A 144,179-nucleotide genomic window follows, 5' to 3' on the forward strand; every position below is an offset into this window, starting at 1 on the left:
GTTGGGAGCGGGAGGTGGATGATGTGCTGATGCTCGTTACAGCAGCGGGCGGTTGGCGCTCGCATGGAAATGCCCGCCTGCACCGAGCAGCTACAGCGTGCCGAGCAGTTCAAGAATCAAGAAGGGGCTCGCAGCCGTGGGGAGGAGGCGGCGAGAGCAGCCCGGAATGAACTGCGGGAATGCAGAGGTCCTTTAGGGCATCCCAGCGAACAGCTGGAGCGTGTGGAGCCGGGCGCGGCCGCGGCAGGGCGGCCGGGAGCGGCGCGGCCGCAGCAGCCGGTGCGGCACAGCCCATGCGGGCTCCGAGCGCAACACGTCGCGGCGGCGGCACCGGCGCCCGCGCCCCGCAGGAGCCACCGCGCGGGGCGGCACCGCGCATGCGCCGGGCGGCCCGGGGAGCACGGCGGGCAGAGCCGGGCCCGGACAGGGCTCGGCGACGGCCCGGGGCACTCGGAGGCACCGGGACGGGCGGTGCCGGCAGGACGGCGGTGGGCTTCCTCCTCTCTCCTGCCGCAGCCCGCACACGGGAGCACAGGCCCGGGTACGCGGGAGCTTCCGCGGCTTAGGGATAGAGCGGGTAGTGATGAGGGAAAGGGAAACCCTCACCTAAGCGGGCCTTGAAGGTCTTGGATCTGCGGGCACGTCAGGATTTAAGTGTTGCCAATAGAAAGCCCTTCCAGATGCCGTGTTTTTAAAGCACGTGTGGGGTCGACCATACCTGGTAAAACAGCCTAAGAGCAGAGTATTTGGCAAACATGCAGAGGCCAGCTTTCAGCCACAGCCTCTGACGTTGTCCAGACCTGTGTCTTCATAGAATTGGCCGGACCTTGCTGTCCTTCTCTGGAACGGGCTGGGAACGGAGCACGCATTAACGCTCTGGGAAAAAGCTGGACCATACAGCATCAAAGGAGGCCATATATGCTGCATCATAGCCTGCAGCACTGGTGTTCAGACAAAAGCTCCAGGTCACAGATTCTGCTTCTTTACTTCTTTATGGATTTTATATTTAGCAGTACTTAGATAAAAACCAGAGATAAACAAACATTGCTGATATTTCGCTCAGATTTCCAGTTGTCAACTGCAACTCACATGAGTAACGCAGAGATTATCTTTGCCTTGAAATTTTTGTTTCCCTGGTCACTGTGAACAATATTATGGTTGTGTTTATTATTCTAGTTTAAATACTGGGTGCAAGCTTTAAATAATGCTTCTTGGCAGGGGTCCTTCCATCCAAGCAGGGAGATAATGAGCAAAGCAAGAGGGATGTACTGGTGGTGACTGAGCAAGGATCCCAGGCAGCAGATACAAAGCTGTCAGTGCCACATGCTCCTGAAGAGTACTGAAGATCAGAAAGCGATAGAGCCTAAACCTGAACCTGTAACCATCACTCGTTTCATTTTCCCTGCTTCTAATCCTCCATGGGCTCTGCCTCTGTTGGTCTTCTGTAAGGACTGACAGGTATTATCTGCCTCATAGGCAGAAGGCAGGGAGGAGAGACACCCTTTTCTCACTCCTTTGTCCAGGTACAGTGGGTACTTGTGATATAGTGCAGCAGACAGTTCTTGGTCACCAGCTGTACTGCAGGCAGGGCAAGGTAGGAGGCAGAGCAGTGAGGATCCTAGTGTGGGGAATTTGGGAACAGAGTACAGCCTGTGTTGTTCCCACAGCTGAGGAAAAGTGGGGACAGTTTCTGGGTCAGGGTTCAAGCCTCAGTAATTCTAGCTATCTGTGTGATGAGGACTAGATGCATCATTTCTCTTGCTCTAGCTCTATTTGGACTACATTTGTATTTTATCAGTCTCTAATATACAAGCTTTCCATTCCAACAACAAAGAACCAAAACATCTTATGCACTTGTTACTGCTGCTGCCAGAGGGATGATACTGAGCATGGTACTGACAGCCTGAGGCAGTACAGCTGAAGTGCAAAACATCTGCTCAGACTTTAAACATTGTAATTATTTCACCATGATTTGTCTGCTGTTGACAATCTTTTCCTGCTCCTTGACATGTAGCTGAAAGACCACTTTTCTAATTCTCACTATGTCATCTTCTTTTTGAATCCTCTTTCACCCATCCAGTTAGTTAATTCAAAACAATCAGCTTGCTTTTTGTTTTCAGAAACTGCCTGTGGTATTTCTATCTTCCCCTACCTAAGCCCTTAGCACTCGTCTGCTATCTAGATGCTGACTCTAGATGTTTCCTCATGTTTTTCCATGAAGGAATAATGCCAGCTCTAGTAACCATTTATGAGGAACCTTAGTCTAAACGTCTACAAACTTTACAAACTTAGAAGCAGCCATCTAATCTCTTACCTCTCCAAATGGGGCTGCAACTGGTCAATTAAAGAAGTGTTAAAATGAAGTAGCCGGTGTTGATGCCTTTCCCTAACTGTCCCAGCTTCCAACAATGTTGAGGGTATTTCCTGAGCTTGTGGTGGTTTGATAGCCCCCAAAGGATCTCAGGGTATTTTTTCTGGTCTCCTGTTGGGACCGTGTAAATTTCTAGCATTCATAGCTTCTTTATTAAGGAATACCAAAGGCCTACAACCTGTTGTATCAAACCTACCTTGTTCTGTTTGCTTCAAACATAATCAAATCATCAAATTAGACAGGCCCCTATGGGAATGTATCTGGATCAATCCCTACCCATCTTTTCTATGAAGCATATACTTCTGTATACATCTATTGTATCTTCCCCTTAAATTATATCTAGTTCCACATTTAATATCCAAGGCATAGAAGGATAACCGTAAATCAGACACTCTGCTTTTAAAATAAATGACATCCATGAGTGATTAAAATTTCTCTTAGGAAGCTTGCTTCATTATAATACCATTATTTGATTTAATCATATTAATTTTGCAATCCTGCTTTGCAAGATTATGTCTGTACAGCAAGCCAAAGAGACAGGCAAGATGGAATGGTACTGTCAGACCAGAACATGGGTAGACAGAAACCTGTAGTAAAGCAGAGAGTGAGACATGGAAAATTACTGTCACAATTTACAGACAAACACCGTAGCCAAGTTTTTCAGCAATAACATCCTTGTATGTATTCTGCTGGGTGATCTAGACAATAATCAGGCTGTGATAATATTCCTGTGCTAAAAAATATTTCCCAAGTTGCTGGTAGGGCCAGAAATTGATTTACAGATCAAAGTGGAAAGTCATGTGAAGGAATTCTAATTAATTCTAACAAAAGATCAAAATGGAGTATTATTTTTCAGTCTGAATAGATCACTTGTTATCACATAGAAAATATTGAAGATAAAGTGTGGGTTTTTTTTAAGTTGTATTTTCTCCAGTTCTGAAGGTTAAAAAATTCAAAAGCAAATGAGAAAAAGTGAGATTGATTTCAAGTTCTGACAGGGATATTTGTAGCACCCGGAATTCACCTTCTAAGCAGAGGGTATACTACCTCTAGATGTGGTGTGAGATTTATCTATTCAAACGAAGGCACCTGAGAGAGATATTGCAGAGCACTGTTCCTGAATCATGTAGGAGGAGAAATAGCTAAATATAAGAGTGCAGTTCATGTGACCAATCGTAGATGTTCTCTTCCAAATGAGATGAATCATTTACACATTGTAGGTGTCAAGAGTTTACACATGAATCCCACTCACTGTCTCTTATATTACAGCTTGTCTTAGCTTAGCCATTTCCCCAATGGTGACTGTGTGCTGTCCTTGTCCTTATCAGTTCCCAGTCACCTGAAAATTGCTTCTAATCTGAAAGTTTTAAAATTGCTAATGCTACCATGAATCCTTCATGCAGTTCCTCACGCTGAATTTATGGAAAGGATGCAGCTTCCCTGTTAACATTGTCAAGGAGAAGGACTGGGAAACACTTGTGGAGCATTTCTTACCTTCAGCCAGGGCTGTGAAATCCACACGGTCTTTACCTCATCAGCCCACCTTGGGAATCACATCACTCAGCCTGGGGGTGGTGTGGACCTGCACAGACCAGCTACTCCTGTGCTGGCAGTGATGCTTTCACTGGTGTGGATTTGCAGTCAGTGCTGCTATGGCTGTGCAGGTGCTGCTGCAGTGCTGTCTGTGTGAGCAGCAGTCACAGCTTTGGTGAGTGCAGCTATGCCTCTGCAGAATGCTCCCAGTGAGACACTGTGACTGTGTAGGGTTGGAAATGGCAACTGGCAGATGGCAGGGAACTGTGACAGTGGGTCTTAGCTCAGAGGTGATGGTTTTGGTGGTAAAGTGAAGTGAGATGCCTGATGATAGTGAAAAGGAGCAACTGGCAACACAGCCTGGTGTTTTGGCAGTAGCAGGAGGCTCTGTGCTCCCTGTTAAGAAAAAGTGACTCTTAACAGGAAGATGCGATACATTGCTGACATCAATGAAATATTTTTTGCTGCAATGCACATCTCCTTGCTAGTGGGTCTCTTCTGGGACTGTTTAGAGTAGAATAGACCATTTCCGAGTCAGTGAACATCTAGTCTAAGTGCCTGACCCCTTTACGGCTGACCAAAAGTTAAAGCACATTGTTAAAGGCATTGTGAAAACACCCCTAAAACATTGACAGGCTGGGGGCATCCACCACCCCTCTAGGAAGCCTGTGGCAGTGTTTGGTCATCCTCTCAGTAAAGAAATGTCCAGTCAAAACCTCCTCTGGTGCACCTCTGAACCGTTCCCATGGGACCTTATCACTTGACACTATGGAGAAGGGATCAGTCTCCTCCTCCACCTACCTCTTCAGTAGCAAAGAGGTCACCTTTCAGCCTTTTCTCCAAACTAGATTGGCCTGAAGTACTCAGCTGCTCGTCAAAGGACATTCTTTACACCCTTACTGTGAGCCAGAGACTCAAACATTGGGCTCCAAAACCAGCTACTGCCACCATGGAAACCTGGAGGGCAATTGAAGCTGTTCAAGGGCAAAAAGATTGTATAAGCACAAAATGGGTTATTCTGTTGCTCTGGTATGCAAGCTGTCCCTGCATAAATCAAGAAACTGCTTGACTTAAATAGCTAGTAGGGAAGTCAAGGCTGAAGTAAGATAACATATTTCTGTTCAAAAAGCATATGGTACAGAGGAAATGTAACCAGCTTGAATGAAAGGGTCTGAAAGAAGTCTTGGGACTATCTAGATAACAGCATGAGCAATACCATATTGTATCAAAACTGCCTGGATGACAGCGTTAGAAATACCAAATTTGGGTGTGGATATAGCAGAATTTGGACCAGTGAGGAAGAAATAATTAGAAGCATGTCACTAAACAGGTCCCATTTGTCTGGGAAAAAGGGTTTGTGAAAAGGTAGGTTCAGGAAAATAACCACTAGAAATTATTTAAATAGGAAAAAAAGCCCAGGAAATAATTTTCAAAAAAGGCATCAGGTATATTCCTGTGGAGAACAAAGAGGATGAGATATTCTGGTTTTAGAAGTGTGAACACCTCCAGTGTTAAAGCTAATCTGTGACCCCAGGTCCCTCAGGATGGTGGACAGCACCCCTGAGACAACCTGCTGCACTCTCATTAATTCTATGTCCAAAAGACTTGGCATACAAGGGTGGGATGAGAAGAGATAGGCTTGTGCCCTAATGGTAAGTGGAAAAGGGAAGGGAATTGTGGCATGATGGAGCTTGCATAGGAACGATATGATTTCTTCGTACAATTGCGAATTTGTAGTACTAATAACGGGCAATGTAACTGTAACTCAAAATTGTTGTGCATGTAGTGATAAGTTGTGAGTCCTGCTCATATCAGACATTTGTTCATTAGCCAGCTAAAGTGGTATCAGTCTCTTACAGGTGTGTAGATTAATCAATAGACACTGTAAGTGTTAGTTATGTTATCAGGTCTCTAACCTAAAGGAGCAGTCAGACACATAAGATACCATGATTATTTAAAAAGCTATTTTATATGCAAAATGCTAAAACCATTTAATTTTCCCAAGACTTTCTGATTATCATTAACAACAAAGAAAATGAAATGGGCAGTACTTTTTGTCCTGTGATTTGGGGTTTTCAGCATTGGCTTAATGCTTTTTTTCTACTGTCATTTTAACACTTTATCTCAACCCATGAGTTTTGTCACTGTGACTCTTCCAACTGTCTCCCTCATCCCTCTGGGGGAGTGAGTGGCTGCGGGGGGATTAGCTCCGAGCTGGGGTTAAACCATGACAATATTGACTTAAGGGTGTCTTTATACTTGTATCTTTCTGTTGACAGAGGACAGCTTGTTTCTTGTTTTAGTCTCTTGCTTCAAAATTTTAAATTCTGACAAAAGAAAGTAAAGGCTTTGCTCTCAGTACAGACTGCAATCAGCAACATTCTTTCAAATTCCACTCTGAAGCTTGCAAAGGAAAGGCTTCATTCTGCCAGGCACTGGAATTAAGTATCACATGGAAAGCAGTCATAATTCTAGTTCACTGTAGCAGGGAGCATTTAAAGTTGAAGCAAACTCGTAATGCAAGTGAACAAGGAAGCACAGATAAGATTTTGATGGTTCTTTTTGTTAAGCCTTAAGTGAAGTGGTAAGAGCCTTGATATCTGCTCCAAGTCCTGCTTGTTTGACCATGTTCCTTGGCTCCAAATACATAAATTTAATTTGGAGCCAAGGAACAAAACTCTCCAGAACTCATAAACTGCTGGGGGTCCTCATCTTGCTATACTACAGACAGGTCGCCTATAGCTTGTCTCCTCTCCCTGATCCCTTTAATCTTGCACTGTGCTGCATTCTGGCTCTGCTTCAACAAGGCAGACGGAGAACATTGCTGTAGCCTATTTCATAGCATGATTAAGCATTTTATTGAGAGCTACATATTCAAATTCTTCAGGCTGAAGAGGGCTCAGATTTCTCACTTCCAGGGATAAGTAAAAAATCCCTAGTATATCACATTGTCTCCTCTGCTACTGGATTTCAGAATTTTCAATGAAAAATAAAGAAAAATGCTAATGTAATTTTACAGTTGTTCAGAGCGTTCTGTTATGCTCAATTATTGCCTTGTTATTTCTGTTCTTCACCATTCAAATAAATGGTATATTAAGAGGAAGGAAGGTGTTAACCCTACATCTTCTGTCATACAGAAGTATTACTGGAAGGATTCCTTCTCTTGCACATTTATTAAGGAATTCTAGCTCTGGAGGGAGCTCTCAGATCTGCACAATAAGCTGTGCTGCCAGAAGGCTGAGCATCCTGCTGCTCCCCGGGTGTGGGTTTAAGAAGAGAGCTGTGGAACATTCTGCCGCAGAGAATGAGGAGAAAATATATTCCAGGAAGATGAAGAAAGCAAGACAAACAGAGCAGAGGATTTTACACACAGGTTTGTGGAATAAGGAGTTTTCTTGTGAGTCTGTGATCCTGTACAGGGTTATGAGTTCACAGCTCCCCTCTCCCTGCGGTGGGGGTCTGACCTCTCTCCCTTATTCTGGAGAGAGGCAGATGCTTTTCAATGCAAACATTCCTTTGCAGATACTTAACAGAGAGTTACTCTGCGTTCACATTTTCGCTACTGCAGTATGAAGGCAATTCCAGGAAGGACAGCTCAAGCAAATTAATAGGAGAAACAAGTCTCATCCAGGTAGCCTCTAGCCATCCCTGCATCACATGTTCAAGGGTAAAGATGTAAAAGAGAAAGGAAATGAGACGGGATGAGAAAGTAAGTGGAAGTCCTGCAATTTTGCATCACTTTTTGTTGAGGTACGCTGCAGTCTTTTTGATAGGGACTATTAAATGTTATCAATCAGCTGATCTAACTACACAACTATTTTAACTCCAAGGCATATACTGACAAAAAGCATACAAATCATTACTTGTATTTTACACCTGGTATTGTCCATTTAATTGTAAGGAATTAAGAAGGAGCAGCTGTGCCAACACATTATTATTAATGTACTTGAAAACAGTGAGTAATCTACACAGTTCAATTATAGAGATCCCCATGTCCCAAAGAAAGCAATTGTAAAGATTTACATTTTAATTGATATCTTATTCTGTGAAGAAAAATAAAAGCCCTCAGCTACCTAAGCCCTTACAATTAATTAGGCACAAAAAACTCCATGAAGATTAACAGTGCCTTCATCCCAGGAGTGCTCAAATAAAAAACCCCAAAAGGCAGAAGAACAATAAAATCTCTAAGTTATCAGTATAACATGTCTAGTTTTGCAGTTACAGACTGTGACAAAACCAAGTCATGATTGTATGTACAGTCTTGACATCCAGGTGATTTTCAAGCCAGTGCCATTTTGCTTTTGTGTTCCACATACACAGGCCAGCCCTACTCTGAATCTTCTAAATGTACTGGATTTCAGAGTACAATAGCCGAGAACCTGTTTCAGTACTTGAATTGACTTTGTCAGTCATGCTCCACGGCCTGGAAAGGCTGGAGTACCTCCCTTGCAGCCACACCATCCTCCAGACACTGTGGAGCCATTACTGCTCATTCCATGTCAGCAAGGCAGTACTGTCCCACCTACCATGCTGTGTCTGGTTCTGCTATTCCTGAAGTGTTGATGGAGAGAATGCAGCATTTGCCTTGTTTCCCAGATTTATCGTATGCTCTGTGTTCAGTCTCCATACTCAATGAATTCACATAATGATGAACTGTCCCTCTGATCCACTGTCCCAAACCACAGCTGCCAGTAAACACAACCAGTGTGCAGGCCCAGCAAAGCCATATGCCTTGGCAGCCCAACAAACTTCTACCCTTAAGCCTGCTACAAAAAAACAAGTCTCACAATGCACCACAGGGACGTGTCCTCCTGGGAGCAGTTCTGCATTCCCACGGAGGAGGGTGGATTTGCTCCTAGGAACTGCCACAAGACTGTCAGGCACAGCATGACCACTGAGTGCTGCTGCCTGGAGCCTGTTAGGCATGAGAGCTTGCATGGGACTGAGGCAATTTACTTGCCTCAAGCTTGGCATCCACATGTGCAGATGTGTGGATATCTGCCAACATCTACCTACCTTGCAAGGTCAATTATTTTTGTATATTGAGTTGTAGGGGTCAGGCAGCTTTTGTCACATCTTCTGGCAGATGCTGCCTGCATATGAATTTAGGCATTGGCCTACCCACAAGACATGTTCCAGTGTAAACTGAACATGGTATCAGAAGGACTTAGTGTCTAGGAACTTCAGCTGGTGACATTCTTAATTTTGTATCCCACAAAAGGTACTGCAGAACCAAAATACAATCTCCAGTGGCTGTCTAATATTTGCAAATGGGCATGTACAAATGGAGATTTCCTGGCATTAATTTCCAGACATAGGTCTATTTTCTCATGGATGCCAAAATACGTATGTCCAAGATTGGACAAAAACTCCTAATAAAACAAGTGCTTTGCCAAATTTATAATACAGCTGTTTTTAATAGTAATATAGCAACAAAGGTAAAATACCTGGTTTTACCATTCAAGAACTCACAATCATCTTTTCCCCTTTGACTGTAGCTTACACAAGAATATTTTGGCTTAGTTTCAGCTCAGAGATTTAGAAGTGACTGAAGTAGAGGACTGAGAAAGGAAAAATTCTCGCAGCATTTCTCAAAAAAATTAGAACTCAAATATATGTGGAGAAAGAGTTCTTAAAAGCAATGAACAAAATTGAAGCCACAGATACTCCCTGATGTAGCACAGTGGAAACATGCCTTTGCCTATTAGAACTGGCAGCAGCAGCAGGCAGCATCTACACTGCATCCTGTGGTAGGACTGCTCAGTTTCTGACAGAAATGCCACACATGAGACTCCTCACAACTTCTACATGCATGCTGCACCTGTTACCTGCCCAGCCCAGTATGGCCTGACCAAGTCAGGTCTGCTGTGCACTAGAAGGCTCTCTGCTACAGTAGTATTTGCATCTGCAAACTCAGCATCCCCAGCACCAGATCTTTTGGCTCCAGGTGACCTGCACATTTTTCTTTAGGATCCCTGTATTTGGCACCGGTGAGATCGCACCTCAAGTCTTGTGTTCAGTTCTGGGACCCTCCTTACAAGAAAGACATTGAGGTGCTGGAGCAAGCCCAGAGAAGGGCAAGAAAGCTGGGGGGGAAGGGTCTGGAGCACAGGTCTGATGAGGAATGGCTGAGGAAGCTGGAGTTGTTTAGCCTGGAGAAAAAGTCTTGGGGAGACCTTATCACTTTCTGCAAGTACCTGAAAGGAGGCTGGAGCCAAGTGGGAGTCAGTTTCTTCTCCCAGGTAACAAATGACAAGAAGAAATGGCCTCAAGTTCTGCCAGAGGAGGTTCAGACTGGACATCAGGAAAAGTTTCTTCACAGAAAGGGTTGCCAAGCATTGTGAGTTCCCAGGGAAGTAGCTGAGTCGCCATCCCTGGAAGTATTTAAAAAAGCTGCAGCTATGTCACTTAGGGACATGCTTTAGTGATGGACTTTAGCAGAGCTGAGTTAATGGCTGGATTCAATGATCTTTGCCTTTCTGATGTAAATAGTTCTATGATTCAGTGTCCAGCAGCTGGGTCTGAACCATTGCTGCAACCAAAGCACCACACGCTCAGAAGTAAGTACGAACTGTGAATTCCTTCTAGGCCATCCAGTAGCCTTATCCCAGCTTGATGAGGCTTTGTACCTCAGGTGTAGTCTGGGACAAAGGAAAGAAACCTGTCTGGTCTGAGCAGGAAGGAAGAGGAACCAGTTCCTAGGAATCTGGAGTGCTGGGCAATGTCACACAAGGTCATTAAGTGTGACTGTCATTTTTGCTGCCAGCATCTGTGTTATCTAGACCTATTTTAGGACTATCTCTCAGAGCATCCTAGCCTCCTGTGACTCTGAACTAAGTAAAGTTACAGCTCAAAACCTGAATAATAAACATACTTTTTGTAATTTACATCCTCTTGAACAGTCTACTGATTTTATGTTAAAATGGTGTGCAAATAAATTTGATGATTAGAATTATCACAATGCAAACTAAACTGATAAAAAATACTGAAATAGTATGATTTCTATCTTGATCCAGAGATAGTAATTATCAGCCCTTCTATAGGCCAAAATTGAAAACACATTCTCCCAGATTCGTTGCAAGGAACTTCTGCCTACTTAAGAGACTTTAGACAAGATTAACTTTTTAAAATTAACCTTGTCTTATTTCAGATTATTGAAGAAACATTTTTCTCTTCATGTTCTTTTGAGGACACATTTGTACAGTAGAAATTCAAATTAGGAATAAGAAAAAAAATTACCCAAATTGTGGCCAAACTCTGGATCCTTCAAATTACTAAAAATCCAACTGTACATGACTCTGAGCAACCGGACCCTGATGGACAGGCTCAGAACAAGGGGGATGGACAAGGTGATCTCCAGAGGTCTCTTCCACACTAAACCTCTTCAATGGCCTTATGTTACCCAGGTAGTATTTTATATCTGTCTTACAATTGGAAAGATGCCCAAACCCAGAAAGAAAATACGCCTTGAGGCTGCAGTGTGGTTATGTGCTGTACAGTAGCTGCAAATCATGTCCCTCCATTCCGGGCTGCAAACATTGAGCTTTGCAAGGGATGTTCCCCCTAAGGGCTATTAGGGTGAGATTACATGCAACACATCTAATAAAGAGCTGGATTCTAATCAATCAACATAACAGGATTTTCTTGTAATCCTAGCAAAGCCTTGGGCAAAACTTTTTTAATTCACATGGTGTTTTGTTAGTTTTGGCAAACTTGCAGGTGCTGATGGTTACCTCCTTGCTTCTGTAATCCAACACACTTTCTTAATTTTATTGCCCCCCTACAGCCACACTTAAAGAAGTGGAAATACTCTCATTAAAAAAGCTAAACCACTGCACATGTGCACGCAAATGGTCTGCATTTGTGCATGGCTTAGCAAGTGGGCTCTCACTGGGCACCCTGTAAACTAGGTGCAGTAATGTGGAGGTCTCCAGCACTATCCTGGTTGCACTGAACTTACCTACTTACCTCTGACGAGTAAATATCAATGGTTGCATCATTTCTCATTATTCTGAATTTATATTATAAAATACTAATTTTGACACAAGTCTCTATTGCTAGAGCATGCCTAAGGCTGTAAGCTGAAGTTATGGATCAAATTCATTCTGTTTGTCCAGACAGAGACAAGAGACAAATTTCCTTATACAAACTTGGAACAGATGAAATCCTGAGAGCTGAACAGAGCAGACAGTGGGTAGGGATGGTAAAGTTGACAGTCACAATGCAGAAAATAAAGTTACACTAAATTAGCATTTTCTTTGGAAAGTAGCAAGTAGATCAAATCAATGTATTGCATTAAGGGAAAATACTTTATATCCCAATCCCCCCAAATTAAAGGAAACAGCTAGTCTGTAAACTGTTTATTAAGGAGTTAATGAAAAACTAATTGGAACAATTTTCAACTTAACTGCTTGAACCCTTAAGTTCTATCAAAAATTGAACACCCACACCTTACCCCCCTTTTACATGGGGAACTATGGGCCACGCAGTCTGCCCTGAAGAGAAACTGCAGAGATCACACCGTGTGTTACAGCTAATGCCAACCAACAAGGTAAGGGCAGACACCCTCCTGGCATGAAGGCTGTGGAATGGATGTGCCTTCCTCCTAACCCTGCTAGTTTCAGATCATGTCATGTTTTCTGCTGGCAAGAACTGAAAGCTTTCCAGCTCTTCACCGCTGTAATGTCTCTATAGCTTCTTGTAACTGATGTATTTTGCTGAAAAACCAGAGAGAAGAGCAGAAGTTACACCAGGAAGCCAGAAGGCCACACCTGAAGCCAACCAAGTGTATCAAATACACTTGGACAAAATGACAAATTTGGTTGATATACTCAGAAATAATTAGTTATGTACTAGATTCTTTTGAAGGCTTTTCTGAGATATTAAATATGTATGTTAGCTTTTTGATACAGAAAATTACAGCATAAGAATAACTTTCATGCTTATTCACATGCTGCTAAATATATGACAATAACAGCAAAGATATTTGATGGAGAAAGGTTAGAGGCATGTATTATTAAATAAAGCTTCTACTGAAGTAGAATTAAATTAAGATATGACATTTCCACATAAGAAGAGAAAGTAAAGTAAAAAACTAAGTCAAGTCAAGCAACATAGGTATTATCTGCAGAAAGTATAATGCTGCCCCTGGGCATTCAGCTGTTTGTGGGCTGTAGTTGTTCATCATGATTCTAAAGCCACAAAAGGAAAATTAGTCTTTACGATATTAGATTACAGTGCATTTTCTTACGTGAATGTAAGACAAATACACATTCTTGATTAGTAGAAGAAATGAAACTAGAAAACAGTGTTAAAGGAATGTCAACTAGTAAAATCTGCAAAAGCCTATTTTCTGAAGAAAGAAACAAGGTACTATATAAACCTTCCTCTGCATCACACAATGGAAAGCAGGAGTGACTCTACCAAAATCTGAAATACATGGCATGGAACTGCTGGCTGCAGGATATGGATCAGGCTCCATGGTTTCTTTAAACAAAATGCTTTTGCAGCTCTGCAGACGGTGTGCAGCGATTCCTAGCTCTGCCAGGGACAGGGAGATGTGTGCCTCCCCAGGCACCGCTGATGCAGAAGAGGTCAGTGAGGTGGAATAATTGCTGAGGTACCTGTCTCATTCTATCTGTGTTAAGGGAATCACTCAGGTGTTAATGGATCAAGACACTGCATACATGTATCACAAAATAGGCAGCAGCTGCTCAAAAATTCACACTGTAACTATGTAATATCCTGGTAAAAGGGGAGAAAGATTCAATGTGTACCTGAAAGTCATGATTTAGAGTTTTTCAGCCCCATGCATGCAAATACACACTGATGTAGAGACAGTGCACTTTCTGAACATTAAAAAAAAAACCCCAAAAACATATTACCTCGTGAGATTTTAATGGGATTTTTAGCTTTGCAGTCACTGGAGAGTGGAGAATGTCCTTACACAGAGCCTGTATCTGCACTGCATTTGGAAGGATCAAAAATATTCGCTAAGAAAAAAGCTAATTTTCCAGATAAAAACAATACATGGATATTTTTTAGAAGCTAATGTTTGGGATTACCTTTAAATAAAACCTGGGATGGCTTCATTCCTCATGTTCTTAAACATTTCTGCATTTTCCAGTCTTTAAAATGAGGTAAGTAAATCCACAGCTCCACAGGCCTGGCTGCATGGAAATTGTGGGTTTATTCACACATTTAACATACCATTAGTTGTCTACATTTACATACAGGCTCTCAGAGTACTTACATTAACCTCTACCTCACACAATGTGAGACTTTCTATATACATACCTACCTATTACACAAAAAGGAGATGGTGGGGAAAGGGAAAAGAAGAGTTGAAACTCTTAAACAAATCTACAGTTTCAAAAACTCCGCAAAGTCCACAAGGAATTTAAAATTACATTCCTCTTTGGGCATGGAGTACTCAGCCCTGTCTTGGAAAATGTCTGAATTTCCATGCCATTGCTGAGAAGAGTGAATTTACTTCTTAGTGTCTAGGCCCTATCTTCAGACTACATGAGATAAGTTCCTCAAGAGTTGTTTTATCATTCAGCAGAAGGCTTGTTGATACAAATTTTATCTGCAGTTTTGTTTCAATACAAATTTCTGCAACCTCAGGCTTGTAAATTGCAACATCTGATGTGCTATGGGTTTCCAGCCACAAGTACAGTGCAAAAACTCCCAGCATAAAAAACAATAAATAGCAAATTCATTTTACAGTAAGAGCATAAGGAATTACTAGAATAGACGTTTTTGGAACATAGGTTGCTCTTGGATTGCAAATGTAATTTTATTCTGTAGGAAATAATGAGGAGTTTGATGCACTGGGGACAAACAGAAGTAAAGAGAGAGAATGCAGTTTTATAGACTTCACTGTATTCAAGAGTTTTTCAAAAAACGTATCTATAATGTTATGAGGTAAGAGTTGACTTCTACATGGTTCACTGGAAAATTTTCTCTTAAAACTCTCTGAAACATCACTTATAGAAGGAACATGCTTGAGACCACATTAACATGCAGTTCAAACCACTGTCACCAGACGTGCACTACCATTTCTTCAGGTATGGTGCATGCAAGGCTGATTCTTACCAAGTGTTACTCCTTAGCACGCTATGACTAAAGGCAGCACTCTGCTCTTCCCTGGATATACAAGGAGTGAAACAAACACTAGGAGGACATGAAAAACAGAGGGAAAACAATGTTGAACTGTTAGCATTTCTCATGGTGAGGAAACAGCACTAACTTATTTTTGGGTATCTCTACAAGCAGACAGCAGGACAATACAGATTGGCTTTTAAGTCCAGACCAAATCTTGTTAACGTCAATCCCAGGCAGATGTGCAGTTTAATCTGGATAAAGATTACACAGCAATATAAAACATAGCAGTAGTTTGCTTGTAATGAATTTATTTTTATTTCTACTATTAATAAATTTGGTAAAAATTAATTCTGCCTTTTTGTTTTGGTTACGTATGTTTCTTTGCATATATATCTGCTGTGAGTCACTTTTTTTAAAAATATCTGCTCTTGAAGTTTTCTCTTGCTAGGTTTTGCTAGCTGGTAGCAATAACTCCATTCACAAATGAGGTTCATGTACAGGGCACTACCACAGAGGCCACACATGCTTGCAGCACACCATTATTTTTAAGACTTAAGTTCTTGATATAATAAAGTAAAAAGGGATAATATTACAATTTCCATTTTCAGTGCAAACAGGACACAATGTATCTGGGATGACATATTGTCTAACTAGCAACACCTAGTATAACACACTTAAAAATCCCCTTGATTGTATTTTTCAGATGAAGAAATCTGACAGAAGACTGGCAAACAAGTCGCTTTTAAAAATGGGTGATTGCTTAAGTAAAATTGATGACCAGCCTGGGAAAGTTAATTTCAGCTATTTTCTAGCCTATTACCAGAAATTCCTTGGGTCTAAAGTTAAAAATTGCCACATCTGATAAATTTCAAGTCTTAAAAGAGGCAACTCCAGCACAGCCTCAAGACTACATTGCATCACCTGCCAGCAAAACACCAGCACATGCTAAACTTGACTGGCTTTCACCATGCCAGCACCTGCCCTTTCTGTACAGGCTGCTGGACTGACAGAGGTAAGGAGCCTGTGAACACCAGCATGCTATTTCAAGGATGGAAATACACATCTGGAGGGAAACAGGCACAGTTCTTTTACACAGCAAGACCTGAATTATCTGAAGAGAGCTCTTCCCAAAACAGAAGGGATGCAAGGTGAAAATGCCTTTTGGTTGCTATTCTGCTCCACACAAAGGATGTCTTCATTTTAGGCAGTCTAAACGGAATGCTTATGTTGGATTTCTTCTTCTGCCTCACTTATCCCATCTGGGCAGTTTGCTCATTAATTTAAGGGAAGCCAAAAGGGAGATTTTCACTACCCTTCTGCTCTCACTACCTCATCCTCTTCATTGCCTCAGGGCACAGCTCTTAGAAACAGAATGGAAACCACCAAAGGCCCTTGACTTCCCAAAAGCTTTTTTCAGCAAGTTGCCAAGAGCTGACAATATGCATATTTTCATGCTTCTGCCCTCCCTGCTCCCTGCTGCCAGGGCTGTGTATGGGTTTGGCTCAGCTCTCTATCCCAGCTGGCCTGGCCACCTGCTCTGTGCCAAGGGCAGGCCTTCCAGTGCAGCAGGAACTGCACCTTGCTCTGGCTGGGCTTTTCTGCCAGGTCATGCTGCAGGCCCTGCCACCCTCCCTTATTCCAGGGCCACTCTGCTGTCAGGGACCAACTGAAATAATAAATTTGCTTGTCCTTTGGAGCATAATTTTGTCTTTGTGTCAACATGGTACATGGCGCTTAAGAAGTCTCACTATGAGGCACAACACTGCATCCCCTTTCCCCTTACAGTAGCTTCACTGCTCTTTTAGCTTCTATGTGCCCTCTAATCACACACAAATATTGTGATAGCCATCACCTTTCAAGTTGTCAGGGATTGTGATCATCTCTGTGGTACTCATACAGGGATATGTTTTGTTGTTTGACAGACACAGCATCAAAGAATTATTGAATAGCCTGGGTTGGAAGGGACCTTAAAGATCATCTAGTTCTATGCCCCCTTCTGCGAACAGGAACACCTTCCACTAGACCAGCTTGCTCAGAGCTCCATCCAGCCTGGCCTTGAACACTTCCAGAGATGGGGAAGTGCTATATTGTTAGGAATACATGGATCTCTTATGAAAACACACGCCTCTGCTAAGCATCATCGTACTAAAAGGCACATTAACACAGTGCTCTCTCTGGTCACAAAACAGATATACCCCAGCTTTTATTGAAGCAAAATGATTTTGGGGGCCCTTGCTTTACAGTGTGCTAATAAAGACATGCTCAAGCATGTTAGGACCTGACACACAGGGTATGTTTCATGGACCTTCCTTCTTGCATTATCATCTCTATGGTTTTAAGAAAGAACGAAGAAGCCACAAAGCACCACCCAGCTACCTCAGCCACCAGCTAGAACAGCACCTTCAGGCACCCATGTGCAGATTCAATACCGCTACTTTCCATTAAGAAGAATGCATGTAAGTTGCAGTATCTGTATATTGTGCATTGCAAGGGAAAGAAGCACACTGCATACTAGGAATGGAAGTGACATGAGAGGACTAAGCAAGGCAAACAGAAGGCATTTGTAAACCAGGCAAACAAGCTTCCTTTCTTTTCCCCCTCCTTCATTTGTTTCTCTGTAGCATATACTCCTGTCTAATACACTTCTGTTTGTTAGAGAAAGCCATCTTGTTGTACTGGCAATTTTTAAACGGAGTGCCTAATTGTTGAACTACTCCTGAAGTGCTGTGTAGCAAGACTTAATCACCAAGGAGAGGACAAGGAAGAGAGAAAAACACTGTTTAATGGGAAAGCACAGCGCCAAATCAAGCCGAGAGAAGAAATACTGCTAAGCTATCATTTTGTTTTAATTCTGCCAAAATAAAACACAATACTTTATTCTACAGCACATTTACAGAAAGGCAAAACAGAGTTTTAATTTTCATTTTTCTTTAACCTGCCATTGCTGTGACATACACTACAGCAGATGGCTAGATTCAGCTATATATACAAAGGCCTTAAAAACTGGAAGTAGGATTTTGGCTTAAGGTATTCAGTATCAGCTGGGTATAGATATTTAATGTATCATTCCAGTTCACATGGTAGATATATTACTGTAATGCTCCCAGAACAATGACACACACATCTGTTTTCTTGGGACAGTCCAGTTTTAAGTGGCATTACACAAGTTTAAGAAAACTGAGAAGCTGAAACAATTATAGAATACAAAAGAGCTGACACAAGAGTCCTTCAATACTCTTCTCCTGAAGCCTGGAGGATTTAGGCATACTTCTCTTTGCAGAGGCACAGTAATACACATTTTAAACAGAAAAGGAAGTAAGGTGCCACTACTATTTTATACTATTAATTTCAACTTTTTCACTTCTTTAACAAAAAAAAAATAAAAATCTTGTTAGCAGAAACTTCTATCCATTCCAAAACATGTGCCTCTCCCTGAGGACAAAAAGTGCTTCATCTCTTCAGGACTGAATTTCTCACAAGTGTTTTTAGTGTCAAAACAGATGAATACCAAACTCTTGAATGGATCTTGAATACCGAAAAACTAGTCACACCTGTCAATTAAAGGGAGTAACATAAAAATCTTGCTTACCTTTCCATAAACAAGTTTTGATTAAAAACAATTAGTATTATCTAGTATATAACACGCGTTGAACACTGTATTTATTACATGTTATCAGAAGGGACATATTTATATCATATTATATTTGTTTTAAACTACAGTGAAATCACCTTAAATACTTCTGCTGTACCCTCTACCTTACGATCATCAAATATGCCATTATCATTTGGGGATACATAAGATACCAAAGTCAACAACAGCTCTTATTTAATGATTAATGCTCAGACTCTTTTATGGGGTGGGAGAAAACAGGGTTACATCACATATCATTATGTTTACATAATGTTTACTTAGGAATTCAAAATCCAATCCTACTATGATAACACAGGTTGTTGTACTGATCAATCTTTCAAATGATGCTAGCTCTACAAATACTGTAAAACTGATCGATATCTAGCAAGGTTAAAGTGAAGACCAGACACTTACTTCTGCAGGTGTTCCAGCTCTGGGGGCAGGTCACAACCTATATAGACTCTGTTCATTAAACTGTACTCTAACAGAGCATAAAAACAGGGATCCTATAGGAGAAAATTAATATAAAACTGTAACCATGGTGCTCTGTGAAGTGAATTTTCAAACAAATTAACATGGCACATGAATGTAAGAGATTTAATAGGACCTCTTCCAGAAACAGAATTCTACAAATGGTGCAAGTATGGTGCAACATGTGAGGAAGGCATCTATTGCTGCTCTAAACTATGTATAGTTACACTTTGGGTGTGGGGGAACTAAATTTTCATTCAGACCATTTCTGGAATATTGTTTTCCTTGTTGTTCGTGAACTCAGATATAAAATAAGATATTTATTACAAGCTCAACTTATTCCTGGAAAAGGACCATGCATGAGTTCAAAAGGAGTCCTCCTCCCTGGCACTCATTGCATAAATTAGGAACAATCACTTCTGCCACCCTCCATTTAAAAAGTGATGCAACTACATTTTGTGAAGAACCTGATTGTGTGAGGTTATTCAGAATATGCTTACTGGACTTGCAGGCTGTTGGAGAACTTTAGAGGAGGTCCATGCTGGAGATAAAAAGGAGCTAGGAGTCTGTGTGCACAGAGCACCATTTCCCTTATGCTTGGAAATCTACTGTGTGTGTGCCTGAACTGTCCATTCATACAGGAACCCATGGAGATCAGATATTCCCAAATGGAGCCTGAGGACAATGTACAAGTTCCTAACATATTCTGATGCTTCCTCACATCAGATTAACCACAAAGAACTTCAATTGATGTGGCAAATAACATATGCATTTCAAGGATATAAACCCAAAACTTACTTTTACAAGAACGTGAGGATTTCCCACAACAATCAGCAAAGCTTTTGCTCTAGTAATTGCTACATTAAATCTCTTTGGGTTACAGAGAAAGCCCAAACAGTTTTTTTCATCATCAATTACGACTTTCTGAGATCGCACCTAAAATGAATTATGGATAGTTTTAGAAATAAAATGAGAACACAATATAGCACAGTGTAACTTGACCATAGTATTTCCTTATTGTAACAATCCACTCAGCTGAGTGACAATTCACAATGTGTCTTTCAGTAGCCTCATGAGTGTGCTTTGTCTTAGCGTAGGAAAAACAGCCAAAGCAAGCAGTATGCTAAAAAGATGACTCATTAGTTTTCACCCGTTTCATCTATATTTGAACCTATCTTTGAAAAAAGAAAATTTTCGTGACCTAAATAAGGAGCTCTTATTTATAAGAGTGTAGTGCATACCTAGAACTACTTTAAGAGATATCCAATAGTGGATTGAAAAGCTATGGTATGATGTGGAACAGTGAAAGTAAGCACAGTATCACTGCCCCCAAGAAAAAAAAAAGTGAGAAAATCCCAGACTCTTCTTCCAAGCTGCAACTGTGAAGTACTACTACCATAATTTAAATAGAAAGCAACAGATTTTTAATAATCCAGATTTTAAAGAGAAGAATAACTCTACAAGCATGCATTTAGTAAGCTCTGGTTTCAAATACTGAGACAGACTGAAAAAAAAAATATAGCTTCTAAATTTTTTAAAGGCCTACATCTAAAATGAAACAGAGAATTAGACACATACAAAAATTCTCAATAGGACCACAGTAAATTTACGTACTGTTGATAAGATGACAACCATGTACTCCTGTCCTTGAAACTCTTCTACTGTGCCAACCTTTATGTTTTCCAAATCAATGTTTCTGAGAAGAACTCTAATTTTTTCCACCTATCAAAAAAGAAAAAAAAAGGAATTTACTATTAAGTTTGAGAGTAGACTGCTTTAAAAAACACATACAACATATACATGTATGCACTTTAACAAGGCAACGTTGAAAGGAATGACTACACCGACCTTAGCTGTCATTCACTAGTAAGATCTTAAAATAAAACAGTAACTTTTCTACAAGAAAGTATCACAGTTGATACACAACTTAGAAGGTGAAGGTGTACTCCCAACCATAAATTGAACAGAAGGTGAGAGATTTTTAGCAGTCTGGATTTTAAAGAGAGGAATAACTCAGATCCTTAAACCCTCTTTTTCCTATGTGCATCACATCCAAAACCATGCAGACCACAGATGCAGCAGGACAAGCAGCTTCCCTTAGCCCTTCAAGAAGGCTACAAAGATTCCATCTTTGCCTGCCAGATGCATCATGCAGAGTGAAAGGCAGAAGTGAGATATGATCTTAAGTACCCATCAAAAGAGAAAGAGAACAAGGAGTCTCAGGCACTGTGAACCTGGTACATGTGGGATTGCTGTACTGCCATCTGCTAATGGTTGTTCAGATATTATAACTGAAGTGCTCCAAAAGACTTAAGAAGAAATCCTGCCTAACTGGGCTGAGGATTATGGTCAAAGACTACTTTCTAATCAGTGTTCCTGCAATACAAGGTGACTTTTCTTAATGTGGACACTACTACCATATGCCTTGTATATTATAGGCAGATGAAGGACAAAGTCACATTAAATCATGTGAAATCACTGTTTATGGAGTGTAAAAAATTCAGTCACATCAATACTATGAATACATATTTGAAAAAACACACAATAACTATAAACACAGGCAGGTGCATGCACCTGACCAGATGGATTGGTAAAAGCAAAGCTTTAATTTGCAAGCGAGATTTCTTCACCAAGTGAGATTTCTTCAAGTGACCAAGGGCTTGGTCATTTTCATATGTCTCAGTGTTTCCCCCAGGCCACATGTGCAAGGTTATGAATAATGAGATGTGAACACCAAGAAGAATCATGTGCACTGTCCAAAATCTCCTCTGCAACTGAAAGGGAATTGTTTGTTTTTAAAATGAAAGTAAGCATCATATACTTAACACGCCTGGATATAAATACATTTAAAAATTAAGCACAGCATTTAAAGTTAATGCTCAACTTTCTCTAGAGGTTTAAGTAGCATTACAAACTTCAAGTCTGAATGTAGAACAGCTAAGAAGTCACAGTAATTGTTTCCCCTAGTCTCCTCAAGACCACAACAAGGTGCCACACCATCTACTTGACAATAATTCCCTTTTGTTCCAGTCTTCAGTGCAGAGTGACAGATGCTGTTCCAGACATTGGATAATGAATTCTTGACTTCCACTCATTACTTCCAACCACTGAAAAATCTGTTTCTGTTTCCAAATTGGTCTCCTTAATTGCTGGATTTTTAAAACTGAAAAACCAGTAGAATGCCATTATTGCTGTCTTTTAGATTTCAATGGCAGCATCATAATGATTGATAATACATTGTGTATCATGATACACAACAGTGAAATTTTAACATATGTCCCCCTACTTTAACAAACCACAGCCACCATATAAATATATGAGAAGAAATATAGCCACCTGGAAGCTCTTAAGACATCAGACCTGTTAGACATTATACCTGTTTACGATATGGTGCGATCACTCCAATATCTGTCACTGATACTGCAGAGTATTCACTTCTAGCCAGTTGGCAACAGTACATCATTACTTGAACTGCTTCAGCTGGATTAAACCATGAAGGACTGCAACCTTCACGTGTTTCACTGCCCTGCATTGGGGGAAAGGAAATGAGACAATGCAGATCAGGTGCAGAAATGACCATGTATTCATTAATACATCATTCTTATAACTCCTGAACGCAAAAAAAGTGATGGAATGTTATATATAATTTCTCTTCCTCTCTATACATCTTTTCTAGAGCACAAGTATCACCTCACATTTTATACATTTTTTATACATTTATAAATATAATTACACTATTTTAAGTATGCAACAAAGGAGTTGTATCTCAAATCAGAATAATGTATGTTAATAAGCTGGTATCTTGCTTTTTTCAAGGTGGAAGAGTTCTAAACCAATCATCAGATCTTACCACTTCTTACTAACTCCTTGGAAGACTAAAGAAATTGTTTTTTATCAAGCTACTACTTTTTCCCCTGCCAAGTTAAGCTCTAATGATCCTTTAGTTTTAGAGGCTTGCATCCATCTTAATGTAGTAAACTCTCATCAAAAGCAATCTAGAGAGGCTTGATGGTAACTCCAGTCTAGTCATCTATTATGAATTTAAACTTCTATGAAAATGTCTCCACAAGCACTTCAAGAGGCAGCTGCTCAAGTTCTTAGCAAACATTTGACTTCAGCAGCTGGATTTTTTTTAAACCAGATGGTCAAGAAGTCACATTATTTGTGAAAGGCAGTTTAACTTTTTTCATATCCTTTCTAGAGTTTATTCTAAAGGAATCAGTAAACTGGTAGCAAGCCTATACAGTTCACTGCATGAACATTTTACATACCCTTATTCCATGAAAAATTAATGGAAATCCCTTTCTGGGCAATTTCCCCCAGTTCAACAAAGAAGTTACTACTGAAGTATCTGCACAAACTTCTAGCTCCTTATGATAAAACAATTTAGATGGCAAGGCAAGCAATGCAGAATGCGACCTGTAGTTCTTTGTGAGTTTAGTAATCTGCAAAGACAAAACCCAAAATCTGTAACTGAGACAGGCAATTATTCATCAGACTTCTCAGAACACAGCTACTACCTTACCATCCTTTAGCATTTAGCATTTCTAAGGCTGCCAAAGAACTGTATTCTGCAGTTGTGGCCTTTTGTAAGTAAAAAGCACATCAAAGCAGTTTTTTGAAGGACCATCTCCTTCCCCTCTAAAGGAGAAACAAAGAGAATTGAATGTACATGATAGACAAATGGGTCACTCTTCAGTTTCTTGAAACGTCTGATGTATAGACACATTCGCTTTTTTAAGAGTCAGACTATTTCCATGCAGTTTCAATGGATGTAATGTCTTCTTTTGAAGAAGTTTTGAGAGGCAAAAAGGGAGCATCAGAACAGTTGACAGAGGCTGGCCTTAAAACATCTAAAATATATTTGTCTTTATATGAAAGAATAATCTTAAGGAAGCATTCCATAAAGTAATAACCAGGTCAAAACACCTCAGTCCTGTAAAAAGGAAAACATAAGATATTCCAGTTGAAATGTATCCTTAAAGCACTCACATTTCCTGATCCCTCAACTATGCCAATTCTCCTTAAGCAATGTGTAAGGAATACAACAACCAAAGTTTGCACTAACAGATTTTAGGAGGAAGTTTGACAGGTTTTTCAGCAGGCTGAACCTGACCAAAAGCCTAGGTCCAAACATCCTCACTTTCACTCTTAAATCTGCCATGTCATCATGAGAATAGGAAGGCATCTTAGGAAGCTTAACATCAGCCCTAAGTTTCAGATTCAGACAGTAATTAAAAGCAGTTCAAACATCTGTACTTGTTTAAATACTACCTCTGCCACTTAACATAGGTGCTTGCACTTACTTAGGTACTTGCCCTTACAAGAATCTGGGGAAGCTATCCTTCAAAGGAAGACATGATAATAAAGTAAGGACAGTTTCTCTTCTTCCCTTTGTGAAACATGATGTTTGCAAAATTAATCTTCAAAGAAGAAACTCTGTTTGTCTTTTTACATTAAAAACAGAAATTGTACCTTTTCATCTGTGGAAAATGAAGTTATGGTAAATCTGGACAATGAAGATGAAAGGGAATTTTAAGCTATTTTTTACAGCTGTGCTTTGTGCACCATATTGGACTTATGCTACTTAAGAATAGAGGATTCCCTGAAAGAAAAGTTTTGGCATGCTGGAGGACATACGCAAATAATCAAGCTTTTCTAGAGAACTAATGCTCAAGCTAGACTTATCAATAAGCATCAGGGATAATTTCTGCTTTTCTGACTGAGCTGAGAAAGGTTGATGGAAAGTTTAACTCACCAACAAAGGATTGTATGCTCCACAGGCACCAAAAGCATCCTCATCTCTCAGATACAGCTCTCTTGATGACAGTCTTTCTAGCAAGGACATACTTAATCCAAATGTCTTTGCAAGTTTAGATTTTATTACTGGCCCTAACTGCTTTGGATCTCCAACGAGAATTATCTGTATATGAAATTTAAAAACAACCATCTTAGATTAAAACAATTGTTATTGAAACTTCATTTGACAATGACATACACATTTCAGAATTCAGAGATCAGTTCATATCAAGTATTCTGCTTTCCTTCAAACATTTGTTTGCAAAGGACAGAAGTATGTTGTTGTCTTAAACAGAATACGTCTTTTATTTTGATATTTCCCACACACTGACCCAGTCCTACCAACTTAGACTTGTTCTAGATGTAAAGAAACTTAAGTGTTGAGAATTCATATTATGCATGAATAATCTCTATTACAAAACTCATTATCAGAAAATGGCTTCTTGCATTCTACATAATCCACAAAATATGAAAATAATGAGCAAGCTTTTTCCCTTTCAGTAAATGATATTAAGAGAACTACCTGTCCATCAGCTTCTGAAATTAACCCAATAGGAATCAGACTCTCCGGTTCACTTGCTTGACCTGCCTCATCCAGAATCACATGAGTGAAATGTCCAAGCCTATAATTAAATAACATTAACCTGAAACAGGGCTCTTTTCAAATTAGTTCATTCTGCCACCCTGTGGCTGACCTCAGCAATTGTGCTAATATCCTTGTCAAGTGTGCCAGGCAACCCCATAGACACAGAGCAAAGATGGGTATTTCCAGAAGGAAATAAAGAAAAAATAACGCCGTAACTTTCATTTTTCATCTTTGATTTCACTTACATAATCTGATATACACAACCTTTAATTAAAGCATTGTTTGTGAAGATGCTTAGAAAAGATGCTTAGAAAAGCTTCCTTTATTCAATTAAAACAATGCACTTGGTGTAGCAGACAGTCCCCAAGTTTTTTTTCTGCCAAACAACTCAAGATAGTAAGTGTCCTTTTCCAAAGTTAAAATCCAAGTCAGAAACAAACTTTAATAGCACTTGACATGACAGCTGTTTACAATTAGTAAAGGTGACTTGATAAAAGGCAAATACATTGTAATTTTTAGTACAGCAATCATTTTGAGCCAAAGTGATTTTCAAGAGCAATGTGATTCCCACTGCTGGCAGAGGAGGAGTTACTGTTTCAAAAATCTTAAACATACTCAAGATAGTTCTTAAATTTACCATGGAGAAAGTTTCTCCTTAAACATTACTAAAACCAAGTGCTTTGCTCTCTTACACAATACAGGTGCATGCAAGAAGCATTAAAAAGCCCAAGTTACAGTCCAGTCTTTAAAAGCTCTGGGGTTTGTGTCATCCAGCCATGCCAATGATACTCCTATCTATGGTACTGTACCGTGTATCTGTTTGATAAAACAATCCTGCACTGCTGCATGTTGTAATTACAATCCTGGACCACAATGCCTTCTGAATATCATCACCGTCTTTGCAGTAAGGTTTCACCATGTCATTAATTTGCTGCAGAAACAAAATGCTGGTCTAAAACAGAACTTATAAATTTGAATAGAAAAGCTCTCTGAAAATGGTTTTAAAAGCTGAGCAAAACACAGATTTAGACCCATTAATACACCAAAATGAATGAATTATTTAGCTTAAGCAAAGTATGCAAGACATCTGTGCTTTATTGTAAGGATCAAAATGGAACATTTGGCTATTTTAAATACTCATCTATATATACACATATGTATGTGTATTTGTGCATACTTGCACATATACACATGTATGTGTATATACAAAAATTTATATCTCTCTATATATATACACATATACGTATAAATATAAATGTATACATGTAACGAAACCACAAGGTGTTGTGCCCCGCACAGAGATGACAATCCTACTTGCTTACTTTCTGTGTAAGTAGTCTTAACTTGGACTGATAACATGAAAAAACAAATTAAATAAAAAATTCCCCCAATGCCTATCTGCTATTTGTAGAGTTAAGCACAACAAGAGAAAGGTGAAGATCCTATACTCATACAATCAAATTAAGGATTATGATCAACATTTCCAGTTAATCTTCTGGAAAAGCTGGAGCGATGTAACACTGGATCCTAAGCAAACCTAAGCAGCCTCATAGCCACTGAGAGTTAAAATATTAAGTCAGTATTTTAAGGTAGAAATATTAAAATGGAAATCTTAAGTGGCAGGTATCTGTAATATTTACCTCTGTTGACCTGAAGGCAGCATTAACTCGGACCATAGTTCCTGGTTTTAGGAGATTGCTTTGATGAAGCCGCAAGCAAATCAGATCTGTTGCAGTGTTTGATGGTGCACATACCAAAATCCGACTGTCTGGGAGAGTAAAATGTATCTACATTAAAGAAGACAGATATTTTAAAAAAAGGTTATTTAAGAAGCAGCAATAGCACAGACATTCTCATTTTATTTCACTGAATACAGAACCCAGAAGAGTTTTGCATACGTGTGATATCCATTCATTCCTCTGCAGTTCAGTATCACTCCTGCCAACAAGTCATGACTACGTAGTCTCTAACTGAGTGTACCCACAAGAGAATTAATTAATGGTTATCATATTAATGTATACCTGTGCTTCATGAATACATTATGCACTACTGGAATCACAAGGTAAACACTGATCACAGAAGTTTTAAAGACAAAAAGGCTTGAAAAGAAACCATTCCAAATTCTGCTAAATCCATATGAAGGATGGATTTCTCTCCTTTTACGGAGCTATAGAAAATTATTTTAAAAAGAGCATTTTGAAAACTCCTCTGAAAAAAAATACAATGGTACTTACAGAAATACTATAAATGTTCCAATATGGAAAAGACTAGAGATGACTGATTTGTCATTCACCATTACCTGTAAAATAGCTTCAATTACTGTTACTGTTTTTCCAGTTCCTGGTGGTCCAAAGAGAAGATAAGGTGTTGGGCGACATTCACCACTCAGTATCCTTTTCACTGCCAGTTTCTGTTGCACATTCAGCAAAGGATTGAAAAATTCACCATCTCTCTGTTTAAATGTCACAGTTTCACCAACTAGAATCAAGACAAGCATATCTTAAAACTTCACATATATATTTTTAATATATGTAGATGAATGCAATTCTGATTCACAATATGCTTCTGCAATTTTTTTTTTTCTTTTGTGGTAACAACTAATGAATTTCTCAAAAAATCAGTTTTCATTGAACACCAAGTAGAAAATAAGCCATTAATATTTCCCAAGTGTACTGGCTCTTTATTGAAAGGCAAAAAAGGACCATGATTACATAACCCAACAATCCATAAAACCTCTATTTAGTAATTTTAGAATCAAGTTCACTTTCTTGTCCTAGAACAGAAAAACTTGAGACTTCCAGGAACTGGCACCTCAGGAATGGTACCAGTACTACATGATCAGTCCTCTGCTACAACTGCTAGAATTCCTTTCTTAGTCCTACCTGAATTAGTCTAGCTTTAGCTTTCCACAGCAGAATCTTATTAACCCTTGAACAGAAGTGCATTCTAGGTAATTACTCAGAAATTCTTTAGCATACTTTTGATAAAAAAATGACATGATCATTCTTCTCTTAGGCATTTTACTACAATGATATTTAAAGTCATACTTTACGAAAAAAAAGCATAGGAATAATCTGGGATACTTGAAGAGGTTTTAGCATCTTTAGCAAAGCTTTCCCAAAGATGAAAGACAGCATCCCAGTAACAATTTCAAAACTCTGAATATGATCAAAAAGTTTTGAGTAAATGACTGGGAAATAACTATTCATTAATTACAAAATTTATCATCAGATACTTGCTGCGCCCCCTTCCCCTAAAGTGTTCAAAGCCAGCCTGGATGGAACTCTGAGCAACCCAGTCTAGTGAAAGGTGTTCCTGACTGTAGCAGAGGGGTTGGAATTAGATGATCTTTAACGCCCTTTCCAACCCAAACCATTCTGCAAGTTAGAGATGTTTAAGTAATGCATCAAAAGCCTCCATAGAAACTTCCTGCTGGTATTTCTAGTATTTATCTTTAAAAGACAGAGCACAAGAACCTCTTAATGGTATCTTACTTTTGTCCTGATTTACTGATGTGATACTTATTATTTAAGCATAGAAAATATATCAAGTTGGCTTGTTTGCAGAGTTACTCTCTTCACATCTGTTATGTTCAACTCCCTTGATGACATACCTTTTGTCTGTTTGTTCTGCTTTTTTTTTACCTGAAAAGAGCAAGTGAAGATAAATGCATTTATAACCTTAAGAAGGCAGGAAACTATATTTCCTAATACTTTTTAAGTTGCTAAGCTTTAATTTTTCCCATTAAATAGAATATCTACTGTTAAGACAGAAAGGTAAGAGCAGCAGAAGAAAGTGCCAGGAATTTCCGTGTTAAGTTTAAGACTTCTAATAGTTTGGCTCTGTTAACATTATACATTTATTACATAAATATTCCACAGACTCAGATGAGGATTTTGAAGCCATGACTATATAACTTGTTTGCTTCCACAAAAGAAAACAGTCATATTCCAGACCACTACAAAAGATACATGCATCTTCTTTGGTGGACATATCCCTTCAGATTGTAGCACGGGAGAAACCTGCTCATAGGGAATGTAGTGTTGGAAAGGTTATGGACATCATGCCTCAATCATCTTAAAAATACAGATTTCAAACCAGATTGATTGAATACTCCTTGTTGTAAAGCACAAATTGCAGGTGAAATAATTAGGGAATTAGGAAAAAATCTTAAGTGTAAAGGTGGTGAAGCACAGGTTATACAGTCTCTGTGAAAACTCTAGACAAAAATAAAGAAATGCTGCCACATGCCCCCAAGCTAACTTGATTTAGTGTTGGTGACAGTCTTGCTTCAAAAAGGAAAGAGAGTTAGGCAGCCTCCTAAAGTCCTAAGAAAGATTACTACATTTTATCAATATATTATAAGTGGCAGTTAAGCCTAGGTAAATCTACTAAATTATTTTCTATTACAAAATTATTTCCTGCCACATTGACTGGACTGACATATCTACTCATAAGTAGCTATGAAAACTAGTCTAAGGCAATTCTGACAATTCCCATCACAATCACACACTTTTAAATAAGCACTCTACATTTTGTTAGCTTTATACTATCAGTTACCATAAAATCCCCCATCTCCAGGCAGCAAATAAAAACCTCTGTCATTAGAATGCAGCAGAATACAACTTTGATTCTTTGATACTCCATTATACAATTCCTTTCCGGCAATAGTTGTACAGTAAGTATCTGGTACCAATTTGAATGAAGGAACATTTTAAGTAACATTTACAGAATAGATACCTTACTTTCCTGCTGTGAAGACTGTTTAAGGCCATCATCAACAGTACAAAACTCTGTAGTATTCTGGGTCTTGACAGTTTGTGGTGATTGTAACACAAGCCTTTCTGGAAATAACACTAAATTTAGGAGAGAAAAAGAAAGTAGAGAAATTTCAAAGTCACAGAAACACTTTGCATGTTTCACTGATTAATGTTACTGTTGATACATCCATCAGCTTAGTTTGAGCTGCCAAAATTGGTTTATCAGAACTAAGGTGGTAAAGACAGGAAGTTCATATGCATTGTTCAACTCAACCACAGAGCAGGAAATCAGTTATTTTTAATAAATTTTGAGGTAACACAGAACATGGCCACTTCACCGGCTATTATTATAGCAGTATGTATTATTCCTACATTTCTTGTTGGCTCTAAGAGTTCAAAAAGTTTGCTTCCTCTCCTCCTGCCTGTTATGGCCAACAGATGAAATAATTTTGACAAAGCCTTCTCTATATTCAGCATTGTTTTTTCCTCTTAAAAAACCAAACCAAAACAAAGAGCGCGTAACAACACATGGAAAACTCCTGTAAAAACAAATTACAATGCATACTTCTCAGTAAGCCCTGATGAGAAAGCAATAAAACCCACAAGACTCCACACAAAGAAACTCCTCTAGACAGCTTAGTAGTCAAATGGAAAGTACCTTTCTCACCCAGGTAGAGAGCTTGCTGAATTGCCAACTGGCATCGCCTGCTAGGAATCCTGGAACCAGAATACAGATTTGTAGATTAAAGTAAAACCTTACATTTCCATATACTATGACAACACACTCCTATGAGTTATCTGGCACTCTTTACTGTGCATAAAATAAATAAGTTTTATATAAATGTGCATTTTTAAAGAAAACGATCTATTGAGAAATATGATGCAGAAGTATAAACAGCTTTGCTATGAATATCATCAACACACAATCTCTAGCTTTTCAGTGATACAATGATGGCCTAGTGTTCAACACTTTCAAGAACTTCTTTGCAAGGCTGTATTTATAGAGATTATGTAACTCCAAACAGATAACATGAATAAAACAAAAGTGTAAAAGAATGGGAGATTATCACCAGCTATTTTTACTTCCTGCATAGTCTTGCAGCCGTATTAGTACATTTTTTTCTTTAAAAAAAACAAACCCAAAAACCTAAGAAAAATACTCTCAAACACCTCATCTCATTCCTCCTCATTTTACTGCCTGACATTGTGCAGCTATCTAGAAATGATGAAGATAACAGCTCTTTAAACACTTATACAGTTACAGTCTTTTAACCATGAATATGGTGACAAAGGCGTGTTGAGGAAAAAAAGTGAAAAAATTGGCAAGATCTCAATTATGTGTTTCTCTGTGTTCACTAAAATGAACAGTTGATGGTCATGTTTTAAAAGTCACTTTACTAGAGGAATCATTAGACGCAGCTTTCTGGAAGCTTTAAAAACACCTGCAATGAACAAATTCCACATCCATTGGTTCCAAGTTGTAAGCCCGTTCAAAGTCTGCATTAACCTTAAGAGTAACATCTTCCTCACATATCTGTTACAAAGATTAAAAAAAAAAAAATAATAAAAAAATCAGGATACTGATGAAGATTTAGTACTTGAAACATAAAGAAGTACCTCTGAAAGCACTTAACCCCCCACCAACTCCAAAAAGTATACCAAGATTTACCTACTATCAACATATTACATATCTAGATTATGTTAAAAGTGCTTTCAGAGCAGGCAAAGATTATAATCTCAAAAGAATAGCTAAACCAGAGTCCTCAAAAATACAATAAAAATACAAAATCATCATTCAAAACATAGATAAAATAAGCCTATCTTCTCATAAGTCAGGTTAAACTAGTCTGTAACTCCAGGAATGGAAAGCTGTAGACCATAGTATTTTCAAGAGGAGAGACATTTTGCTTACCTCAGCAACATACGCAATGTATTCTATTATATGCCCGGAGTACACCTGACTTTTCAGTATCACTTTGTCACCTAATTGTAAACAAAGTTAAAAGGCAAAATACTGTTACAACGAATAGTAACATTTTCACTGCAACAGGCAATTTCTTCTTCTCTTCTGCATGTTTAAACTAGGAATTTGCAATAGGCTAAACTTCAGCAAAATTGCTGTATCCGTCAGTACTGCTTTGAAATGCCATATGTAGCTGTATATTACATTTTAAAATTTACATCTAGATTGATACCATCAGACAACACGTCTTGAAAACACTATCTTGTATATTACATTACTTGAAATTCTGGACTCAATTTTATCTGCTTTCCCAGCTTTTTTGCTACAGTTACTGCTTTTTAAGCCATTACTACATTACACAGTTTATTTTTGCTGAAAGCCCCACTGATTATTGTAAAAGAAAAATCCTAAAGTATTGAAACATCTGTAAGAACAGACATGCAATACTGCTTCAGATAGCAACCACTGTAGGACTGAGACACTAACATAGTGCCCTTGTGTCCCCTGTCCCCAGGCCCCTGTCTAGTAGCCTAAAGGAGTAACTGTGCTCAAATATCGGAAAGACTTTGTTAAACAAATGAATAAACAATACAGTTTGCATTGTAGTGAAAATATAGATCAATATGCTATTTAACTTTATCTCATGTTTATTTCTACCTGGAATCAGACGAGGTCTGCCCTCTTCTACTCCTGGCACTTTCAGCACTAACAAATTCCCATTCCTTTTTAAAGTAACTCCACTCATGTAGTAGTCTTTTATATCCATTTCTGCTTCGATCTCTTCAAGCCATAAAAGAGTGGAAAAGTTTGCTTTATAATTATCTAGATTAAGACGCTGAAAAAAACCAGCATACATTATTGTTGTACACTAAAATATGGAACCCGCTATTGCTAATGTTAAAGAAAACACTTCTTAAGACAGACTGCACAGTAATTGGGTTGCCAAATAAGATACATGCATCCATACACCAGGTAATATTTTATACCTCATTAATAGCCAAAGCAAGATTAGTATAGTCTTTGGAACTCAAATACAATAGCCCCTCAGCTAAAGAGTAAATCAAGTCTCTCCCTACCACAGTGGCAGTTTCACCATCTGACTTCAGGGGTAGTCTACAAACGGAGCTCTATGCTCAGTTTATGCCCAGAAAATAAAAAATCTAAATACATGGACAGAGACAGCTGAAATGAGAGTCATATCAGTCTCAGCCCTGGCTGATGATCATGCAACTTATGGTGAGCTGAAAGAACCTGAATTTTCTCCCTCAGAGCTTAAGGAATCTTACTGCAGAGGTATTCTCCAACAGTACCAAGCTCTATCTTAGGTTAGGGTTAGAGTGCCGCTGGAAAAAAGTAACCATTAATAGCAGGCCTTCAGTGTAAAATTATTATAAACTACAGAGCTTTATACTTTTTGAGAGAGGATGTCTAATACACAGCTTAATGCTGTGATCTCAAGTTTAATGTGTGCTGTTTCATCAGCAGACAATACAGCCTTATACATTTTAAGAAAGTGTGAGCTGCAGTTTGTAAGTACATAAAATTTACCAAAAAAACCTAGCAATTGCAGCAATGTTCTACCAGAAATCAGTGCAAAGTTCTGGAGAAGGAATCATTGTAATGTTCTTGTTAAGACTTTATAGCTTTTTTGGGGATGTTTTATATGTATTCTGAAACTGCTATACTTGTGGGAAGAATTTGAATAAGCTATAATTAAATCTGAAGATGTTTAAGAAAACAATTTTGAACAACCAGAAAAGAATCCTCTGTTATTGCAATAATTTAAGAGATTGTGATTTTCTATAAAATAACAGCTTTTCTGAAACATCAAAAAAAAAAAACAAGTGATGCCTAAAAAGAGAGAATACAGAGAAATCTTTGTTCAGCTTCTGTAATATACTTCTATTCTCTTTTCAGATTTTCCCATTTATGCTTTTGTGGCTTTTCTAAGTTTGGATTCTGTAACTTACTGAAACCCTATGGGATCCAGACTGAAATTTAAGTCTACCTGACAAGTGTTATGTCTTCTCCTCTTACAAGGACAACACATTCTTCCTAAGTTAAGGGTGCTTGAACAAAAACAGCGTATCAGAAAATATTATTCATATAAAACCCACACTTATATACCTCTGCTAGGAGGGGCTGAAAGGTCAGTATGTCTAACTGCTGTTCGACACATTTTCTTAACTCATCCGGTATGGTATAATGTGGAAGGAAGTTTGAACACCATCTTCTCTTATATCTAAAATGAAAACGTATGACATATGATTTAGCTCGCTTAAATAATGTATGTGAAAAACAGCTAATTAACACACACACACACGTACACACATGAGAGACTAATGACTCCTTCAGAGACAACTGAGAAGTTTATTGCAGTGGGAAGAAAGGTAAGAGATTTTATAAAGATGCTCCTTGAGACTGTAGGGAAAAAATTCATGTGGCCAAAGCTCAATTGAAGGTGAAGCTGTCCAGTACTGTGGAGGACAATAAAAAGGTTTAAAAAATAGGCCAACAGCAAAAAGCACTGCAGAAACAACACTGGCCCATTACAGGATGAGGATGGTCACCTCACACACAGGGACACAGAGAAGGCAGAGATGTTTAATGTTTTCTTTGCCTCTGTCTTCAATACCACTGAGAGACTAAGGAGTGCCAGTGCCCTTAGCTGGAGAGTCATGACTGAGAATGATAAACTCCAACTTGAACTTGAACTTCTGCAGGATTTGCTGCTCTTGCTGGATTGCTCTTAAGTCTATGGGACCTGATGGGACTCATCTGACTACTCAAAGACCTGGCCAATGTCATCATAAGACAGTAAAGCTTTTGATACTGTCTCTCAGAGGATCCTTCAAGACAAAATATCCATCCCACAGCTACATAAATACATCATGCCATGGGTGAGCAACTGGCTCACAGGTTGGGCACAAAGGGTTACAGTGAAGGGGGTGACATCTGACTGGTGACCTGTCCCTAGTGGGGTTTTGCAGGGCTCTATCTTAGGGCTAGTTTTCTTCAACATTCTCTCAAATGATCTGGATGCAGGATTTGAAGGTATACTGAGTAAGTCTGCCGATGATACTAAATTGGGAGGAGCTAAGAACTCCCTCAAATGCAGAGAGGTGCTGAAGAGAGACCTACACAACTTAGAAAGATGGACAACCACCAACTACATGACACTGAACAAAGATAAGCACCAGATTCTGCACCTAGTCCACCTGGATGTACAGCAAGACTGGGAGATAAGACGCCGAAAAGCAGCACTGCAGAAAGGGACCTGGGGGCAGTTCCTGATGTTGAGCCAGCAGTCCCAGCTATGTCCTGGGGTGCATCAGGCACAGCATCAGCAGCCAGGCAAGGATGAAAATTGTCCCAACGAAAGGATGGTGAATGGCCTGGGGAGGAAGCCATATGAGGAGCTGCTGAGGTCACTTGTTCTCTTCAGCCTGGAGGAGACTGAGGGAAGACGTCACTGCAGTCTACAACATCCTCATGAGGAGGAGAGAAGGGGTAGGAACGAATCCAGTGACCAGTGCTCAGCACCTCAGGGAATGGCATGAACCTGTGTCAGGAGAGGCCGAAGTTGGGTATTAGGAATGATTCTCCACCCACAGCAGCGCTGAGTACTGGACGAGGGAAGTGGTCACAGCCCCAAGCCTGACAGAGTTCATGAAGTGTTTGGAAAAAGCTGTCAGGCACATGGTATCTTTCTTGGGGTGATTTTGTGCAGGGCCAGGAGCTGGACTTGATGATCCTTATGAGTTCCTTCCAACTCTGGCTATTCTGTATTCTACCTACAGATTATGTGAAAACAATGTGTTGCTGCTTTTTCAGCTTATATATATTTTTATAACTAAGCAAATACTGTAAGTAAAACGGAAGCTTATTTGCAAAACAAAAGTTTTGAATGAAACATGGGAGACATTAGTCAGATGTAGACATTCAAGTTGTGTAAAGAATTAAGAAGGTTATTATCTCAGAAATCTATTTTCAGTTTCCCATATTTTTTCTTAATAACAGAATTCTTATTACTTAGACAACTAAGGAACAATGTTTTATCTCATTACAACACTACACATTAGAGATTCTGTTTGAAAAATCTACAAAGAAATCAAGCAGTTAATTACTAAAACGATCTCTTCTATCAATGTCCACAATCATCTCGTTTATAACATATATACGTATAAGCATGTGACAGTACCTTTGGTGTTTAGGGCCAGCCACTGTTGTCTTCCTTGGCTGAGAATCTGGAATAATTTTAGGCTTTCTTGGAGAATAAGGTTGTACAGGTGCTATAAGTAATTCTTCTTCATATGTTACGGTGGCTTCAATATAGCGGCCAACAGTAAAATCAGAAAAGCCAAGCAACAGGAGCTCTTTACTGTGTCCATGAGTCCTTCAAAGAAACAGAAGTTATATTCTTAAAACCAACATAATGAGACAGATTCTCATTTCAGTTACACATGAGAGTTGCTAATTTAGGGTAATTCCTCATAACCCCCACTTGAAGTTCAATTCAGGTATCACAAATAATTAAAAAACTCACCCACTCAACCAAAAAATCTCAACTGCACAATTTCATCAAAATCTTGGGTAAAATGCAAAATCCCTCCACTCAACAAACTAGGGTAGAGAATTAATAATTCTGTTACAAGGAACATCTTGGAATTGCTGCTACTGCAGAAGAGCCAAACAGGTCCATGAGAGGAACCTGAAGCAAATCCCTTCACTGTCTGCAGTAACAGCTTTGCAGCACCTTGTGAAAGGCTACTCAGAACTGAACCCTAACTGTAAACACAGGAAGTGGAGGAAGTGGGAAAAATCCTCTAATTCTTTAAAACATACTTTATATGTGCAAGTGTTGCTTGGGGAGTGACCGATGGGAAAAAAAAAATCAAGAGGAAATGGTATGTTTAGATTGGTTTTTAAGAAACTTAAGCACTACTACAGTGCAATTCTCTAATACATGATGCAACACTGCTACCACGTGCCTGAAACAAACGTATCCCAGAAGAATTCCAGCTTACCCTCTCTTTAGCAGGAGAACTACTTTTTAAACTTTTGCCAACTAACACTACCTGCTCAGATTAAAACTATAGCCTGGTTTTCTCTGATATAAAAACTCAAAACAGACATGGAACTGTCCAAATTTATGGTGTAAATTTGCAGTCTCTATGGTCTCTTAAGTGGCCAGCAAACACTTGTTAGCTTTATTCTGCAGCCTCCCATGAAGCTTTGTGTGGATTATTCTGTATTATTAGAAGATTCTAAGACTTTGTGGATTCTAAGGGTTTTATGGATTTACAGTGAAATACAAATCGTTCTTTCTACATGTCTATCTCCACAAAGGCAAGCCATGCTCGCAGCTCTACCTTTCAAACTAGAGCTAAATCAACCTCCTAAGAAATTTTTTACCCCTTGCTTCACTATTTAAAATGATAAGAGAAGTAGTGTGAATATTATTCTAGCATTACTTCGATGAATGAAACCATGTTTTCCTCTATTCAACTTTTCCTTCACCATCCTAGGAATCAATGGCTGCGGAACACAAAATCTGCAGATCAACAGCCGGAAGCAAGTGAAAGGTACACAAATGGAAGCTTTTCTGCATAAGGTTCCTACTCCTACTTGAATACAAGAGCTCCTACAAATTCACATTCTTAAGTAAATTAATGAAGTATTTTGTATAGCTGAGTATTTTTTGTTTTTCAAGGGTTTTCTGAGACTTGCAAACCACTCCCTCTGTGAATTACAATTCAGTGAAAAAAGCTTTTTCTTTCCTATTTCAGCATATATAACTTGAATTTCCCATCACAGAACAGGAAAACGAGATCAGGGCATGTAGCAATACATGACACTAAAGACTAGAAGAAATGGACATTGGACATTAAACAGCAAATCCCAGGAAATCTGCATTAGCTCTACTGCTCATAGAGTAATGGATTTACTACAAAGAATATATCCATCTGCAGGCATTATCTTCACCTTACTGTGTCATTTTAGAGATGTTACATACTCCCACTCATATAGCTTTTTTAACTACTTCAATAAAAATTCAGAATCAAGCACTGAAATGGTTACTTTCAAAGTCTAACATAAGTTTCCAGATGATTTGCTAATATGTATTGGCTTACTTTACACTACACTATGTGCCTGTTTTGACTGGGGTAGAGTTTATTTTCTTCATAGTAGCTCTTATGGGGCTCTAGTTTGGATCTGTGCTGAAAAAAGGGTTGATAGCATAAGGATGTTTTTACAGTGTTGAAAAGGGCTTGCAGAGTCAAGGCCTTTTCCCCTTCTCCTATTGCCCCACCCGGAGGAGTCCGGGGGTGCACAAGGAGTTGCACAGGGACACAGCCAGGACAGCTGACACCAACTGCCCCAAGGGATATTCCATATCACAGGGAATCATACTCAGTACATAAAGCTGGGGAAAAGAAGAAGGGAGGACATTTGGAGTGATCTTGCCTTCCCAAGTCACCATCATGTGTGACAGAGAGCCCTGCTGTTCTGGGGATGGCCGAACACCCATCTGCCCATGGGAAATGGTGAACAAATTCCTTATTTTACTTTGCTTGTTTTAGTGGCTTTTGCTTTACCTTTTAAACTATGTTTATCTCAACCTATGAGTTTTCTCAGTTTTACTCTTCCCATTGTCCCTGTTGGAAGGAGTGAGTGAGCAGCTGAATGGGGATTATTGCCATCTGAGTTTAAAGTACAACATGCCAAGAGGAGAACTACGCCCAGAATAAGGGAACTGTTATGTCTGTTTTCATTACTGCTTGAAACTGCATTGGTTAGAAATAATGGAAATACTTACACGGCTGTGCATATAATCACTATGAATATTTTTTCACCTGGTGGTATCAAAATTTCTGGAGTAATATTGCTCTGCTTAACTGGCTGCTCCACATGGTCTTTTTGCTCACTTTCTCCATTTTGCATATTTTCATCTTTGACCAAGGAATTGTTTTCCTTTGTCCTTGATAAATTTGTATCTTGAAAATCAATTATTTCTGTAGTAAATGTACAATAAATTTTGTTAGCACAATTTCTATTGCTAACATAGGCAAATCTTTTCAAATAAACCCACCAGTCTTCTAAGGAGCTAACATTCAGCATTAAAATGTTATCATTTCACTGTACCTGGAATGATTCCATTCTCCATAATGCACGTATTGTTCAATGACTCATATGTTGGTCCTCCACTGCTCTTAAATGAATTAACTGCAGCTTTTGAGATGTTTTCTTGATTTATTGGAAAAGTTGGACTGTTCTCACATTTTTGAGGAATCTCAACACTGAATTGCTTGTCTTTCACCCATCCAGCTAATCTGCAGCTGATTAAGGACTGTGGTATGCTCCCTTTATTCCTAACATAAGAAGTTATGTGGTTAGTTACATAATTAAGTGCAATAGTGAATATTCTTGAGAAGTTTATTTCTACCTGAAGTCAAATACAATTGTCTGCAGCAGGTCAGCTCCCCTTATTTCATAACTGCTATCAGAAAAAAATTGCACTGCTGCTTCTAACTAATGAGGACAAGAACCTCTGCTTTATGTTAATATTTCTAGGTCACATCAACTATCATATAAAGCATATAAAAATATCGTGCATAATATAAACCAATGGGAGCTTACAATTCATGATGGGGTAACTAACTCTTAGGAAAGAACACAGAACAACAAATAATAGGTATGCAGGTGTGTCTTCATTTAAGCCTTTATGCCCAGATGTGAAAAAGAAAACATACACAAAAAACCCCCAAGCAACCCCCAAAAAACCCCCCCACCAAAACAAAATCCTCCTAAGGATACACCAACATAGTTCTTCAGCATCCAAGATTTCTAAGATTTGAAGGTGGAAGAGTATCTGCAGTTTAAGTTAAACACACAAGTAAAAGTTTTTACTTCAATCCTCATTCTAGGAAGGATTTTACTAGGATTGAAAAGAGATACAGGACTGGGGAATCTCAAAGCACTATTTGCAAGATAAACGCTGAATATAAAATAGGCAATCCTACAGACATTAAATGCAGTGTGGATTTAATTCCATAGTATCTTCTTCTACCTGAACATCACAAACCACAAGGCTCGACTAGAAGAGGCTTCTGAATATAAAATAGGTTAACAGATTGCAGTTATAGAAATAAAGAAATCTTCAAACAATCAGAAAGGCTTACTCTATCCAAACAATCATTCTTTTAGATTCCCCCTGCTTCAGAGTTCCAAAGTCAGTCATTCTTGATATTTTCAACTCTCCTTTGTCTCTCATTATTTCTTCATAAGGCTCATCCATATTACCTTCATTTGAGTGAGATTCTCTGTAAAGATAAACTTGTGCTGAATCAAAAACATTTGCTGAGCCTATTAGTATTTATAAACTGGAACTAAAATTAAGAAACATTATACCAAGGCACAGTCATAATATTTAGAAACAAGCAGGTGAGACAGTTCATTTTTTTTCTCAGCCATTTACACTTCCAAGACAAGTAGATTAATTTAAGCAGCAACAAGTCTTTAATCAGCAGCACAATAAACCAGCATAAAACTTTGGATGCAAGACTAAAATGATTGAAGTTAACAAATCCCTGCTGAAGAGCTGAATCAAATGGTGAGTGAAGTCATTATGGCTCTCTTTGGGAGCTGAACAAAGGCAACAAAGAGCAACTCCTTAACAAGAGTCATGATCAGCACTGCAGCTAAGAGATAAAATTAGTAGACTGAAGTGTTTAAACCTATCCACTTCTTCTGCTTACTGTTCCTATCTGAAATCAGCAAGCTGAGGACAAAATTAAAAAACAGTTGAAAACCAAAACTATCCTTGGAAACTTTTATCACGTACGGCGAATGAAAAATGCCTATGAAACCAGGTACATGCTCTTTCCTGTCGGAAATACCGAGCACAGGTTTAAACTCTTGGTGTCTTCTACCTGTAGAAACGTTTTTTTACATGGTTTCTTTTCTGTAATTAAGAAATTATTCATTTAGACAAAGTGGCACGGGAATTATTTAGAAATATTTTAATAATCTCACTGATACATACACATTCTCAGTATCCCTGAGTTATATGACATACTGAAGTAGAAAATTAATACAGCTGCTTTTCAAGAGCTACATCAATCTAGTGGGCCAAGCCCACTAGATGTCTCCCACTGCATCCTAAGCTGCAGTTTTTTTATACAGTAGGATGCACACTAAACCTGAGAAATCAGTCCTAAGGTCTACTTTTGCAATCTGGCTTTAGTAATAATTTTCTGTATAAAATCCATCATTAAAAATAGGTGCAACTGAAAAAAAAAGTGAACAATTTGTACAGTTTTGCAAAACGATATAAACACTTCCAAGTTTCATCTAGATAAATTTATTGTATCTGTTACCTCTACAGAAAACACCTTGTATCTTTCTTTGTAGATTCTTTGAAGACATATAATACTGGCCTTGGCTTAATTTCCTACAGATCTCCCAAACATGATGTTTGAAAGAATGTCCTCTTGCACTCCCTGTGGACTTTCCAATTGACAATTTATTTTTGGCCTGCAGAGTTAGACTGTGTAATCCTGCCAAGACCTCAGCAGATTTTACAGTTAGCACATCTATTTATTCAGGTGGTATTTGTGTGTTTCACAGGATAGATGCTTAAACTCACACGTCAAATTCCAGATCTTTGCTGAGGTCCGTAACTGACTTTTTACTTTTGTGTATTAGATTATTTCCTTAAGTTTCACTTCTTCTCCATACTGAACATCATCTACTTTTCCCAACCTCTTCTGCAGTGTGTCCAAATCCTCCTCATACCACATATAAAACATCTAAAGTCCCTGGAGAACCTTTCAGTTCAATACTTGCAAGCCTAATGAATCTCTATTATTTAGACCATGAAACTTTTCCTTTTAGGGCAGGTATCTGAACAATCACTGCAACTTAAGCAAAATGGATTAAAGAAACATGAATTTTTAAATGAATTTTGCTGCAAACTGTTTTCAAACAGTGAAGTCCCTACTAGAGAAACACAATTAACTTGGCATTTTTCTAATATGCATGCAAAACTCCTTCCCTGCCTAGCAATATCCCTCAGCGCAGCTTCTCTAGTAGGAGTCATGCTCCCACCTTCTGGAAGAAGAAAAAGACTCAAACGTGGGCCAAATCACATCCTGCTCTGGTTTTTCCAATGGTCTACAATGCCTTTTAGTCAACTATGGAAAAATTCACAGGATTTTTTGCTTAACAGATGCAATGAAATGTAAGCTGCATAACTATACCACGTCTCTAACTGCTATAAAGAGAACAAAATAATGTTACCCATCCTGGCTGACCGGCACCAAGCAGAGAGCTCGCCAAATGTAACAGGACTGACTGCTCTCCACCACAATCGTGTTCACCAGATCATGTCTACGAGGAAAGTAACCATCAGGAAGTCTCAGTGAATCCAAAGTGAAAAATATACTGTCATCTACTGTCCCAGTTCTTCCACAGATGCTGGAAATGCGAACCTGTAATAGTTTGTATTCACTGTTACTTGACATTATCTTTTTAAACTAACAGACATACTAACATTGCCTATTTTTTCCCCTGAAACAATCCTTCTAGCATTAATAAAAAAGCATTCTGAAATTTTAGTTATTCACAGGAGGTAAACACAGAGCTCTAACCCAGAATCACTGTGCTTGTCTTCAGATTTAGAAGGGTAAAGAAACACAAGTACTTCAAATAAGCATTAAATTCCACTGACGTGCATACTACAATATGTACACTTGACATAACCATGATAACTCTCTTGTGACATACCAACTTATCTAATTTATACTTCCATACTAGCAGTAATGAGAAGAATTTTTTCCTATGCTCGACGTGCAAATACTCAATATAGGGTTCAATAGGGTTAAGACAAAGACAAACTGTAAACCTAGGATAGCATATACATTATTAGAGCAAACAAATATTTTCAATAAAGTAAGAGGCACCATGCTTGTTTTTAAGCTGAAACACCTGAATAAATTTAACATAATAAATTCCCCAGTCATGACACATCCTCATTATAACTAATAGTAGGAATTCAAATCTGCAGTTCACAATAGGTAAGTTAGTTACTCCTTCTCTTCAACCCAAAATGTGTATGCATTTTCAAAACACCTTATTATTTTAGAAACATGCATTTAGAAAATGGATGAATTGCTACATTTTACCTTTTAATTAAGATGCGTTATAGAAAATCTAATAATATTTGTAACTGAAACCAATTCGAAACCTCACTTCACCCAGAATTCCTCTTGCCAAAAACAAAGTGCAGAACATTTACCTTGTTTACTTGTTTATACCTCAAAGGCCTTACAGCAACTGCTTCACTCTTCCATGTCGCTGAGTTAATATAATATTTTGCTTGCACCCAGTCACCTTCATAAGGTTTGAAATCTATACAAAAAAGGAACATTTCTCAAGATTATTTACTATTAATGACATTTACATTACTTCCCTACAGAATTAGCGTAAATTAAATAAAAGCCAGAACAATGCATTATTCAGACACATTGAGTCCAAAGCTCTCTTTGCAGTCATTTGCATTGCAGGTTATGGCAAACTACGTAGGAGATGCTAGTGGAAAAATACACCTGCTTATATATAACTTATGCTTAAATGCAGGCCACGCTCAGCGAGAATGAACAGGCAGCCTTCTTCAACCTGTTTCATTGCGTTTCAACACATTCTATTAGAAATTATTTGAGATGACACTGCAAGTTTATCAGAAGATACTTCTATAGTACATACAAAAATATTAAGAAAGAGAAAACAGGAAGTGCCTACACACCTTCCCAGACGTCTTGCATTGCGAAGTATGTATTCTGATTAATATAGCCACCATCCACAGAGAGAGAGGTAATACTGCCAATTAATGTTTTTTTATTTAGTTCAGAGGCATCATAAGTAGGACTGGAGTCTTCTCGTGTATTCTGGATGGTGTCTATCTATTAATACAAAAATAACTCCAACATTTAAACAGCTGACACTTAGAATTAAATATATATTCCTACAATAAATATACAAAATTTCAATTAATTATGGAGGCAAAGCTTCTTATTAGACAATTACTTACTGCAGCTGTTACTTTTTGGACACCAAAAGATTAAGTAAAAAACAGTAACTTCTCTTTAAAAGTGTGCTGTATGCTGCAGTGATGACAACTGCTATAATTACATGCTGATTTTTCAAATCTTTCTCACACATCCCTTGCTCTAGGTCTACTTAAGATTTTTCTTCATTTGACAGAAACACATCCAGCAATGTGTCTGTACACAACTGGAAGTAGAAAATTACTATTTCAGAAAGCAAAAAAACATGTTTTCAGGATTGTACTTGTTAACACTACATGTATTTTAGACTGACCCTGTCACTTTTTAGTAATTTGATTAAGAAAACCCCAAAAGCTGCTCCGTACAGATTCTTCGTATCACATGTGTAAGTTTACTGAGGTCTGATCCAATCTGAAATATACTATCATAGTAAATTTTATATTATTTATTTTCTTGAACATAATGTTTACCATTTATGATAGTAATAAATAGCCTACGTCTACCTATACTTCAGAGGTTTGCAAACACTGCAGTTGACTACATATAGCTATTTTTTAGCCAATACTGTTTTACTGCATTAAAAGAATTATTATTACATAGTACTTCTTTGACAACATGAAAACTCACTGAAAAAAAAAAAAATAAAGAAAAAAAAAATCTATACTTTGTTCCAGTCTGACAGAAATAACTTCCCATTCACCAGGAAGATCTGAGAATATAAAACTTTCCCCAAAGTGATTTTTATGGCTCCATATAGAATTATTAATTAATTAATAATAATTATTATATAATTATTATTCCATGATAGAACTGTTCCTCAGAAGACTAATAAATTTATATTTAATGTAAACTACACATGCGGTTACACTCAAAAGTAATTTATAGACCCCAAAAAATGTTTTTAAGATACGAAAACACCTTAAAACTCCCAACATACATTTTCTTTTGATACTTCTCAATCTTTCTCTACCAATAAAATTCAAGTTCTTTCTTATATTAGGTCAAAATGGTCTTCCTACTACCACAGGTAGAAGCCTGGTTTTAAAGCCTGCTACAGAACCTATAATCATTCCATGCAGAGTTTAATTAAGACTGGACCTCAAATAAATTGAAATCCAGACTTCTGAACCATGATCTTTCCAAACCACATCGCCAGTAGCTCTAAACAGTACACTGAGCAGAGAGCAAGGCTGATCACATTTTTCCTTAAAGCAAGTAACAAATACACTGACACCACAGAAATTTGAACAGTGCCTTCCAGATTCTGCCCCAAACTGCATGTTGGCAATGTCCAGGCTGCAGAGCTTGTACTCCTGCCTGCAATTAGAGGAGTATCTTTTAGATCACTTAAAACCCAAAGTTAAGTGGTAACATCTCAGTTATTTGGAAGAAGATAGTACTGGTATTCAATCATCATTTTGTATAGTAGTTATTAATTATGCTTGTCAGGAGGCTAAATCTTCTCCCTAACGAAGGGTTTGAAAAGGGACTTAGTTCCTTGCAAAACAACTACAATTCAAATATTGTTGTCTGTTCTTAGCAAATGTTCCGAGTATCTCAAGTTTGTGGCACTATATGGAATGTAAGGCAATACATCACAAAGTACAGAATAGTTTAGGTTTTTATTTGTTCTTAGAACAGACTTCGAAGAAATTAGCTTTTTCCTCTTGCTTATTGACTCAAGACTGCCTTTGGGCTTCGACTTCCTATGGAGTATTGTCAGCTTTTGGCATGAACTTGTCTCAAAGCTTTTCACCCAAGCCACAAACGACATTGCCAGCAGTCTGAGATGCCTGCAGGATTACGGCTCACAAACAGGAATAAGGAAAATCATCATGCTTTTGAAAAAAAGTACTTTTGAAAAAAACATTATCTAGAATATACAGAAAAACACGCCACAACTGCTAAAATATTCTAGTTTCTTTGTAGATCCATATGCAGTTTCTCAGCAGGCTTATGCATTTTGGAGCAATGACAATATTTCAACAGTATGGTGAAAGCCATCAGACAGAAGGAAAACAGGGAAGAAAAAGTAAGATTTAAACTAGTCAATTTTCTGACTGTGTATGGGTACTAATTTACCAAACATGATCGATATTGCTTTTCGGACAAACAACACTTAATTTTTATGTAAGAAAGTAATTTAAATTCAAAAAGGAGAAACAAAAGAAAATAAGACATAAAAGGTTATTTTACAAGACACTAGGTTTTTGATAGCACCAGAGCTGGTAATACTTCAGAAACAAGACTTCCTATTTACTTTCCTTCTATGCTTAATTTTGGGTCACAGAATAAAAATGTCTCCCCATTAAGTCTTTCTTTGGTTTTACTTAATCAATGAAACTACATTTGGTTTCAGCATGATTTGCTAAGAAAAACTCCCCTCAAGATTTGTGGCAAGGTATAATCAAGCTTGAAATAGGTTTGAAAATTAAGTGTTAAGCAAAAAAGGTAGCAAGATCTCAATTTTTGTAATTTTCTACAAAATTAAGTTATCAATTTTTACAACAAGACGTTTTGAAATTTCTGTTCTTATTTACAAAAACATAAATTACTCCTGTGGAAAAAGCACAAACTTCGCATAAGATCAAACTGCTTTGATTGTCTTATCCATTCATATAACAATAACATAAAATTGACTGAAACTCGGAAAAGTTATACAGATCTGCAGTATCTATGACTAAAATTCTGATGCGATTATCTCAATAGCTTCTTATTCACGACATCTACACCTATATTCAGGGAATCAGTATTAAACAGAATTTGAAAGGAGACAGAATGAAACAATAAAATGACCGACAAAACCCAGCTTACCCCCTCTAGGTGAAAGCCCTGCAATTTTTCCCATTTTGTAGAATCTGTGAGGCTAAAACTACAGTGACTTCCAAAACCAAGCCTCAAGGAGAAAGTGAGACTATTATTACCTTCTCCTCTTACCTGGACAGCCTTCAGGCCACCTGATGTTTTATCCTCTTCCACAGTGGCAATAACTTCTTGTCCAACAGCCAGCAGCATGGTTTTTGTAACATCCTTTGTGAAGACTATCATGTCATCTATCATCCCATAATCATAGCAAAGTCTTGTCACCACTCCTTGTACCTTTCTCAATTCCCTATTGCCTGCATCAAAAGGAAAAGTGTTGACATAGATCCAAACCACTTGTTTATAAAACTATGGAAAAAGCTATGGATGCTACTAAAAAGGACATCCGCTCTATCAAAAGACCAACTGGAAATATCAATAGCTGCCAACTAATTATTTTCCCAATTAAGTCCTGATGTTTTATGGCAATTTATGGTCTCAACCAATTAATAAATCTAACTAAATACAAACTACATTTTATAACCAACATGCTTTAAGCTCCACTTAAAAAAAAATCATATAATATATCATACTGAAACAGACTCGTAAGGATCACAGGGCCTAACTCTCTGCTCCTCACAGGACTACCTAAAACTAAACATCCAGATGCCCCTTGAACTCTGACAGATTTGGTGCCTTCCCTGGGAAACCTGTTCCAGTGACTGACCACCGTCCCAGTGAGGAGCCTTTTCCCATTATCCAATCTGAACTTCCTCTGATGCAGCTTCCTTCCGCGTCCTTGTGTCCTGTCACTGGTCCTTCGGGAGAGGAGACCAGCACCCTGCCCCCCTCCAAGGTGTCGACTGTGAAGAGGTCACACCGCAGCTTTCTTTTCTCCAAGCTGAACAAGCCGAGTGACTTCAGCTGCTCCTCCTTTCACCATCTTGCTCAGCCTCCACTAGACTCACTCTAACGGTTTGATGTAGTTCTTACTTTGAGGCATCTGAAAGTGCACATTGGAGGCTGCCCCAGTGCAGAGCAGAGCAGGACAATCCCCTCCCTCACCCAGTCAATGATGCTGTCCCTGATGCACCCCTGGACACGGCTTGCCCTCCTGGCTGCCGGAGCACTGCTCCTAGAGCTCCCTCCATACTCTCAGCAGCAAAAGTAACCTGTCCTACCCAGGAAATGGCAAAAAAGTACTTCTGGGAAAACTTCCACATGCTCTGTAGTAAAAACGATGCCTTATAATCTCAATCTTCTCCTTACATCCTTTCTTAAGGAAACAGGTCTGCACTCAGCTGCAGTCACGTGGGGGACAAGCAGGCCTCACGGCTCAGAAGCTGCACCACAAACCCACAAGCGGCCCGGAATTCCTACCAGAGGTCGCCCATCTCTCATCTTCGTCATCTCCGCGTCTCCAGAAGTAGGAGAGCACCCTAGAAAAGAGGGAGAGCATCCCAGAGCGCTTTAGCGAAGAGTCAGAGCCCCCAGCACTGCCGTAGAGACGCAGCAGAAGGCACAGGCCGCGCGAAGCCGAGGCGCAAAATCTCCCCCAGCGGCGCCTCGAGCCCGCGCTGCCGCGGCCAATGGCGCTGCTTGCTCCGGGTCACGGGACAGCGCCACGCGCCTCGGGGGCGCCCGAGGGTGCGCGCAGGGGCGGCCTCGGCGCCGGGCAACGCCCTCAGAGCAGCCGTGGGCGAGCGGCGGGGCTGAGCGACCTCCCCTGCTGCGGCCTCACTGCTGCCGCTCGGCTGGCGGGCTCTGGGGCGCGGCGAAGGTGGTGTCGCACGTGGCTGCCACGGAAAAGCTTAAAGGGAAAGGGTGCGTGCAGCCCGTTGCTTGCTGGTGGTGCTCTCCGCAATTGTGGTCGTAGTGTATGACAGCGTTTTTGTGATGAGAACCGACGGACAGGTTGTCACATCCTCCGGGCTGAGAACTCTCTGTGGCTGTGGGAATAAAGCAGGCACAGAGTCCCTCCAGCATGGTGAAGCGGAGTGGATTGGAAGAGTATGCCCGTGCAAATGGCGTATTGATGGATTGTGATGCTCTCAGTAGCCGCCGGTTTCAAAATGATAGGGTAAACTAGAACACGATAAACTTGCCTGACAAGAAAAAAAGGCGCTTATGACTTATTAATGAAGGCGCTGCTGTAGTGCCTGAGGAAATACAATTTTACGGATTTCCTTACTATCTCTGTAGTTCATATTTTTACCAGTTCTCTTCACAGAGTGCAGTTCGGGTATCTTGTATAAGGCCTCTTTGCATTTTGTTTAACAAATACTGTTTCAAAGCAAACTTTTTTTTGAGTTGATGAGCTCAGCATCCCAGTAGTTTCAGTAGAAAACTATTGCCATATAATGCTGTTAGAGAGGTGCTTTCAGGAGGCTGGGCAGAGCAGTGTATACTTTTTTTTGTAGAAATCACAAAATACACTGCCTAAGTTGTGTGACTAAAGCAGCAGTTGTCTTTGGCAACTTTTTAGTTTCTAGTTGTATGGTACACTCAGCATTATTTAGGCAAAGAAGGGCTAGGAATGCATTTCAGATGATGTAACACAGAGTTCTGCACATTTCCTACCGCAGAATAAATGCTGTTTGTCAGTAACTTCACACAGGTTCCAGAGCTGCATTCTGAAGTAACTGAGATGATGCCATTGGAAGGAGAAACACGTGAGTATCTGTAGTCAGTGCTGTTTTTAGAAAAGTGCTGAGAATGTTAGCCTCTTTCGGATACATTGATTTAAAGAATTTTATCTACTATTTTCTTCCACTGAGTTTCCAGTGGGAGTATGGGTAGGGGAGTGTTAATTGGCAAACGTGGTGGATGAAGAGATTGTGTTTCTGGAGAAGATGATGGTTTACATGAAGGACTAAATCCAAAGAAGTTTGTATTATACTGGGGGTGGGGGGGAAATGTTATTCTAGGTGAGCAAGACATCAATTTGAAGCTATTTGATCTACATTTTGATCTTAGTTCAGTACATGCCCCAAGACATGAGCTAGAAAACATGGAATGAGGAATCAGCATCAGAGAAACAAAATATGTCAAAGAGCTGGTTTTAAAAGAGGTGAAAATACTGAACAAGGAATACAAATAGGGATGCTAAAGTAGCATAATTATATAAATATATTATATAAATATATTATATAAATATAATTATGCTAAAGTAGCATAATTAAATATTGTGTGGAAAATCACAAGTGTAATGCACCTATTAACTCATCAGAAAATGGAAGAGTTGGTCACGATGCTAAATGTAAACTTAAGCAGAGTTTCAGGTTGGTTTTCATTTAGATTTTGGAACATGTGTGTGAACCTTCGTTCAGGGCAAGGGAACCTGGTCCTGGACAGAATGCTTTTTCCCTAGTCCTTGATAGCAAAAATAGGACTCTGACAAGTTCATGTACCTTTTTGTCACACTACCCCTTGGCACCTGAGTATCTTTTGTGGTTACTGTGGAAGATGCTTGCATTGCACACAGCCTGTGGCAAATGACTGCTATAGCTGCTTCAGGTAGTTGAATTTGTTCAGTGGTCAATCCTGTGCTGGAAGTATGTGGTTACTCATAGCTACTCATGATTTGATTTGTCATCCCTTGATGTCTTTTGGCCTTAAAATACTGAATTTGTAAATCCTTTTCAGAAGCTTCTCATGTTGTGTTAGAATTGTTGTATTTGCAGCAGTCTTTATGTAAAATTCCTATGCATTCTTTAGAATTAGAAGGAATCTCTTTGTACAGCACATTTGTACCTTATCTAGCATTAGGAGGTCTTAGTCAGTGACTTGGGTTCTGGTTACCAGGTCTTGCACAAAAAAAGAGACTTTTTTTCTGGAATCAAGAACAGCACATTTGTACCTTATCTAGCACTAGGAGGTCTTAGTCAGTGACTTGGGTTCTGGTTACCAGGTCTTGCACAAGAAAAAGAGACTTTTTTCTGGAATCAGGAATATGAGATGAAGGCAGCTTAATATAAGGGCTCCAGAAAAATTTTAGAGTAGAAACTGAACTTTGAAGTTTATGTGTTTTTTTGTTGATACTGATGCGAAGTGCAGAGGATACAGTAATTATGCAATGAACCTCTGTGCAAAAGGGAAATGGGAAATTCTGAGAAGTGCACAGGAAAGGGTGTAGGAGCAATTTCACTATAACCTGAGAAAACACGGTAATACCATTCTTGAGAGAGGGAACTTTCAGGTACAGTACTGGCTGAAACACTTGGAACTGCGAACAAATTGTTTGAGGGTTTGAACCCTGCTCTGGTCAGTGGTGCAGGACTTTATAAATTCTTTTTATTCAAAGAGATAAGATCAAGTAAATACCTGAATATCTCACCAATTTTGTGTAAAAAAAAAAACAAAACCAAAAATCCCCTACAAACCTTCTCCCTAAACTGATCAAAAGGGTTAAAATATGGTTGTGTTTTGTGTCTATGGTAATTTGTGTCACTCAGTACCTTGTATTCACTGAAAAAGCTGTCAAGTAAACAATACCCATTTTCCATTAAACCATGGTCTTTGGAAAGTTACAGATAATGGAAATAGTTGTGCAGTGTTTCTTCCATGAGCAGAGGAACAGTAGGGCTTAATTACTTCAGACAGTTCTGCTTGACTGTACAATCTTTTTTTCCTCTTTTCTAGCACAGTTTGCAGATATGCCTATTGCTGTGTATGGTTTATTAATTCCCCTGTTTAAATCTATTAAAACAACTGTAACATTTTAATATTTTTTCAGTATTGGCTGACATTACGAAAAAAGGAAAATCTACAGTCTGTACAAACTGAGAAGTTGTGCTGCTCAAAAGTTTTTCTAGCATACTTTGAAGGTGATGCCCTTCAGAATACTGAAGATTTAATTGTGTCTTGGTTACAAGAGTGTTTAAAGTTTAGACAAAAGACCCTGTCATTGCTGTAGCTGTCAAGGTGCCAACATCTTCAAGATAAAAACGTCCTTTTTTCCCCCCTTTTCATTGCTTAATAAGCAGGAGGACTGGTTCCAATGTACGCTGGCCATTGCATGTCACTGCTGCCTGCTAGATTTAAAATATGTTGTTTAGTCATTTGGGTGTTTTATAAGTACAAATGATAGCATGATGGAAATGTGCAGGGTTTATCTGAACACTCCAGAAGGCTAAGGCTAGTGGAAAGAGACAAAGAGGTGTTCTACAGTGAAAATAATAATCTCGATAGATTTCTAACCTCTAACTTTTGAGCTTCCCGTCCTGTTGAGATACTGTAATACTTGAACTTGTATCTGTAGTTGTTTCTAGGAGACTATTACATTGTTAGTACATTTTGCTCTTTTGAAAAAAGAGCTCGTTTGTTTAGATATTGTGACCACTGGCTATTATGATAGCTCAAAGTGGTAAACTGTGAGGAAGCTTTTATTTAAGATGCTAAGTAAGGGGTAGTACTCAAATAAAAAAAAGACATGAAACTTTTAATTTATTGGTCTGATTTGGAAGCAGCCCTATGAGATGTAGTACAGTCATTTTCTAGTGTGTTCTGTTAATTAAAATTCAGGAGGCATTTTCCTGTTCCCTGGCTTAACTGAAGTTCTTGCTGTGCTTTTGTTCCATATCTGAATAGATGTTGTTGAAAGCCAAAGTGTAAGGGAGAACTTTTCAAAGCCGGCATGACTCACTGAACGGTGAGAATATCACAAAGTGTACAGGCAGCTGTGTTCACAGGGCTGTTTTAAACTAACAGTTAACTTTTCAGTGGAAGGTAAGCACGAAGGTTTTTAACTGTTGAAAAATCTGCAGTAACTTAATTCTAATACAAGATACTCCTCATGGTATTTTGACAGATTGGCAAGCAGTGAGGTGAACAAAAAAGGATGAAGTGAGCAAGAGAAATGGTTGATATTGGGTAAATGAGAAACAGTTTGCTGTAGCTGAGTTATTGTGAGTATGTGTGTTCATGGGACTCATAGGGAAGTCTGTAATTTTAGATAGCTGATAAAAGTGTTGGAATCAAATGGAATTTATATTGAAACCTATTTGATTATTTTTACTGTCCTAAAGTTGAAAAAGAAAAAAGCTTTTGTTATAGAGATGTACTAACTAGACACCTCTAAAACTGGTTCTTAGATTTTTGAAATAAAAATTTAGTGAGGTATCATAGATACACAAACTTTCAATTTGTTGGGATTTATACTATTTTATTATGAACTGTGGCTGTAGGATGTAATTTAGTTAAGGTGTGCAAGTAAGTTGTTAGAAAGCTTACATATTTTGAAATGTAAATACATCCAGTAGCTAAATATTGCTTTTATTTATTTTGTCTTGAATGCACAAAAAACCTAGTTGAGCACTGATCTGAGTATGTGAAGGATCTAAATGGTATTTTTTTCTCTTTCTTTGTAATATGCATTATTACTATTTAATTGCCTTTGTGAAGTGTTATGACCAGGGAAGAAGGTTACAGAGAAGAATTTAGCTATGACAGGATGCCAACTTTGGAGCGGGGAAAACAAGAGAATGGAAATTATATACCAGATATCAAATCCAGTGACCTTCAGCTGACAAAGAGGCTGCATCCTTGCTTTAGTTACAAAACATGGATATTTTCTTTGCTGATGGGAGTAAGTACTTTAAATGATAGCAAATATAAAAATACAGATAAGGCCTTAGGGCCCAGTAAACTGTTCTTTTTGGCATCATTTGAAGACTAAAAATTTCATCACTGATTGTATTGAAAATAAATCTTTGTAAAAATAGAAACATATGTAGCAAATTTGGAATGTAGCAGTTCATTGACTACTGATATTCTTTGTCTATTTGTTTACTAACCAGATATGATACATGAAGGCTTACTTTTATCGCTAATATTAATCATATAAGCAGAGAATAAGTGTAGTGGTAGTAAATATCAGCCCATGTGTATGTATAAGCAGTGCCTTTTGGTAGAGTATATAAGGTATGCAGACCATATGCATTATTTTAAAAATATTTAAATTATTTAAATATTTAAAAAATATTTCTAACTGGTACATGTACTATAGCTGCCATGATAGCATGTTAGCATTAAAAATATATGTGGTACTTGATTGCCACATTCGTCTATCAAGGTTCAATAGCCACATAAGTATTTGGTATAATCATTAATGTAGTGGGTATATACTTGCGTTTCTTACACAAACAACACAGTGATCTGAATTTTTGTGTCACTGCTAGAATCACAGGATACTCATCTTGCATATACATCATATGCTTCTCCATATTCTGAGCCAAATTAATTAAACTTCATTATAGTAATAAGAATTCGATCTTTTCTTTTTCTGCCAGCTCATGTGTTTGGAAAAGAGCTAAGATTGTCTCACTGTTAATATGGTAATTGCTTGTTTTTGCACAGTGAAGAAAAGTATTGCCTTATTTTTGTAGAAACAGCTGAGCATTTTTTCCTTTCTGACAAACTGCAAGGCTTGGATTTCCTTTCAGATGTACTGCCACATGAAAAGAGAGCAAAAGAAGGGTTGGCTTTCTTTGCATTAAATTTTCTCAAACTAAATTGTCCAAAAGGACAACTGTCTATAATTTACTGAGTAGTTGTAAATTTTTGGAGATAATAATGTTTAATGATCATTTGCTGAAGTTATATTATCAAGAAGAATTAATTCCATGGAAAAATGAAAATACAGTTTTATTAATAAAATGTTAGATTATATTCCAATTAGATTTTTCTCCCACGTGTTTAATCTCTATCAACCCTTCTGAAAGACAGTGTCCAGAAAAGAAGGTATGCTGTATGCTGAGCAACACAAGTCATAGCGAACAGAACCGTCTACTTCAGGGAGCAGTTGCAAACTGTAGAGCAACATCAAAGTGACTGATGGGCTGGTTTTATGCAGAACCAATTTGATGGGCCTCAAGCACAATTTCAACTTGTAGTCCCCATAGACTGTTCTTCCAGTCTGCCAAAATTCTCTATGTGTGTGTTTATACATGCGCATACACTATCCTTATTTTCTGTCTTTTTTTGACAAGGACTTTTTAAAGATCCCCAATAATTTTCTAACATGAAAAAAATGCCCAAATAAAACAAAAGAGCCATTCTGTCTCTTATCTTCCCAATTCCTTCAAAGAAATGCCTACTCAGAGGAATGACAATGAAAAACAAAATAATGTTCGTAGAAGACACTAATTGCTTATTGCAGAGCTGTAACTGTCATAGTTATGAAATTAAGAGGAGACTTACTAAGGGAAGAGGAACAGTTGAGCATTTTTGGATGTGCCACTGAATGAAAGCAGAAAGAGAATTTGAAGGGATGCAGGAATCTAGTGGAAGAAACTTCATTAATGTACCCCAATACTATTTTTACTGCTGTTTAACTGTGTTCTAGTTGGCAATTGCCCAGCTACCCATATGCATAATGAATGTTGGTGGAGTCAAGCAGATAATGCAAACTAGAGACATAGCTGAGGTTTCTGAAACATTTTTACCACTAAACACTGCAGTTACTTTTTGAGTATTTTATTGAGGTATTTGCCAGGTCAGGACAAAATGCTTGATTTAAACATGAACATTGTTCATTATTAGATCTTTGTAACCAGCAAAACATCTTCAGAGGTCAGCATATTTTGATATTTTTCTTCAAATTTATTCACACAAAAACTGCATTTTTAAAAGTAGCTTAATTTGAAAGGGAATGATTACTGATTGATTTGTGTCTGACTAGTTGTTTTTTAAAAAACAGTTTTATTCATATAAATTTATTTTATTTGTTGCTTTGCAGACTTGCCTTCTTATTACTTCTGGATTTTCACTATATCTGGGAAATATTTTTCCATCTGAAATGGATTATTTACGTTGTGCAGCAGGTTCAGTAAGCATTCTTAATTATTTGCTGTGGCTGTTTGACAGCAAATGCAATAGTAAATAATTTTTACGGGTTTATGTCTTTTATTCTGTCTTTTTCTACTGCTGATTTTCTTCGTGGAAGATTTATCTCTATTTAACAGTTCATTAAATGGATTTTCGTTGCATGGTTAAAGGAATAACAGTTGTCATAAAGACAAGTGGGTCTGTATTACCATTTTTGTTAATCAGCTCACCATTGGCATGCAATATTAATCTGCTGAGAAGTTTTTCTGTGCTTGATTTAAAAAAAAAAATCATTGCTATGTATTTGGGAAGTTTTAAGGCTATATGCTATCAAAATGTATTTCAGATTATATCTCAAAGTATTAATTTTTCAGTTTATTTTGCCATAATATCCAAGTACTGAAGCAGACTAAAGTTCTCTTGAATATTATTATTTTATTAGTGAAGTATGTATTAAAGATGGCTGACATTTTCCAGAGCCCAGTATTTTTTGACTATATTTTTAGGGGTGCATACATGTTTACTGTTTTATATATATACTTAATTTGTGCTTTAGATATTAAGATAAGTTTCACATACTTGCTTTGTTTATGGCAGTATTCAGTCATTTTTATTTTCTCAACTTGACTTACGTATTTGTTTCTAAGTTAGGTCCAAGACTAATGCTTTACTTGAAACAAACAAGTCCCAGGAGCTGCTTTGTGAATGAGTTATCACTTGGGTTTCCACTAAAGGTGTTAAATTGGAGTTTTTGAAGTCAGTATCTTCACAGATACCTTATTCTCTGTTAGTGTTAGTGACTGAGATGTCTCTTTCTCTGACACTGATCTTGACTCTAAACTTCACGTTTAAAAATTTCCAAAGACCTGGTAGATTTTTGGATACAGAATGTTATCACATTGGATTTGAAGGTGTGTATGTTTGGTGTCTGTATGTGAGGAATGTGTTAGAGCTCCTGCTGCAGATGATGACGTCAGTGCAGTCAGAAGAGCCTAGAGAAATATGGAGCCAGCCATAATTCAGCCTGAAGCTGAATTGTTCTCTGGACTTTCATCATCTGGACTAGTAATTGGATTCAGTTGCCTAAGCATAGTCCTGTAGTGTTCTAGAGACTGTTATGTATCCAGGACACAAAAGGATGTTTTAATTGTGTTCAGTAAAGGCCATTTAGGTGTTAAGGGAGTGCTGCCAAGAATTCTACATATCAGTATTAATCTGTTTATAGTGTTTCATTGTTAAGCTATCAATGTTCAGATCTGTAGGAAGAGAATTAGAAATATGCCATTTATTGCATGATTGATTATGATTAACATAAGAACACTTTTATTATGATTTTAATAAAAGTGTAATATAGAGTTGTGTGTAAAATAGAGTTGGATCTATAATGGAGCCATGTCCCTTGTGGTGAGTAACAGCTAATGGATGGGGAAGTTACTTTGTGAGACTTTTCATTTGTGCATGACTTTTCCATTTATCTTTGTCCTCAAGTAGGGAAACATAGTTCCCAGTGAACAGAGTGGACATTCCAGGCACAATTCTCCAAGTGTACTTTGGCTCAGCAGATTTTCAAAAGGTTCTTCGGAGCTATTTTGAGACTGGGCAAATTTTACAGGGTGATGTCTGTTTAAAGAATGTGCAGGCTGCTTGGGAGTAGCACTGTTTTCTCCTGCTCAAGGATCTCAGGCATTCTAGAGTTAATTTAAACTAACAAAGGTGTGAAATACCTCATGAAAGACTTTCTTTCTTTTACTCATCACATTATGCTGGGTAGTTAGTCAAAACTGAGGGATATGGCAGTTACATTTAAACTTCCTGTAATCCTCAGACACTGATTGTGATTAATGAGCTCAGTCAAGTGACGCATTTTCTTCAGTTTCTGATCTGTTTGTCTAAGTGTACTGAAATATGAATTCAGACACATGAAATACATTTATAGAAGTATATATAAAATTTACTGTGCAGAAGATCCCACTAGTCTTCTCTTTTAATTTTCCCAGTGTATTCCTTCAGCAGTTGTGAGCTTTGCTATAGCAAGGAATAAAATTAATGTGGTAAGTTTGAAACTTTATTGTCAATTGTATGTATCTATCTATATCTGTATCTATCATCTATATCTATCTATTTGTGTGTGTGTTCATATTCCCCCCATGTTTAAAATAAGAAAGAAACCCATTCTGAAACTGTTTTTCAGATACCAAATTTTCAGATTCTATTTGTCTCTACATTTGCTGTTACAACAACGTGTTTAATTTGGTTTGGATGCAAACTTGTCCTCAATCCATCAGCTATAAATGTAAGTTACTAAAAAAATTACTAACAGTGATACATTTATCTTTGTTAAAAAACAAGGCGGGGTGGCACATTAGGTGGCTGGAGATCAGATGTCATTACTTTGCTGCCAATATCCCAGTATTCCTGCTTGGTCTGTGAGGAGAGATAATACAGCAGTAATTTTACATTTCTTTTTGCCCAATATTAGTTACCTGCAATAATATTCACTAGAATCTAATTTATTTATTGTTACTTTTCCACTTTTTGTTATTTACTTCTTTTAACCTAGGACTAAGGGAGATAGTCCATCAGTTTAGTTACAGTGCTTCTGGACTCAAACTTGTGCATCTACTTGGCACTGCACTGCCAAGGGTGACCTGTGGCCTTGCCAGCTCACATCAGTATTAGCGCTATGTCAAAACATGTCTAAATCATGGGAATTTATAATCTGGATTAAATTGTTCTGCAGACCACACATTTGAAACCTCTTCTTTTGCCTAACAATTCCTGTATTCTTCATTGTAGCGCATTTTCTCGAAGTTTACCACAATGACATTTTTTGCTGTTTGTGAAGTTAGTACAACTGTTCAGTCTGTTGGGTACAGCAAACCACATTTCCAATTACTGTTTCCTAAGAGAAAGTGAATTTCAGTGTCCAAAAAAGCCTCCTAAATCTGCCACTTACTACTTTTTTCAAAAGACATGTGCTGCAAGATATGTGTCAGAGTGTCAGAGAAAGACCGAGATTTCATCATAAACAATGCAGGTCTAACATGAGGAAACAATATAATTCTGTTCTAAGCTGTTGAACAATGGTTTGCTGTAATTATTAGGTTTGGAATGGAGTCAGTTCTTCCTAGATTTTTGGTACTTTGCCCCAATGGCGTGACTGACTACCAGATGTTTTCTTGGGCTGCCGATGGAAAAACATGGTGCTTTTGAAGAAAAGAAATGGAAATCCACTCTACCTAACTTGTGTGTCTCAAATGAATGATTCAGTCCATGTAGTATAGATATCTACCTTTTTTCATGAGAATAATAAGTATCAAAAGAACAATATTAAGTACTCATTGCATTCACTTATTTGTCTCTTGAATACGAGCAATGGCAGCATTCATGGTTTTGCACAACAGTGTAGTCTGTGAGACTCATGAACCCATGAAGAGTGTCTGTGAATGCTTTACCAGCATTAAGCCGGACACAGAACTGGGATCCTTGGTGCAGTTCTTTGGTTTGTGTTTTCATTCTGCATCCAATATAGTAGCACACCATCTGGGATTGCAACCTAGGAGTTGCGACCTGTGGCCCTCCTTCCTCTGAGAATCTTCCATTAGTTTCTGCAGTCTTCTGGTTTCACATAGAAGGGCCTGCAAAAAGCAAACGTACCCAGCAAAAGCTCCCTTATCATAAGCTCCTCTTCTGGAAGACAGTGATAAAATCTTCAGGCAGAATATTTCCATAAATGAAATAAATGCTTCTTTCTTAGGTTAGGTGTTCTGAGTATTATGTTGTTCTTGAAGTTTGTCAAGAGCCAAGAAAATAGTTAACAAAGTATGTAATTAGTAGATGTGTCTAAATCTGACAGACACTAGACAGCCTGCCTAATCATGCTAGACTCAGTTCCTTCCTTTATTTTTAATATGGAAGACATAACTCATTTATGTCTGGGATTTTACTGACAGATAAATTTCAACTTGATTCTACTTATTCTGCTGGAAATCTTCATGGCAACTACTGTGATCATTTCAGCTAGGTCTACTGAAGACTGCTGTACAAGAAAGAAAGTAGGTATCCTTAAGGATTGTGCATGTTAAAAAATACTTCATTTTCCTATATTGAATATGCTGACAATTTATTGTCAATGCCAGTATATAACTTTGCATGCTAAAACTATATTTAAACTATAAATAAAATTACTATACTAAACAGTTATTGCTGCTTCTATCTTTTAAAAGTGCAGTGACCTCTCTGCAAAATTACCTGTTGAAAATGATAGAGCACACAGTTCTTTGAATATCTTATGAATGGGCATGGCAAATGTTTTATTTCTGTTTTGTAGAATGAAACTTGTTATATGAAACATTAGAGTACTATAACTTGTATGTATGCAAGCAATACCTTTTTGAAGCCTGATGTAGAGAAAGTATTTGTCTTGTATACCAGTTTGGTGGTATCTGCATGAATCTTGGCTTCAGGATTTGAGGCTATTGATAAAATTTTGGAAATATTGATTGATAAAGTTGTGTAGTGCCCTGTCCTCCTTTGTCTCCTGCTGATCCACATCTGTAAAATCTGAAGGCTCAGGAAGAAAGTATATTCTTTGAAGATGGAAAAGAGAGACAAGATGACAATATTTCATTTTTGAATGGTGGCTGTGGAACAGCTAATCTGGGACTAATTAATTTGATTTTAATGTAATTGATGTGGTCTGACACTGGAAAATACCATGATGTGTCACTGTCATCTCTTCTGGGCCAACCAGATGTTGCATACCACTGTTAGGATCTGTAACAGGTTGTACCACATTTTAGAAAAAATGTATTGCTTTGCATTTTTTTACCATGATTTTTTATTCCCCTCTAGAATACTGTATATGACAGCGCCATTGTTTTGAGCAATGTCAGCTTTCCTGCTCGAATTCTGAAGTCATACTCAGTAAGAAAAGCATTGTTTCATTGAATCAATTTATTACTTCATCTTTCTAAGTGCTAAGATTAAAGCCAGGAGGAAATCAGTGTAGTTAAGAACTGAAAGAATAAAGACAAAAATGAGAGATATATGGTAAAATATTTCTTTTGAGAAGATTTCAAGATAAATCATAACTACTCTTTATTATGGGAAGGAGACTACTTAATGACTTAAGGATAAGTAGTGGAAACTGAACTATTGTTTGGGGTTGCCAATAAATGAAAGCATAAATATGCATAAAGAAGCTGATCTTGCTTTCACTTAAGCTAGCTAACATTTTGCCATATTTTAAATATGAAAAACATAGACTCCGTGCCTAGCTATTAGCATAAATGCATTTTACTCTTGCCAGTGAGGTCCTTTATGTATGCAAGTAGGAAATTTTGTATTCAAATACGTTTTTAATAATTTGTGTGCTCTTACTTGTTTTAGGTAATTGAGGTGATTATTGGAATTTCATCAGTATTTGGTGGAATAATTGCTTTGAATATGGATGTTCTAGTCTCAGGTCCATACCTCTCAGTGACATTCTTTTGGATCTTAGTTGCTGTAAGTAGTGCAAATAGAAGCTACTCTTTTAAAACAATGGCTTTTATTGAATGTTTATTTTTTTTCATTTTTCTCCTCCCTACTGTAGTATTTGTCTCTAATACTGTTTGGGAATTGTTTGGAATTTGCATTAGCAAATGAATTAGCATTTCAATACACTTAATATATTTATGCAATATTTTTAATCTGTTTTGGTTTGCAATACTGCAGTAAAGTGTACTAATATATTCTGAGTCCTCAGTTCATTAAAATGGAAATGAGTATTAAAACAAGGGTATTAGAAGTGAGATGTTTTGTCAAAAAAAGTCATAGGTTTTAGAATATTTCAGGCTGTGAAAGAAAAAGTTGAGTTTAGTTTTAGCAAGGTAGAATTCTTAGGACACCTTATTTAACTTCTCAGTTTTAGCAGTTTTTAAAGTCTGAGACTGTGACTGGTAACCCTTATCCCTAATAACAGCCTGTACCCAGGAGCAGTGAACTCATAAGGGATGTTGTGCCACCCTGCTTGCCACGAAGGAACTGATTAAGAAGACAATGACCATTAGGTTTATGTATATGTGTTTGTAAAATCCCTTTGCATGAAGTGGAAAAAGTTCATTAACAAGCTTTTCAGCATTCAGAATTCACAAAAGAAAAAAGTTGTGAATATTGGGAATTATTGTAATTCAATTATGATTTTTGTAATTTTCAAGTCACTAAATACATTGTTACACTCTTGTTTAGTGCTTTCCAAGTGCTATTGCAAGTCATGTAGCTGCTGAATATCCAAGTAAATGTCTGGTAAGTGTGTAAAATTCTTAGATTTTGTCATTAGAGTGGAATAATGCTAAGAAAGTCTGCCTGATAGTGGGCACTAAGCAAGTTTGCTCACTTGTTTTTAGCTGCTTCTTCAAAATGTGACAGAAATATGTAGCAGGAGTGTTAGCTGGTGTCCCTTAAAAGAACTTTGGTAGGTCGTTTGGAGGCTTAATTTCATGAGTTCTTGATAAGAATTTGATGAGGTTGGTTGGTTGGTTGGTTGGGGTTTGTTTTGTTTAGTTTTTTGGATTTTTTGTAGTGCTTCCTTGGGAAAAGATATTACTACAGAAAAATGACATGCCTCATATGGTATACCAAGAACTGCTCTCAAACTCCTGAGATGAGGTTCTCTTTTTCTTTCATTATCAGTTGTGGTTTCTGAAAGAAGAAAATTAGGTGTGCAGGCTGCCCTGGACCTAGCACCTATTTTAAACAAATTCTTCATCTTTGTGATTAGCAACAAGAACTAATAATATTCAGTAGAGTGTATTTATTCCTTGAATGTCCTAGATGTGTAGTTAAGGCTCCTTGAAATATCTGTTCTAATTAATAGTCATATGACCATATTTAAGTGAGTAATGAGGCATAACCACAAGTGAAGTCAGAATATAATTCTGTAGGGGTGATATTTGAATGAAATTTGGCTGCTGTTGTATGGCAATAAATTTTCCTCAAGGGATTCGAATTTATTTGCAAACAATTTTTTTAGGTTGTGAGTCTGCAATATCTGTTGTTGATTCTCATTACTTTGTATAAATTGAAAAATAAATGGTGGCTTCTATACCAGCTCTCCAGATTGGGCATTGCTTCCTCTATGTGAATATGGAAGGCACTTGTAAAATAAAACAAAAATGTCATCATCTTTATTGAATGAAATATGAATTACAAGCCAACAGTGTCTTGGCTAGGAAACTTAGGTTATTCAGAGCTTGCTTCTCTATCTCCATGAAATGTGGATGGCTCTTAGTATTTGTCTTTAATGTATAATCTTACACAGTTTTACACTTCTCTTATGCTTGCTTCAAGGAGACCTAGATCACAAACCAGAGTTAAGTTTTTAGATTATTATTTAACATTTATTGTCTTATTTTTTAGGTTGAGGTCCTGATTGCCATTAGCAGTGTTACCTCTCCTTTGTTGTTCACTGCTTCTGCATACTTATCCTTCAGTATCATGCAAGTTGTTGACATCTTTAAAAGTTATCCACCTGCCGTTAAAGTATGTGTTTTTATGCAATTGAAAATGAACCTCTATATGTTACAGTATCAAGGTAATAGTAAATTAGGGAATATATGAAGACAAGGTACTGCTTTATAAAGATTGAATGACATGTTATAGAAATTACTTAAAAACTCTTGTTTAACTTATGATATAATTGAAAGTATGTTACATCTATTGGCACCACGGAATTGTAGTTTTAAAAAGATAGGATATTATTCTAAAGACAGTAAAACTAATATACAGTCTGCTAGACTCCTTGAGGATTTTATAATTTGTAGTATTTAAATTAATGAATCTAGCTTTCCTTGAAGAGTACATTTTTCTGTTTCTTAGGATGTTTACCAATCGTTGGGATTGTAAGCATGCACCTGGTTTCATCAAAAGGCTGGATTGGAGAGAGAAGAAAAAGTTTGCAAAGTTTAAAGCATTTCAGTGAGACGTGTTACCTGTGCATTGCTGAAGAGCTTTCTAGGGCTCTACAGGCAAAGTGTGTGCCAATCCCTGATGTTGTTCAAAGAACCACTTAGGGGAATTATACCAATGTCATTAAGAGTCTACTTTTAGTATCCACTAGTCATTAAGTAGTCTTGTAAATTTAGAAGAAAAGAGAGAAAATGCTTATCAAACTGATATCTCAGGAACTGGAAAATCAACTTCTGAGTATGTGATCCTGTTCTTACTCAAGAGGAGTATACTCTGTTATTGAAACTCAGGAATGGCCACAGCTTACATACCCTCTTTAAGCAGCTTCTCCTGTCACACTTTGGAGGCAGATGACTACATTGTCTAGACAGTTGGTATGACCCTGCAGAGCATTTCTTACATTCTTACTCTGCTTTGTGTCCGGGTACAGCAAGAGTGGGCTGCTCTGCACAGAGCAGGAGGTACCATGGAGCAGGAGGTAACAGCAAGGCAGAAAAAGAATGGTAACTTCATTGGCAAGCAGGGCAGTCCTACAGCACCCCAAAAAATAGTAAAGCAAAGCAGGTCCTGCCATAGTAGCCAGTTTCAATCAATGGTTCAGTGATTGCCAGGTTAGTCCACAGTACTGAGACAGATCTAAAGTCATCCAGGAACTCAGCAGGGCAAGGTCGAGCCAGCAAGGCACAGGGCCAGGCCCAAGCATAGCTGTGGCATTGATTAGGTCAGAACGAGCAGTAAGACACTATTTTAGAGGATAATTTCCTCAATTCTTTTCTGTGTCCAGAGGAAAAGATAATTTGGCAAATTAAAATTTTCTCAGAAGTTATATATCTCTTCTACTTTCAGCAAACTTGTGTGCTAAACTTTCAGTTGAAACTTTATGCTTGAAATAAACTGTAAATTATAATTTGATTTTTAAAATCTAGATAGGAATCTTAAAAGTATAGAGATGGGAACACTATAAAATATATTATTCAAGTAGTTAATAACATATGTCTATTTTCAGCAATCTTATGATGTACTCCTGTTGCTTCTGATGTTGATGCTGCTAATTCAGGCGTGCCTTACTATTGGAACTGTAATACAGTGTGTGAATTACAAGACAAAAATGAAACTACAAGATTCAGCATGGACACCATCACAGGTTAAAAAACAGGAATACAGAACAACAGAGGTTTGTATTTATACCCACTAGAAAATTTGAAAATATCTATTTTAAAATACTCTTTTTTGGTAATGTTTTGTGGTCTTAATTTCTGATTTTAATTCAGACTACAATTAAAAGCTGTTCTATGAAATTAAAATTTGTAATCCAGAGATAAGAGTTTCATGGTTAGATGATAACCGGGCATGACATAGGGCACAGAACTGTACTGCTTAGGCTTTCTTCTGCTGTACAGAGCTAGACTCTGTATCCTTAAAGACTCTAAGAGAGTAACTCATGTTTACTGCACTAGAAAGACAGTGCTAGATTCAGTCCAGCACTGGATAGAAAGCGCTGGGAGCAGAGACTGAAATCAGTCAAGTCAGTAAACAGCTGCTAATGGAAAGTGGAAGCTTAGGAATTATGTCCCCTCAGGCTGCTGAGGATATTTGGTGTAGGTTGCTTATTTGCTGGATCTGTCCTGAGACTTAGGTTCTGTATAAAAGATGAAGCACAGCAGCACTTCCACTGCTGCAAGTCACTTTTTGGAGCATGGGCTATGGCATGGCTAAACACATCTCTGCTGGGGATTATTTACAAAAGTATTCCTGGTTTGTGAGTCACTGAGAAATAAGGTGTGAGTTAAATGCTAAACAGAGCACTTTCTCCGCAAAAGCAACACTTTTTTTGCTTACCTTTTAGTATTTAAAACCAAGAATAATGTTATAGGTGAAGTTGTAAATCCCTTTGGATTCTTGGAAGTCTGTGTTCTTAGGCAAGGCCTTACTTTGCTTGTGTAAGTCTTGCTTCAGTTGCACCACAGGGAGCTGCTTTTGGGTTTGGGGTTAAAGGTTTAGGTGCAAAGGCTTTCAGTCATATTTTAGAGAAAATGTCTTAAGTAACATGTTTAAAATAGGAATTTGACCAAGTTTCTTAGACCTAAATGTTTCAAGTGTTATATAATACTTAATAAATACTGTTATATTTTAATCCTAAATATAAACTCTATAATATACAAAACTATACAATTCATAAATGTATAGGATATTTTTAATAACTCTGGCTGTAACTGTTCACATTTGCATTCTGCTAGCTTCTCTCAGATACTTATTTTCTTGAACTTCAGTTTTTAATCAAAACACTTTTTCATGTTTGTATTTGTCTGAAATTTGTTTACTTTTAGGTTTCCAATAATACCTTAAAGGATTTTGACAAAGATAAAGCTTGGAAAGCAGTTGTGGTGCAGATGGCTCAGTAGTTTGGATTCTACAAATGCAGCCAACACAGCACAATCCAATAAAAGAAATCAACTGTTTGAATTAAGGTTTAAAAACTTTTCCATTTTTAAACAGCAATATAGTTGCAGCAGTAGGAGGCATGGAATAACACAGTAAATAATGTATCTTTCTAATAATTTTAAAATTTGTTGGTAATATTTTTAACACATCTGTCTTTTCTGTTGGTATCTATATTCTGGTGTTTAGAAGATACCTTTAGAAAAAGGTAATGAGTCACGTGGATTTATGCTGATGGCAACGTAAAATATTGCAATATGTAGTAGGCTTCATATATTTGCAAGAGATTGTTATAACTGCAGTTATGCAGTCAGTGTGACTGATAAATGCTTTTGTAAAGTTATGAGTACAAGTCATAATTGATGTTTTTGCTTATACTTCACTTTTGTAGGAGTTGTAAAGTTGTTCTGCATCTTATTGCTTTTATATAAATAAAAGTCTTTATTATGTGGAAACTCGAGAATGTGGATTGACATTCTAATCTGAGAGGTGACAACAGAATATTCTTTCCCATTGAACTTCAGTTTCTGGGCTATTAAAAGGGGAAGAGGCTTTTTCTGAGTGCTGGGACACATAAGCTAATAGCCAAAACAAAAACATCTAACGAACAGAAGCAATCAGTCAAATAACAGGAGACACTACTGATATTGAAAGAGGGTTTTAAAATTTTTTGGTTTTAGATATATTACTTTTTATTTATTTATTTTCCTTACTATCTTTAAAACCTATGAAACTTAGCTGCCCTGAAACTACATACAGATTACCTTTTCTTATAGCTGGACTATGTGTACGATTGGGTAGATTTCAAAACACTATTAGAATTTCCATAGGAAATAGGAATTCTTGTGTAACCAGGGTAATAGCTACTGACAAGGTGCTGAGGTTATTTTTCCCCTGTTTTTATTGTTTTACTGTTGGTTTTTGAGACTTTGAACACCATTCTTTTTTAATCTGAAATAACTCAGATAATTTGTTCAGAGCATGCTGCAAAGCTTAACTCTTTCCTTTTGAGAAGGGGAAAGAAAGAGAGAAAGGTGTGTAGTGTGTGTAAAGCCTTCCAGGTACACTAGCATGTTTCTTTTTATTTTGGGATTTAAATACATAAAGGGTTCTCTTTCAAGTTTAGAGTAGTGCTTTTTAAGAGCACGTGTACAGCAACCTCCCTGTCCACCTAAAAATAATAGGGTGTGCTTTTGGTCCAGACTGCTACATCAACAACCACAGGCTGCAGCTGCTGTTTCTTAAATATTGCAAAATTTCATGCCTGTACTGGTGAACATTCTCTGAATGTAACAGATAATTAATTGTGTATCTGCTACAGTCCTACCAATTTTCCAAGTGGGAAAAGTTAGGGTTTGATGGTACACTATTTTTTTTTGAAAGTTGCAAAGAAATAGTGACAGTTCAACCTAAAAAGAAAAATCTAACTTTCTAAATCCCGGACATGAAATTGGATTAAGACTGTAGACAGTGTAAAAGTTCTTAATGAATACTTGAAAGTAAAAATACATTAATATATAGAATAGTGTGAATGTAACTTAAACATTTCCTTACTGGTTTGTTTTACTTTATGTGGTAAAACACTTTGCCTTTGTTTAACTGAATCTGTATCTTTAAGAGATTATGTTTTATGTCAAGTGAAGATTGGCTTTGGTTATCCAGGTTAAATATAAGTAGATATTACTTTTTAAAATTATTTGGGTGGGAAAAGAAATTAAAGGAAGTTGCACAGGTGATGGAAGTTCCTTTCCACAAAATGCTTAAACCAACAAAGCAGACAAAGGCACTTAATCTCCTTTTGAGTCAAATGGCTTCAGGTGTTCTCTTCTAAAGAGTGAGAGCCTTTGATTTTTTTTTTTTCTTCTTTTCTTCAGGAGTGACTATGAAGAAGCTAAGGATATATAGTAGAATATATTTGCATTTCTCTTGGGGAACTTAAGTGTTTCAATAAGAAGTGAAGAAAATAGCATTCATTAAAAATAAAAGAGAAAAACTAAATAGGCTAAACAGGATGATTGAGTTAAAATTTAGATTGACCCTGAGTAATGGTTGAGATATATGACTGTATTTGAGGTTTTTTAGTCATCTTAGATTAACAAGGGTAAGGAATAGATGGGAATAAAAAAGAGGTTGTAATAGAGCTACCAGCCATAGATTCTGCTTTCCAGTGAAGATGAACATCCTACGGCTCCCTGCCTGGCCATGGCTCCCTTCCTGCTCTGTTCAGCACAGTGGAGACTGGACAATCTGCCAGGTGCAGAACTTGTCCCTGCATGCCTGGTAAACTAGGAGCCCCACCATGGATACCTCTCTAGAGGATGAATTTTCTCATACCCTGCAAAAAGGAAAATCATGGAGGTAAGAGTCAGGCTTTTAAAAGGACAAAAATCATATCCCTCTCCGAGGTCAGCCTGGTGAGGTGAATGTGTATGTGCCATGTTAGAAGGGTTTCTGCTTGGAAATGTGCCATTTCCTGCCTTGCTGGGTATCACTAGAATTAATGCCATGGGCTTCTGCTTAGTTTATACCAGGAGTTAGGTTCCTACCTTACAAAAATATAGCCCAGGGTAAAATAAAAAAAACCAGACTGAAGCATCACCTAAAAAAAAAAAATTTGTGTGCACATGGTGCATGAATGATTTACTTTTAGTTGCAACCCCTCCACATGTGCTAATAATTCCAGTTTCTCTGAGCTTTAAGTTCATAAAAGTATAGATTGTCTACAAAAGTTTCTGAGAATTGTGAATGTGCTTGATTTTTTTATTATTTTACTTTTTTCTAAGTTCATTTTTTTGAACACTCAAGTTTTTAGCTTTCTTCTTTAATAATTTTATTAACAATTGCATAGAGGTCTAAAATTATTTTCGTTACTAATTTAAAAAGACATTGTCTTTATTTTATTTCTTTAATAATGCACGGGACTTTCAGCAACCTAATTTGGAACTAGATTATCTTTAAAATTCCCTTGCAGCCCAAACCACTTCATGATTGTATGATTCTAATCCTAGGAAAAGAAAGTCTTCAGCATCTGTGGGGTGTATCTAGGTAGTGAGCAGTGCACCTAAGGTGCTGCCTACTGTGGCGTTTGCTGTCATTGCTGAATACTTGTGACTCTTGAAGGAAAGTGATGGGGTGAGGGAGGAGAGTGAGGGTCCCTTGAATCACGTAGATGAAATGAGTGAATCAGTAACTCGTTGAGTACAGAAGCACTGGGCAGCTTTTGTTTCACCAGCCTGTTTTGTGTCTCTCTGCAGTATAGGTGCCCTGCTGGTACCCCTGCTGTGTATACGTGCCCTGGCTGCACAGGCTCACTCTGGACAGGAGATACAGGCATGCTCCCAGAAAAGTGCAATTCCCAAGCAGCTCTGAATCCTTTGTGTTTTGTTATGATGTCAGTAGCACCTCACACCACTCCACTCCAAAACATGCCTGACGTGACAAGAAGCTATTAAGTTCTAAACAGCTGTCCTATGGTTGATGTGAGTCGTCCTGAAGCAAGATGTCTGTTGCCTGGAGCAGGCACACAGAGTTAAAAAATTGGCCAGGAGACTGTTATAATATGGTATGTGTGCCTGTGTCGGTGAAACTGGGGAGTATGTAGTGATATGTCTCAGAATCCTCTTGCAAAATGTAGTGTGAATGTGGCTATTGTGCTCCAAAGAAGGCTGGGACTTCTCCAACATGGATGTGACAGGGACATGCCTTCCAGCAAAGACATTGACATTAATTTAACAGAGTCAAAAAATAATGTAGGCAAAGCAGAAATATCTTTGGAGTTCTATGCCTAGACTCCAACACATCAGGTCACAAAATCAGTTTCTGGCTGTCCTAACTTTCAAATGTTTCCCTTACGCATTTGACCAGTGATAGAATTATATTCTCTTTTGAAGTGAGCCAAGTATGTATCCAAGCACGCAAAATTTGTGAAGACAGAGAGTAATTAAGAAAAACATTCTGAGCTGATGGTCCAGAGATTAAATTTGACCCAAGAGAAAAAAGAGAATGCAAAATACTGAATTTCACTCTGTAGTCTAAGGTCTACCTTCATTTTATTAAAAACATCCTGAACACCCAAGCCACCATCCTGAAATGTGGAAGATTGGGACTCAAACCGTCTTCGGCAGTGAAATATTTAGATTCTGGCTTTTCTATGTTCTTGACCAGTGCTCTGAAAGAGATTTAGGGTGCAAAATATTTGTATTACCAAAGTGCAAAAGGAGGCCCTTCCTATTAAGGGTTTTTTAAGAGGTTGTTTTTTGTTTTTTTTTTCTGAAGATGGAGGGAACATTGGTAGAAACAGAACTGTATTTTTTGCTATAATCTGTTCTTCAGGGATTAAGTAATGAAAGCATCAAACTAAAGACAAATGTGGATTAAAATATAGGTGAGGTATAATAAGTAGCAAGGACTAAAAGACATCTGTTAGAAAGAAATTATTTTCAAAATTATGATCAAGAATTAGAGTTCCATTTGAGCAGGTAGCCTAAGAGATATTGTCCCTGTAAATTTCAAATGCATTAATATTTCTACATAACTGATAGTTTTCAAAAAATATGGCATGGATCAATTATGGTGCCCAGCTTTTAGTAAGAATCTTAATGAGGGTTCCAAAACCTGATGTAATATAAACAGTGGATGAATACAGTAATTCCAGGATACAAATTATGCAGGGACAGTAAAGTAGCTAGTTTAGACATGATTTTAAAAAAAGGTTCAAATGAAGCAAATAACAATAGGGTTGTTGCCTGTTGAACTTAATAACAGCTTTAATCCGCACAGAAACTGCCTTGACTATTCTGTTCCTGTATAGAAAGAGTACATTGTTATAGCTGTACTATGATCAGCTTTATTCAGAATGTGACAAAGGTGCACTAAGAAATACCAGAAACAGTAAGAGAATAAAGTTTCATAAGGTGAATCACACCATTAATTTCCGTGGAAACTGGAGGTAAATGATATACTAAGGAGAGTCAAAATGGCATTTGCTACAGAGTAAAACATCCTTGTACTGCTCACTCCTGAATATTGTCTGCAGGAGCACCATCTTACAAAAGGGTATAGTAAAAATTAAGAGGTATATTGTAGAAAATATAGGGGCGGTATGCTGGAAAACAATACAGCTCTGACTGTTTTGGCAAAGGTGAGATGAAAATGGATATTCTGTATTTTTTCAAGCAACAAGGGGGAACCCAGCTGAACTATTTGGAAGCAGTTTTAATATCCAAACAAAGCAAATAAACACAGTTTAATTGTATGACTCATTGCTCCAAGAAGTTATGAAAACTGAAAGGATAAATAGATACATTTAAGAAAGTTCCAGAAGTGCCTAATAAAACCAGTGATGTGCACGTGGCTTTTGGTTCAGTAAATCCATAACATCCAGGCCATTGAAACTTGTCAGCATGCATGTTAAAATAATCCATGGAAGTAGGATATTTAACTTCTTTCTTATTTCTTTTAAGCATCTGTTGCTGATCCTCTTAGGCACAGGAGAGTGGACTGGGCATATTTTTGACCTCAAGTATTTTTGTGCATAGATGTGTAACATCCCACTCCTGTGAGTACGCAGGATTCATTGATGCCAATGGTTAAAGTTTTTCTGGACCTATTTGGTAATGAGCAGAGGGCTTTGGGGGTCTCAATCCACCTCTGCTGGATTGACCCTTCCTTGATAGCTCCTGACTCCTTCTTGTTATCACTGTGCTTTATGTGGTCACCATGGACCTCAAGAGGGAAGTGGGCCCCAGAAAGGTGCTGCCCTACCTCCATAGGACCCTGATTTCCAGCACCACCTGTTCTAACTTGCCTGTTTGAGTGGCCATCAGTGTTTGAGGCATAGCAATGCATTAACTCCTTAATGTCTAAGCTTCTATAAGATGACAAAATAAAATTGCTGTTTTCTAACCAAAGCATTTAAATTACATTTTGTTCAGTATCATGATTGATGCTGCTCATCTAAAAAATAAAGTCTTGGAAAATTGGCAAACTGGACTCACATGAAGTATCTAAAATACAGGTACAGTAGATACATTGGCAGAGCAGGCATTGTATTTACGTGTAAAGCCCGTTCCAAGTGGATGCTGTTAGTTCTGTATTCCCCACTGTAACTGATGTAAAGGGTTTTATAAGAGCACTGAGTACTTGGGTCCTGGCACTGTCCTACTGAAAGATATCTCTCACTGGTGGACAAGCCCTCTCTGTGGAGGAAAACTCCCTATTCTCCTTAGGCATATCACATGTAGCCTCCATATGAATCAGAGAGCTTGTTTTTGAAATAGTTGTTCCTTACAAAGGGAAGTGGGACTATGTGAAACGTAGCACCCAGTGAGGCATTCCTGGTCATTCTGCTATGCTAACAGGTACTGAGGTATTGTAACTCACTCCTGCCCTGCTTTCACAGTGGGTGGTGTTGAGCTTTGAAAAAACCATGCATATTTCTCAAAGCTGGAGATAGGCTGTAGAACAAGATGCTTCTATTGATACAATTAGATAATAGTGGAAAAAATTTTCAAGGCTCAGATTTCTAGGGTGAAAGAATCTGGTATTCCTGCTGATGAAAAGAAGAAACAAGTCTTCTAAGACCACCCACCTCAGCAAAGCTGGTTTTCTTTTCATTGAAAGCACTAGAAAACCATCAAAATAAGAATGCACGAACTTGTCTGTTATATCACTCTAGAAACAAAATTCCCATTTATATATGGAATTTGCAGAAAAGAAATCTGTTGAAACTGATCTAATGCTGATGTGATGAAATCCAGAAGGAAGAGGCTTTGACCAATTGTCAGAAATTACTGTTTCCTATTTTTCAGTTTGGAACATACGAAATGAGTTGAGCATGCTTTATATTTCCCAGAACTAGCAATTTTCTGACTTTGGAAAGTTTTAGAGGGAGGAGCTCAGAGGTGCTGTGGGAGGGACTAAAATTCATATTAAAGTTTTGGCATGAGAGGGAGAATTGTCAGAGTAGAAGGTTTCTTCTGAGGTTTTGCTTTTTGTATTTTTTTTTAATTTAGGATGATAAGTATTTATGTTCAGATTCTTCTAATAATTCTCTTTTGGAATGCTGATTGTCAGATTATTCCCAGGATTGAAGAATGTGGACTTTCATGTTCTCAGGTAATCTCTTACTTGTTCTAATTTGCTGTCTATTATTTTAGTAGTTATATGCTGCCAAAATAATTGTAGGAAAATCAAGAAAGCAAAAAGGGAAAAATATTCCAGCTGTCCTGAACATTCCCTTTATATTCCTGTCATTCTGAATTAAGTATCCAAAGTGGCAAAAATTACTCTGAAAGGGGGTAGGAAATTGCACCTTTACACTGTTTGCAACTGCTGCTGTTAGTTTTAAATCTGTCTTTTGTATTTGAAAAAAATGATTTTGTTCATATTAATTACTTTTCCACAGAGCAGCAGTGGTGCCAGAGATGTGAGGGAGGAATGAGAGGTTTCAGAAATTGCTAATTATGTTAGGAATATATGAAACACTGACTTTGCTGTGAATAAATGAATTAAGCATGAGAAAGAGTAAAACATGTTTTTCATTTCATTACTGAATGTAACTTCAATATTAAACTTAATGACTTCTGTATGTGCATGAAAGGAGAGTGAACCATACCATCTCTTTAATAGCTTTGGATTTTGTATGATTCCAAATATCCCCGCAAAGGGGCAGTATGGAGATACTCTGCTCTTGGCATTCTGAATTTTTAAGCATAGATAGAATACAATGAAAGATACATTTTTTAAAAAAAAGGTTTAAATAATAGGCAATCTGACTTTCTGTCTTAGTGGAGGAGGATAACTGTACTGGCTACAGAGAAGTGAACTTGATAGCATGAAAGAATTTGTCTCTCTGTATAAACTTCTGCTTGAAGATGTCAGTATTTAGGACAAGCAGTGAGACATTCTAAAGATTGTTTAGATGTGGTAGTACTACCCAGAAATTAAGTTAGTGCATGCTAAAGCAAATTATTCTATATTTAATATGTGTATCCTAGAAAAACAGTAGGAATAAAGATGCTTATAAATACTAGATTGAGCAAAAAAAGTCCTCTCTAAATATTCATGCAGTATAGTTAATGTTCCTGTATTCAAGTTCTGTAGTCTGTGTGTACTTAGATGTTTCCAGAATAATAAAATATAGCCATAAGAGATTAATCTCTAGATGTACACGAATACTTTTCAGGAATTTTTATGTACTTATGTTCATGAATGCAAATACACATGTATTTTAAATAATTTATGCTCCTTTGTCTGATGCAATGAAAGCTTAAAATAGGAATGAGTTACCATTCTAATTTATCCCTTAAAAGAGTATAGGACTATCAGACAGCATATAAAAATCAATATCAACCTTTTTTGATGGGTTTCAGTCTAGGGGATAGGATTCACCTCTGGGGACCTTAAAGGGTATCTTTCTCTGTCAAACCATAGGTATGTATATTACAAAGATTGATTCACTAATTGTCTATAGACACAACCCTGAGGTTTGGCAGACTGGATCCCTTTCTTTACATTCAAGAGTGTGTCTTACACCTTTTCCAATACTGAATATTGATGAACTGAGAAAGACGTGTTTTATTTTTCTTATTTACAGGGGAAATACACTGTTTATATATATAACAGAATCAATTAATCAATCATTTGTGATATTAGGGACAGGATTCAGTTCCTGTTCTGTATGTGATGATTTTGCTACTTGTATTCAGTAGAATCTTGAATGCATTAATGACTTTTTAAGACAAAAATTTTTCTCAGAGGGACCAATAATGCTCTCAACAGGCTAAATTACTGCCAGCATAGCATTTTCAATCTAGTGCAATGCACTATAGCTACATGAACTTTAGAATCTCATGACTAGCTTGTTAGTGGAAACTTCTTCATTTTCCTTTGAAAGTAACTTCAATTTCTCTGCACAACTGACCGTGATTTGTGGGCTCAATCCAGCTCATGAATTACTGTAAAAGGGAGCAGTCAATCTTTCCCGTGATGTGTAACTTAGTGTACTTCATAGGGGCTCTAGTCAGGGGTTAGAGTTTGCCTTTGTCTGTGTGAAATATGTGTCTGCTCCCTTCTGCTATAGCATCTCAGATGACAAAGTAGAGAATCAACTACTTGTTTCTAGCAATTTCCTTAATGTGATAATGAGATATTGTAGTTTTAAAACTGTCAGCAATTTCTGCAGCTGCTGTTGTTACAAGTGAATATTATAGCATTTTTTTTCTTATGAAGTTTTCCCAGAAGTTTGTACAGCAAATTTCTCTTTTGCATTCAAACTTGAGGCTGTGTGGTTCTTCAGAAGACAGTAAGGATATGAAAAGCAATTAATTTGAATTTTTCTGCATTTTTCAAACTATGGGTATTGTCAGTTTTTTAGCAGGTTTAATAACTGGAACTGTTGAGTTTGACCATAGACTAGAATTTAGTGTGGCTGTGTCCACTAGATACTTGTGAGCAGTTCTGACATCAATGGGTACTCCTTATCAGAGTAAAGCTCTGGTTGTACTTAGGAGGGAAATAGTGACACAACTATTTGGAGGCATATGACATGCAAAACATCTGCATTGAACTTTTATCACAACTTCATGAATCATTCTTAGTTTACCATAGGTATTCAGCAAGATATCCTCGCATTACCTTGTGTAAGGCAATATGCAGGTTTCATTCCTGCAACATAAACTGTGCATCTGTTCAGTACAGGAAAGAAACAAAAAGAGAACATTGGATGTTTATCTCAGTATTATGTGACATTTTAAACAGCATGAAAAATATACAGTTATGGGTTGAATGATGGCAAATGAACAACTAAGATTTTATTACATGTTATAATTTATTTCTCCTTTATTTTGATAACTTGGCTTTAGAGCTCACTTGATATTCTGGTATTCAAAGATTAAATGCTATGGACATGATCTCCATGCCCCACCCAATAGGAAACACAGTTATCGACCAAGTTTCCCCATAAAGGCATAGGGGAATCCCAGCCTGCAATTGAAACTGGGTTTGTGCCCTACTCATTTTACAATCCACATTGTTTGCAGGCTGTACACAAAGAAATAGGCTTATGCCAAATTGGATTCAACAGCTGGTAAAGATCAAGAGCACTACATTTAAAAAACACTCCCCAGAATACTATGAAATATTATTTGTATTGTCTGCCATTTAATGGAGTAATGTTTCCAAAGTCTATGAATAAAGGAGGAAACACTAACTGAATGTGGGATTTCCCTCTAATTGTAAAGATTATTGGCAGCAAATCCTTGATATAACTGCTGCTTGTTCCTGCTATTCATAATCAAAATATGTGGTGTTTCTTTACTGGATATTTATACCACGGATCAGTCCATTTTTGCTGAATACTGCACACTGCAGAACCAGTGATATAGTATGGCCCTTAGTCCATAAAGTCAGCTGACATAAATTGGAATTCTTTGTTCATTATTAAGCAGTTAATATTTTGAAAGTGACCCCAAGCCTCTGGAAACAGACATGATAATATAAATCTCTAAAATCTGACTGAAAACATAATTTTCGACATGGGAAATGTCTAAAGAGACTGATCAGAGACCTGACTTCCTCAGGGTGAGTGAGAGAGATACAGCATGAAATCCCCTCAGAGAAATACAATTCAACACAGACTGTTTTGGGTATGCATTGATATATCTGATGACTGAAAGAGATGCATAAAAATATAAAACATATCCTGTACTAATATTTGCTGAGGTGCAGTACAATCCATGAGAGCATGCCCTAGACAGAAAGCCTGGGGTCTACTTCTCTGCCTGTCATCCAGTCACTTGTATGGCCCTCTTCAAATAATTTAATTTCTCCGGTTTTCACAAGTACGAAACAGTTCTGACCTTCCTGTGTGGTGTGTTTTAATTATATGTTTTCATTAACTGCTTTGAATATTATGAGTTAAGTACTCATAAGATAAACAGTTAAGGGACTCAATCGTATTGAGTCATTGTATTAGAGTGATATTAACCCATTTCCTTGGATATCCTTGCTTGTCTTCTCTGCTGGTACTTAGAAGAGCTGAAATTTAACATGTTTGGGTGGCTTATCACTTGGACTGTGTTTCATATTTGCTCTTTGGGTCAAAAATAGCTTGGCAATGATATAAAACAGCTTCCTGTTGTGTCCTATGGTTGGGTGCTGTCACATTTCCTCTCCCCCTGAGAAGGAAACAGCCAGTGACAGGTACAAACAGGGACTTACTGCAGTGTTCCTGTGTTCCAGTATGTACCACCAGCTCCTATAAGAGAGGTGGAGATGGAGAAAGCTCTGCAATTCAGAACTTGCAAAAAATGGTAGCTTTTGGGCTTTTTCCCTTCTGTCTTCCTCAGGAACTCCAGAAAAAGGTTTCAATGTCTGGAAAGAGACTAGCCACTGGAATAGCAGGCACAGAATACAAGCAGTCATGAAAGTTGGGGGCACAGACTTAACAGGCGTTGGAGCTGGACCTGACAGAGTGTCTTGGAACTGAAACAAGGCAGTGCTAGAAGCTTCACCACGAGACATCAGCATCAGTTATGTGCAATCAGTACCCATAGCAAGAGACACATATTTAATAAACCCAAAAAGGGATATATAAGCAAGCTCAGCAGAAGATGGGAGCAGCTGGCCTTTATTATTGCCAGTGAATTTTAGCTTACAAATCTCTCTCAGCCCTAATCTTAGGGATCTGATCTATCCTTCATCTCCCTTTGGACCCAAACTAAGTAGTGGGATTTGAGACTTGGAAGTAGGTGCTTTCCACAGCCATCTGACAGCTTTGCAGTTGGAAAACGACTTGTAATTTGATCATATCTGGGTGTGACAGGTTTTCTAGGAGTGGTAATTACTTTAATGAGACCACGTGGTGTGACCTAGCTGGAATTCTTGCAGTAGGGTCTAGGAATAGTTTAATTTATACTTTTGAGGAGGTGGCAGTTCTGTACCTGTTACATTGTCATGTCTGTTTATACTACTCCATTCTTCCTTCCCTGCCAGAATGCCTGTGCATAGGAGAGAACCAGGGATGATCAAAAATGAGAAGGACCAAAAGAGGTCTGAAAGACTTCTTTCTAAAGATAGGTTTGGATTCTCTCCTGGCTTTCTGGCTCAGCATTGAAATGCTAGGCTTTGCTGATGGATGGATGGATGGATGGATGGATGGATGGATGGATGGATGGATGGATGGATAAATTTGGACTTAAAAAGGAGTTTCCTCCTGTCTCTATCTAAAAGTAATTTGTTTCTGGGAGCCATAAGTTTCTGTGTGCTGTGTTGTGGCTTGGTGGTTGTTCAAACCAGGATCCCACATTTGAAGTTCTATGAGTTTTGTTACCATTATCCCGGCAAGAGATCCCTAGGTTTTATATACCAACCTGCTACAGATATTCTCATAGTAGTTTTCATACTGTCGGAAAAATATACGTCCTTATAATTTTCTTTCTGATTTTGTTAGCATTTATTGGCTATTTTTTGATAACAAGGAAATTATTTGCCATCTTAAAAATATAAACCAGAAAGTATGCCCCAAGCTTCTGTGTGTTGCTGAGGAAATTCCAGACCAACTCTGAACTACTTGTCTGGGAATGATCATGGAACCAGTAAATTCATGTATACACAGTTGTGATACAGACACATCACAGCACTGATTCACAACTGTAGGAATTGACTGGACCAGAATTTTCTGATCATGATCAGAGATCATGAATAAACTGGAAAACCACAGTAACTAATGATGCTGAGCACTGGGATAGATTGCCCGTGGAGCTTATAGAGATCTCCACACACACACCGAGAGATGTCTAATCTAGCTCGCTTATGTCTCAAATAAAGGTCATTCTTCCTAAGCAGAAATGTAGAGTAGATGACATCTTGAGTTTTTTCCTAAGACAAGTATCTCTGCTTTCATTCATTCATCCTCCTTTTTTGTGGGATCTACAGATGGTCCTTCAAATAGAATTTGACTTAATCCTTTGGAACAGTCAGCAGAGCCAAAGAACTGTTTTGCTGTGTGGCATGTCCTGTCCTTCTGGCATACAAAATATAGCACTCACCATGAAAACTGTACGGGACATGCAATCTCATTCAGGAAGTGCCTATGCAAAAATGAAGAGACTTTTAGTTTTAATTTGCAAATTACCTGTGGGTCTTTCTTTTGCAAGGAAATGTTTCAACATAGTTGCTTTGAATAAGTGTGGTAAATTTCAATAATTTCTGGAAAACTGTCTTGCTATTGCCTCTACTTGTCTGCATATTTTCAGAGAATATGAATCACATAAACAACACTGTACAGTACTAGATGTACATTCATTGTCTTTCCTTGGAAAAAAACTTAGAGGAAATAGAATTTATTGCAGTTACTATTTTTCACTCTATCCAGTTTTATTTTTCCCCTTCATCTCTACATATGCAAACTTCCTTCATCTTTTTCCCACTTCCTCATCTCCTTGACCTGCTGTTCTTTTTCCTACGATTGCAATTATTTTTCTCCATTGCTTTTTGAATTTTTATATCTTTGTTATAATTTTTCATAATTGCAGTTATCATTATAGTGTGATGATTCATGCTTAGCTTTGGTAAGTAATATCTGTTCTTTGGGGTTTTGCCCCCCCCTCATTTTCAACATATTGTATTTATATATGATACAATATTTAGAGCATAGTCAGATCTGTGTTACCATTCAGTCTGCCTTTGTAGCTTATGTTCCACTTAGAGGTCAAAAATAATATAAAATTTTTAAGCAAAGGTATGGCATATATTGTTTTCAGTAAGTGCTGTCATTAGAAATGAGGCATAGTGTGAAGCACCATATAAAAGTAGTGAACACTAATGGGTTTATTTAACTAATGTAAAATTTGTAGAATCCTGCTTCTTTGGAAGCCCTTCCCTTGGACCTCTGCCTCTTTTAATTGCCCTGTGCTAAGTTGAGCAACTACAGTACAAGGAGGATACAATATATAAAGGTAAACTATCTGATTATTCCACAGTTTGTTTCCCCTTCCCCATACCCCCACAAAATTATGATTAACAGTAAAATTTTTGAGAAATAGACATATGTAATGACATTTCAAATAATTAATTTGTATTGGATATGATTTCTCTTTAATTTTTCCAAATTTATATATAACTAGCTTCTCTATAAATTATCTCAAACTACAAATCTTTCAGCTACAATATACCCTAGATATTTTCTGTAGGGTTTCTCTACACAGCAAATTTTGATTTTTTTTTAAATTTCTCATGTACTCACACAGCTAGTTCTTTCAGGGAAAGGTGTTTCTGGCTTTTGTTGCTCTTGATAGGAGAGCCAAAGGCATGTGTGTAGTGATTCTTATATGGGGTTTCTGATGCAGGATTCAGACTTTCAGACACCATAATAATACAAATATGAATAGCCAGGAAATAGTCCTCTCTCAAAAATTTTCAAGGATACAGCTGCAAAACTTTCATGTACAAAGATTTTCCTCATTTTATTGTGGCTAGAATGTTTCTGTAACTCAAGCAAGCACTATTCGAGCCAATCAGGCATGTTTAGCATTGTCTTTAACAGAAGCAGTTCCTTAACTAATACTATGGCACCAGGCAGGAGTGCAGAAGCCTCCCAGGACAGTCATCCGAGACTGCCACGGCTTCTACCATGTCCTGTGGGATCATTTGTACGGCCTTACATCCTTACACAACGTAACAAGCTAAGGCTAGAATAAAACCAAAGTCAACATTAAAAATGACTTCTAATCTGGAAGAGCTATAACCAGGGATAGTTCTAGGATTTTTTACATTTGAAATTTTCTTCTGCATAAGGAGAAGAGAGAGAAACATCATTTTAATCGAAGTGACAAAAACCAGAAACACGTGCTCCTGCTTTGTAGGGAGTCTCAACCCTGAAATGTAGCCTCCAAATTCTTGGAACTAAGACATTTTTGCCAAGTGTGCTATGTTATTCTAGATTTTAATATGAGTTTGTGATCCATGATGGCAGGGTTAGCAAGTTCTTTTTTTGTTTTTAAGTTCCTGCACCTCCAGAATTTCAGGGTACAACATTCATCCCTTTTGTGATGCTGTTGTGTTCCTGTGTTTCTAGGTTATTAAATACAGATTCAGTGGAGATCATGAGAAAGCATTAGAGACTTGTCAGGGCAGTATGAGAAACCTGCATGCTCAGCATGCTGCTGCATCAGGAAAGGCAAGAGAAAAAGTTAAGCACCTGGTTAGTCTGATCTCCACTCTCTAGAGCCCACAAACCTAAGTTATGAGCCAGAGTCTGATGTTCTCTTTGTGGAGAAGATGCTGAGAGCTACTCTTCCAAAGTTTCAGTTTCTGGTTTTTCTTCTGCTGACTGCTTGGAATAAAATGTAAGTAGGAAACAGATCTCCCATGTGAATGTTGAAAGCACTCAACAAACTCAACTTAAAAATTTCACTGTGTCTTCCCTGTCCTTCTCTCAGACTAGCATTCTTCCATTTCCCCTCTGTGCATTTTTACTGCTTTGACAGGAGGCCTGGGAAACCCTCTCGTTTACCAGGCAGTGTGGCAAACTGGTGGCTCAGAACTGCTTCAGTTTAAGGAAGTTAGGTGTTCCCTTGAGATAAGAACCTGAAAGCTGCAGTGTAAAAGCTGGAAAATGCCCATATTCTGCTTTCCTCTTCTAATATTTATGGTTTGAAGGAGGCTTGAGCTTTCTTTTCATCTGTTACTCTTAAATCTCCAGCCATCTGCTATGCTAGGTGATGTAGATGTGTCTCACTGTGAGTGTCTGCTATCCCTGCCATGAACTAGAGGTCATTCCAGTGTCATTCTAAACACCAAATTGAATGCGTCCAGGGATATTTCAGATCAGAAAAGGAGGTGTCTAATAAGCTTAGGTGTCTCTAGTGTTGTGTGGCAATTCATTGAGTATTATGGATCATGGTGCTGAGCTGAGATTACCACAGTTTGCTTAAATTATATTTCAGGTACCTAAGCCCTCTTTTAGATTTGGCTGACTTAATCCTTTTGAAAATGGCTGAAAACTTTGGAAAACCCACTAATGCAAAATCCTCACAGAGAAATTGCCTTACTTGGAAATGGTGTGACTCTTTTCTCATGGGCAAAGTTGATGTTTGCACAGGTGTGTTGGGTTTGTGAAGTTTTGGTAGCTTCTTCTGTAAGAAGCTGCCAGCCAGTTCCAAGACAGATCCACCGCTGGCCAAGGTCAAGACCATCAGTGATGATGGTATCCTCTGGGATATCAGCTTTCTGTTATCCCCTGATGGAGCAGGTGGATGCCTTAAGGAGGTCAGGACCCTGTGGGAAAGCCTGTGGTGGAGCAGGCTCCTGGCAGGACCTGTGGCCTGTGGAGAGAGGAGCCACACTGGAGCAGATTTGATTCGTGACCCTCTGGGGAACCTGCACTGGAGTGGTCTGTTCCTGAAGGACTGCACCTTATGGAAGGGATCCACTCTGGAAAATTCATAAAGAACAGCAGCCCATGGGAAGGACTCATCTTGGAGAAGTTCATGAAGGTCTGTCTCCTGGTGGAGCAGGGCAAGGAGGAATAGTATAAGGAGTCCTCTCCCTGAGGTGAAGGGAGTGGCAGAGACAATGATGATGTGATGTGTGATGAACTGACTGCAGCCCCCCTTCCTTGTTCCCCTGCACTGCTGAGGGGGAGGAGGTGAACAAATCAGGAGTGAAGTTGAGTCTAAAGAAGGGAGGGGTGGGAGGAAGGTGCTTTAAGGTTTTTTTTTTTTTTTTTAATTTTCTTGTTAACTTACTCTGATTTTAATTTGGAATAAATTAAACTAATTTCCGCAAGCTAAATCCATTTTGCCTGTGATGGCAACTGCTGGGTGATCTCTCCCTGTCCTTATCTCAAACCAGGAGCCTTTTGTTACATTTTTTATTCCCTGTCCAGTGGTGGAGGGGAGTGACAGAGTGTCTATGACGGGCACCTGGCATCCAGTCAGGGGCAACCCACCACAGTAGGCAAAAAAAATATAGTCCCACTTGCATCAGATTCAAAGTTCATTCAAATCCATGGAATGTGTCTCACCCAACCATATTCTTCCACAATTTCTGAATATGAGTAGTGTGGCATTTTTCATTTATAAATTTCACAGTGTACAGCTCAGCACTGAGCGCTGCTCCTGGGACTGACTCTAGATATATATTAAAAGAATAGGTGCCTAGAGCAAAACAGTGAGGACTTTGCTGTGTATGCCAGAACAAACCAGGCCTGCAGTATATCTCCTCTTTTTGCTGAGCAATAGTGTTAGGATATATGAGAAGACACTAACTGGAATAGAAAAGTATCTTCAGGGAAAATTAAAATACATATTCCCAAATGAAATAATTACTGTCTCCAGCAGCAGGAGGAGCAATTCCGTCCTGGAGAGTATCTTCTCATAATCTTCACTTGAATTCTTGCCTTTTTTTTTTTCTTTCTTTGTTCTTTCTTCTCTATGGTAATCTCACTGTCCACTGATTCCAGTCACCTCTGAGACTGCTAGTCTCAGTTCTGTCAGTGTTGCTGAGGGATCTTTTTTCTTTTAGTCTGTGCTATAAAGATAATTTTAACATCCTAACCTCAAAACACAGGCTATCTATGGTTGTCTGGAGGGCTTGTGGAATCTGTGTCCTCCAGTTTTTCAAGAAATGACCAAAATAATTGCTGACTTGATCTGGTGCTGGTGACAGTACTACATTTAGCAGGAGGCCGGATTTGATGACCTTCAGAGACTTCTTCCACTCTACATTTTTTTGATTCCATTTTATCATCCTCTGTATGAGATCTGCAGTAAGTAATTGAAATAATTAATGCCGTGTCAGGGTGTCCCTGTCTCGTTGTTATACTAGAAGTGCTGATTTGGTATATTAGTTCTTCTTTCATGTAGCTGAGTGGTCTGAAATTTTGACACTGTGTATGGGATGGTGCTGATTTATGCCAGCTGAGGGTATGGCAGTCAAAGTACATTTTAATTTTACTGTGTCTATTGTACGCTATTCTGTTTTGTTAACAACTTGTATTAGTATTGTAAGAAACATGACATCAAAATGATTGACAAATTTTGGCTGTTTTTTTTGTTTGGTTCTTTTAATTTCTAAAAGAAAGAAGTTAACGCATACTGTTGCTTCAAGCAAATTCTGCTTCTAGTCCTGGAGCTGAAGCATACAATAGAACAGGCAGCTTTTATTTCAGTCAGTCATAACTCCCTTTGGTCCAATAAATTTAAAAGCAAGTGGCTTACATGTAGGTCCTTTTTTGTATCGCAACATTACTTTTAAATAAAATTAATTAGGAAAAATTAGAAGCGGGGAATATTCTTTCCAGTTGAGAGAGCTCAAAGCAATATTGTTTTGTCTGGCTATTCACTTATAAGATAAATGTATGTGATTGCCAAGAGTTCTGAGAAATTACTGTGCTTTTAACTCTTTCAGTTCTGCTCTGTGAAAGGGATTCAGCCATGCAAGGGCCAGAAGATACTATATGCCACGTGCAGTACTAATAACATATGGAACAGTGCAGTTACAATATAGGAACAGGATTCCTTTGCATCAGTACAGTGCAGGAAGAAATGCATACTGCCTGGAAAACAGAAATCTCTGTTACACCTGACCAGTAGCAGGTAAAGAGAAGGATCAAAATCTCAGTGGGTTGAGGGTCTTAGTGACGTGCTCCTGCACTCCTGATGTACTGCTAAGCTGTGATGGAGGTGTTGGCCTTGTGACAAGGTTGTGGAAGACAGGGTCTGTACCTTTGCATTTACTCATGTAAATGCCAATGTGAATTGGAAGGTGGTGCAATGACAATTGGTAACAGTCTCTGCTTGAGATCCCTGTGAAATCTTACTGGAGAGTGTCCAGTAATCTTCAGTAAACACAATCATGTCTTCCCTGTTTGTTAATGGCTGTTTCACTGTTGAGCTCAGGGCACACCAACGGAGTGTTAACACAGCCAGATGTTACCTGCTCTGCTGGACTCAAGCCAACTCTCATCCAAAAAGTGCATGACCTCATTAGCACTGGGCCTGAGCTTGATATCCCACTTCTCCGTTGCAATTATTCTTTCAGATTCAGTACTGCACTAATGTGATGGGATGGTTTTTATTCCGCTTGGAACACACATGGAAAAGACCTAGAGATGGATGTGTAGACATGACTCAGATGTCTTGCTTTTAGTATTCTGTAAAACAATCTAGAGGCATCCAGGTGTTTTTGTAGTTTAAAGTAGTCCAAAATAATGCTTTGCCATAAGTTTGTGTGCCTTTTTCTTTTCTGCATGAATAACAGTCCAAATGTTTCCATCTATGACAGCTTAGTAATCCCACTGCATGCTGCTCACATGTATCAGATCACCACATTGTCAGTAAAAGCTGAAGAACAACCTCTTGGTTTGCCAAAAATTGAAAACTGTCATTAGTAAAATAGTTTTACCTTGGCAATGAGAATATTTACACGTGATGTCAAAACAAATACAGATGCTCCTTTAGAGAAAAAGTCTTTTGAGGGCAGTACTAACTATGAATTTTTAACAGTTCTAAATTTTCGTATTAAGTATATTAATAATTTCAATTCCTCTGGTTCTTGGTAAATATAACCACAATTTTATTCACTTGCCAAGTATGTTTTGGAGGTCTATTATTTTTCCTTTTCACCTACTTCCAATAAAAAGCTTTTTTGTATAAATCCTTGACCATGATATAGTTAAGTCTTCTTTCAGTGGGACAGGAATCATTATGTTATCATAATGTGCTTTCTTTTACTGTAAAGAATGTGAGATAAATACAGCAGTGAGCTTTCTTAGAACATAATGAGAAAAGTTCTGTGAGGTTCCAGCCCCCACCAGCGTCAATGATAAAACCAGCGTAAATGGCAAAGGCATTATGGCCTTTACCTATGAAAATAGCTCTGGAAAAAGCTAAAATATACTCAGTTGTTTCCTTCCATGAAGTAATCCCTAGATAGTTTCTGGGGCTGAATGTCTCTGTGAAAGGAATTACAGTGATTTGTTGATGGTCTGTGGAGCTTTTGATACAGATAGAGTGCTGAATCCTCTCTGTTTCCATTCAAAGTTCTGAAGTGGTGGAGATGCATATAACTTTGACTGTGGCTGTCCACTGCTCAAAGAACTTTTCCTTATGGAGGTGATTGAGATCACATTAGCATGCCAGGTTTTTTACTAGAGGCCATGAGAAATCATTGAGGACTCTAATGGACCAGTGCCTGTGGGCTCCTCCCTCTGTGCACAGAATGGGCAAGCAGCTGAAGAAAGGAAAGCTGCTGTTGGATTGTGTACACAGACAGGGGTAAGTAGCTTCCCCTCCGTGGTGGAGGATATGGCATGGTTGTGGTGTTCCCAGCTGAGACAAAGATTAGTAGGACTTTACAAGGCACAAAATGAGCCCCAGTGTTTTCACAGCTATGGATGGTTCTGGTCAGTCCATTTGGACAGATACATTTATGTAGAAGAAGCTGCTGAGGAGGGTAAGAAGGAAGATCTGGTTTACTAGAGAGGAGTAAAAGAGGTTGGCTTTTAGAATCTCTCAAAAAAGCTGAGAAAAGGTATATTACTGTTTGCAGATAAATGAAAGGTAAATTCCAGGGTGGAAAGCATCTATTTAAGTGAAAAGATAATGAGCAAAATCAGAAGTTAGTAGAAGCTAACTGTTATTGTGCTCATGTAAGAGATTAAAATGTTTGGTGCTGGTAGACCACAGGTTGTCTGAAATAGCCTTGGCTCTCACAGCAATGTGAGACTGATTTTAAAATAATGCTTCACCAGTTTTTGAAAGGGATTAGATTACATGGTACCTATGGTTATCAGATGACTATACCCAGTGATCTGGGACATCCTATTTGTGTGCAGAATAAGATGGATTTTTGCAGAGTATCTCCTCTCAACTGGAAATGAAAAAAGAACATGTTCAGATTAATCATCTTTATTGGCCTTTTGGCTAAAATTTGAACATCAATTATTGCAAATCCACCCTTTCCCTGTGTGTACATGGAATCCCATGCTTGCTTTTAATGCTGGTTAAATAATAGAAATTGTAGAAATAGAGGGAAACATCAGAATATGGTCATGTTCCTTTCTCTCTGCCTTCTCTGACGACTGAACCTAAAGTAGAAATGTAGCTAATAGCTATGCCAGTGAGCATCACTCAAAAGGGGAGAAAACTCTTCGTTCTACATTCACTGACTAATGTAGGTATCTTCATGAATGAATGTTAAATGTCTGACAACCTGGTGCCAGCTAAAGGATACATCTTAAGGCATTTTCAGGCTTCTTATTCTTCCTTACAGAGTTGTGGAAGAGCTGCCACCAACTCTTCTATGAATGAGGTACAATAGAACTAACAGGTGGACTGCGAACCCTAATTTTCCTCAGACTCTTTCCTGCATGAGAGAACATCCAGGGAAGAATTTCCACAATTCTGCACTTGATTTAGTGCCTGAAGATATGAGAGGAAATGGGAAGCAGATTTGATCTTTGTTTCTTTTTCTTGGCAATTTTAATTCATGAAAACACTCTCTGAGCCCCCTAATCCAAGTCTTCCTCTGCTGATCTCACTCTCTTCTCCACAGTCGTTAGAACAATGGAATATAACAATTGTCTTACATAAAGGAGAAGTTGCTGTGCTGGCTAAAAAGTTGGCACCACATCTTCTATTCAGAAGGCTGCATGCTGGTGGTGTCTGTTCAGATAACCTCTAGCTACAGTTGAGTAATACCACAAATGGGGAAAACCCCAGAGAAATAGGAAAATCCCGAACTGTTTGTGCATTGTGCAAGTATATTTTGCTTAGGCTCTTTGCCAAAGAAGATATGAATCAAAGATTCTCCCTGTATAGGAGTAAAATGTACTATCATGTTCAGGACCTTATTTTTGCATACAAGATGCCCTTGGCATTTGTGAAAGGGGAAGAAAATTTCCATTCTGGTTTTAGATTGTTATGTTTTTCTATTGCACTCATCACTGAAAATTCCTGAAAACAAAAGATACAGAAAGTGGGAGAGGAACTTGGTTAATTCATTTGAGTTATTCTTTCAGACAAATGGTCTCCCTGGACTGTTTTGCAAATTGATTGTAAAAGAAAATACCACCCCCACCCACTTAGTATTGTACAATAAAAAGAAACACTTCTTAAAAAGAGATTGGTCTGTGAGCAAATGTTGCTGTAACTGGCAAGTGTTTGTGCAAATATTTGATAATTTATGTAAGCCTTCGCAACACCTCCTCACCCAGAACACAACTGAGTACCCAAGAATGAGAAAACATCTGCCATAGGATATTTCTTTCCTATGGAAAAGACAAGAAAATGAATGTAAGAGTTCAGATTATAGGATTCCCCTATGCAATAGTGAAAACCAGTAATTAATTACGCTAGACTAAAAGGTATAAGAGGATTTCTTTATCATGTCACAGCCCACAGAAGTTGGTGCTTTGGTTTTCCCCCTGCAATATATGTAATTTAATTATTTTACATTCAGTTTTCATTTTTCAGGTGTCATAACAGGAGGACGGACCTTCTCTAATTAAAAGGCTGAACCCTCTGATTTTTGTGAGATTTTTTTTGTTGTTTAATTCAGTGTGACCTTGAGTTTTTAATGTAATTTTTGCACTAAGGTTGTAACCAGAAAGAATAGTTAGAGAAGTTAAAGATGCTGTTCTAAGAAATTTTGACTGACAATTAGGAACTCTGTCAAGCCACCTAACCAAAGTATTTTCAACAGTCTGGCTGCAAAATGGGAAGTTAAAAATATGGAAGTAATTTGCTGAATGATCAGCTGTCTTCAGTTTGAGTTCCCAATTTAAATAAACTTATTTTTTTCTGTTGTGAGACAGAACCAGGAGCAAAAGAGCAAGGCAGGCCTAAAACTTGAGAGAGTATAAAAGGAAATTTATTAACTACACAAACAAAAAGAGAGGAAAAAAAATTCAGAATAAGATTTTTCAGATCACTCCTTCCCTCCCTCTCCCAATCTTCATAACAACAAAACAAACATAACAAATACTTCGGTCAGTGCCCAATTTAGTCTTTCTCAGTTCACTTCTGGAGAGAAAAGCCTCTTCTTGTTGAAGTTGTAGGGATTTTTCCCACAAGAAGGAAAAAGACAGTTCTCTTGTGGTTTTATTTTTCACGATTTGCATCTGCCTGGGAACCTGCAACTGTGACGCTCCTCCCAACTCTACAGCCGTCCCAAAGCTGTAGATGTGGGCCATGTCTGTCTCACGGGGTATTACTTTTAAGAATGAAATGCTCAACCGCAAAGATTCTCTTTGTCTCCTTTCTTTCTGCTCAGGCTTCATCTTCAGAAAACCAAAATCCCCTTCTTTTTCTCAGGGCAGAAATTCTCAACACAGGTGCTTTTTAGTCAAATCATCTATTAAATGGAACATTTCCTTCCCCCCATGTCTCTTTCCATGGTTTATAGGAATATTCAGTACATCAGTTCATTCCTACAATTTCACAAAAAGATTTTCAGCCATTTCAGCATCTTCTCATTCTCCTTCCATCTTAAAACCTTAGCTCTTACATCACTGACTTCAGAAATCATCTTATTCCCGTTCATATTCAAAGGAAAGGCTGCAAGCTTTGCAAATTTTATCTGAACACTAAAGAGTTAAAGTTTAACACAACTACAAGAGTTGGGCCAGGCTCAGGCTGTGCTGGGGGTGCAGCTGAGGTGTCACTCAGCCTTTCTGGGGCTGGGCTGCAGCCCCACACTGCTCATGGCCACCCGGGCAGGCCCGGCCCGTCCAGCAGCAGCAAGAGTCGGCCTTCCCTCCCACGCCAGAGCCGCAGGCCCGTGGAGGAGGAAGCTGTGAAGGTCTTATCACACAACTTTTTCTCCCCCCGGCCATCGGGTCCCCCTCGTTGGCAAACGGGGCCCAAGCGGCCTCCCGAGCCTCCCCCACCCCGCATGGGGAGGGGGAAGCTCGGGTTGGTGCTACCTGCTCAGCCGCCGGAAAGACCAAGAGGCTCAGTTCCGGATTACCTTCCTCAAAATGTGTGTGCACGGAGCGAACTAACTTTCTCCAATTGGCTGTTGCAGGTATCCCAACCCCCACAGAGGAAATTCCCTTAGGAAGAACCTCTTCTGAGTTTCTTCTTCCTAAGTCAACCTATGACATCAGCCTCATGAGAGATTAATTTCTTCCAGTAAATGACTGAGAAATTAGTTGATCCAGCAGTTGGGTTTTCTCAACAAAAAAGTGTGCTCCCTAACTCACTCACTTGATTTTTCACAGTCATTTTGTATATTTGGCTATTCCACTTCCTAGGGCCATAGACAACCTCAAGTAAATTGACTCAGTTCAAGTTTTCTTGCAGCACACTTCTGCAGGATTTAATAAGAAATAATTTAAAATTAGGACTTTGAAACAACAGTTAAAAGTCGGGTAGTTTTATATGAGCTGGCACGTTCCGCTTCTATTGGCTTAGTGTCGCACTGAATAATTCAGAAAACTATTGTCTTCTTTTTATTGATGAATGAGCACTGGGAGCATCACCAAACTACCAATGAAGCTTATTTTGGGGGGAAGGGGACCGAAATGGTTAATATTTACTGAGATTAATAATTATATTTAATGATATTAATAATTATATTTAATGATATAATAGTTAATATTTCTATGATACAGAAGAAATTAGGTCTTATCAGTTACCACTTTCAGTTTCTCATGGGGATGTGAGGAAATTATAAAACCATTTAAATAGAAGTATCCCAGTTTTAGAACAGTTATGTAAAGAAGTTTGGTATTCTTTATAGAATCATAAAATGGTTTGGGCTGGAAGGGAACTTTAAAAGTCGTCTGGTGTCCTGCAGTAAGCAGGTACAGCTCCAACTCGATCAGGGTGCTCAGAGTCCCATCCAACCTTGAATGTTTCCACCATCCTCACTGTAAAACATTTTCTTACGTCTGATTGAAATCTACTCTCTTTTAAAACCATTACCCCTTGTCTGTTTGCAACAGACACTAATTTGAGTTTCAATGTAGTATGCTGTAGAAGCAGCCAAAACAGTATCTCTAACAATGTCACAAATAATTTTTCTAATCTTCAGTCTATGACAGTATGTAACTACATCTGTCTTATTATAAAATGTAGTTTAAAATACCACCTTTTATGCATTTGCACTTTTTTTGACTCATAATAACAAATAGGCAATAGTAAAAGATGACAACTTATGTCCAAAAGTGATTGTTAAAAAAAAGAAGCCCCAAAAGGACAGAAGAATGAGAACTGATACAGGCTAGACTGGTTTTCTAAAGGCCTCCTTCAAGAAGGAGCTTATTTAGCTCAAATGAAAATCTGTCATGAAGGAGAGGACACACTTCTCAGGTACCCCAGGCAGCTGCCAGAGGGGAGTGAATATGCTGCCATTTCTTACCTGCTGCAATAATATGGTTTTGCTCTGCAGCTTTGTTTCTGAGGAGCACAGGATTCCCTGTGGATGAAAGCCTCCTGGAAAACCAAGCAATAGTTATTTTATGATGTGCTAATGGCTTGTCCAGGCTGTAGCCTCTGTGTTTCAATTCAAGAACTTCTAAATGTCCACTTGAAGACTTTTGCTGGCTCTAAAACTCATGGATTGTTGGCTTGTTGACAAGGTTCTAAAATGTTTTAAGTCTGAGAGCTGCCATCCCGTTTGAGAGCAGAGGAGACAAGGCGGTGCCTGCTACTTTTGTGGGTGTGATAAAAGTATCTCTGTCAACAGGACGATGCTTTTAAAGGAAAGAAAATGGGAACATATATTCTGTATTCAAGAGAATTCTGGTATAAGAGTTATGTCAGAAACTTGAATGCCAGAACAGCAGCAAACAGTATTTGCTGGCTAAGGAATAGCCTTTCTTTAGAATGTCATACATAGCAGTCAAAGTAAGATTTGTTATTTTTGTACTCTACAAAATTTTAGTGTGTGGTTAAGTGTTTATTTTACTGGGAAAATGGATGCAGTCTGTCTGAAAGATAGCTGGAAGCTGTTAGAATCTCAATGCCAGGTTCACTTTGCCTTTTACAAAGACACTTTCCCTTGAACACAATAAGTACTGTGGCTGAGTTAATTTAATTTTCAGTCTTCTAAGCCAGATGTCAGAAATAAAAAGTCTTATTTCTAGACTGCGTTTGCAATTTCAAATAATGCTTCCTTTCTAGTGGGATCTTCTAAAAATAATATAATATTCAATAATGTTCTAGATATCTTCCATTATAAAATCATTGGGTTTCTTTACTCTGGTATGAACAAATCCATCATAGAGTTTAATGAAGTAATGCATAAATTCTTGGTCAGTAGGAATGGCAGTACCTGATAAAATTATGTCTTTATTTGATGGAACTCTTGTACTTGTTAGAAAAATTAACACACCTCAGTAGAAATACATGAAAATGAGGATAATGCTGGTCTTGTGTCCCCATGCATATCAGGCTGTCATATGCAGCACTGATGTGCTTTTTCACTGTATTGGAAAAACATTTTTGTAACCTTGAAAATTATTTCTGTTGTGGACTATGAATATATTTACCTGCTTAAGGTATGTTTACTTTTGTACAATGATTGAGCAATATTTATTTTTATTATTACCTCAGCTCTTAAAATATTTTGTTTCTGTTTGCAGGGGATTCACTGTAAAAGCAAACCTTCTGGTGAGTACACATCATTCACATTTTTCCTATATTTGTTTTTAAAGATAATTTATTAAAGATATTAAGTCCACTATCCTAGTGACATCAGATCACTGCCATTACAGGGTATTTACCACCAGTTCTTTCATAAAAAGACATTGGAAATTGGTAGGATCAAAGTTATTATTGTCCTTACCATAGTGAAGGAAAGAGATTTTGCTAAGTAATTTTACATGTTTTTATTGCTTTTACTCATTACTGATATTGCCTATAGTAATAATACAGGGGGTTGAATTACCTGAACTCTGAAGCCTCCATCAGTTACTCCTCCAGTGCACAGAGTCATTTGCAGGGAAGTACAAGGCAGCTGCCTCATAAACAGTACCCCCTGAAAGGACAGTCACAGTCCCCTCCGAAAGGACAGTCACAGTCCCTGAGAGGACAGTCATAATCCCTTCTGAGAGGACAGTCACAGTCCCTCTGAGAGGACAGTCACAGTCCCCTGAGAGGACAGTCATAATCCCTTCTGAGAGGACAGTCACAGTCCCCCTGAGAGGACAGTCACAGTCCCCTCTGAAAGGACAGTCACAGTCCCTTCTGAGAGGACAGTCACAGCCCCCTCTGAAAGGACCATGCTAGCTGGAGGCTCAGCTCTGGGCACTGATGGTCTCCACAGTGCATTTCCTGAATCCAGGTGGCAGTGAGTACATAGACAGGGAGAAGATGTGATGCTGAGCTCAACATGTGGGATGCTGATGCTATGGCACGGGGCATGACCTCAATGTCAGCTGACACGAATTCCTTACTCAAAATGCATGGCATTTATGGGACTGTGCTGAGGTGGAGAGAAGGAATATGTGTATGAGAGAAAGAATATGGAAAGGATGCAGTTAAAAGTCCCACCAGAAAAAATCTTTAGTCTTCTGCTGGTCAGCAATGTGAACCTCTGGTGGCTGGTTCAAGGGTTGTGAATGAATCTTGTTAGGATTCGGCAGCTGAGCTGGCAGTTGCACAAACTATGTGGAAGGTAGAAGAAGAAACAGGAGTGTTGACCCTTGCTCTGCTAGCTGAAGCATGCCTTTACGTCCTTGAGCAGTACAGGCTGAGAAAATCAAGCCCTTCAACCTGTTCTCAAAGGGAAGAACATCCGTAATTCTGTTGGTTATGAGTTAAAATCTGTGCTGGGTGTTACACAAATGCAGATCTAGATAGTGGAGACTCACAAGTAGCACGAGGTGGTGATTCATTCCATCCATTTTAGGACAAGGGGATTTATATGCTGGAAGAGAGGCAAGAGGGGTTGTCATTCTATTGACTGCCAGAGTTGCTCAGATCACAGACACAGCCTGGCTGAGGTCAGAAGGGACCACTGGAAGTCATCTGATCCAACCCCTGATGCAGGGACATGCAGATGATGCACATCAGATAAGCTACATGTTTCACTCTTAACTGGAAGGGCACTGAAGGGTTTGTAAACTAAAGATCTATATCTTTGAAGACGAAATGCATAAAGGTGTTTATAGGTTTTTCCGTGCTGTCTGAGAAAAACTTATCAGCTACCTTTAACACAAGAAACATGTAGAATGACGCAGCCTTACAGGGGTGATGAAAAAGCATTTTTTGTCTTCATCCTAATTCACTTGTGCAACAGTGGGTGTATACTCCTTTGCATATTTCCTTTTCTATATTATTTTTTAAAATTATTTGTTATTTGAGGTAAAATTACCTTAAAAGATCTTAACTATATAGCAGAGGACCTTTGCAGTAGTAATTCCTTTTAGCTGCAACAAAAAGATCTTTCCTAAAATTTGCAGCCACAACCTCAGTAGTATTTGGCAGTATGGCTTTGATTCTGCCTTCTTCCTCCTGGTCTTCTAGACTGTTAGGTAGCACAAAAGAACTACTGTAGTAACTGAAATTCACTGTAATATATCCATACATTGATATCAAAATTTTGATGATTTTTAAAAAATTACATTTTCAGAAAATATATATTGCACAGTATATCCCTGTGTTGTTCAATCTCCTTAAAAGTTTGAAATATTTTCTGAACACACAACCATGAAACCCTTTAAATTTACTGTGCATTGCAACCTATTGTGAAAGAGAGGCTGTCAGTCTGAAATTTAATCAATTTCTTAATTGCATTAAGTACTTTCAAGTAGCGAATTTTGGTACTTATTAACTGAAGGGCACCATGTGGTTATTGTAGGAGAGCATATCTACTTTGTTGATGAATTTTGTTGAATCACCCTAATGAACAGATGCAGCAGATACTGTGGTAAATCATATGCAAATAGGTTTGAAATACTGCTGTAATTTATACTCATGGAATGATATGCCAGTGAAGCAATTGTAGTTGGCTTTAGAGATGGTCACAGATTTAGCACTGTCAGTATCCTTAAGTAGTTCAGATTCTTACAATACTTGTAGGGAAGACATATCAGATAAAAAGCCAGTTAGGATTTTCTATTGGGTGTTGTCCCAGTCTTGGTATTAATAGGTTTTCTCTTTTTTTTTTTTTTTTTTTTTTTTGTTCATGCTCTTCTCCAATTTCATCTTCTTACCTGAGGCTTCTAATTATCCATCTATTCATTTCTATTGCATATTCATTTCTCAGCTCTGGCTTCTATTATCTAACTGCACATTATGTGTGATTTGCTGTCATGACAGTTCTAGGTTTATTGCTGCATCATCAGATTAAAAAAAATTATCTGCTGTGGTTGAGCTGATGGCAAAAGTACAAGGAAATGTCTACATGCTCAATAATAAGCCTTGATTTCTTTATGCCTGGGCTTATATGTGCCCATAATTAAGGAACCTTTTATTAAAACAACAATCCCTCTCTCATGTAGGGCTAATTACAGCTATTATTCATAAACACAAAATTTAGGTAATATTTACTCAACAGATGGTTTATGTAGCAATATGTATCTTTATGTCTTCTGGGGTATAGATAAAACTACTTGTGTGAAAAGGAAAATGGGGTGTGTTCCAGAAGAAAATACCTTAAGGGGGGATTAAAAGATGATAAAGAAGGAATTTACTGAAGAATTAGTCAGAAATGAGTCTCATACTGTGATGATTTATGCAATGAAAATTATTTTCTGTCAGGTCATCCTTGTATCATGTATTTACTGTAATCCAATGCTAGTATCCCCATGCATGATATGATCTATTTACATTATTATCAATGAGTTTAGCAGCATGTTTTGCAATTCTCAAAATCTATCATAAAATTAATGGAAAAAATCCAAAGTGGAAGTGAAATTTCATTTTACTCAGTGTACTACATATTCTCAGTTTTAAAGTAGAAACTGTGATCAAGAGCAGTGTCTCTGCTGACAGGACAGCATAATGTTTGTGCATCTGTCTTATGCTGATCCAATGTCAGTAATGCACCCAGGTTGACTTAGAATTCTTGTGAGATAGTTCCAACACTGTGACATCTGAAGATATCATACCTCAGGCTGCAATAGCTAAGGAGAAAATTCAATTAAGTCATGACAGAATGCTTTGTAAAGAACTGTCATCCATCTATCTATCTATCTATCTATCTATCTATCTATCTATCTATCTATCTATGCTCTACCTATCTGCATACATATGTTTACATACATTGCTCTCCTATGCAGACATGGGAATGAGCCAGATTGTAAGCCTGGATCAAGGAATTTACACTAATAACCAAAACTTAAGCAGAAACAGTCACTCCCAGATACTACTGGGTATCCACAACTGCATCTCATATGATGCAGTCAAGGAAATATCTTCCTGAGCAAAGAGACAGAGCTCAAACTAATCATCACTTAACACATTATTAGTAATAGTTATCAAGTAGTTCTGCAATATGATAAACTCCCAGTTAGTAGTGGGTGGATTAATTGAGTGTTGTACAATAACTTTCCATCCTGAGATACCTTCAGGATTATTACCCCACCCATTCTTGGAACATGGAATACAGCGTTCATATCCAGCTGCTGTGCACTGTACTTCTGAGGGCTGTCTCATCTCTGTGGAAATGTTTATAAATTTTTCAAAAGTCAATGTACTCCAACTACTCTTAAAGCCTTATGTGTATATTTTGAGTGATCTGTGTTTTTCATTGGTTTGCATAAATTGTTTTCTCTAATTGCCAGTATTTATTTGGATAATTCAGAGTTGACCAACTGCCAGTTGAGTGTTCCTGTTTTCCCATGCTTTTCCACTTGGTTCATATCAGCATATCCTGTTGCCTCCAAAGTAAGCTCAATGACACAAAACCAGGCTAACAGAGTGGAGATTTGGGTGTGAAGGGTTTGTCTCTTCTGACTGTATGCATGTGATATGTATCATGCAGGAGTTATTTCTCCTGATTCCAAGTGTGAAGGCACTTAAGGCTTAAGAGATTTAAGCAAAGCTGCCACATTTATGTCAGCCTGTCTTCACATGCTGCAGTATCAGTATCTGATCTTTGACAATGGGCTTCAGCTGCAACTGGACACTGGGAAATGAGAAGCCCAAGGAATGTATTGGGGATTAAATCCACTGTACCAATATAAATTCATAAATAAATAACTGATTTCTGTGTAGGGCAGACTGAGAAGTAGAAAGAGATTAAATATGCTCACTGATGAGGTTTGGGGCCTTAAGACTACTTTTCCTTTTATACTAGCCTACAATTTTAGCTCTGCAAACCCATTTCCTAAGGCTTTGGAATACCTAAATTCACAAAGGGAAATAGAAGAAGACATAGTAGCTGTGTTCTGTGCCTTGAAGAAGGCGTGGATAGTATTTATTTTGCTCTTGTTGTTCTGGTCTAAAGCAGAAGGAAATCCTGTAGGTGTAATGTACTCTTCCATGACTAGGAATGCAATGGTGCCCTCTTGCGTGAAAGTGAAATTTTAACAGCAATGGAGACCATCAGAAAGTCCTAAATTTAAAGTACTATTATGAGAGTGCTCACAATATACAAGTAATGGTTTTGAAAAAAGTTTATATAAACTATTAGTTTAGCCATGATCTAGCAGATCTAATTAATTGAAAACAGTATTAGTCTAGGTGTGTTCTGCTAATCTTAGTTGTTAGAAGTGTGATTGTTTTCTCTTGTGGGTTAACATTTCCCTAAGCCTGGACATTTATTCCACCCCCCTACATTACTAGTGAAGCCAACTAGCTACGTTGGCCGTGTGAAAGTCTTAGGTAAATTACTGGCTTTGTTGGTCAGTGGTGACTTTCTTATTGATTTCAGGAGAGCTGGAACTTCCCCTGTAGTGCTTGCTCTCCCACAGACATCCTGTGTGCAATGAGTTTTTTCTGTCCTTGTGTTTGCATTTGCAGGTGGCATTTTTAACAGCTTCTGCCATGATGCTCCTGCATCTTTATCTTCTATGGTACTGAAAAGCATGAAGATCTCAACAGTGATGAAATGTGTCCAAGGAAGCCCATGTTCTCTTCATTTAAACATTAAAGGAACACTGAGTTTGGATGGTAGGAATCAGCTTTGCTACTGAGCCCTTTCTGTTCACTTTTTGTTTATGGCCGTTCAGACAAAATGTGTTCCATATTGTAATATTTGAGACCAAGCTGGTTTCACGTAATGTTATCAGAAAAATATTTTTGTGAAAGCATTTTACTGTAAAACAGGATGAAATTGTGACCCTTCTCAAGTGACTGAGAACTGAGATAATGGATTTTGCCTTCCATTGTAACACATGTAACATGTCCTCTGCCAGTGCCCCAAGCACAGAGCTGCCCTTTTCTTTCTTGCTCTGACATCCATGCAGACACACACACTAATTTTGTCTGCTCTGATAATCTGGACATGAGTGACTACCCCTACAGAAGGAGAAAAGTTTATTCATCTGAAGTTACAGTTCTTCACTAAAATAAAATGAAAGTACACGAACTTCCTGTGGATAGTCTATTTTTACTAACACCTTACCATTCATGTGCTTCAAATGTTACCATTTAGATATTTCCTAGTTGCTTCACTTAGAGTTAATGTTTATTTTTAAAATTTGCATAATTAAAAGTTCACTTACAGCAATCTGCATTAAATTCTTGTTCCTACTCCCATATGTGAGTTTTATATAATGTCCCTTTTTTAGCAGAGATAAAATACATGTGCCTTTCACTTAGAAGGAAAGCTTATGATATGGTGTATTTTAATTTATGTTTTTGATCTTCTTAAAGATGCTTAAATTGTACTTTTGCAATCTGTTCCTAACTAATTTCAGAGAATATCCGTGGGCTGGAAATATGTTCTTTTTCATTGGACACACAGCAATCTCAGTGCATAAATGTGAGATTCACGAGGAAAAAAAGCAAGATGCTTAATGGAAAGAAGGTAAACTCCTTTTTGAGGGGGAGTAATTTTCCATTTAAACGCTTACAAGCCTTTGGGAAAAAATATCTTTTGTATCTCTCTTATTTTTTTTCTTATTGACTTTGTGGAAAACTACAATGAAACATATACTTCAGCAGAGTCAAATAAAACTCCACAACAAAATTCTCTTTTACAACATATAAATTCAAATTTCCACCACCTTTGTACTTCTTCAACTTACCTTTTGACAAGGGAACTTGTCTCTGCAGAGCCTAATTTTCATATCAGTCTTGCTAGCTTTCTTTTTGTGCCCTCCAAATTGTGTGGAAGCTTTTCTGACTCCAGTGTCTAGGAAGAACAAAGCTACAGAGATTTTAAGTGCATATTACTTCAGTCAAACCATGTCAATGGAGTTTACACATCTAGAAGACAGACAGGTTCCTAAGCACTTGTGCTCATCCATCCTAAGCCCTTGTAAGGGGCAGTATTTGTTATTAAAATTTGCAACTGAGGGAAAAAGGAACCACCCTTGACTAACTGTTTGAAAGGCATGAATTTTTTGCAGTTACTGGTGGATAATGGTTGCTAATCCTATACACAATGTGTTGCTTCATGTGCTTTGTACACTTTACACTGATTGCACATGTGGAACAAAATTCTCCCAAACTGCAGTAGCAGTTTGCACTTGGTGTCACTTGATGGAACATCCATCCCTATGGGCAATGCAGGGCCACCAACCAGCAACCATCAGCTCTGACTGTAAGGCAAGTTTATAGGCAAGAGTCAACAAATATATTTAATGAAATTTTCCTAGTTTCAGTTCAATGATGAAAATGGTGACATAAGACATCTTTTACCCTCCAAATGCCTTTTACCAAATAGGAGAGTATCCAACATGAAAACCTAGATGGAATTTAACAGCTAACTGATAGCAGTGAGGGAATGACCTGCTATAACTGGATGTCAATTTTTGTTTCTTAAATTACTTTCTGTCTCATAAACTATTACTGTAATTAATAAATTTTCTGAAGTTGCCATAAATATTTAAACAGACTTTTTTTTTTCCATTCTGCAAATGTCTGTGCTTGTAAAATGCCTATAGATTGGAGCTTTTGATATGTTTTTGCTTTTAGGATTATTTGATATCTCGTAGATATTTGTATTTTTAAAAGTGACGGTGATAGCAACATCCTGGATTAGAAATAATGATACTCTTTGAAATCCTGTTATTAAGTTGTATCTACTTCTTTTTCATTCCTAATGCTACCTTATTGACTGCTTACTGCTGCTTTTAAATATAAATATATCTGAACAAAGAATAATTCTTTCTTAAATATCTTAACCAAAGGTTTTTCTGCATCTGGAAGACGTGTGAACTCAGTTTTATGAATGTTTTAAACAGGTACAGGTAGAGTTCAATTGCATTGAAGTCAATGTAGCACAACACATCTATGTGACCATGAAAACTGTACCACATTACTGTGAAGTCAAGCTGAGTCAGCAATACTATGTTGAAGGTAGGAAAACATCTTAAATCAGATGTTTTTTAAGAAATATCTTGTCAAACAAAAACCCCCCTCAAAACAAACAAACAAAAAAACCCTCTAAGGAAAAGCACATCCAACTCAGATTCTGGGATACCACTAACCTAACTGATGGTAGATCACATATGCCAGGATGAGTCTTAGTTTACGTTTCAGTGATTTTTTTTGTTAGCAAGTAAAGGTCTTGACTTGTTGTAAAACCCAGAGCTGATATCTAAAAGGATGTAGAAAACTGAATTTACACTATGCATTTGTCCCTGTTGCCCTTCTTGTGATTGGCACATTCTCTTGCTCTGCCCGCAGGTTTAGTCCTGCCTGCTCTCTGTGCCTCAGATGGAGTTTCTGCTTCTCTGCATGGGTGGCCCAGGGATTGCTTCAGAATCTGAGGAAAGCTTAATAAGAAAGTCTATAGAAATTTATTTTTAATTATAGAACTAGCTGTTCTATAGCCTGTTTACATGTAACTGGGAAAGATCAGGTAGCATTTTTCCATATTTTTGGGGTGAAGTGCCCCCACATTTTTTTACAAATTATGCCATGTGCATACAAAAATAGATTCAGTGGTCCAACCAAGATACAGTGTGGCCAGAGAAGGAAAAAGCAAAAAGTTACATGGGACCCTTTGTTTGATCCTGTACTTGGGATTGTCCTTCCCATCTCCAGAGCCCATGGATGAGCGGTTCTTGCCCTTGCCCTTGGTGCAGTGTCATCCCTGCTATATGGTTTGACACTTTGGTATAAGCAAGGCCTTTCTGTGTTAAAAAGCCTTTAATTTTCTTATAAATTCGGATTCATTATTGAAGTATATAAGAACTTTGTGAGCAAAGAGGGGAGAAAACAAGGTTTTATGAAGCCCAGTTTTAAGATATTACCAGGGCGAATGAACAAATGAAAATAGGAAATATTTCTTGGTGGAAAAGAACTCTGTGGGGAAATTAGAGTAAAGCGCTGCTCCAATACTGTGTTATGCAAGGAGGGGTGAAAGCAACACATGAAAAGTTGTTTTAATGTTCTTAAAAGTTAATTTCTGGAGAGAAAAATACAAGATGTTATAAAAGCATTGCCTGGCTTCTAACTCTGGTAAGCTCACTGTAAGCTACATAGGGTTTTTCCTTCTAAGGCTGGAGTCAGAATAGCAAAAATACAGAATTATTCATGATGGAGAAATGAGCCTGGTAAGCAACAGGAGCTGTTTTTTGAGGAAAAAGTAACCAAAATTAATATTATTACTCAAATTATTTTTAGGTTCTAGGTAAAGAAATGTGGTTCTATATCTGCAACTGGAGCCTTAACTGATGCTGAGGTTTCCAAGTAGAAACCCCAGACTGGAGAGATAGATCCTTAGGGCATATTGTGATATAATCTCTGTGTGGGAAGAGTACTTATCGTTTTTGCTGTTTGTCTAAAAATGTATGTAAATCTGCCTTTAAAAAGAGGGATGAGAGAGGTTGTCTGTTGGGAATCTATTGGATAATTTGGCAGTTTGTTTATACAGTTATGTGAATAAAGCAGCACTGAGACAAACTCTGCCTTCTACTTTGCAGACTGCAGAAACAGTGATGTAGGAAAATATATTCCAGCTTGTTCAGGTGAGCTGATCTTCTATGCAACTTAGACTTGTAAGATATTTCCAGTGACCTATACAATGCCATGTTGTCATACTTAAATGAGCAGGGAGAAAAAATTATGATTTCCAACTACCACTACTTATAATTACCATGTAGCTGATAGGCAATGTTTTGGAAATATATGTCTGTTGAAAATGCTACATGGGAGGTAAAGGTTTTGATAGCCTATTTGATTTCTGAACTTTTGGAAATAGATTTGTGTTCTTTTAATCCACTTTGGATTGCTGGTTTTAAGTTTTTCTATAGACAGACGTCATAAATAGATTGAAATTAGTTTGTCAAACTGCTATACTGCTTTTGGCATACCTGTGAATGCATGTATAAAAAAATATTACTTCCACATATTGCTTTTGTCTGTCATAGTTGTATATATGATCTATGTAAGAAAATTACAATCTTGGCATAATCAGCCCTTATAGTAGTATTAGTGTGTATATTTGAAACACTTGTATATAAACTACATAAGATCCCAAGTACTAAAGTTGAGGTAAAATTGGGAGGTGTCTTGGCCTCTCAATATTACAAGTGCTAAGCTAAATAATATTGAATGAAAATTATATCTCATAAAAAAGAACATGAAGACTATCAGGGTATAAAAGCAATAATAATTTCAAACATTCTTGGTAAGAATCTATAGATGTTGAGTTTCATCTCCATCAAATTATGAATTATATTCTCTACCTTTTATAAGTAGACAAAATAGATATTATAAAGCTATAAAGAAACAGATACAGATGTAATAACTTCATGCTTGATTTTACTTGTTTTCAGCTGGCAAGCTGGATTATAATTTAGACAGGGCAAAGAAAATTGTAATGGTGAATGTATCCAACTTTCCCCAAGATCAAGATTATTATGTTCGCCTGTGCCACAAATGGTTTACCTGTGAAGATGTTGGGGCATTTGCTGTGGTGAGTTAAACTCATGGTGGTTTGGGGAACTGCTGGGGGGTGCCTTGCAGGTGGCAATGCTCATTAAGGTAACAGTTAAAGGAAATGCCATCTATCTATCTATCTATCTATCTATCTATCTATCTATCTATCTATCTATCTATCTCTATCTCTATCTCTATCTCTCTAATATATATAATATATCTATATCTGTATTTATATCTATATCATCTATATCTATCTATATATCTATCCTTTAGCTTTATAAAAAGTCGTTTACCATTGACCATTTTTTTCATTTCAGATAAAAGGAAAGGAATCTTTTAAATCTGTTTCTCTGAAATATTCTCAGCTACTCCCTTGTCTTTGCATTGAGGTAATACAGTCTGGAACTTGGTATATATTTGTGTTTCTTATTAAAGAAATTTTATCAGGCATTGTGCTAAGAAAGGAGGAAAAACCTGAAAAAAGAGCTCTAGACCCAAGTTTTTGACTAAGGCTTTTTTTGAACATAGGCTTACGTAAATGTAAGGAAGAGATTTTTTAGGAAATGCTAATTAAAACATGACAATCAGAAGAAAATGAGATAAAATTTACAATAATTTATGGAATGTGTTGTGTAATATTATTTTGACTGATTTTTTTATAAACAATGAAAAGACAGAATACTTAATCTGACTGTATGTCAGCAGCATTTGATACAGTATTGCACAATAAACTAAAACAGGAATTGAGGAAACTGAGAGTGAGAACAAGATTTGAGTGGTAGATAAGACCTGGCTGCTGGGCTATCTCAGCAAATCCTGTTGGATGGGCCTGTGCTGGTAGGGAGGTTATTTAAGGATGATGCTTAGAGTCATTCTCATATAAATATTTTCACCAATGACACAGGCACAAAATGCAGAAATGTGTAATGGGATTTGCTGGAACACAGTTGGGATGTGCAATCAAAATGTAAGAGGATGAGAGTGATTGGAAGAGACTAGAGATCTTCATATGTGGCATAACTGAAGGATGATGAAGTGTTAAGTATGAAGTGCAAACTCATGCACTTGCTCTAATAAAAACAATTCTTGATGTAAGATGTGAGTCCTCATTTAGAAATAACAGTGGAAGAAAAATGATCTGGGTGAAATAGTTGATCACAGGGTTATTAACCAGCTTTCTTCTATGATGTAAAGATTAACAAGTCTAGTGAGTTAGATTATTCCAAGCTAACAAGAAAATATGGGCAAGGCCTTCTTTTGAAATCCTGTAAGGAATTATTGTATCCATATTCAAGAAAGATTAATTCGAAAGGAAGATGTACATAAAAAATTTGTAGTGTTTGGGGAATGAAGAGACTGTTTTACAAAGGAGATTCAAAGACCCTGTTTCCATTAGCCTCGTAAAAGACGTGCAAAGAGAAAATATGTTTGCTGTGTAAATACAGACCAGAAGGATCACTTATAAGGAAAAATAAGTTAGGTTTTAAACAGAAGTCATTCTTGCAATGAGGATGAAGGGGGATAAACTTCATTCCATGACTATATTCAGGTTAGTAACAGATTTTTCTCATAACCTGAGAAGTGAGATTTTGGAATGTCTTTCATGCAAGGATTAAAAGGCCTCAAACAAATTAACAATTATCTTGATAACATAGAAAGATACTATATGAACCTAGTTTTCTCACTGAATTTTGGGTTTGGATTTACTTTACAGATTAAGATATCTAAATGCAGATATCCAAATATAAATATCTACATTTGAATTAGGTGTCCAAATTCTTAAAACCAATGGAGATCTAATTAATGCAGTCAGTTGCTCAACTGACCTAAGGAAAAATGGCCCTTTTGGAATGTGCTGGACTGTACTGTAGATTCCACTGGCTAGGTCTTCATAAGGCTACTGTGACAGTAGTTTGGGCACTTTAGTCACACCTAGATGTGCACATTGTGGGACCTAAAATCACATACTTAAGCATATGCATGTGCACATATGCAAAGTGAACCACAAAGTCTCGTCCAAGCCTAGGGAATGTTTTCATTCCTCTCTGAAAATATGAGGTCACTAGAAAAATTTTATTCCTCTCAGTGTGTACACAGAAAATTCTGCAATAGGATCACTTAGCAAAGAGATGGGAATTCCAAATAACAGAAACATTTGCACATGAATCTAAATAAATAGGGCATAGCAGTAGCCATGCACATATACTTGAAGATTGGGTTAAATGTTAGTCTTCAGATTTTAAGGATGCATCTTTTACCATTGCCCAGGCCAAGAGATCTTATGATTACTGAATGTTTTGATTCCCCTAGAAAGTAATGACACTATAAGAAACTTACTGATAATCAGACTAGAAGACTTTCTAAATGCAAATGGACCAAATGTATGACTTAGAAATAGTAGGAAGATAGTGTTAGAAGGGATCACCTTAGTTCAATGCCCCTAATGATGAGCAACAAAATGAAAAAATAGGGCAAAACTTATTTTGAAAAATGACTTCCAAAGCTTTCTAACAAACATAGCATCCTTATCTTTGGCAGGAAACATTTCTGTCACATTCTACCCAAAATGCTAAAAACACGTGTCTGACAACCTCTAACTGATGTCCACTGTTTGGTTGTAGGGTTGGCTGGCACTTCCAGATGCAAGGAGAATACAACTTTGTCCCTTTGAAAATGGCAAGTAGTGCATGATTACTCTTTATAGGAGTAACTTTCAGCAGCTCCATTAGTATGTCACAATATAATACAGTGAAAATCATGCATTGCAAAACTTCAAGGAAATAATCATATTGGTTTGTTTAACTGTGGGAAGATGAAATAACTTACTTTCAGACCAAATAGCTCACCAAGTTCATGCCAACATAAACAGTAAGTAACTTTCTAGTCATTTCCCACATTTTCTTAAGTGGCATGCAAGCTGGCCAGAAGGAATAAAAGGTCAGCTTAGAAACGGTGTGAGAAGAGGAGACATTTGAAGGTGTCCAATTCCCAGCTTAAAGGAGGGAGCAAGGAGTTGAAAAAGGAGACAGTTAACTACATGTGAGTTCCATGCTTAACAGGAAATTATTCACACAAATATTCCAGCAGTGTCAGGAATTGGTTTGAGATGACAGCTCAGAAAGAAACAGAAAAACAGGAAAAAAAATTACCTTATTTACACATATATGAAAGTAAATCTTTTACCAGGGAAATAGAAAAAAGCATGGCCTAAAAAGTGTTTTATTGTGCTAAGTCCAAGATTTTGATTTAAAGCACATGTAGAGGTACCGGACCTATAAACTATGTTGATTCCCGTCTGGATGTTTTGAATAATGTTTTCCCTCTCTCTTTGTGCACAGATACACAGGTGCTATGGGCCAATATTGTTTATAACCCATTGACACAAACCCTTGCTTGGGAGCCAGCCTGTCCCGTCCTTGTCATGGTTAACCTATGCAGGTTCATCAAGTCGAATGACCATTGTGAAGATATAGAGAACACTTTCAAAAATTCTCCTGAGAAAGTAAGAGCTGTGTGGATTAATTCAAACTGTGAGATTCAAAGGCATCACCAAAGGCATAATGTGAAGAGCTAGACTTTGGAATAAGAGCAGTTACAAATTCCTCTCTTCTCTGATACTTAAAACTATTCATAGTCATAGTCTTTTCTGGCACATTAATCACATGATTTATTCAAAATAGTCACTGACTCATTATAAAGAAATAAAAAGTGGAGTTCACTGGGCAGCTCTTCATGTTTGCTAAATTCTTTGGGGTAAATAGGATCTGCTTTTTATTTATAGTTCATGTCAGTTTCTCTTTAAAGTAAAGGAGACAGGCACATTGAGGGGACAACTCTTCTCATCTATAGACAGGCATAATAGGTTGGAGTGATTTCTCTGTGATGGTACCACCTTCTTTTGACTGTCACAAGAGTCTCTTGTGACTAGATCAGATTTAGATATTTAACATTTAGACATAAAAAATATAAATTAGATGAAGCTAAATCTCTTTAAATATTTCTCAAGACATAACAGTACTTTGATAGGGCACTTTTGTTTTGTAATTAAGATCTTTCTGAAGTGCCTTCCTCAACCTGGTCCAATGTCTTGAAAAGCTGGATGCTGAAATATTGTGTCCCTTAGTTCTTCCAGCACTTATTTTCTCAAGTTGAGAAGGGTTTTCAAATGCATATGTCTTGTGTGGCTTAACGCTTCAATCTGAAATCTGATGTTACTGAATGCTCTGGGTTTTTGAGGTTCATTAGAATTTGTTTCATCCTGAAAAGTACATTTCAGGCTTGCCTGATTGTGGAGAGAAGGCAGTAAACTTAAAGTAACAATTGAAAAGGCAAATAAAATAAACCACAAGATATTAATTCTGAAACCTTTGGATTAATGTTATTATTCTGATGACATGATTGGGGAGGTGGTAGGGCTGACTCAAGACTATCGAATGCTTTTATGATTAGGAACTCCTGGCCAAGCCTTTAGTGATTGTTCAGATTCATCATTTATGAGTTCCAACAAAGCTTTGATCTTGAAAAACAGATTAATTTAATTCTAGAGGAGAGTGATCCCTGTGAGATTATTCATCTGCTGGCAGCAAATACAATTCATTGCTTGCAGGAGAGAAAAAGAAAAAAAAAGAAAATAAGACTAAAATGGGGTCTGGCTGGTAATGGTTGTATCTGTTACCAGAACAGAACCCAAATTTATTGTAGAGTATGAGGGTTTTTCTGAATTTACTGATTACATTTAATGACATTAATTTTAATCATAGAACCATAGAGTATTATGAGCTGGAAGGGATCCACAAGGATCATCAACATTCATGGATGGAATTAATTATCTTTTTTCCCATCATTAATTCTAACAAGTTTGATATTGAATTTGGTCCATTTATTATGGTACTGTACCCTGAAAACCATCGCTGTAGTATGCTGGAAACTGCTGCAGATTCCTCAGATAAGGCCAGCTGCCCTGTAAATCCACACAAGGCCACACACTAATACTGTGCACATGTACTGACTTAGGCACAAAAGCTGCACCCTTCCTCTTTACTGAGGCTGGGGCTTTCTCTGTCAATGACAACGCTGTCTCCAGGCCTGAGTAGACTCCTACAGAACTGTCTCCTGGGACAACGTTGTTATGTTCTCAAAAGAAGTTACAGGAAGGGTTTGGTTGTGTATTGTGCTCGGTCACTTGAGCAACAGGGTTTATTTAGGTAGGATCACTTATATGTGTAGCAATTGTTTATATAAGACAAGGCTTTTCATGGTGAAGCCCTTGGTGAGTAAACAGTTATTAATCAAGAAAACAGCATTTTGTGGATTGCTTAAGTGGATTTATAAACTTCAGCCTATGTTTCACTGTTCTGAAATATGAGTATGGAAAATTGAAAGATTTCTCCACTGAAGGTGGAATACTTTTGGATGTATATTTAAGTATTCTGCTGAGTTGTTTATGTGTGGCAAATAAGGGGTTGGTACAAGATGACTGTGTAATTTTGCACAAGCCACCATAGAATCAATTAATTTGGCTCAAAGGGGTCAGGCTGACCATAAAAAATGCTACATGTTGCAGATAAAAAGAAGCAAACTATTCAGTAACCCAAAGCAGCAGTTGCTTTTAATCATTTTATGTGATTAACTTCCTGGTATGTTTATGAAGTAAACAAGTCAGTTGCCTTCTCAGTAATCAAACCATGAAAATTTTCAGTAGTTGATTTTGTGAAACTAATCAGTAAAACTAGCTAATGCTGAGTGCTCTGTCTTCCAGCAGGTTAAATATTCTCGTGTGGATACTCACCCAAGACTTTGCATGAAGGTAATGGAATTTCTTTGTAAAACATATATTTACTGCCCTTCTGTCTCTAAAATAAATGAGCTAGTGATGTTATTTATGATTAATATTTTGTTTCATAGCTCTGATGAATGGGAACTGAGAAGTAAGGAATAGTGAAAGATTAGATTAGAAGGTGATTGTTTTGAAGTACAACAGCAGTGATAGATAGGACACAGGTCAGATTGTTCTTTTCCTTTTTCCTTTCTAAAAAAAGCAGTAAAAGATATTTTTAGTCAATGGAAACTCTGAAGAACGCTGAAGTGCTAAACTTTATATGTTAAATTTTTCATAGTAAATATTTGAAAATGAAATTATCAATACAGTACACTTAATGGAGAATCTCTTACTATTGTAGTTGAAAAAAAAAAACCAAATAAGGCTAATACAGGCATATTACTGTTTTCTTTCAGTTTACTTTTAAGTCAGTGGAACCAGGTATTTCTGTAAAATATGCATGATTATAAATACCTGAAGAATTAGGGAATCTAATTTAAGTCAAGTGTTGGAAGATACCATAAAGCAGGAAAGCTGTGAATTAATCCTCTTCAACTTTCTGGAATGCCCCAAACATCACTAGTTGAATATTTTGTCACATCAGTTTGAAACGGAAAATTCAGTTTTCCTGACAGATTTCTCTACTTTCAGTTTACAACCAAACGAGGATCTTGGATTAAATGTCCATTTGCTCATGGAGAATTTCCAGGTAAATATACAGTTTCAAAATTGCATAACATTATATTGTGGAAAATATTTATACCACTAGATATGAGCTGTCTCTTTTATGTGAGAGGTGTTTACAACACTGTAAATTGTAAACTAAGTCAAAGAGATTTGACAGCTTGTTACTTCTATGTATCCTCAGTATATCTGGTGTTCATCAGTATAAAAAATAACTTGTAGGAATCAAAATAATTGCATATCATTTGATAGAACTTAAAAATACAAAAAGCTTTTATTTTAGGCATAAATTTTAGAATATAATGTATAGTCCCTGTACATCTAAAAGTAAGTGTTTTCCCCTAATATCAGCCTGGAAAATGAGAACTGCTGCAGTTGCAGAACAAATACAAGTTTTCTTCACATCCCAAAGCAAGGCACGGTTCTCAGTGCTTGTGTGTAACAAGACGCAGATGGCTTCGTGTGAATCACTTGAGATGCACCATTCAGTCTCTGTGGTTTGTATATATTATTTCTTAAACATTGTAAGACTTTTAAACATACCTAACTTCATTAATTTATTATTCCATATATTGTTATGCAGCTTGAATCCATTAATAAACCATGTACATATTGGAACAATTACCGGAACATTTTAAAAGCATGTAGTTCTCAATCTGATCTCATACTGAAACAAGAAATAAATAAAGATCCTGAAGTCAAATGAGCCACATCAAAGGATGTGACTACTGAGTGGAACCTTAATATTCTTTTAATGTCATTTTTGTAGTGTGGTATTTGTATTATGTATATAGCAAATGTTACCATTTTAATATTTCGTATATGGATCACTGATATTGCTGACCTGGCAAACCACACATCATGAAATGTAAGACTTGAGACATCAATCCATGATGAACTCTAAATGTCACAGCTGCCAATACAAACTCAACATGCAAAAAGGCTTTGTTTTCAGCCAAGTTATCTTTTTGAGCCAGCTGATTGTGTGGCTACACAACTGCTTCTTCCAGCAAAGTGAGGGCAAAGTGTGAAAAGGTTATGGGAGGGTGAGATTTCAGTTTCAGGGAGCAGCTAGCCATGACAGCCTCATTCCTCTCTTGCAACTTAGTCTACACATTTTCAGTGCTGCACTGTGGTTTGTCCTTTAACCTTGCCTCTATCAGTTACCTTTTTGACACAAACTATAATCTACTGATAGACACATCTGGAAAGTGAGGTCAAAGAGCACAAGAGTGGCCATGGCATTATTTTTCAAGCAGAAGAATATTAGCAGGATAGATGCTCGTAGCTACTAGGACCACCATACTAAAAGACATCCATCTGGTTCAGCAGCCAGCTCCTCAGTAGTCTCATGTCCACTGCTAAATATGTGCTCCTGCTGTCTGCTTCCCTGACCAGGTATATGAGATGGCATATGATGAATTTTGAGAAATTTGAGAAATCTAGATATTGTGATTTGAATTGTTACTTCTGACTATGCCGGTTGACTTTGCTCTGCTGTAGGGGGATGTGCTTTAGAACACACAAACATAGCTCCTACTGCTGTCCTCTCTTTAAGGTATATTCAAGCTGTACTTATTTGCCATTATGCAGGGACACAACGGAACTGTGTCTATTTCAGGTACTTGTGATTCTTCACAAGTGAGAAGGGTGCACATACTAGGGCTTTGCTGATGACCAGGCAGCTATGAACAAGGATTTCTTAAACATAATGGGCTGGACCCTGAATGCTGAATTTGTTTTCTAATGAATCAGTTCAGATTGTTATTGCACCTCTGGTGCTGAATGTAACAGAACAGCTGTTAAAAGCAGAATTTTCCAACTCAGCTCAGTCTGAGGACATGCATAACTTGCTCCTCTAGGAGACCCCAGAGCTGAATAATCATGGGGAAAGGCCTGGGAAAAAACAGCTACCCTAATTAACACAGACCACAGAGGGCAGGCATTGGTGGTAATATCAAGAGCCTAACGGGAAAAGCTGTCTGGAAAATGCTGTATTACTGGCAGAAATGGAGATCTGTACAGTAGAAGAGTTGTCAACACTCAGGGAATGTTCAGTAGCACTTCCCTTCAACTGGTCTATTTCACATAAAATCTGTGGAGTATATACTTTCTGGTTTTAGAGGTTCCCTGTGTGAATTGCTAAGTGAAAGGGGTAATGGTGGAGCACCAATAAATTACAGCTAGATATTGAAGTGTGTGTTTCATGAAGGCACTGATGCATTTAAAAAATGCTGTTTTCTTCTCTGTGGTACAAAGCTGTTGTGTCCTCTGCTACCGTGACAGAATCGGACCCCTCATGAATTACATAAATTCCTGTCTCAACATCATGATCAATATAGACAAAGCTCTTATCAAGACCTAACTCTGTGTTCCCAGAAACCAATGTTGGTTCTCTAACTATTAATTTGTCTTGGGTCGTCCTTGAAAAAAAATACAGTCACCTAATTTCCCCCAAATTACTTTAGGAGTTTGCCACGCTGAAGAGAGTGGTGTGGGATTCATAGCTATTGGTGGAGTAACAAACAATATTTTGAGGACAAACCATAATCAATCAAATATTAAATGTCAAGCCAGTCATTTAGGACAATTTTACCCTAAGGCTCAGTTTGTTCTCTGCATACAATGGGATGGGAAGTCCAGAAGAACTGTAAAGACAGGGTCATTCCTTCAGCTCATACACCAGGGAAAAAAATGAAGATGGTGGGAGGAAGCAAACAGTTGTTTTTGGGGAGAGTGTCCTCCTTATGATGCTCCATAAAATGCAGCAACATTAACCCTCTTCCTGTGCTGCTGTACTGTGCTTGGCAAAACTATACCAGCTGCTTATGGTCCTTGAGATCTGGAGTTATCTCTGAAAATAAATAACCTTCCATTAATTTTCTAACACAGTAGAACCTGTAGCATTATTGGAAGCCAAAGCAAAGAGCTCAAGAGATGCAGTATGTTTTCATTGTTCCAGGGTATGGAAAATAGTGATTTTCACCTTCTTTTTTTAATTCATTAGGGAGATTCTGTTTCAATCAATGTGTCAAGGGAAATGTGTGGGTCAACAATTTGCATTCAGGTATGTGTCTTGCTTTTACCAGGTACCCTGTGCAAAAAAAACCCCTAATAAACAAATCATTGGAAAACCAAGGAAACCAGCAGGTAGTCTCACTGCTTTCTCCTCCCAGCTAAATCTGTTTACTGTAAAAATCGATTTGGCAAAGAGCATTATTTATAGCTTGGTATGCTGCCACCACCTCTCTTTGAGGTGACATTAATTAACTGAGAAGTTGCTCTCCATGATCTTGCTCCTTTGTCAGTGGCAGATAAAAGGATATCATCAGGATATTGCTAATTTTGTCTTTACATGTTCCTTAAGAAAAAAAAAAAAGATCCAAGCTATCAAAAGATCCAAGTAAATAATAGATGAATTTTCAAAAATAGACATTGACTAGAAAAGGTGAGGCATACAGTAAATAGCACAGCAAGTGCATGGTGTCCTAGAATTAGAACGCAGGAAAGTAGAACCGAGCAAATTATTTCTGATATTTCTGCACACTATTTCCATAGGTGAAGTTTATTAAGAAATTTTATTCATAGAAAATGAGCATGAAGCTGATAGGTTTATTCCTCTCTGGAGTTAATTTTCCCAGCAGACACTGAGAGAAATGAGAGTGGAGCTCTGAGGCTCTAGTGGCTGCCCTGGAAGGCCCTTCTCAGCTTCACTTTCTGCTGCTGGGAAGAAAGAGGCAAAATGAAAATGAGATTGGCAAGAGCCTTCTGAGTAATGAGAGTAGTAGGTCTTTCCCGACTGAGAAATGAAATTTGCTGGGGAGACTGATAATTTCCTGCATAAATTATTTATTTTGTAAATAAGACATTATCTCCCAGACAACAATAACAAAAAAATTTGATTAGCTCAATCATTTAGTGACCTAAAAGTGATTGCAACTCAGTAATATACACTAGACCAGCAATCTCCATGTGTTTATTTAAAAACAGATTTACAATGCAGTCACTTGAGTGACTCGTTTTGTCAACACAAGTGCTGAGTAACAGCTCTGCTGAAAGGGGGAATAAGCCTCAATTCTTTCTTTTAAAAGGGCTGGAGAACAGATGTAGATTATTCAGTCCCACTGCAGATCTGCGATACCTACTGTGGTAAGTACACATTAACAAAAGAAGTATTGAGTCTTGATTCTGTAGAAGAGAACATTTCAGGTCAAGTGTGTTTTCACTGGGAAACTGAGGTGGGATTCACCTGACTGAATGTGCATGCATCTAGCTGTGCATGACAGCTGGATATGTTCAAATTCCTTTATAGACAGTGGGCTCAGATATCTCATGAGCTACTTTAGTTAGCTCTGCTAGGGCAACTTGTGTGGCTGGCTGCTGCCTCTGCTTCCTGGGTGAATTTTCCACCCTGTGCCAGGTTCTGTGTGTCACACCTATATTTACCTTGCTGTCAGGACATGAGGTAACTAGTTAAAAACACACCTTGGCAAGAGGCACACACTGCTGCCATTGCAGTGACTGCAGCACAGCCCTGCTGTCAGTTCCCCACCTCTGCAAATGGGAGAGCAGCATTTCCCTCCACTTCCCAGCACGTAGAAATTTGCTTCTGGATGTTGTTATTATTATGATTTGAGGCACATTCAAATATACTATGGAGTCAGAATATTCTAAAATTGCCAAGCCCTGAATGTAAGGCGTTGTAGAAGTTAGTGAGTTCAAAGCAAACTAAGGCTGTGGGGTTTATGGTGAACACTACAACAGTGGATTGACTAATTTAGAACTAAAAAGTCTAAAAGGAATCATGTGAGAGAAGCCTCAATCTGAGCATTGCCAAAAACACTTTCCCAAACTCACTCACTCAACCAACCAACCAACCAACCAACCAACCAACATCCCCTTCTAGTTCACTGAAATATAATAAGTTCTGTGACAGATTTTCCCTGTTGTCTAAAAACACCTGTCAGTTAATTACAGCTTTAGATTTGGAAGCCTGATAATAAAAAGAAGGGAGCTTGAATTTGTAGGCTGAATGTAGTTCCCAGTGTAATAATTTGTATAATGCCAGCTCAGGTTTCTTCTCCACTGAAAAACTTGTAATAAGCCCGCTCAAGATGAATAAACTAAATAATCAGAGTGTTGAGGTTCACACAATGTGGATGCATTCTTATTTTTCTTATTTTCCATTTAACAAATGTGGAGTATGACAAAAGCATATGAAATAATTAAAAGCTTTAGAGATGACAGCCTTGGACTTTTCCTGCACCTCATGGTAGGAGAGAATGTGTCTGTGTAGTAAATGAAAATAGCAGGATGTTGAAAGCTGACTAAAGAACTTTTTGTCACAAGTTTGTTTATTTGTTTTGTTTGGTTTTGGGTTGTTTTTTTTTTTTGTTTTTTTTTTCTGATTAGGAATTTGTGGAGATTCAGAAAAAAAAAGGAGAAAATGTTCACTTATCAAGAATATCAGAACTTTAATAAGTGATCACTGTGTTTGCTGTACATTAACCTCATGCTTCATGCTTCATATCCTTCATGCTTCATAAATCCACAATTTATGGTTTCAGGATAATGTGATCTACATTAGTTGGTACCTACACTGATAAATCCATCTTTATCTGTGGACCAGTTCCCAAAACTTCCCTGTAAAGAAGATGGTACAAGTCAGTGTCAGAGGTGGGACACTGAACTGGGTTGCTCTGTCTCACTGCAATAATTTCAATGCTCTTAATGACTCATTGGAAGCCACCAGCTGCTTCTCAGGTGTAAGGTTTTTAAGGTATCTGTAATAGCAAAACTACTAAGGACTTTTGCATTCTTAAATGCATATTTTCTACAACAAAGGTATTTCTTAAACACTAGCCTTTTAAAATCAGGACATGATGAAAGGTTCTTAAAAGTCACCGAGGAGGGTAATTGTTTCACTGGGATGCCTAAAATGTTAAGAAAACCATCCATGAAAAGGTGAAGACTATTAACCTTGAGATTTTCCCATAATCTGTGACAATATGATTTATACGTAGTCAAAGCAAATGACAAATAATCTTGTAATGACATAGTGAAATAGTGAAAATAAATACTATGCACATCTTTGTAAAATAGAGATGTTCATGTTAAGTGTTACTATTCAAGATACCAAGCATTGTCAGTATGTCCAGAAGACTCATGATGTTATTAAAAAACAAGACTCCAGTCATAACATCTAAACATAACAACATATAAAAAAGTCAGTCTAACCATTAGGAAGGCTGCTCCTTACCCAGGCTTCAAGAAGAGCTTTCTGGCATGTAGAAATTATTATTCTACAATGTATTGCATTTTTCTATAAGTAGCTGTGCTTTGGGAATTACAATGGCTTGGTCTTGTTTACTCTATAAAGAATGGAAATGGGAAAATAATGTGGGGTTTTTTAAAATTTGCATTTAATAGCATTGACTTGGAGGCAAAACTTTGTGTTCCCTTTAAATTTTCTATTTTCTTTGACCACTTTTCTGGATTCTATTTAATAAAGCCAAGCATTTTGAGACATAATTTCATGTATAAAATAAGAAACTTATGTATTTTGTATGAAACAATAACCCATATCAGTTACTCTGAGAATAAAGATGTGAATCATAATGCAAACAAAATGGCAAGCTATATTTGAACTTGTTCCCTCAGGTTTTCGTGGCCAGTCACACAGTGATGGAAACCCAGCAAAGGCCATGACACACAGGTATCCATCTAATGTAAAGTTTAAAACATCTGTGGGAATGGATGGAGTTTTTAATCTTGAAACCATATCATTGTTCTGCTACAGGCACAGAAGGAATATCTGAATGAAATTTTATATAGCTAGAAACATCAGGTTCTTAACTCTCCCTTTCCCACCTAAGACATTCCTTGCTTCTGTGCTCTCTTCCCTTGTTTCTCTCTTTGCAATTTAGTCTGGAATCAGAGGTAGCTGCCTGGCTGCCAAAGTGAAGAGAAAGGGAGGCAAATAACCAGTGGAAGTGAGAAGTTTGCAAAATAACAACACAACCTTCAAGAGCCCTGAAACAATCTCAGATATGCTGTGCACGATACATTATTAGCACCTGTCCCCTGCTTTCTCACTGATGTTTGCATGCAGATCAGATCCCTCTGTGCTGTCACTGATTAGACATATCTGCTCAGTTATTCCAGTGCTGCTTCTTATTGCCACAGTCCCTTGCAAAACACCTGTCCAAGGCTATAGACAAATCAGTAAATAATGCAGCCCATGGAGGTACAATTTGGTAGACCCTAAACCCTTAAAAATTCTCTTCCTTTAAGGTTACCTTTAAGAGCCAACGTAGCAGAGTGGGAGCTACCTAGAATTCCAGAGAAAATAGAGATGATCTGAAAAAGCCTTGTTCAAAGATGGGGAATAGATGCAGCCTTGCAAAAGCTCTGCAAATCATATGGTTTAGAAGGGGCTACCATCCATGCTTTGTGGCAGTCTTTGGCTTTTCCCTTACAGAATAAAGTGTCCTGGTTTTGTTTATTTGTTCATATAAACAGTGTTTGAACTGTGACAGTCAAGTACACAAGGTGTAGACAAATGGTGAGATATGTTATTTTACACCAACTATATATGAATGTAATGAACTTTTTCACTTTGGAGAAAATAACCTCACAACAATCTTCTTTCCTCTTCTGTTTTTTCTCCTAGGATGAAGAGTGTGCAGTCCTTGCACTGAATTTAACAACATGTTTTCAAGGTCCTCAGTATCCTCTCAACATTGTATTTTGATGCAACTTGCAAATCTTGTCTAACTGGTCATCTCTCATGATTATAGTTTCTAATTCCCATGAGATTATTCTCATGAGTGAAGAATTTAGCAAATTGAGCCTACTCTAATATGACAAATTCAGATTATGATTCCTTATTTCCCAGTATTAAAAAAAGGATGTCTTAAATCACTTAGAAAATCAGGTCCACATTTCCCATCTGAAGTAGTATTTTATACAAAACACGCTCTGAGTACTTTCAGAGTACTTTGTGTTTCTACAGAACAAGTATTTCAGATTTTCTTGTTTGTAACCTTCATTTTTAAACCATAAGCAATAGTTTTTGAGAGCTGAAGAATGGAGGAAGTTTTCTCAGCTTTGATACATTATTCTTTGCAATTTCCCATCTTGATTTTCTCATGCCTTTCTGATCTCACCATGACAGACCATGTTCTTTAAGTATGTCTAACAACTGCTTTCTGTGTTTGCATTTGTGTTTGCCTTGGAGATAATTTGCCTATTTGTCTGAGGTGGCACATGTCTTTGGTTTGATAGCTATTTAAAACTGTCTTGTGGAAATCTGGTCTAGAAGGAAACAGTTTAATGGAAATAATGGGAATATTTTTTCTCATTATATCAGTATTTTCATGCAATTGTTTGGGATAATATTACACACTGTACTGATTATCAAATATTTGGCCCTTATTTCACTGAATAGTCCCGTCAAACATCCTTCCTGTTGTGTAACATTGGAATAAAGTCAAATAAAAGATGATTAATAGCATATCCTGAAACCATGTGGAACTGATCATGTGAGATCAGGAATATGGGTAAGGAGTAAGGGTCTGGAACAAGAAGTTGATCAATAAAAAATATTTTCCGTCTGAATCTGTGAGGTTTTAAAATTTCTTTTGTTTTGTTTCAAGACATTCATTGACACACTTACAGACTACAGTATAAGAGACATATCCACTGCATTTAAACACAGGAATTTTTGAGGTGCCCTGGAGTGGTCAAGCTCTGCTTGACTCCTTTGATATAAAACCTTTATTGTTTAGACTGCACAGCTGTTAGATCTATTCTCATTCCTAGCAGTGCTGCAGCTCCAAAAGCAGAGGTGGCAGGGCACCATTCCTAAAGCACTTGGTTACTATCTTTGTCTGTGAAGTTGAAGCTCTGACCTATCCAGACACACCTGATTTTCCTCTAATACCCTTCAGGCTTCAGCCAGAAACAAGACACTTGGCCATCCAGCTGAGAGAGCATCATTACACTATATTCACTTCCTTCCAATGGAAAAGTCTTTCCTACAGGAAATGTTGATTTGTACTTTATTTTTATTGCCATGATATCTTAAGATCAACTTTCTGAATAAAATAAAGACTGAAATTCTCAGAATTCTCATTCTGAAAATGAGTTAAAATGATAGATGTATCTAAGGCTAAAGCAGAACACCACCTCCAAAGACAAGCTCATCTGAGATCCTGAAGCAGCAACAGCTGTACTAAGTTCTATGCTTTCAGTGAGAAAGTCCTGTTTCAGCTGCACAGATGCTGACTCTTTTGTAGTATATTATCTCTTGTTGGTTGTAGTGCTGAAAATACCAAAAAGAATATGACCAAGCATGGTCCTGTTTTACAGGAAAATTTGGATGGTGGACATAGCAGACATCACTTAACCTGAAAGTAAAGTGTTCATCCTAAGATAGGCTCCCATGATGGCCACTGTGGAGAGACAGGTAGTTTCCAGGCATATCTCATTCATATTTCATTCTTGGATACTTGTTTTAAAGGGAGCCTAGGCAACTTCACCTAAATGCTTTCCATTACAACATTTCTGCTTACGGCAAATGTTTGCAAATAATCCTTAACAGATTTCTGTATTTTGGCTCAGGTCTGCCTGTTTGTATTTGTGTAGTGAGAAAATTGCTGGTAGCTATTCTGACTGACTCCCGAGCAGATCTGTATGAATCCTTTTCTAATATTCTGCTTCAGGCAAACATTGTCTCCTCTAATTACAAAATTCCTGCTCCCCCTGGGACCAGCTTTCCTGCTTTTCCAGATGGTGACTGGACCACCCCATACATGTAACATATTTGGAAGATGTTCCACTCAGGTATCGTATTTTCTAGGGAAGTTACAGCCTGTTCTTTTCTTGTGACTTCATAGCTGCAAAAGTAAAGGTGTTTACATTTTTTCACAAGACATTTTAAACACTGGTAGGTCAGTCCTGAAAGAAGCTAGTACTAAAATCTTTCCTAACCCTAAAAATATTCATTACACTCTGCTGACCACTGAGATGTTTTCTTTCTCTCACCCAAAATATGCAACAATTTTGCAATATTGACCAATGCACAAGTAAACATACTGTAGCAATAGTCAAATGCAAAAATCCCCTGTGTTGCTTATAGACTTGGCTAATTGTCCAGGCACTCCATTCTTTGTTGAAGGAAATTCCCTTCTTGCTTATTGTGAGCCCAGTATAAACATCCTATTTTGAGATAACCCACATGTATGTTTTTCATTTAATATCTACGTTCTTAGTATTATCATAGAGCATCAATGTCCCAGTTCTTCTGAGATCTTAGCATCTTAGCAGAGTATCACTGAGATATAGCAAAAACACTGATAAGATGCTTTTTAATAATCTTTCTAAGACTTTCTGTTATGTCTAGGGCATTGCACAAACCTGAAACTAACATTTAAAGTTAACACATAAATTAAAGCAATTTTGTTCCACTTACTCAGGGACTTATTTTCTTGCTATGCTGACATGTGGTCTGGTGTGGGAAACCAGCCTGGCACTGCTGCAGTATTCTTTATTTGCAGTAATGCATATATTTCCTTGATATCAGCAAGGTGCAGTTGAGTGCCATGCTTGAATTGCCACATCCCTCATTAGAGTAGCTGTATATTCACCAAGCTTTAACAACAGACACAGCAGAACTAATCCTGCTCTTTAGGATTTGTTCCTGACCTGTCTCTTTTTTGGACTTCTGAAAAACTAATTCAAGGAAATAAATGGGAAGAGAAATTATGACTACTTCTGTAGTCATAATTTCACTTCCTGGACTACAAAACCAGGCACTACAAAATGTGAGCCAGCAGAAGGGAAGCAGCCCAGCTTCAGGGGAGTGCAAACAGTTCTGTTCACTAGGTCCTTAGTTGGCAGGCTGACTGAATTGTCATACCTGACAATAGACTTCAACCTGAAGTCTAACACACCTGTGCCTAACAAACAGAAGGAAATGTATTTGCTTCAGTTTAGTGTGAAAAATTCCCCTTACTCATATCCTGTAACAGCTGGCCCAAAAAAATGGTGACTTTGTCTTATATCTCGTATCCCCTGTAAGTTTCTTTAGTGCACACAGAAATATCTTTCCTAGTTAAAGAAAACAAGTTTTGTCTCTTATCCAGAAAGCCCTTTAGTACAAACATGTAAAGCTGCTGTGTTCAGTGAACAAGTCCAATAGCAATGATGGGAGCTATTCCTCCTATCCCCCTGCTGGTTTTCTACCACTTCAAGCCATTGCCAATATCGCTGGCTCATATTTTGCAGGAATAGGCCCTTTCATGTGGCACTAAGTGCCATTTTTGAAAAACTTTAACTACATGAACAAGTTCTGGAATTTGATTCACAAGCACTCTAGAAATTATTATTTTCTAGGAACTATCAGACAGATTAATTCTCCGTCTTATATAGGTCTAAATGACCTCTTAATACAGTAAAATCAGGACACTTATCTACCGAGAAACAGATGATAATTTCTATAGACTACTTCTTTTAATACATGAAATTTATCAGATTCCGTCATTGACTACATTCTAAACAATGACACCTAAACCATCCTCTTTTAAAGCTATATAAGTTCCCATCTAACTTCTAAAATTCAGTTCTCAAAATCAGCTGTGGATGGGATTGCTGTTCTCCATTGCTGTCTCCATGAGTGCTCTAAGGTTTTGCACCTTTTCATATCCTAGCCAATAGAATAGAAAAACTCTTGCTTTTGAGTTGATAGCCACTACTCTCATGTATTTCGCAGGTTGTCTGTCCAAACACTGCAGAGATTTCCTGGCTTTGCTTACATTGCTTATATGCATTCAGAAACTGGATTTGTGCTTGATGAAGTTTTGTCATGAGAGATTCCCTGAAAGGATGTGTTTGGAAGCAGAAAGGATGAAAAGCAAAAAGAATGCCCAGAGACAGGATGAGTAGATAAAAGATGGGGAGAATGTACTTAGGTACAGGTACAGGTAGGGAGGTGCACTCAGAAGGAAATGCTGTATATGAAGCCTGCAGAAGGAAGCCCATAAAGGACGAAGAATGATGTAGACATGCAAAAATCGAGGCAAGGGTGATTGGATGTGGGGCAAGGGAGATGGACTGGAGGACACAAAGACTGTGAGGCAGGAGAGGGTAGGGGGAGGTGAAGTTGGCCAGCCCAGGTGTGATTCACATTCCTGACTCACAGCTACTCCTCACTCAGAACCTCCAGGTAAAATGGGAAAATGAGTGGAGAGCAACCACAGATGTGCTGCTCTGCACCCAATATATACATTTTCCCTACCTGGTTGCTTCTCACCTTTATCCCTGTTATACACTATCTTGTACTCTTCTTCATGGGGCACACCACCAGGATGAACAGGAGGCAAACTGACCTAGGACCTCTCTGTATAACAGGGAGTCCTCTTCAGTGAGTCTATGGGCCTCTTACCTACGGGACTTCACAGTTTGTTGGATCTTTAACAAGTCATCTTACAACAGCCTGTGGAAACAGCCTGTCATTTGTATTCCTTTCTTCAATAATAACCGTCCTGCCAGTGGTGAGAGAAAGCAAAGGTGGTTCAAACAAGTGGAGAAACACCAAGGTGCACAACAGCCACACACCCTTGTTAGTTCCTTCATGACCATTTCCCCCCTTAAAACTAGTGAAACTTTACAGTGCTTTTTCTTTTTTTCTTTCTTTTTCATTACGTCAGTTTCCTTTTATTTTTTAGAAATAAATTTTCACTTTCTTTAGTTGCTTAATATTATAATGAATCTTACAGTATTGGACTTCTGTGGCAGTCAGCTTCCTTTCAGGCGACTCTTCCTCTTCTGTTTTCTGTTCACATTCCTTGTGAAATCCAGAATATCTTTCTATATCTGTAGTTTTCACCCACTGATATTGTTCTGCAAGACCCTGGCCAGCTGAGAGGCATCACATTGGACTGTTGCCAGTTCATTCTGGAAAGGCATGGTTCTCTGTATGTCTGCAGATACCAGTATCATAATAACCCTTGAATGTTCTACTTGTTCCATTGATGTGTTCTTTTGTCTACCCAGTTCCTTATCTGTGCCCTATCCAGTTTACACTAATGAAATATGAGTGTCTGAAACTTTCAGAATATTTCTAGACCGTAGAAGCATTTTCTGTCTTTGTTCTAAGCTGGCTGAGTGTGTAGCTGAGTAGGAAGTCACTCAACTGCATTTCTGTGTGAATATGGCTAATCTGAAAAGATTTACTAGAAGTCAGGAGAGATTGACCAATCAGCACTAATGTGGTTTCCAGACTGAGGACAACTTGCTCTATCAAGTCAGAGCACAGACAGCAATCTGGTATCTCTCCTCATTTTATTACATAAATAAAAGGCCAGCCTTTTTCTCTGGGTATATGTTCTGTTATTTGAGATGTGTTTCCCAAATTCACGCTTTTTGTCTTGGCTTACTTAAGGTATGAGACTGAGCTGAGCCAGCTGAGCTACTTCAATCGGTCCTCTCCTTCAGAAACTCCTCCTTCAGAAACACAGCTGAGGCCGTGAGTTAATGATGACCAGAAAACTGTCATGAATATCAACCTGACTCAAATCCTTAGTCACATTTCCAGGCAGCTCACTTCTGTGATGTTTTGTGACCATCAAGTTTCCTTCTAGAGGCCCATTACTAGCTCTTCAAGGCTATGCCAGAGATGACATTTATTTGTAAGCACCAAGGTGACCAGACTTTTATCTGCTCCTACGGCCAGTGTAATACTCACCAAATAAGTTGTTGCTGTGCTGCAGCATACATACAACCTAGGCTGCACAAGCAGACTGAGATTTATTCCATGAAAAAGACCATAAAGATAATATAAATGGATTTGTGAAGGCTGTTTATTACTGCTTGGTGCAGAGACATTGAATATCACACGAAATAGCTGTACAAAAATTGCTGCTGTTGTGTTACTGCTTCAGATGAAAGAGGCTTCTGTGATTCCTGAATGGATTCTCTGCTGTACTCCAGCTTACGAATGCTCTTTCTCCAATACAAGAGAAAAGTAGAGACTGTGTTTGAAGAATGGACCATGTGTGTTTCTGGTATTTTAAAAGACCCAAACACTACAAGATAATTTATTTTGGATTGTCACAAGATTCCACTCTCTTTCTCTAGAAAATACTCCAATATATTATTTCCAGCTCACCGAAATGAAGAACAATTGCATCAAGTGTTTAATGGCGATAATTTGTGTATGACTCAGCATACAGGATAGCAGCATTCCTTTATCTATTTTTTAAGGTCTATAAAGGCTTTAAAATGGCTTTTAAATGTAACAGGCAATTTTATGGAATTCTGAAAAACTACAGCAAAGGGGGAGTGTCACTAAAAGAATGTTCATTGTAATATAGTTCATAACCACAATTCCCTATGTCTAATATGATAGTTGTGAATTTTTGTGAAGGGCATGTGCTGCTCATGTGTGTGAAGCTTGAGACAAAGGGAGACAAAGAAAGAACATTGCAATAAACTTTTTCTTGTGTATCATCTGACCTATGAACCACTGCCTGACGGTAACAATTTCTATGCCTGCCAGAAACAATATTGTTTGTTCCCTGCCCACTTAGTATTGTCACAAAGAAAACAGATATTGTCCTGCTCTAGGAAAGTATGTCCTGGATCTGTAAGTCATCTGTAGTAATTAGAAGTAGGTCCCAGCCAAATATGGATTCCATTTTCCTTCTGTATTATTTTTTGCTTGGCACTACTTAATTTCATTTCCCAGAAGCACAAAAACTCTTAATTCTTCTATGAAGTTCAGTGATTCATTTCCAGGTAAATGGAAACCAAGTTTTTAGACTATGAGGCATATGGAAGAGCTTTTGAAATGTAGGTAATTATTGGTTTATTTCAGAGAGAACAAATCATATGCATGAGGAATCAAATCTATTTCTCACTAGGCAAATTTTAATTGGCTTTGGATCAGAACATTATAAGCTTATATTTTGCTGTCATCCTTGCTAGTTCCTCTAAAGGCTTAAATTTATGTCCCTGTCTATACTAGTCAGGGCAAGATGCTGTTTGGATATTTTGTGGGGTTAGCTACCTTTTCATCATGTCCTGTGAGAAAACTGCTCCTCCTTCAGCAATGTTGCATCTCATGATGAGACAAGCTGCTTCCCTTCATGCCATTTGAAAATCAAGTGATCCTGAGGGAGGATTGTGAAGCTGGAGCTAGAGGCACACATACCCATTTTGCCATACAACAATATATTTTCTCTCCTGTTCATGAGAGATGGTTGACACCTGGGAAAACTGAGGGTAAGGAGCTGGAAGAAGCAAAAACTACTGTCTGGGAAAGTAGGAAATCACAGACAGTTAAATCTTTTCCTCTGTTAATCCCATCCTTACCTATCTGTTGCAGAGCATTCCTAGCCAGGAGCAGAGCTTCTCTGAATCATTCATTACCTTTTCCACATATCCCCCCTCCCCCAACTTTGTGTAAGGACATAAGAGAGTTTGTACTGCAACAAATCAAATGTTTGTCTAGTTTGTACTCTGTGTTCAACAGGTTCATCTTAAGAACTTAATGAACGAATTATTCTTGTGTGTTTAGTATCTCTAGAAAGGTTTTTCTTATACAAATTTACCGCAGTGTTTTTTTGAACTCATGTGAATCTTGTATTTTCTATTCCTCATTTTGTTAAACTCCACAGTTTAAGCAGGTGATGTGTGGAGTATCTGTCCTTGCTTTAAACCTGTCACCAGCCACTACGACATTCACTGAGCTCTAATGTCCCCTAGTTTATGTCAAAAAGAACAACTAACTGTTTCTCTGTACTTATTTTCCCACATTCCTTATTCTTTATTGACCTCTATGATATCTTCTCTTGATCTTTTTGTCAGTTTGAAGAATTTAGGTCTATTTAGTCATTCTTTGTATGGCAACCACTCGAACTGTATACAGTGTTCAAAATATGAAAACTTATGATTTTATACAGCAGCATAGAGATGTTCTGTCCTGTTCTCTCTTCCCTGTCTAATAATGCTGACAACTACCTGCCTGTTTTTAACAAGTAATTCTGAGTACTCAACTGCTAACAACATGGAACTCTTAGAAATCCAAGATCTCAATCCTTAGTGCTTATGGCTAAATCAGAATATAGCACTATATTACAAAAAACAACAGCTTTATGCTTTCTTCAGACCCTGCTTCTTGTAGACTGGCAGAAGAAACAGATGCTTCATTAATATTCCTTAAACTAAGCAAATTTATAAGGAAAAATAGACAACTGCTCACACTTCCCTTGCATTAGACAGCTTCTGGTAACACTTCCATGAAAGTTAATATGCCCTGTGCCAATCTGCAGGGAAGACCCAGCCACAGGATGTTCACTTTACTGAGATGTTTGTACAGTAAGTAGGTTGCTGCATATGGTATACATGGTGTGGCCATGAAGTCTCTACATAGCTGGGTTTGAAGGGAAACCAGTCCTGATCCTCTAGTCTAAATCACTTCTCTCTAGAGCAGCAGGCTGTATCTGACAGTATCAGATATGGACTATAACATTTTTCTGCAAGACAGGCAGCTTTAGGAAAGTTTTGCAACTTACTCATTGTGGTAGGGTTTTTTTAACGAGTCTACCAAGGCACTGTGAGCCAGTACAGGACACATTCTGCATTAGATAAGGTTCATGGTAGGAGTGGTGATGGTCGTGGTGGTGTTAATGGTGTTTTCTGTAGCTGCAGAGTTAGGATTTTTTTTCCCCACACACATCACTTTATTTATCAGCATTGAGAACCATCTACAATTTTATCATCAGCTGCTCACTATTGCAAAACCCATTTGTAATTTTTCATGTTCAGCTTGAATACCTTAGGCTCATTGGCAAATGTTTTATAGTATTAGCTGGACATTTTACAAGCATGTTGAACAGTTGAGAAACCAAAACGTGCTTCCTCTGTAGCAGTAAAAATGTACATCAATGTGCCAGATACTTTTTTGCCCTCTATCAAGTCCTCATATTTTTCTCACTAGAGACATCATTATCTTCAGATAGATTGTTAATAGCACAGCTGGGGACAAAAGTGAAAACTGTGGAATAGCATTGCACTTCCTTGCAATTAGCCATGGAGTGCTCCAAAGGCAAGTGGTCCAAAAGGAAGTGCACTGCAGTGAATGTTACATCTCACTGTATTAATCTCTTAATTTATGCAAAGTAGTGTTTGCTTTGGATTAGTCTTTCTCCTTCACCTTTTCAGCTGTGATTTTTATCAAGTGTTTCTTAACAGCTGCGTAGGTTTAGCATTAGTTTTATCAATTGTGAAAAACTGAATATAGCTTTAAACCATAATGACTGGCAAGGAAAGACTACCTATTGGGCCTATGCTCAAGTCTTGCTGAATTTGGGAGTCTGATGGGGAAATTTCAACCTGTGTTGAAAAGTACTTCCATACTTCCATACTTTCATACTTTCATACTTTCATACTTTCATATTTTCATACTTTCATACTTTCATACTTTCATACTTCCTCTGAAACTGCATCACAAAATTCTCCACACAAGATCCAGGACATGTAGTTATCTGCTTGTTTGTTTATCCTTTAATTTGTTTATTCATTCCTTGTCATACTTGACAAATCTCTGACTTTCCAGTCACCCCATTTGGAAAACCTTCTGGATGCCATTGCTCTGTATGTTTTCAAAGCCCAACAAGGCTCCTCAGCAGCAATTCGGCTTCTCTTTCTCTTAGAAGTGACAAAACAAAGAGGAAACAGAGGCCTTCCCTCTTTTGGTGCACTGGATAACTGAAGGCTATGAGGCGATGGTTTGGAAGTTACCTTATCCAGAAGCCTAGTCAGTAGGAGGTGAAGCCAGGTGATTGCCAATGCCAACATGGGTCTGAGCTCAGGCATTGACTTTTTATACTGCCCTCACTCCACAATTTGGGAATTATGCAAATTACCTATTGGATCTGAGAGAAAAGAGGAGAGGGAAGATGGACTCTCATCCAACTGTGCAATAATAAATGCAAAGCAGAGTCTTGAGGTACAGTGAGAACAAACAAGGTTGGAATCTCCCTTTGGGAACTGGTGAGGCTGAGCTTTAGTGCAAACCTGTGATGATCAACATCCCAAGACTGATGTGTCTTTGAGCTGCCTTTGGCTGGTGTCTGAGTAACTCATAGGAAGGAGCAGGATTCCTTGGTCAGAGCCCAAGAGCTGGCCCCAGAGCACATGGCTGTGCTGGGATATTTGCAAAGGCAGCACTGCAGCTCTGTGGCAGTGACTTCGGGGCAAGTGGGGAATGCATAGACTTCAAAACCCGGAGTCTGAGCCAGACTGCAGATTGAGAGAACCAGCTGTGTGCCAGGAAAACATCTCTGAAGCATTTATTTGGAAAATATATATAAAATAGGTAGATGAAATGCTCTGCTTTCCTGTTCTAACATGCATTTCATAAAAAAACACATGCACATACAATGTTGATTAAGAGATGAGGTACAGGGGGCAGGCCCAGGTGTGGCTCTGTCTTGGCTGCTGTCTTGGAAGGCTGCTCATCCTGAGGTGGAAGGAGTACTCTGGGTATGACTTCCCTGCTGCTTCACAGGAAAAGAAGTGTGTGTTCATAGAAGAAAATTAAAGCCATTTACAGATTTATCTGTTATATTCTATTGTTTCATGATATTTGTTCCTCAGAATGATTTTCCTCATGAAAAGCAGTGGTGGCTTTGTCATGATGGCTGGGGGGGCTCTGTGGCACTTTCCATAGATTTGGCTCTTCTGATTTCCCTAGTGTTATTCCATGTACAGCTTCCAGAGGAAAAATGGGCACAAGGCTGTGAATTGTTACAGAGGTTTTTGCAAAGCTTGAAATCCACAGTTCCCTATTTTTTTTTTTTACAAGGCAGCTAAGCAACCTTTTAACATCTCTTTTGTTTCTCACATCTCTTCAGACACCCGTTTCCCACCCACCTCTATCTCTCCGCAGCAGTTTCCTTTTCATGATGCTTCTGTTTCACCTTCAGGGCTCCAGCAACATTTTTTCAAACTGAACACTTAGCCACAGCCAAAACAGCAAGTGCTGCCATTTTTTTACCTCACAGATCTCTCACTCTTGATTTCTGACTAACTTTATTTACTAATATAGCAACATGAGACCTTGCAGGAGGTCCTTGCACTTTGCAAAGGCAAGCGAGGGAAGCAAATGTGAGCTTGTAAATTTTTTTCCCTATAAAAATCTCAATTCCACTTAGATGCAAAAGGAAAAATAAGAAGGCTGAAAAGATATATATGAGAGGAATGTGCAACGTATGACTAATGTAGTACCTTTTGAAACAATAGATAAAGGATATATCTGCTGTCAAATTATCCCTTCTTATGAGGTTATGACAGATATGAATTGCAGAGCCAAGTCATTAGGGACCACACATGCACACAATAAGATATAATTTCTAAGGAGAGGAAATTGCTTGATTGTGAAGCCTGGCTTCTTATATTACAGAGGTATTACTTATTAGTTTATATTAATATGTCTCCAATTATTGCATTAAGAATTATCTCTGTCTACTTATAGCATCCTTGGATACAGCCATACAGATCCAAGATTGGCTTCCAGATCTGCATTCTCACTAGCCCTTCTTTTCTCTTAGTTTTCATTTAGTTAAAAAAAAACCAACCTAAAACAACTAAAAAGCCCATATACATAACATTGCTCTATTGTATTGAGATGATACACTCTCTTTCCTACTCTGTTTTCTCAGAGATATAAACATATTTATTTTGCCCTACATGTTCCTTGTGCTGAAAAACTGGCTTCAGATGCAGGTTTTGTGTTTTCTTCTTATCTCAGCCATTTTACTTTAGTAATTTATTATCTGCTTTACTTTAGTAATTTGCATCCTCCAACTGTTTATGTGGGAAGACATAATCCGTCATTGGGTAGGAAAAGGTATCACTATTTTCTTTCAGGTGAATTTTACTTTATTGACGTGTCAGAATTGGTTCCCTTTTAGGTAAGAATCTAAAAGCTGTTACCAATCATCTTTTCTTATCTTTTTTATTATCTCTTTCCTAATTTTTTTTTTCTAGACCTCCCTGAAAATTGTTCCAGTCCTTAAACTTTTTTTGTCTTCAGGCTGAATTCATGGACTGATTTTTAACTGGATCTTCACCATCAATGGCAACCATTTCAATGTAAATTCTCATTCCAGTATTTTATTTTTTAGCTTTAGCTGATTGCAGAAGAGAAAGCTTTAAGGTCAATTCCAGGTATTCTTTTAAGCAGATAATATGAACAAGAGAATGATGCCAGAGAATGCAGCGGGAAAATTCGTGGAATCAATGCCCGTGCCATGGTGGCTGTGCCATTGCAGCTGATTACAGCATCCAGATAATGATATTACTTTCTTGGCTCTGATGGCTGTACACAATGTCAGAGAGCTAAGCCTCGGTAGAGAAACAGCAATAACCAATGTTATCAGCTGACAAACAATCTGTTGTAAAGCTGGTTATCCTTTCCAGCTACAACACAGCTTCTTTTCAGGGGATGGTAACTCAGGGAAAGTAAACCAGGTAATTGTAAAAGCACCACCTGTTCCCAGCTTCCTATAAGGAAACTAGACAAATATAATATAGACTGTAATCTGTGTAAATTTGTTCAAAGTTGGGAATTTCCACTTGACAAACACTTCTTGGTGCAATAATAACTGGTGCAATAAAAAAAAAAAGATGAATTCTGTGAAGAATAACAGTGGGAACAACAGTTTCCAGTAAGACTGTCATGATAAGACCAAGTCAGCCAGTGCTGGGAACTGCTGACACAACTACAGAGCAACACAGTGACAAAGGGAGAAACCAGCACAATGCAGCAAATGCCATTACTGTCAATCATCTTTCATGTGGCTGCATGAGGAAGTGTGACTTCCTCTTCTCTGCTGGTTATGCGTTATTTCATATGGGAAAACCCCTTTAAATTTGCATAGATAACACCAAATTCTGGCCCTTGCAGGCTAGGATCTTTCTGGGCTCCCCAATGCTCAGGGTATGCTCATCTGAATGACCTTTATTGGTTTGTTGTAGAACCGAACAAAAGTCACTTGTCCTATGGAGGACAAAGGTCAGTCTGGAAGGTCTGAGTCACTGTTTATTTTTGCCATGCTAACCCATCATATTCTTAATCAGTTACCAGCTACTCAAATCACAAGGTGAATGACATTAAATTAAAAAACACCCAAACATTAACGATTTCTACAGATTTTATTTTTCTTAATGCTATCCCATGAAGGGAACAAGACAAGGAGCCTTCATAGGAGGAAAAGCAATATGGTATACCAGCTCTCTGGATATTTGGAACATCTGTTCCAAACATCTGTTAGGAGAAGAGGAGGCTTACAGTGTAGCTTCATCTAGCCTGTACCTTGCTGTTGGAAACTACCTCTACCAGTTGGGTGCTTTCTGCAGAAGACAGGTGGAAGGCTTTGCAGTGGTTCAGTTAATGGTTACCCACTCACATTTTACACTGCTGACATTTTGAAATGGATGTTTGGGGTTTGCCAGAGCATCACACATGGAGTTCCTGCTTTTAAGCTGCAGCAGTCAGAAGATGCTGTAATAGTTCCATTTTCCATAAAGCTTCAGCTGTTTCATGGATCTGGGCATCTGAGGACACTCATCATGAACACACTCCAAACTATGTGGTTTATAATGTTCCTCTCCACTGGATGTTGCAGGAATGAACCACCATTTTCACTTTCAATGAGGCATATTAAGTATGCAAGTTGAGAGAGCAATTGATTAGAGGCAGATCTGCTCCATTTGCTGAGGATGTTTGCCCTTTTGCAGGCCAGCTCCTGCCAGATTTTTGGATGATGACACACCAATCTGAATTATAGAAACACTTAGCAGAAATTTATTGCTGTTATGCAGTAAGCCACAGGAATGTAAGCAAGTCAAGGGTGATAAGAAATGTCTACTTCCTCTTTTGGGTGAACTTCTCAGCTTTCATGTGTAGGCTGAATTAATTATGCAGTCCCAGGTATTGAAATGTTGTTTCTTGCCTAATGTACTGTGTAATGACTTTCTGGAAAAATAATTACTTCTGAATACATCATTCTGATTAGATCTATCTGAAATATCAGTGACAAATTTATGCTAAACTGGAAAGGACGGTAAGTTTTTCCCAGCTTTTGAATCACGATAGTGTTGATCACAGTTATAACATAGAATTCAAATCCAGAATTGAATGGAAAACTGGATTTTTTCCCCTCTTTAAAATCTCATTTGGGGTGTATTTTTGATTAGTTGTTTTGGTCAAGAGTCTTCTGAGACAAAAAGATTGCTAGTAGGTACTTTCATAAAAGACTGTCCCTTCATGTAATTTCTTAAATAGAGTTAAGTAGGAAAGATTAAGTTTATTATGACCTTCTTTTTTTCAAGCAGGAGCAAACACATCTAAGCAGCAGAAGAAACTTAAAAATTTCTGCGCAGATGCAGGCAGTCAAAAGTTCTCAGGGGACTGTGAAGTAAAAATAGAGGATAAGGCAAATTCATTAAAGTTACTAGGATTTTTAAGACCTAAGTACAACCTGCTGGTTTTGTGGTATGGATAGAAGTGACAGTGAAGCACATGGGATTTTACTTCAGGAACAGGTCTGGGAATTGCAGTGTAGATATCACCAGTCTGTCACCCTATGAACATTCTCTTCTGGCAACACCAGACACGTGCTGTCCAAAAGGTTTTTAAGGGGTATCCTCAGGCAGCTGCTTGCTTTCTTGGCATGCTGAATGTATGCTGTGTTCCTCTCTCTCTATAGCTAATTCCAGCAAGGAGCTGCCCCCTGCAGCTGGCATCTTCTCACCAAATGACACAGTTATTTATAGAAATTCCTCCTTCTCCCACAGACACCTAATATCTCCATTTGTTTTCCTTTACTCCCTTCCTTTCCACGGACATGGTTTACTGGTAATATGGCAGTGCTGGGTTAACAGTTGGATGTGGCGATTTTACATGTTTTTTGCAATACTAATGATTCTATGATTCTATGAAAGATGGTAAATTTTTGTCATCTGGCAATACCAACAAACGGATCTTTTTACCCATCTGGCAATACCAACAAACTGCCTGTTAAAAAAATTTTTTTATTTTTAATGTGGACTCAGGGGTGATAAAACTGAGTTACAGAGACACTGTGATATCACTGTATTGCTGTTATGTTTGCCTGTTCATGGATTATGGGGATGAGGGAGAAGGGAAGGCAAGCTATTTGTTAGCCTGCTTGTTACCAGTATAATATAATGATCAAGTATTGAAACTTGTATTTATCCATGTGCCTCTCATATTCAGTTTCCTGTAACTCATGGTTGTTTCCATGCCAGCAGAGCTACATCCTAATCAGTTGCTTTTCCTTTTTAAAATGCTTAGATGCAATTCCTTTTCAGTAGTGTAGATGATTTGACTAATGACCTCTTTTGGATGACTCCTCAATTCTCATTTTATATAAATCACAATATTTTTCAATTTCCATTCTTCCTAGAAACCAAAGTACTTCTGTGTTACCTAATTCCTAGCATGAACTTTCCCAAGCTGGTTTTTCGTTATATGATCAGGTCATTGCACCCCTTGAAGCTTCTTTTGGTTTATTTCTGGCGCTTGTTCTCTTCACCAAACCAACTGAAAAGGAAACCTCAGCCTACAGAGTGCAGTGACCATGGCCAATGCATGGCCAGTGGATATCCTGAGGTGGCCTTGCTTCACAGCAACTCTTGGCTCTGCAGCCCTGTGGCTCTGTAGCTAGCAATCAAATGGCTTTGCAGATGAGCACCACAGATCTCTCAGCAGATAATGGAATTGCAGTGAGGAACTCCACGTGGGACTGGGCACTGAGACACCTGATGACAGGTGGGAGGCAGCGCCTGTGGTTCTGAGTGGAGCAGGCATTATGAGGGCTAAGGATTAGATAAGGTTCTTGGGTGATGCATAAGAGAATGCAATGAATTGGTACACTGGCAATTTTGGAGGTAGGCTGCTGGTGCAGCTGTTGGGTCTGGGGAAACAGAGACTTGTTCCTGGATGTATCTACTTGTGCCTGGCCTGGCAGGTAGGGCTGTGCCCCACCATCTCCCAGCCCACGAAACTGGGCTCAGTGCTGCTGTGCATGAAAAAAAGAACTCTAGAATAGAATAGAACCAGAGACTCATAGAATCATAAAATGGTTTGAGTTAGAAGAGACTCTAAAGGTCATCTAGTTGGACAGGACACATTTCACTAGACCAGGCTGCTTACCGCTCCATCCAATCTGGTCTTAAACACTTTCAGGGATGGGGCATCCACGATTTCTCTGCACAACCTGTTCCAGTGCCTCACCACCTTCACTGTAATGAATTTCTTCCCAGTATGTAACCTCATCCTACTCTCTTTCAGTTTGACGCCATTCCCCCTTATCCTGTCACTACATGCCCTTTAAAAAAGTCCCTCTCCAGCCTTCTTATAGGCTCCCTTCAGTTACTGGAAGGACACAATTAGGTCACTGAAATATTTTCTTTTCCAGGCTGAACAGCCCCACTTCTCCCAGGCTTTCCTCATAAGAGAGGTGCTCTAGCCATCTAACCATTGTGGTGGCCTCCTCCAACAGGTCAATGTCTCTCCAGAGCTGGATGCAACACTGCACGTGGGATCTCACCAGAGTGGACCAGAGGGGAGGAATCTCCTCCCTCAACCTGCAGGCCACACTGCTTTTGATGTAGCCCATGATACAGTTGGCTTCCTGGACATAAAGTTGGCTTAATTGACTTAAGACGTTACCTCACCGATCTGAAATTATTTCAAATTTATTACATTGTTTATTGCTATTGCTCTGAACCATAGTTCTCTGCGAAGAGTCTCCAGTCAATCTTTGAACAAAAAAATGTAAAAAAACCCCACTATGATTCCGCAAGGTGTCTTCCAGTATGACAAACCTGTATCTACATGATTTTGTACAGAATCTTAGTTATAGTAATTAAAATTTTTACAAAGACAATATAAATTATGTGCTTGCACAGAGCTGGAATTTGGCTGTGAAAAAACACTTTTTCTCACAGATTTATTGGTCCATAAAATTACAGGCATAAAACCAGACTTTGGATTTTTATGAAATGTGTTAAAAAAATCTAGCAATATAAAAATGTGTTATAATTTGTGGCATGCCTTAAGTTACCGAAAAAGACTGAATCACGGCAAACCAATTCAAATTTAAACATACTGTCTACAGTGCTGCCAAAAGATAAAATCATGCTTGAGTGCCACAGCCTTATTTTATAGCTCATGCCTGAAGAGAAATTATATAGTTCAGATAAGGCCTTTTGAAAATAGACATTTATGACTCTTTCATTAAAGAGGACTCTTCACTGGGCACCACTGTAGTAAAATTGTATCTCTGCAAAACAGATTATAGTGTCACTTTGACTTTTAGCATGCCACAGAGTGCTGCTCTAAAGCCTGGCCACAAACCATACACAAAAATGCTCCAGTTTGGATTGGCAAATGTTTGTGTTATTCTTTGTGTGTAAACTGTACATTCCTGTTAAGGCCAGTTATCCTAAAATTAAAAGTGAAATTTTGACATTGGAAGGTTTTGGTTTTTTTAGAGAACTTAGGAGCTAACATGGTTTGACTAGATTCCAGTTCTGCTATCTATGAGGAGTTCCCAAAGACAATGATGGACCATTGCTAAACATTTTATTACAATCTGAAGGTACTACTGCTACTAAGTGCACAAAGGCAAGGGAGAGAGACTTTGATCATTCAGTCTGTTTAGCTGTAGCTTCACTTCATGGCTCTGGTTTGTCTCCTATCTGCTTTAGCAAGGACACAGCTCAGACATAGCTGTGGGAACAGTTCACTCCAGGCTCTTTCCCCTGAAATATATGGAACTATCCTGTCTTTCTTTCCCTCTACAGTCATTCCATAATACATGCAATACACACACTACACCTGTTGCTATCAGAACACCCTGATGGACTGAAAAATGCCCCTTACCTTATTTTGAACATTTTCAGCTGAAAGCAGCAGATCATTTAGTAGCAAGCGGTATTATAAAGGCATCGAGGTACGACTGAGGCACAAGGATATCTGCTCTGAAGGGAGCTAACCTTTACTGGTGTGGTCATGAGCCAGTCTACGCTGCTTAGAGGCTTTTACTCAGCTGTAGTGAACTAAAAGCAAACAGCAAGCAAGCTAAACAGCACCAAGGCATTGGCTTGAGAAGTAACATCTATCAGTTGTACCGTTGGGTGGTTGCTAACCCCCTACCTGGCCCACTTTTGCCACATGACCTTTTAACCAGCACTGCTTCAGAAGGTGGCCAGCACCGGTTTGAGGAATAATACGAGGTCAGAGACTGGCTGCAATACAAGGTATAGTGAAGATTATGCTGTGGAAAGGATCCAGCTGTGCTGCTGTGTTAAATAAGCCAGGCCATCCCATTCATTTGCATGGTCAGAAAACACAACCCAGTCATCCAGCTGTGGCCAGTATTTCATTGTAATCAACGTCATGGTTTGCTACACAAATGTGAAAGGAAAACACAACAAAGCTGTTTAAATATAGTAGGTTCTCCTTTGCTGTAATGTCCTTTTGTAACTTGGTGACCTAATTGGCTGAATTCAGTTTGATTTTAGTGCTGTTAGAGCCCAGTTTCAATCCCAAGCAAAGTTCCAGCACTTCAATATTGTTTTTATTACACATGAAGAAAAAACGTGAGCATGTAGTTCTCCAAGAAAACAAGATGTTCCCTCAAAAGTTTAATTAAAAATCCCAACGTTTTCCTGCTGTTTTTAAAATCTAAATGAAATGTTATCATAGACCACAATCAAAAAAGTCCACTTTGGGTTACTGAAGTGAGCTCAAATGATTCATTTTCAGATCTTCACCTCCCATCATACACCCAGCATAATGAAGTTGTGTAACTATGCAGAGTTCTGAAAAGAAAATATGTATTCACAATGCAAAATGTAGGGACTGAGAAGCCTCTAATCTAGTAGCCGGGGCAATAATTTTGCTGATGATGGGTTCCATCTGATCAGGTGTAGACATCTACTGCTGAGCTGGTTGTCTGCTCTCTTATTAAGTCACTGGAAGGAAAAAGACACTGTTTGGAAAGTGTCTGAAAGTGTTTGATTCAGTTTCTGAATCTAATTTAACCACATAGACTGAGCTAATGATATAATTCTAGGTAATTTTAATGAGTAGAAACAGGCCTTTTGGAGTGAAATCCTGTGCCAATATTAACTTCAGATTGAGACAGAAAATGACCCAGAGGCAGGCACAAAACATATTTAATTTGCATTTTATATTTTTTCATACTTGGGTAAATTTACTGCCCATATTGCCCAAGACACAGCCATTCTTTGCAAATTCCTCCAGCACCGGAGTCTGAAGCAGCCCAGAAAGCCCATGAATGATCTCTGTAGCATCTCTCAAGCTAATCAGTGTCAGTAATGATAGACAATGACAATGAAGTGAAAAAAAAAAAAAAAGAGCTCTTCTGAATGCCAGGAGGTAATGAAGTTTTTGAACTCATGCATATGGCATCAGTGGTGCAGTTATTACAACAGTCTGGTGGATAACTTAATCAGGCACATCTTTAAACACCACAAGTGAACAGTCATAGATTCTGGACAACAAGGATTTTCTTTGTACTTCCTGTAGGTTTGACTTATTTGCAGGACTCACCAAGAAGAAATGCAATTGTTTTCATGTCTGAAGACTGCAGAGTTGGAATGCCTTTTCAATGTCTCCTGGACATAGATTCCTTCTGGACAATGGAGGAATCTCTGTAAGCTTACTCTCAGCTTCTGATTGCTACACCTTCTTAGAAAATCAGAGGCTAAGCCCATCACTCCAACCAACCCAAACTTTCTGTACCCTATTTGGTTGTCCCAGAATGGAGATGGGAGGAAGAGCACCCCATCACCCATCAGCCCAAAGCTAGATGGTTGCTGTGATAAATGAAAATCCCTTCTTTACTAACCTTTGCTACCTTAACTGTCATCAGCAAAACTTTGATAGGCAGAACTAACCAGCTTTATAAAGAGCTTTTTATCTCTGAAAAACATTATCTAATACTTTGTGACACACTGCAACTCTTTGACTACTGTCTAGAGATGAAGAAGTACTGAAGAAGCCTGCTCCTATCATGCTATGATAGCAGATCCTGACTAACTGGACAAGATATTTCTTAAAAATCCACTCTGTTGAAAGAGAATGGAGAATCTTGGAAAACCTACCAAAAAAAAAAAAAAAAAATTTTTCCCCAGAACTATTTTTCCCATATAGGAATAGTAGCATCAAATTTATGTGTCTCATGTTTTGACTTTGGAGTCTATGTTTTGGCTTTCTTTTTGAGTGTTGCTATTGGCCATGATGGAGGCAGAGGGTATGCCAAGCTCCAGTGCTAATCTCCAACTATTTAGAAACTCTCCAAAAGGATCTTAGGTTGCATAAAGAACTCTTACATGATGGTCAAGATGGACTTAGTTGTAAATCTAAGTTGTAAATCTAGTTGTAAATCTATTTTTTGCATTTTTAATGGACCATTTTCTGTTGATTTTACCATATTTACACTTTTTTTTGTATGCAACAAAACAGAGCATCAGAGATGTTGCAGCAGTGTCAGTGAAAAAAAAGACATTTGAATAAGAAAATCTAAATCTCTGATGACACTTTAATTTACAGAAGTGTCTGAATTTAATAGTTGGCAAAACACTCCCATACCTACTCTTGTCCTTCACTTCTGCATATTATGAGTTTGGTGTTGCCCACAACAGAAAATCCCTCAAAGAGCTTCCCTTTTGAGGTGTTTTCTTAATGTAACTTCAGCTACAGTAGCTGGAATTTTTCAGACTGTTCTGCCTACTCTTATAAGCCTTGTTTTCTTCTGCAAGGGAATTGAGACATTGCAGGCACAGGGTGTCCCTTGCAGCCCCATCATGCAGTGTGAACCCCCATAGAGTGCATGACCTCTGAGAGTTGATACAGGCAGGCATAGATAGTTAAATAATCACACTGTTGTCTCTTGAATATAGACAGCAAAGAGGCCAGGTATGAGTGCCATGCATATGCCAAGAGTTCTTGCACAGTTCCACACACAGTTAAAATGACTTCTCACTTCTAAACCTGCTTTCCTCTTACGATCTCATTGCTGTCTTACAGCCCAGTGTGATCGTAGCTCTGGTATCATCACTCATGTAACTTCTCTGCCAGTGACTGAGTGGCAGGAGGCATGACTTGGTCACTGTCCAAGCCCAGACACGGGGGTCCCTCATAAATAAGCACAGGTACACACTGGTACTTCCATGCAGAATGGTCAGAAAATTAAATTGAGTACTATAAACCAAAGTCTCTAGGCTTTGAAGAAAAGGTTTTTTCTCAGTCATAAGGAATGCACAGTTCAAATGGGTGTGAAAAAAGGGAACATGGGAGGAGAAAAACAAAATACATCACGAATATCCCCAAAGGCAAATTACCACCGCAGAAACATACCAGTGTGAGGATAAATCCAAGCTTCTCCCCTGTCGGGCTGGAAGCAGAACAGTGACTCACCTCAGACAACCACAACAGCCATCATCCTGTTTGCTTGGGCTCTTGAAACATATTTTGCAGGTCATATCTGAAAATGAAGATCTGGATTTTCTTGAATAACTCTTTGAAATTCTTTTTCTCTAAGCCAGTTGCCAGTGGATAAATAAAGCCATTCTCACGTGTGATACAACACCTGAATAGAGGACAAGTCACTTTATCAAATTGTTGGTATTTTATATGACAAAGAGTTTGAAAGAAAATAATGCAACAAGAAGAGCAAAAAGATACATCTGATGCATGAAACAGCTTCTCAATTCAACTTTTTCCATTGCAAATGACAAAAAATAATCCCCTTCACAGAAGCTATTGACCAGTAATTTTTCCATGGTAAAGGCTTTGTAGTATTGTTCTGTTGTCTGTCCAATATAAAATGGGCTGTCTTTGCTAGGCTCCCAGGAACAGAGGATAAACTTCAACTGTGGCACTCTTAGCTCATGTACAGGAATTTAAGTGGCAGTCGAACTCCCTTACAAAGTTTTTAGCTTACATGGTGACTAGAAATTACCTGCCAACTTCATAACCAACCCTGAAAGAATGCAAACTTGTGAGTTTCTCCTTTGCATTTAAGTGTCAATTTCTTTTTGTATCTTCCTGCACAGAGGAAGGTTTAAAATGTCTTATGCATCACAAGGTGCTCATATGATTTGGAAATTCCAAATCATATTGGGGGGGGGGGGGGGGGCAGTCTGAGCTGCCTCCCCCACTTCTCCCAGCATCTCATACATATTTCAAGGCTCTGCTCAGAACAGCTATTTTTGGCTGTTTCAGAAAACGGTGTTGTTTATTCCAAGAACCCGTCTGAAAAATTTACACATTGGAGCCCATGTTGCCAAGAATATGGAACTTATAACTGCAATACAAAGGACAGTTAATAAAACCAAGACGTGATCCTAATTAAATAAATGCTCAATTGTGTCCGCTCTAGAAAGCAGGAGATCTTTGTGTGTGAAGGTGTAAGACAAAATTTCTTACTTCTCAAAATGGTGGCATAATTATTTTAATAGAATAATAACTAGGTGAAGACACATTCAGATGATGTCAGATGATGTCTATCTTTTACAAGCAGAACTGCAGAAATGGCACCTGTGAATGGGAAGACTGTTCTTGTGACTTGTCCATAAACTGCAGACATGGTCCTGCAGCAGCTGAAATGGCAGGAATTGGCTTTAATGGAACTGTGGTTCTAGCTCTTTTTGTGGAAATTTGTTGAGATTGCACATGAGAATTAGTATCCAAGCTCATAATAGTTCATAGTAGTTCTTTTCCACCAATGCAAGGTACGTTTCAGGATTGGTATCTTGCCAGACTTGCTACGAAATTAAAGCTATGGTAAAGTAGTACAGTGAAAAGCATCAAGCAGGGTGATGATGCGAAAGGATGTGAATCGCTGCAGAAGTACGGTACTAGTGTTTGGTGTTGGACAGGAAGGTGGGCTAGATTCAGAATTCTGGCATTACTTAGTTTATGACCTAGAATGGGACACTCAATTCCTTTGCCTGTTACTGCGTGTATAAATGACACCAAATTGTTATTCACATCTTGCTTGTACACCAAGGAATTAAAAAACAAACAAAACCCTCCCACAGCCAAACCCTTACGCAAATGATAATTCGCGCAGTTCTGGGGCCCAGGACGCCCCTGGAGCTCATCATGCCTTGGGTGGAACGCCCTTTTCCTGAGTCAGCCGCTTGCCCAGGCCCACCCCCGCGCCTCCAAACACAGAAACTCCGAAACGCACCAATTCGTGCGGAGTTTCGTCCCTGAGACGACCCTCGACTTCTGCAGCCCATTACGACTTGCTCAGTGCCATCTGGGAACGATCTGAAATGGCATTCCTGGGATTCCGGCTGTTCTCGCCTAGGTAAAGGAACACCAGGTCCCGGTATCGAGGAGGTTCGCTGCCCTACCCGCCTCCCCGCGCCAGCCGCCGCTTTCTGTGGAAAGCACGTGTCTGTGGCTCGGCAGGCCGGGCTCCTTTCGGCAGTGCCTCCCCTCGATGGAGCCCGAAGCAGCCGGGAAGGGAAGGGCTCCGCTGCGGGCGCGGTGCAGGGAGCGCGGCCGGGAGCCGCCTCAGCCCCGGCGCCGCCGCGCTGCGGCCTCCGCGCGCCCCCTGCCGGCGGCAGCGTGCCGTGCCCGCCGCGGGGGGAGCGGAGGGGCCGGGGCTGAGCGAGTGCCGGCCCTGCCGGGTTACAACAGCCATTAGCCTAGACGCGTGAAGACAAGGGGCTCTCCAGCCTCTCGGAGCTCATCAGGGAGTGAGGTTTGTTTCGGGTTGTTAAATAAAGCTGAGCTGTGTAACAGTAGCAGTGTTCCCTTCGTGTTCTGACATTACGGGACAGGCTGGCAGTATGCAGGGGCGGCCCGTGGGGTCTCTTAGGGCAGGGCCTCCTGAAAAACACGTAAGTAGTTTCCATGCTGCTGGGCTTTCCAGTGACTGCCAGCTGCAGTGGTCTGCCTCAGTGGTGACAGTGAGGGCAACGTGAACACTAGCGAGGCCTTGCACTGGTTGTGGAATTACTGTCTGTGCTGTGGGCCAGGTGGGTGTCCCTGCACCTGGGCACCTGGGACTGACTGGAGGTGACAGCACTGCCAACAGGACCTGGGATACAATAAAAGTTATTGTCCAGAAATGCATCCTTTTACAACGAGGCCAGCAGCAGCCTGGGCTCCACTCGGCAGGGCACTGTAGCAGATTGAGGGAGATGTTTCTTCTCCTACTGTGGCTCAGCCCTGGCAAGACTGCAGTCACAGTGTTCTGTCCAGGCCAGGGCTCTCCAGGACAAGCAGGACATTGACATACTGGGGTGAGTCTTTAAAAGGATCACTGAGATGATGAGGGGATTAGATCCAATCCTGATGTATAAGCATAGGGTTAGAGAGATGGGACTGTTGAACTACAGAAGAGAAAATTCAAGGGGTTATTATCAATATGTACAGATATCTCAGCAGAGACACTAAATGAGATGGAGCCTGCTAAGTGAGTTCAGTTAAAGAAAAGAGGGAATTGGCACAAACTGAAATATGAGAAATCCTGCTTGTGTGTAAGGAAAACTTTTAAAACTGTGAGGGTGCCAAACACAGGCACATGTTGCTGAGAGACCCTGTGAAGTTTCTGTCCTTGTAGATGCTTGAAACACGGCTGGACATCATCTGCAAGAACCTACTGTAGGTGACTGAGCTTTGAGCAGAGATATTGGACCACATGATCTCCGAAGGTCCCTGCCAGCCTGTCATGTGTCTTCTTTTTAAAAGAAATTTAAAGAATAAAAAGGCAGTAGGAGAGAAGAATATTATATTTCCCTTGCTCTCTGTATGCTAAAGACTGAAACAAATGAGGGTGTTTTGTTTTTTTTCTCTTTTGCTGTTGAATTGAGTTAGGTGAAAACATGAATAAGGATGGGAAGAGCACTGGTAAACAGAATACTTCTATTATTACTCAGTTGAAAGCATGGCAAGCCTGAGAGGGGGATTTTTTTTTTTCCAGGTCTATAAATCCATTTGGAGTAACCTTATGTTTTTGCTGGCTTTTTCAGCAGGGAGATTAGCAGTAAGTTTATCTGTCATCTTCAAGCAGGTATAAGCCACTTTCACCATTGAAGTGGTATGTGTGGACTTGTTCACTGCAACCTTTTAAAAATTAATTTTAACTATATATATTGAGTGCCACAGAAATGAAGATTATTTTTTAAGCTGTAGGTCTGAACATAGATTTAGAACATCTAGCAATACAGAGTTCAGTCATTTGGTTCTGCAGTCCAGTGTGCAATTGATGCTCCCTGAGGTTAACTGGAACATAGCAATCAGCCTCTGTTAAACTACACAGTGTAAGATCCTTACTCAAGGAAAATCTCAGCTTCAGGCTTTGGGAAACATTAATTCTCTTTGTAGCTTTTCCATAAATACTGTGTAGCTAGTAAATACACAGACCTGACTTTTGATCATATTTGTCTTTTAGGAGATGTCCTGAAACACCTATATATGATCTATTTGTAATATGATGTAATTAGGAAATGCATTGGAATGTCCTGGTGTGAATCCCCATTCCTTAGTCAAAATGTCAGTGAAAGAAAGTGTAATGCTCAATAATCTGTGTCTCAGAGCTTGCTATAGACTAATACTGTCTACTTATGAAACCATACTTTCTATACTCTTGCAGTCTGTAAAATGTGGGTCCATATTAGGCAACATAGCAGCAGAAGTTGCAGAGTTACCATGTCGATGCAACAGGAAGCATATGCTTCTTTTCTGTTTACACGCTTGTGTTTCATAAAGTCAGTCTTATGAAGATTTTGATTTCTTCTTGTACACGAAATTGAAGTTTGCATGATGAGCCAGCTGATTGCTTATGAGCTAGGGTTAGTGGGCAAGCATCACACATGTTAGAGTGAGTGTCTGCTACAGACAGGAAAAAGATGAGGTCTCCTGACTAAAAAACATAATAAGGGAGCATAAGTAGAAGGAAGGTCAGGTTATTCCTCCAAACCTTGAAGGAAGAAAACACTGTCTTGGTGTGTAGGAAATCAGTGAGGAAAGTGAGAGCCCACCTGAAGTTGGCCCCTTTCACGTTAATTAAAACAAACCATAGAATGAAATAACTTAAATTTGAAAAGCTTAAAATGTTACTGAAATTCACTGTTTGGAGGATTTGTCTGTATTTTCATCTACAGAGAACTATAGAGAGAAAACTTAAAAGAGAAAAGATTTTCGCTTTTGCCTTGGGTGGACAGAAGATGGAAACAGCTTTTGCGTGATTCTCCCTAAGTTGCTTCTTAGACTGAAACACTTTAGGAGTTTGTTTAAGCATAAAGTTGATTGCTCATGTCTGAAACAAA

At 38.2% G+C, this 144,179-nt stretch overlaps 4 protein-coding genes and 1 long non-coding RNA gene across 15 annotated transcripts in view; 2 read left to right on the forward strand and 3 right to left on the reverse strand.

The window, feature by feature from the left end:
• PANX2 (pannexin 2) overlaps positions 1–332 on the reverse strand; it is a 23,335-nt gene extending 23,003 nt beyond the window's left edge. For 3 of the 4 annotated variants that reach the window (XR_015804042.1, XM_014877771.2, XM_088165763.1), the window contains exon 1: positions 1–332. This exon is cut by the window's left edge and continues 148 nt beyond it. The gene's annotated coding sequence lies outside the window, so the exon portion shown is untranslated. The other variant, XM_088165766.1, reaches the window with a different exon arrangement.
• Positions 333–17,832: 17,500 nt separating this feature from the next.
• MOV10L1 (Mov10 like RNA helicase 1) lies at positions 17,833–47,486 on the reverse strand. 2 transcript variants are annotated; one of them, XM_088165767.1, is made up of 26 exons: positions 47,226–47,486; positions 44,027–44,183; positions 43,520–43,632; positions 42,523–42,713; positions 40,404–40,544; positions 39,367–39,593; positions 39,041–39,236; positions 36,422–36,616; positions 34,348–34,462; positions 32,878–33,055; positions 32,170–32,240; positions 31,700–31,791; positions 30,916–30,974; positions 30,238–30,353; positions 29,111–29,141; positions 27,797–27,975; positions 27,138–27,284; positions 26,307–26,428; positions 25,435–25,534; positions 24,871–25,035; positions 23,384–23,557; positions 22,489–22,638; positions 20,727–20,834; positions 19,911–20,048; positions 19,056–19,147; positions 17,833–18,561 (listed from the first exon to the last, which is right to left on the reverse strand). In XM_088165767.1, exons 1-26 carry the CDS (start codon positions 47,346–47,348, stop codon positions 18,552–18,554), a joined length of 3,390 nt encoding a protein of 1,129 aa, XP_088021893.1. In that variant the 5' UTR covers positions 47,349–47,486; the 3' UTR covers positions 17,833–18,551. The 2 variants fall into 2 exon arrangements, with proteins under 2 accessions (XP_088021893.1, XP_088021894.1); XM_088165768.1 differs by lacking the exon at positions 17,833–18,561 and having other exon boundaries at positions 19,052–19,147.
• A 5,191-nt stretch (positions 47,487–52,677) lies between these two features.
• On the forward strand, positions 52,678–66,760 carry MLC1 (modulator of VRAC current 1). 5 transcript variants are annotated; one of them, XM_014877721.2, is made up of 12 exons: positions 52,678–52,817; positions 53,493–53,676; positions 55,828–55,917; positions 57,914–57,967; positions 58,108–58,209; positions 59,870–59,971; positions 60,771–60,842; positions 61,308–61,424; positions 62,148–62,204; positions 63,318–63,440; positions 64,873–65,040; positions 66,194–66,760. In XM_014877721.2, the coding sequence occupies exons 2-12, from the start codon at positions 53,497–53,499 to the stop codon at positions 66,266–66,268; spliced, it is 1,140 nt and encodes a 379-aa protein (XP_014733207.1). In that variant the 5' UTR covers positions 52,678–52,817; positions 53,493–53,496; the 3' UTR covers positions 66,269–66,760. The 5 variants fall into 5 exon arrangements, with proteins under 5 accessions (XP_014733207.1, XP_088021898.1, XP_088021895.1 ...); XM_088165769.1 differs by lacking the exon at positions 52,678–52,817 and adding an exon at positions 52,894–52,961; XM_088165770.1 differs by lacking the exon at positions 52,678–52,817 and adding an exon at positions 52,908–52,996.
• A 6,466-nt stretch (positions 66,761–73,226) lies between these two features.
• Positions 73,227–118,382, forward strand: IL17REL (interleukin 17 receptor E like). 2 transcript variants are annotated; one of them, XM_088165773.1, is made up of 17 exons: positions 73,227–73,421; positions 92,899–92,926; positions 98,225–98,374; positions 99,124–99,233; positions 100,615–100,729; positions 102,301–102,345; positions 103,156–103,295; positions 103,579–103,650; positions 105,883–105,937; positions 106,600–106,763; positions 109,020–109,067; positions 109,731–109,788; positions 110,115–110,260; positions 112,771–112,830; positions 113,855–113,912; positions 116,424–116,478; positions 117,436–118,382. In XM_088165773.1, the coding sequence occupies exons 1-17, from the start codon at positions 73,320–73,322 to the stop codon at positions 117,461–117,463; spliced, it is 1,434 nt and encodes a 477-aa protein (XP_088021899.1). In that variant the 5' UTR covers positions 73,227–73,319; the 3' UTR covers positions 117,464–118,382. The 2 variants fall into 2 exon arrangements, with proteins under 2 accessions (XP_088021899.1, XP_014733211.2); XM_014877725.2 differs by having other exon boundaries at positions 109,023–109,067.
• Positions 118,383–123,705: 5,323 nt separating this feature from the next.
• On the reverse strand, positions 123,706–141,431 carry LOC106854061 (uncharacterized). 2 transcript variants are annotated; one of them, XR_015804047.1, is made up of 4 exons: positions 141,086–141,431; positions 139,309–139,480; positions 137,440–137,521; positions 123,706–123,796 (listed from the first exon to the last, which is right to left on the reverse strand). It is a non-coding gene; the product is annotated as an uncharacterized LOC106854061 (long non-coding RNA). The 2 variants fall into 2 exon arrangements; XR_015804046.1 differs by lacking the exon at positions 123,706–123,796 and having other exon boundaries at positions 137,090–137,521.
• Between the last annotated feature and the right edge of the window lie 2,748 nt (positions 141,432–144,179).

This window comes from Sturnus vulgaris, chromosome 5, assembly GCF_052056855.1.
Source record: "Sturnus vulgaris isolate bStuVul1 chromosome 5, bStuVul1.hap1, whole genome shotgun sequence".
Lineage (NCBI taxonomy): Eukaryota > Metazoa > Chordata > Aves > Passeriformes > Sturnidae > Sturnus > Sturnus vulgaris.

Excerpts from the sequence above, each read along its gene's own strand:
- MOV10L1 (XM_088165767.1), bottom strand. The coding sequence starts at position 47,348 with ATGATAGATGACATGATAGTCTTCACAAAGGATGTTACAAAAACCATG. Across the intron at positions 34,463-36,421 it reads GCTGGCCCTAAACACCAAAG|ATATAAGAGAAGATGGTGTT; the intron begins GTACTGTCACAT and ends TTTTCATTTTAG. Across the intron at positions 19,148-19,910 it reads ATCCTCACGTTCTTGTAAAA|GATCCCTGTTTTTATGCTCT; the intron begins GTAAGTTTTGGG and ends TTTCTCCTATAG.
- MLC1 (XM_088165769.1), top strand. Across the intron at positions 55,918-57,913 it reads TACGTTGTGCAGCAGGTTCA|TGTATTCCTTCAGCAGTTGT; the intron begins GTAAGCATTCTT and ends TAATTTTCCCAG. Across the intron at positions 58,210-59,869 it reads TCAATCCATCAGCTATAAAT|ATAAATTTCAACTTGATTCT; the intron begins GTAAGTTACTAA and ends TTTTACTGACAG.
- IL17REL (XM_088165773.1), top strand. The coding sequence starts at position 73,320 with ATGATAAGTATTTATGTTCAGATTCTTCTAATAATTCTCTTTTGGAAT. Across the intron at positions 106,764-109,019 it reads TCAAAAATTCTCCTGAGAAA|CAGGTTAAATATTCTCGTGT; the intron begins GTAAGAGCTGTG and ends TCTGTCTTCCAG. Across the intron at positions 116,479-117,435 it reads GCAAAGGCCATGACACACAG|GATGAAGAGTGTGCAGTCCT; the intron begins GTATCCATCTAA and ends TTTTTCTCCTAG.